Below are 121,896 nucleotides of genomic sequence, written 5' to 3' on the forward strand. Positions count from 1 at the left end.
TCGTTCCAGTTCTCTGCTGCCTGTGACTGGAACGAATTGCAAAAATCGCTGAAGTTGGAGACCTTTTATCTCCCTCACCAACTTCAAACATCTGCTATCTGAGCAGTTAACCGATCGCTGCAGCTGTACATAGTCTATTGGTAAATAGCCCACCCATTTTTACCTACCTCATCCCCATACTGTTTTTATTTATTTACTTTTCTGCTCTTTTGCACACCTGTACATGACCATCTGATCATTTATCACTCCAGTGTTATTAATCTGCAAAATTGTAATTATTCGCCTACCTCCTCATGCCTTTTGCACACAATGTATATAGACTCCCCTTTTTTTTCTTTTTCTACTGTGTTATTGACTTGTTAATTGTTCACTTACTCCATGTGTAACTTTGTTGTCTGTTCACACTGCTATGCTTTATCTTGGCCAGGTCGCAGTTGCAAATGAGAACTTGTTCTCAACTAGCCTACCTGGTTAAATAAAGGTGAAATAAAAAAAATTAAATAAAAAGACAAAAACCCAGAAGGCGAGCCCTCTCTATGGTTGTCATGCATCCGCCCTTAGAGTTCCGTCCTGTGTTTCGGTAGGTGTATGGAGGGTTTAGGATCAGGCAAATCTTCTCTGGTTTTCGTATCGTACGTCTGCCAGTAGTAGAAGTTGATTGCCATGTGTCCATACCAACCATCTCAGTTGTAGGTAATTCAGTGGTTTGGGCGATAGTGACCCGTGGAGCTACTCCCTTCCAGGATCGTAGTGTTCCAGTGGTATGTCAACCCAAGACAGATAATTTTTTTCATAGTCTAGGTAAAAAAGTGGTTCGGTTGTCTAGGCTTAGTGCGGCGGGGTAAGGGATCCCCCAGTAATAAATTATTCTGTGGGATCCAATTCTCCGCCAGACATTATCTGGGCACCCCAGGGATTACACGGCCAATGCGAGTCCTCCAGCCGCAGCGCCTGACCCAAAAGCCCCACTTTTCGAGGACTTAACTGCCCCAACCCGCTAGGATGAAACACGCGCTACTGAACATACTGCCAATCCAATTCTAAACTGGGGTAGATAGTCGTCCAGCGCGTCTCCTGTTTTTGTGGGGCTGGGAGGGTTGAGCCGATTGGTCTGCCAACAGAACCCCGAGAGGTCCCGAAGGAGTCCGGTCTATCCATATCCTCCTATCTTCTTGCTTGGTGTATGGAAGGGCCTAATTGCTTAGGGTGTAATCGCTGCGGAGGAGTCGCCAAGGTCGAGGTCCCCAGAGTAGTTGGAGAAAAAAGGTTCTCGTCCGTTGGGGGTGCTGGTGGGTATCTTCAAAAAGGTGTTTTAGAAGGATGGTGGGTCGTTGAAGGTTTTTTTGTTAAATTTGGTCTATTTGTGTTCTATTTTGTTTCTTTTCATCAAGGGTCCATGGTCATGGTAACCCTGAGTTCAAGAGACTTTAAAAAATAAAATTAATATATATATTTATGTACATATGTATTAATTTTTATTTTTATTGTATTCTTTTATTTTTAAATTTAGTTTCCTATTGGTCAAGGCTCCATGGTCATGGTAACCCCAAGGGAAGAAAATTAGATATTTTGTTAAATATAAATTGGTTCCCTAGTGATTATTGTTACAGGATCCAAGGGATCAATAAGGATAAATATAAAGTACATTTTTAAGAGTCCGTAGTCATTGTAGCTCTGGAATACTATAAAATATCTATTTTACGGTCCTAATGGCCACCTTTTATATTTTTAGGGGAGCCTACTGGTAAAAAGGCCCTATGGCTAAGTATTGGTGTCTGTCTGTCAGTAGGGTTGGGACCAAGGATGGGGTGGGGGTACACATGCATACACACATGAACATAAAAGGGGATGTGCCTATACACATATTTTTTACATATACAAAAGCATACACATACAACCCCACAAGTGGTGTGAGGGATAGCATACAACGTCACACTCCACTACATCCTAGTGTGTGCATATATATGAGAGCTGTGTAAAAATCCAATTAAGGAAAGAAGAGTGTACAAATAAAATAGTAGCCAAAAGGAGACTCCTCTGACGTCTGTGTGGAACCTGCCTTCCTTACAGCAACACTACAGATCTAGAGGAGTCCCAGCCACAACGCGTTTCTGCCTTACTCAGCTTCATCAGGTAGCAGGGAGGAGAATATATAAATAAAAGGTGCAAAAAGTAGTAAAAATGTATGCATATATATCTGCATGTACAGTGTAATTTACTTGCCTTGAATGTAGTCCTGGTTGGGTGTGTGGAGCGAAATGCTGCCTGTCCAGTGGTAAAGTTGTCCAACTGTAAAGTTGTGAGGAGTGCTACCTCTCTGGTGTGTGCATGTGTGGGCCAGGTGGCTTAGGTTATTTTGATTGGTCTGTGCTGTTACTAGGTAGGATAGCCGGTAACAGGTTGTGGTGTGGAGGGTTCAGATAAGGGTGAGAGTGGAATGGGGATGCAGTAAAGTGGATGGGCAGTTAGAGTAGAGGTCAAGCACACCTAACAACAATACAATGGAGACCCAATGTGATAAAAGTTAAACCTTGTAGTGACACAAGGTTTTCAAAATGTTATTTGGTATGAATGATGAATGAAGAATGGGACAGACAAGGTTAACAACATGAGGTCAGGTACAGATACATGTACACACATACACAGAGGGGTTAGAACTAGGGTTGCAGTTCAGGTTAGGGGCTAGGGTTAAGGTTAGAGTTAGGAATGGTAGGGGTTAGAATGGTTAAGGTTAGGTTTAGGGTAGAATGGTTAAGGTTTGGGTTGGGGTTGGAATAGTTACGGTTAGGGTTGGAGTTATTCAGGCTAGGGTTAGAGTTAGAATGGTTAAGGTTAGGGTTAAGGACAAAGTAAGGGTGATTGAGGTTAGGTTTAGAGTAAGAATGGTTGCGGTTAGGGTTGGAATGGTTAACGTTAGGTTACCAGTAGGTGAGGAGTTGGTTAAGTCTTGTAAGGTCCAATTAACAAATAGGGATCACAGTACATTATAAGAGACAGACAAGGTTAACAACATAAGGTCAGACACAGATACATATACTAACACACACACTCACAGAGGGGTTTGGGCTAGGATTGCAGTTAAGGTGGGGGGCTAGGGTTAAGGTTAGGAATGGTTAGGGTTAGGGTAAGAATGGTTAAGGCCAGGGTTTGGGTTAGAGTTAAAATGGTTAAGGTTAGGTTTAGGGTAGGAATGTTTCAGGTTAGGGTTGGAATGGTTCCGGTTAGGTTATGGGTTAGGTAAGGGGGTTGGGTAGGTCTTGTGGGGTCCAATTTTAAACGGATGTAAAAAGCATTATATTTTGTAAAATATTTTATTTCATTTATTTATATATATATATATATTTCCCCCCCTTTTTTTAATTTTATTTTATTTTTTTATAAAGCTTACAAAGGGCAAGTTCAGGTGTGTGGTGGTTGAATCCAGGGTCTTTGGTGAAAAAAATCTAGAATTCTTGGTCTTTTGATGAAAAATCTTGGTTGAGAAGGCTTGGAGTAGGTGGGTCTTGAATTATCCGTTGTTCTAGTTGTTTCCCAGGTGGAAGGTGTGTGTTGGTGGAGGTCTCAGAAGTGATGTCCTTCAGAGATTTGGTAGAGCTATTTTAGGTTGTATTTAATCTAATGATTATTTTTGACCTGTTCACCATCGAACCATTTCCCAGAGAAGTATACTGGGCGTAGAATCAACACCCCTAGAAAAAGCCTGATTTTAGATGATCCCAGGTAATTTACAGGGATAAAAATGTCCTTGGCTTGCTGCGTCCAGATCCCTCGGCAGGCAACGTAGCGGTGACTGGCTAGTGTTTGTTTCTAGTTTTGAGTCGGTTGATCCACTTCCATCTCTGACACGTGGAAGCCGAAGGGGGGGTTAAGGGTTAGAGGTTTGGGGTTAGAGGTTTGGGGTTAGAGGTTTGGGGTTAGAGGTTTGGGGTTAGAGGTTTGGGGTTAGTTTCTAGTTTTGAGTCGGTTGATCCACTTCCATCTCTGACACGTGGAAGCCGAAGGGGGGGAGGGAGGGGTGTGCACTCCACATCATATACGCGCGGGCCGGAGGGGTCCGGGCGCGGCCGGCCAAAGTAGTAGGCCCCATGGTTGCCCACTTGTAGATTAACCCGTTGGTTGGGTTTAAAGACTGTCTGTCTGTAGGGTTAGGTATGGTTTTTAGAATGGTTAAGTTTAGCGTTGTTAGGGTAAGGTATAGTTTTTTAGAATAGTTAAGCTTAGGGTTAGGTTTAGGGTAAGGTATAGTTTTTTAGAATGGTTAAGTTAGGTTTAGGGTTAGGTAAGGTTAGGCAGTTACGTATGTAATGACTTGGTACAAGGTGAATTTTCAAATCCTATTGACATAATAGATCTCGTTTGTAAACTGGGAGAAGGGCACTTGCTGCCTAGACAGAGGAAAATACCTCATAACCCTGACTACTTTTCTGTGACACATATAGTGGAAGAGATGTGTTACATGATAAAGGTGCTGAAAGGTGCATGGTGGGGCGCTTCATACGGCAGTTCTGAAAGGTTACCCGAGCACCGTCAAAGTGATACAGCATCTATGAATGAAGGAAAAACTGTACGCCGACCCAGGTGCAGCAATGCATTATATGGATAACGAGAGTTTGGGATACCTGTTCAAGATTGTGACTGCCAAGGGAAAGAGATTCAAGGTGATACATTGGGGTTTACGTTTGGGACAAGTGCACACTTCTCTGAGATCACAAGTGTACTGTCCTACATCAGCATGGTTGAAAAAGTCACCTTTGCAACTCGACCCTGTCCCGCGATGCAAGCGAACCCGAGCGTCGGGGATGAAGACATGGAAGGTCCACCACGTGTCACAGAGTCGCCAAGAAGTCTGTAGATTATTACAGATTGAAGTTGGTAGCATATGTAATCCCTGTTTCACTATGTCATTCCAAAAGTCCTTGTGTTGTAGTCATCAATGCTCGTATCAATATGTGAATAAAGAATAAGTATTTCCGAAACTGAATGATCATTCACATATATTGACAGAGTGCATTCACTTTGTCAATAAATCCATACCCAAACCATAACAGTCCACAACCAGAGAAGCAGGGGCAGCATTCATTTCCAAAGAACATAAACTTTATTGAGCCCAGAAAGGAATAAAACAGGTTCTTCTCCTTAGTCCTCACTACATTGGAACATCGTCATCCCCCTGCTCTTCCTCATCATCGGCTATGTACTTGAGAGAAACACAAATAATCACATTAACAAGAGGCCATACACACAGGCAAAGTGTCATCACCTTATACATTTCTAGATCTACCAGGTCATCTTTTTGTTCAGCTGGGGAATAGGAGGCAATGCTGGATGAGGTGGACGTGGACGCTCTTGTTGTACCACAGGGTTTTCAGGTCCCTCTCCGTCAGAGGATCGTATGTAATCGCTCTCCTGAGATGTGTATTATATGCATGGGATAGAAATATCACATAGACAAGGTATAACAATGCATGAAACGTGATCGAAAGAGTCATTCACAATCTGTGTACCTACAGAATGGCTCAGGGTCATGGTAGATGCCTGTGGAGTGGAGATTAGCATGTTGTATAAACAAGGTGTGTGATATAATCATGTGTATCCTACCGGGCTGAGCTCGCTGTTGTAGGTTTCTATACCACTCTCCTCTGACATCATTACAAGTGCGAAATGAACAATGAGTTGAGTCAAAGAGATACAGGTCTACAAGTGGCTGGTAGAATGTGACACTTTCACTAGGTGTCATGATCAAACTCCTTCCAACGGTTAGTTTGGGTTAGGGTTAGGCACAGAGGGTGCGGGGCATTTTCAAAATGAATAACCAAACACTCATGGGGCACATTGAATTTGCTATTCTCTTCTCTCTCTGTAACTACACTTTATGCCACTGAAACACTCTCGCAATTGTTAGATGTATTGCATTCATCACATATCCCCGGTTCGCAGAGTGAATTGGGAAAGTTGCTTGGCAAGACTGACTATTTAAAGTGTATCTGTCAAGGGAGACATATTCTATATTTCCCTCCCAGTGTAAACACTGACCGGAGGTTAGATACTGTCCCGGCTAGACTGTTCATGTACAGACTATAGACCAACTCCATTTGGCTCTTAGTTGATCATCTAACAATTGCGAGAGTGATTCAGTGGCATAATGTGTAGTTACAGAGAGAGAAGAGAATAGCTTTGACCGAAATGGGGTTGAAACACAAGGCTATCCACGCAATGCTTGCAAACCCTCACCTGGCGCCGTTTGAATTGATCGACAGACCGTGCCAGTGACACGATTGGACTCTGATAGACCATCTCATGGTAATCCACAAAGTCAAGGACAGTGACTACATCGAGGGTGATTCGCAGGCGTCCATAGTAAGCATGGCAAGAACACTGGTGTGTGGTTACATCTCGGAAAATGCAGGCAGCGGGTGCTTGTAAAGGACGGCGCGGGAGCACAGAAGCCGGCCATGAGGGAGATCAGACTAAACCGCCTGTACCATATAGAATACACCATGATGAAGCTGTTGGCCGACATGAAAAACAAGTTGTTTCTAGTGACCGGCGTGAAGGGAGACTCCTCCGAGGATGAGCTCCTAGAGGGAACCTTGGTCGATAACCTGGTGTCGTTCCACCAGAAGTACCTGGAGTGCCAGGATGAAAGCGTATTTGTGAACACGCTCGAAGATCTGAAAACTCCCGAGCGTGAGCTGTCCGACATAGATCCCAGTTACGCCGACGGCTCGATAGACAGGCCTGAGGGACGTCTTTGTGGTGACTTTCGTGGACCCCGAGACTATACAATTTGTCTACATTGAGGGACGTGTGTCTAGGGTGTACGAGCATAGAGGCCGACACGCTGCTCGTAGAGTTGGCAAACGTTCTGAAAGGTAGTGTGACTGTGTGCACCGGAGACTCGGACCTGGTGGCCGTGCTGATGGCTTGTGGCCGCGACAACAAGAGCAACCACGAGGATCACCTTTGGGGAGCTGATGTTTGCCATTCCCGACAACCTCCCACCCAGGCTTCAGTTTAGGGAACTGGCTTCAAGTGAGGATAGGTTCCGAGTGCTCTGTGACATCATTGATGAGGACAAATACCTGCTGCCGATAACTCGAAAGCAACACAGATTGGATGGGTTGGGGCTCATTGTAGTCAAAGACTGTGTCAGTACAAGGACGGCCTGTTACATCTTTGAAACGCTATGCCCCACATCTGACGAGAGTCCGCTATCGGGCTCCAAGTTGGATACCCCCGTCTACCGGTGAGAAGAGGAAGATCTTGTGTCTGCAAGGGCACGAGGTCCCCGAGCTCTACCTAAACGACGGTGCAGAATATAAGGTGGTCCTGAGCAAATCAAATAAAATTGTATTTGTCACATACACATGGTTAGCATGTGTGTGTGAGTGTAGCGAAATGCTTGTGCTTCTAGTTCCGACAATGCAGTAATAACCAAAGTAATCTAGCTAACAATTCCAAAACCTTAGACACAAGTGTAAGGGGATAAATATGTACATAAAGATATATGAATGAGTGATGGTACAGAGCGGCATAGGCAAGATACAGTAGATGGTATTGAGTACAGTATATACATATGAGATGAGTATGTAAACAAAGTGGCATAGTTAGTGGCTAGTGATACATGTATTACATAAAGATGCAGTAGATGATATAGAGTACAGTATATACGTATACATATGAGATGAATAATGTAGGGTATGTAAACATTATATTAGGTAGCATTGTTTAAAGTGGCTAGTGATATATTTTACATAATTTCCCATCAATTCCCATTATTAAAGTGGCTGGAGTTGAGTCAGTGTGTTGGCAGCAGCCACTCAACGTTAGCAAAGTACAGAAAAATGTTGGCTATGTCATGTTTGTAACTCTTCAATAACTGTGAATTCCTTATACAGACTGAGGTTGTGAATAGTGGAATTGTGTTGCTGTGCATTTATATATGGTAGAGTTTGAACATGTTTGGACGCATGACCCATGGTTGGATGGATAAATGGTCCTCGGTTGGTCCTCGGTTGCTATAGACCTAGTTTTTTTCCGCGATTGGACGAATGAGTTGTGGTCGGATTAATGAATAGTCCCTGCAAATAGGCCCTGGTTGGATAATAAATGCTTTGAGGTGTTAAGGACGAGATATGGAATCTTGTTGGGGTGAAACACAAATGGTCACAAACCTCCCAGGGACGGTATGAAAGAGCCCCAGTAAAGCCAGTGACTCAGCCCCTGTAATAGGGTTAGAGGCAGAGAATCCCATTGGAAAGAGGGGAACCAGCCAGGCAGAGACAGCAAGGGCGGTTCGTTGCTCCAGAGCCTTTCCGTTCACCTTCACACTCCTGGGCCAGACTACACTCAATCATATGACCCACTGAAGAGATGAGTCTTCAGTAAAGACTTAAAGGTTGAGACTGAGTTTGCGTCTCTTGCATGGGTAGGCAGACCATTCCATAAAAATGGAGCTCTATAGGAGAAAGCCCTGCCTCCAGCTGTTTGCTTAGATATTCTAGGGACAATTAGGAGGCCTGCGTCTTGTGACCGTAGCGTACGTGTACGTATGTACGGCAGGACCAAATCAGAGGATAGGTAGGAGCAAGCCCATGTAATGCTTTGTAGGTTAGCAGTAAAACCTTGAAATCAGCCCTTGCCTTGACAGGAAGCCAGTGTAGGGAGGCTAGCACTGGAGTAATATGATCAATTTTTTTGGTTCTAGTCAGCAGTCAGCAGCCGTATTTAGCACTAACTGAATTGTCATTTTAATCCATAGAGACGTGAAGGAGAAGCTCGTCGGATGTTGATCTCTTCTCGGCTGCCGGAAAGTAGAGCATTGCAATAGTCTAACCTAGAAGAAGCTGACAAAAGCATGGATTAATTTTTCTGCATCATTTTTGGACAAAGTTTCTGATTTTTGCAATGTTATGTAGATGGAAAAAGCTGTCCTTGAAATGGTCTTGATATGTTCTTCAAAAGAGAGATCAGGGTCCAGAGTAACGCCGAGGTCCTTCACAGTTTTATTTGAGACGACTGTACAACCATTAAGATTAATTGTCAGATTCAACAGAAGATCTCTTTGTTTCTTGGGACCTAGAACAAGCATCTCTGTTTTGTCCGAGTTTAAAAGTAGAAAGTTTGCAGCCATCCACTTCCTTATGTCTGAAACACATGCTTCTAGCGAGGGCAATTTTGGGGCTTCACCATGTTTCATTGAAATGTACAGCTGTGTGTCATCCGCATAGCAGTGAAAGTTAACATTATGTTTTCAAATGACATCCCCAAGAGGTAAAATATATAGTGAAAAGTGAAGGTATGTGGACTATGCATTCAGCCAGGGCACATACTTAAGGAATGCCCGGAATTCACATGCCATAAATGTAGTGAACAAGGGCATTATGCTAGAGAATGTTTGAACATAGTTAATGTGTGCAGAATGTGTGACAGACCCAAAGATAGATGTAGATGTAATAAGAGAAAAGACAACTTATTTTTGCAAACAATGGACCTCACTTCTGAGGAAGATGAGGGAGTGTGCCTACGGAGAGGGGAGAGAGTGACATGGAGAGTGTGTCACAGATACAGGTGATTCCAAAGACAGTAACAGATATGCTTGAAGAGTAATGTCGTCTGGCAATACACAAGATGCAGTTTTAGTCTCTGCTGCTGGCAAGGTGGAACAGCAGCACATGATGGGTGAACTAGATACACAGGTAGAGATGGTGCAAGGTGCTTCTCAGGTGCCTGAGCCAGACTTAAGCCTGTGTAAAAATCACATCAAAGAGAGGACTGGGTCCACTGAAGTCAATGGAAGTCCACTAAATCACACTTTTCAAAAGGCTTGACTGCTGCTCCCCTCACAATTCCAAGTCATGAGTCAGATGATGAAATAGATAGTGAGGATCCTCAGATGTTTGCAAGAAATAAGAGGTCATTGTCGAAAGCTAGGGAGATGGAAAAAAGTCTCTTTTGAAAATACTTGTTTGATTCTTGTTATATTTCTCCACACACATTAATAATAATTAAAGTTGCATCCCTAATTGGTAACAGTTTGAGTAACATGAGCAAATTTGAGCAGGTTTTGGTGTTTTCAGGAGAATAAATTGGACGGACTCCAAAATACAGGAGATTAAGAGTAAATGGTCTGATCTAATTTTTTGTAGTCACATAAGTAATAAAACACATGGAGTGGCTATTTTGATTTTAAAAAATGTGGTTCAAAATGTCAAACAAGTATATCCGGACAATCATGGCAGACTTATTGTGATTGATTTTGAAGTTCAAAATGTCACTTTTCGTTTAATTAATGTTTATGCTTCAAACATTGAATCTGAAAGGAGAGATGTTTCACCTAAAAACACAGTGCTCAGAAAACTGTATCCTGGTAGGAGACTTTAATGTGGAGTGTAGTAGAATGGATTTCTCTCATTGTGATAGTTTCAGATATGATTCTTCTAGAAATGTTTTATGGAAACTTATGAATGAGGAGAATCTAGTAGATATACGGAGGGCTGAAAATCCAAACAGAAGAGTGTTTGAGAAGGCTGGTGCTTCTAAATGAATTAAAACAAATTGATGTATAATCTAACCTGGCCAGATGCCTGAGTATTGTGCATCATGTGGCCTGGAAACAGTCAGCCCCAGCATCATTCAACAACTCTTAACAAGACCTTCACTCCAAGAGTACACAAGAAGAAACCTTCACACCATGTGGCGAGAATACTAAATGGGCTGGTGAGGAACAACAGGTGCTACTACAAGGGATGGAATCATCACCTCAACACAACTCTACCCTACAGAGGTGAAGTACTGGAGTGGTTAGATGGAGCAAACACTTCAAAGAGAACCCAAACATGAAGACACCACCCAGGTATGTATGACGGAGGACAAGACACCCAGCTTCGAGGACATAGTGGGGCCGTGAAACACCTCAGAGGCTGCCCTTAGGTCTGTTGGAACCCGAAACAGGGGTACAACTGCCGCCAACACTCCTGGGCTCTGTCGCAACCTCACAACGTGAGTCGGAACCAAAAGAACACAGCAGGTGAACATTGCCCTCAACCTTTATATACTAGTCAATGGGAAAACGGAGGTCAAGGTGCCTAAAAGACATGGTGAGACCGAAAAACCTCAGGCTTCCACTAGGGCTGATTAGAACCAAACGGAGGGTGATAACTACCTCCCAACACTCCTGGGGTCTGTCACTAATCAACAACGTGAGTCAGACCCAAAAGAACACTAACAGGGCCTGCTCTCCATTTACTAATGGCACACCATAATCACCTGATCTCCAGTTGACATTGGACTCCAGAACAAAGGGGAGCTCACCGGCCATACTCCTTTCTGCCCCACGGTATAGCAACCAAATGGACCAATCGGAACGGTCCCTACCATCTGGGCCATGCCCACTTGCTCTATATAAGCAGAGCATCTCCCCACTCTCCTCAACACTTCGTTGAGGCACAGAGACATTGGACCTCCACAAGCAACGACCCACCAAAGACAACAGATGATGTCGGGAGACCTTCACCATATCAGCACCAGAAGAACACAGAGACAACGGACCTCTGCAAGGTACAAACGACCAACGAAAGAGAAAGACAGACAATGAACCTCCGAAACAACGATCAACCTACAGACAACAGAAGACGTCGGAAGACCTTCACTACACACACCATTTTAGTCTAGAACAGTTAACTCCTATTATCAACTTTTTGCACCTTTTTCTCAATATTTTTCTCCTCCCTGCCACCTGAGGATGCCGAGTAGGCAGAAACACGTCATGGTTGGGGCCTTTCTAGACCCATGGTGTTGCCGTAAGGAAGGGTGGTTCCACCCCGGCGTTGGAAAGGTCTCCTTTTGGCTACTTTTTTCTTAATTTCTCCTTTTCTCTCCCTTTTCATTTGAGTTTTACACAGCACTTCTCACATGGCGAGGGACTCGAAACCACCACCACCATCTTCCATGACGCAGCTCGAGACAAAAGGCTACCACCACTATGGACCCTGCCACATCAAGAGGAAACCTAACTCAGAGCTGCCACTACCATGGGCTCTGCTATCTCGGACCGAGGGACGTCGGGCTGCCGCAACGGCAGGCCCCACTTGGTCTCCGGCCTGGGCAGGGCGGCGTGGGGGCGGTCCCGTGGGGCCGGTTTTGCACAGACCCCCAGGATCCGGTTCACTGGAATAGGGCTACTGCTTTTGACATTTTAAAATACTGTCTAGAACAATTAAATGTGTAATGTTCTTATCAACTCAACATTCTAACATTTACAAACCTCTCTTCCTCCTTCAGGCTCAACCAAGCTTAGAGTGTGGTTCTAGAAAGAGGATTGACTTTTATACCAACTCCTAAATGGGGGGACCGCAGGGAGCTCTGGAGGGACCTACACATCTATCATAGAAGATTGAAATGATTAGACCATTTTGATTCATGAAATAGATTTTCCCCATACACTATTTACAAACCCCTCACATTGGGAACCTAAGTTGGAGTCACTATCAGAACCTATACAGACCCTTATACGTAGGAATGTGGATTCATTTTCACAATTTTAGACTCATACCTGTAAATTAGTTTATTAACCTTACAAAGCAACAAAGTCAAGCTCTAAAAACATTGAGCAACAATCAGAATATTGTAATTACACCAGCAGATAAGCGGTCTCAGATTGTTATAATGGATAAAGTACAATATCTTCTTAATGCTAATAGACTATTAGATAATGTCAAACATTATCTCATTGCTCCACTCAACATTTGCGGAAACACAAAGATTAATCCGGAAGATGGTAAACTGTACAAGGATAAGTATATTACGAATAAACAGATGGAGAATACGTCTCAAAAAGATCTGGGCAGTTTTACTTACTGCCTAAAATCCATAAATCTCTAAGACATGGACGGTTCCCTCCCGCGTACCCTGTGGGGAGATCCCACAGTAAGTGACTGTGGCTCAATCTTATTCTGTTGCTGAATATATAGATTTAATATCAATCCTCTGTCTCAGAAACACCCCAGCTATGTTAAGGATACTTTGTAAGATACTTTTTTTCCTTACACTGTAGGTTTATGTACTTTGACATGCAGCAGTAAAATTTGCCTTTAATCCCAGACAATTCAAATTCAACCTTTAATCCCAGAAAATGTGCATTAACACAAAGAGCGTGTGGCCTCAATGCCATCATGTTGCTAGGCAAAACAAATATTTGGACGCCCCTCAGCTCATCCAGTTTTGTCTTATGAGAAACGGCCATGTCCATTTGGTGATGAAGTGTCCATTTGTCATATCTCTGAAACCGAGTGTCCTGAAAACGTTATTTTGTGTCTTCCTGGAAGACGGCTGTCTGCCTATTTTTAGGGCATAGGCCAAGAAGCCTGGATGTCTGGTGCTTCATGGAGGAATCTAACCTCTTAGGCCCAGTGAGAGGTCAAGGCAGGTGGGTAGGGAGTGTAGGCCAAGAGGCCTGGATGTCTGGTGCTCCATGGAGAAAGCTGGCACTCAAACACGGCAGAGTGCCAAATGTCACATTGTTAAGATATTTTATCAAGGTTTAAGAAAAATTATTAAATAATTCTACCCAGAAACTTAACCATTAGGATTAGAGGTTATGTAGCATGAACAAGGAGTAATTAAAATAATAAACACAGCTCCAACTAGGAGCGGGGGAAGAGAGGAATGCATGTGTGTGCCTAAAGTAAGCAAAGAGAATCCTTAACCTATGTTTGAACAAGCTATAAAATAAGACAGCGAGAGCCCCTCCAGGTTTTCCGTATCTGGGGGGGGACTGGAACTGTCAGCTAAGTGGTAATAAACTGTGGTGAGACTTCAGGATATAATCCAGATATAGTGTGCGTTAGTGGGTAGGAATGGACTTTTGAATCTGCTTTGTCCTCTTCGGAGAGGAGGAGGGACATTTAAAACGCTATGACGTCATATGTGATATATAAAACTGATGTACATGGTATTTTAAGCAGCGCTCTCGAGAATAAACGCTATTGGCTAATTTCAGTCCTCTTTGGATAAGACAAGTCTTGATTTGCCGACAGCAAAATTAGTTTTGTGCTGATATACACACAGCTTTTACCTGTTTCCTTTTGAGGCTATTTCAAGAAATTCTCACTCACTGAAGGGCAGGAGGCCCCCTACGTGATCCATTGAAACGGCCACATAACAGTGCTACAAAATGGATGAAATCTGACCTCAATGCTCCCTGCTCCAGGCAACCTGAAAAGATAGCTCAATAGATATGCTGCTTTTTTAAATCTAAATTCCTACAGCTGGGATGCGTTCAGGATGGAATCCCAGCATTTAATGTGTGTGCCCGCTGTGCGGCCAGCTCCAACCGGAAATCCCGATCCATCTTGGATAGTGCTAGTGTTTTTCTGTCTCTCATCCCACTGGCTCGAAAAGGAGTTATATATATTCTATATTCTAAGAAAAACTTGATAAATTGTCTCACATCGGCACGGTAGCTTTTCAGTGTGTCTTCACGCAACCCCCTGTCCTGCACAGTGCCGAACCACTCGTGGATTAATTTGTAGTTCTCCAAAGATTTTAAACCCACATCCGGGCCTGTCCCTGTCATTTTAGTTATAACTCCCTGAGCCTCGAGACTGTTCGATCAAGTATTGTCTACTTGTAGGATGGCTCCCCAAAAGGTAATCCGTATATTACAAAAGAATGTGCGATCCGGAGTAATCTCTGTCAGCCTCAGTGTCGCCCTCGTCCTTCCCTGGAAGGTCGCTCTCGTCCATCCATGGATGTTCACGGTCGGCCGTACATGAAAGTTCCCCGGGGGAAGGTCGGTTGCGTCCGTCCCTGGAGTTTGCTGTCAGCCATATCTGAAAGTTGGTCTCGTCATCGAAGACAGGGTGGCTGCTGGGGCTGTATTATCTCACACCTCGGTAGACAAAGGCACCCGCATAGCATCTTTGTATTTCTGGTTCATATTAAGTTTGTGAATCGAGCGCAGATGACAATCCAGCCTCGTAAGTTTGCGTTTACCACAGATCATGCAGTCTTGAATCAATGGCAACATGTCGACAGGAACTTAATCAGCCATTTAGACTAACCCTAACTCCAACACCAACCCTATTTCCTCTGAAATGCGCAAAACCTCACGATCTTTCCCTAAATTTTAATGACCCCCTTTTTTTTACCCTCAAACTAAAGTGAGTTCACAGGGACATTTTTCCTACAAAACAAAGAAAGCCAAGCACATGGACCTTTGGGCCTTTGTTTGAATTGGTATGGAAGAGCCTTTGTCCGTATGAAATATCTATTCTCTGGGTGTGGTGAGTATTCCTGTTTTTTCCACCCCAAAATCACTGTGCTTACACATGAAGAATTTGGAGTGCCTTGAAGATGAATCATCATCATGATTGAATTATAAAGAAGTGATCACCTTAGAGTGCAGTGTTTTTTTCACGCTAGCGTAGAGTGCTTTTTCTAAGGCCATTTTTTATGGAGTGTCAACTGAATCTACAGTGAGAATTTCGTATCGATTGCTTGTTTGTGTTCAGTATTTTTGAAGGCTGAATTGCCAGTCCTGGAACAACCACCAGATGGCAACAGACAATTTTGTAGGAGAAAATGAGTTGTGAGTGTTGACCTGGGGGGGGGGGGGGGGGGGGTTTAATTGATATGATTTGATCCTTTAAATAGGAATACCCGGCCAGTTCCAATTGTGCCACTACATAACCGTTTCAAGGATTTATTCAATCCAAATGAGTCTACTGGAGAATCTAGGAATATTCCTTTCCTGCCATGCATCACCCTCACAAAGGGATATTTTAAGGCCCTTCAAGCAATTCATCACTCTGAATATGTAGATTGTTCTGCAGTTAATTATTCTTCCCCAGCAAGCATGGTCAGACAGGTGAACAAATTGATGGCCTTTACCAAACCCTCTTCTCCTATCCCACATACTCTGGCAAAGGTAAAACTTAACACCAGTAAGTGGATGGAGATCAATATTCCCATTTTGAGGGAGCATTATGATGGGGTCATTGCTTTATCCATTCAGAATGCTTTAACCTGCAACCAAAAAGCTTTTCATAAGGCTGTGATGTGAGGGGCAGCTCGGGACTGAGGGGCAGCTCGGGACTGAGGGGCAGCTCGGGACTGAGGGGCAGCTCTGGACTGAAGGGCAGCTCCGGACTGAAGGGCAGCTCCGGACTGGCTGACGACTCTGGCAGATCCTGGCTGACTGACGACTCTGGCTGACTGGCGGCTCTGGCGAATTCTTGCAGACTGGCGGCTCTGGCGAATTCTTGCAGACTGGCGGCTCTGGCGAATTCTTGCAGACTGGCGGCTCTGGCGGATCCTTGCAGACTGGCGGCTCCTTGCAGACTGGCGGCTCTGGCGGCTCTAGCAGCTCTGGACAGGCGGGAGACTCTAGCAGCTCTGGTCAGGCGGGAGACTCTAGCAGCTCTGGTCAGGCGGGAGACTCTAGCAGCTCTGGTCAGGCGGGAGACTCTAGCAGCTCTGGTCAGGCGGGAGACTCTAGCAGCTCTGGTCAGGCGGGAGACTCTAGCAGCTCTGGTCAGGCGGGAGACTCTAGCAGCTCTGGTCAGGCGGGAGACTCTAGCAGCTCTGGTCAGGCGGGAGACTCTAGCAGCTCTGGTCAGGCGGGAGACTCTAGCAGCTCTGGTCAGGCGGGAGACTCTAGCAGCTCTGGTCAGGCGGGAGACTCTAGCAGCTCTGGTCAGGCGGGAGACTCTAGCAGCTCTGGTCAGGCGGGAGACTCTAGCAGCTCTGGTCAGGCGGGAGACTCTAGCAGCTCTGGTCAGGCGGGAGACTCTAGCAGCTCTGGTCAGGCGGGAGACTCTAGCAGCTCTGGTCAGGCGGGAGACTCTAGCAGCTCTGGTCAGGCGGGAGACTCTAGCAGCTCTGGTCAGGCGGGAGACTCTAGCAGCTCTGGTCAGGCGGGAGACTCTAGCAGCTCTGGTCAGGCGGGAGACTCTAGCAGCTCTGGTCAGGCGGGAGACTCTAGCAGCTCTGGTCAGGCGGGAGACTCTAGCAGCTCTGGTCAGGCGGGAGACTAGCAGCTCTGGTCAGGCGGGAGACTAGCAGCTCTGGTCAGGCGGGAGACTCTAGCAGCTCTGGTCAGGCGGGAGACTCTAGCAGCTCTGGACAGACGGGAGACTCTAGCAGCTCTGGACAGACGGGAGACTCTAGCAGCTCTGGACAGACGGGAGACTCTGGCAGCTCTGGACAGACGGGAGACTCTGGCAGCTCTGGACAGACGGGAGACTCTGGCAGCGCTGGAGAGGAGGAAGGCGGCTCTGGCAGCGCTGGACAGGCGGGAACACCTGTAGGGCTGAGACGAAGAGACAGCCTGGTGCGGGGAGCTGCCACCGGAGGGCTGGTGCGTGGAGGTGGTACTGGGTAGACCGGACCGTACAGGCGCACTGGAGCTCATGAGCACCGAGCCTGCCCAACCGTACCTGGTTGAATGCTCCCGGTCGCCCTGCAGGCGAACCAGGGACACCATGCGTAAGGCTGGTGCCATGTACGCCGGCCCGTGGAGACGCACTGGAGACCAGATGCGTAGAGCCGTTTTCATGGCACCTGGCTCGATGCCCACTCTAGCCCGGCCGATACGAGGAGCTGGTATGTACCGCACCGGGCTATGCACCCGCACTGGGGACACCGTGCGCCCCACAGCATAACACGGTGCCTGCCCGGTCTCTCTCGCCCTCCGGTAAGCACAGGAAGTTGGCGCAGGTCTCCTACCTGTCTTCGCCACACTTCCTATGTGCCCCCCCAATACATTTTTGGGACTCTCGGGCTTCCATCTGCGCCGCCGTTCTGCCTCCTCATACCAGCGCCTCTCCGCCTTCGCTGCCTCCAGCTCTTCTTTGTGGCGGCGATATTCTCCTGGCTGTGCCCAGGGTCCTTTCCCGTCTAGGATCTCCTCCCAAGTCCAATAGTCCTGATTGCGCTGCTCCTCCTGCCGCTGCCTGTCACCACGCTGCTTGGTCCTGTTTTGGAGGGTGATTCTGTCACAGCTGATTTCCTCCTCTTCGTCTGAAGATGTTCACTGTCCGAGGAACAGGCCGTGGAAGCTTTATTGCTGGCAAGTGTCCATGACCAGAGGTAATTAAACTGTTCTGTGTTCTTTTTCTCTCTTCCTCTCTGCCTGTCTTGTACATGGAACCTGTCTCACATGTACAGTTTAGAGAAAGAAGGCTACCTTGACCTGTCACTCTATCCACCTCTTCTGTGTGGGATATGTGTTCCTACCTCATCTGTGGGGAGATCTGCAGCACTTCAGAGCGTTGGAATAATCACCCTTTAAGTACAGAGGGTAACCTGACACCTCAGCAGCTGTGCCATATCGGAATGCTCCAAAAACCTGTGCACATTTTTGATTTTCCTTAGCACTACACAGCTGATTCAAATGATCAAGTCATCATCAAACTTCAGGTGATATTAATGTCTAATAATGACATTATCTTATATTGTTTGTCCTCATGTGTCTGTTTTTCAGCATAAAGTACTCTGTAGCCACTTAGTGTACACACCAGGTGAGACCACACATAAGTCTCTCCTTCACTTCATCCCTCTCCCCCTTCTCCCTAAATCCTATAGGTTACTGGCTGACAGAACTGGCTGACAGAGGGCACAGCATGATCATAGGTGAGAGGTCAGGTCAACAGGAAGTATTATTAACGAGATGCTGTCACGTTCGTTGGAATGAATATCGGACCAAGGCCGATGTTGAGTTCCACATTATTTAATAGAAAGTGAAACTAAGCAAAGACAAAAACAAATAAACAATAAACTAACAACGAACCGTGACAACAGAGATGCTACGTGGACTAACTCAAAACAATATCCCATAAACACAGGTGGGAAAAATAGCTAGTTAAATATGATCCCCAATTAGAGACACGCCCTGACCTACTCTACCATAGAAAATAAGGACTCTCTATGGTCAGGACGTGACAGATGCTTTACATTGGAATACAGAGATGTAGTATTTTACCTCCGTGTTGGAATAAAAAAAACAAGGCTTAATCATGCTCTGTCTCTCGTCTGCAGGTATGTTTTGATGTGAGAGAGGAAGACAGTCCCGTCATCGCCACCTCACCCGCTCTTAAGATAACCTTTGGGCCAACTGGGGGCCCAAGGCTGGTTAGGAGACACTGCAATTGTGATGAACTGAGATAATATTAGGGTAGCACTGTAATTCATTAATCATATGCTGTCTGTCTCTGTTCTTACCACTTTCCATTTCTGTCTTCAACACCTCTCTCCCTACCTCGTCTTTCTTCCTCGTTTTATAATGCACACCATATGTGCATTAAAGTACAGATTGAACTTGTATTTACAATTTATCATAATTATAATGCACGTATTATGTATTTATAATACCTAGATAATGAAATTCTTTCAATAAAGCGTTTCACATTCTCCACTGGTTGAAATTAAGTATCTCATTGAAATACTATCCGGTTTCCTCGGATTAATGCAGATGAAGGGAGTTAGATAGGTATAGTTTTTTGAAGTGTATAATTGTAATACATACATGCGGACACATGAATGGAGTTTGATACACCTGGTATTGGATATGACTGAAAAATAATGTTTCCACCCCCATGCTTCACAGTAGGTATGGTGTTCTTTGGATGCAACTCAGCATTCTTTCTCCTCCAAACACGACGAGTTGAGTTTTTACCAAAAAGTTATATTTTGGTTTCATCTGACCATATGACATTCTCCCAATCTTCTTCTGGATCATTCAAATGCTCTCTAGCAAACTTCAGACGTGCCTGGACATGCCTGGACATGTACTGGCTTAAGCAGGGGGGCACTGCAGGATTTGAGTCCCTGGCGGCGTAGTGTGTTACTGATGGTAGGCTTTGTTACTTTGGTCCCAGCTCTCTGCAGGTCATTCACTAGGTCCCCCCAAGTGGTTCTGGAATTTTTGCTCACTGTTCTTGTGATCATTTTGACCCCACGGGGTGAGATCTTGCATGGAGCCCCAGATCAAGGGAGATTATCAGTGGTCTTGTATGTCTTCCATTTCCTAATAATTGCTCCCACAGTTGATTTCTTCAAACCAAGCTGCTTACCTATTGTAGATTCAGTCTTCCCAGCCTGGTGCAGGTCTACAATTTTGTTTCTGGTGTCCTTTTGACAGCTCTTTGGTTTTGGCCATAGTGGAGTTTGGTGTGTGACTGTTTGAGGTTGTGGACAGGTGTCTTTTATACTGATAACAAGTTCAAACAGGTGCCATTAATACAGGTAACGAGTGGAGTACAGAGGAGCCTCTTAAAGAAGAATTTACAGGTCTGTGAGAGCCAGAAATCTTGCTTGTTTGTAGATGACCAAATACTGTCTGTCATAGTTGAAGTGTACCTATGATGAAAATTACATATTTTTAAGTGGGAGAACATGCACAATTGGTGGCTGACTAAATACTTTTTTGCACCACTGTATATCTGACGTGTGTGTGTGTATGTATATATATATATATATAGACACACACCCACACAAATAAACCACACATTTCATTGCAAATTGCAAAATATATATACACTGCTCAAAAAAATAAAGGGAACACTTAAACAACACCATGAAACTCCAAGTCAATCACACTTCTGTGAAATCAAACTGTCCACTTAGGAAGCAACACTGAATGACAATAACTTTTACATGCTGTTGTGCAAATGGAATAGACAACAGGTGGAAATTATAGGCAATTAGCAAGACACCCCCAATAAAGGAGTGGTTCTGCAGGTGGTGACCACAGACCACTTCTCAGTTCCCATGCTTCCTGGCTGATGTTTTGGTCACTTTTGAATGCTGCCGGTGCTTTCACTCTAGTGGTAGCATGAGACGGAGTCTACAACCCACATAAGTGGCTGAGGTAGTGCAGCTCATCCAGGATGGCACATCAGTGCGAGCTGTGGCAAGAAGGTTTGCTGTGTCTGTCAGCGTAGTGTCCAGAGCATGGAGGCGCTACCAGGAGACAGGCCAGTACATCAGGAGACGTGGAGGAGGCCGTAGGTGGGCAACAACCCAGCAGCAGGACCGCTACCTCCGCCTTTGTGCAAGGAGGAGCAGGGAGAGCACTGCCAGAGCCCTGCAAAATGACCTCTAGCACGCCACAAATGTGCAAGTGTCTGCTCAAACGGTCAGAAACAGACTCCATGAGGGTGGTATGAGGGCCCGACGTCCACAGGTGGGGGTTGTGCTTACAGCCCAACACCGTGCAAGATTTGCAAATTCGCCACTGGCATCCTGTGCTCTTCACAGATGAAAGCAGGTTCACAATGAGCACATGTGACAGACGTGACAGAGTCTGTAGAGGCCGTGGAGAACGTTCTGCTGCTTGCAACATCCTCCAGCATGACCGGTTTGGCGATGGGTCAGTCATGGTGTGGGGTGGCATTTCTTTGGGGGGCCGCACAGCCCTCCATGTGCTTGCCAGAGGTAGCCTGACTGCCATTAGGTACCGAGATGAGATCCTCAGACCCCTTGTGAGACCATATGCTGGTGCGGTTGGCCCTGGGTTCCTCCTAATGCAAGACAATGCTAGACCTCATGTGGCTGGAGTGTGTCAGCAGTTCCTGCAAGAGGAAGGCATTGATGCTATGGACTGGCCCGCCCATTCCCCAGACCTGAATCCAATTAAGCACATCTGGGACATCATGTCTCACTCCATCCACCAACGCCACTATGCACCACAGACTGTCCAGGAGTCGGCGGATGCTTTAGTCCAGGTCTGGGAGGAGATCCCTCAGGAGACCTCATCAGGAGCATGCCCAGGCGTTGTAGGGAGGTCATACAGGCACGTGGAGGCCACACAACACTACTGAGCCTCATTTTGACCTGTTTTAAGGACATATCATCAAAGTTGGATCAGCCTGTAATGTGGTTTTCCAATTTGGAGTGTGACTCCAAATCCAGACCTCCATGGGTTAATAAATTTGATTTCCATTGATCATTTTTGTGTAATTTTGTCATCAGCACATTCAACTATGTTAAGAAAAAAGTATTTAATAAGAATATTTCATTCATTCAGATCTAGGATGTGTTATTTTAGTGTTCCCTTTATTTTTTTGAGCAGTGTATATAGATTTATATTTCATAAAACGGCATTAGCACTTACCCGTCCAGAAGTACGTCTTGTCCTTGTAGAAACAGCTCCTCAGTTCCTGTTTGAATCATAACACTCAAACAAAAAATCTGTCTCACTTTCACTTTTTCACTTTAGACTTTGACTTCGCTTTTCCTGATTTATTCGCCATGATATCTTCAATGAAATTATTGAAAATACAACTTTCCGAAATACTGCTGCGCGTAACAAGAGTCCCAGCAAGAGTCCCAGCAAAACAAAAATCTAGAAATTCACATTGTATGATTTTTAGATGAATGCATTTACTTTGATTACCAAATCAAAGTAAATGCATTAATTACTTAAAAATCATACAATGTGAATTTCTGGATTTTTGTTTTAGATTCCGTCTCTCACAGTTGAAGTGTACTTATGATAAAAATTACAGACCTATTCATGCTTTGTAAGTAGGAAAACCTGCAAAATCGGCAGTGTATCAAATACTTGTTCTCCCCACTGTATATTCCAGAAGTAGAGACTCATTTTAAATTGATACTGCTAACCATAACCTTTCTTCCCCAGATCTTATTGCGGATGCTGACGCTGTATAGTTTCGCAATTATTAATCAAGGCTTGCTACAGTTTTGGCCATGTTGGATGGGTTGTTTATAATAGCATTGCCTAGCATGCCGTGGGCTTGCTAAACATCCTCATGGCGATCAGTGTTGGCGATCAATCATTCATTGTTTCTTATGGGAATTATTTCAGACACTCTTATATGCAGGCTTATTCTAGTAATCTCTGGGGTCTATCAGGTAATTTATTCTTCTCTCATGGCTTACTTGCATATGTGACTCACCACCTGATTCGGTCTTATGTAGCAACATTATAATTTCTGTTTTTTACATTGGAGAAAAGTAGAGACTCAGCTACAAAATGGTATATGATAAACTGCATTTGAGGAAACAATGGGAAAATAATTCTGCTTTGAAAGTTGTAAACTCACGTTTGAGAAAACCGTCTTTCAATGTTTTGGTACTACTATTGGAGAGCCCTTTTGTGCTGAACCCATTCAGCATTGTTCACACCCTCTTAAGCTAGGGTGACCAAATGTCCCCATTTTCCGGGGACAGTCCCCGTTTTTGGTGGCCTGTCCCCGGCTGGAGCTGACCCCGGAAATGTCTCCGTAACTACTTGCTCGCGATAGTTTTAGAGAAAACTGCTGTGGAAAACTCGTCCAGAAGCTAGCAAGTGTCAAGTGAATCCACAACATCACCACAAAGTCTATTCAAGCCAGGTAAATTACAATCGTTTGAGATACGAGCTAGATGTTATAATGTCACCATTTATTATATAGATAGATGATCTGCTCTATAAGGTTTTAAATAGGTTATGCGTTAGCTATGTAGACTAAGTTAGCTAAAATATATTTAGAAATGTTAATAGAAATGTTAATGGATAGCATTAGCAGTGGAGAGGAAGGAGAGGAGGAAGACTGGATAGGAAGAAGAGTGAAGGAGACAGAGGAGGAAAGGTAAAGATATGGTTACAGAGCCTGCCAATTTATTATTCCAAACAATGTTTTTGAGATAAAATACAAACATGAGGCAAGCAATGGGAATCTGTTAAAATACTTAGGATATCTAATAGTATGCTTTTTATTAATACAGATTGGAGAGGAAGGAGAAGGAAAAATGAAGGGAGTAAAAAGAGTGAAGCAAGGAGTGTAGAAGAGAGGTGGAAAGGTGAAGAGAAGGAAAGGAAGACGAGTGAAGAAAAGAGGAGGAGAAAGATTGGAGGAGAATAAAAAGTTAAGAGTAATTAAGAGTGGCACAAGGAGAATGAAGAAGAGCAGACAGAGGAGATACAATGACTCTTTGCAAGAAATGGAAATGCCCTTTTTATGATAAACATGATGAGAGAATTTCCATTTCATACGCTCAGGTCAAGACGATAGAATGGTTCACTGCATCCTCTCTTTCAATTGGCAGCCGCTGAAGTACCAATTGTAGATTGTCATTGAAACAGAAAGCCCATAAGGTTACCTTTCAGAATAGCTAAAAAGCATGTTTCAGCTTAGAATAACAGGGGCCAATTCTAAGACTAACACTGTGCAATAGGAGACCCAACATCAGCAGACGAAAAAGCATAAAGCCTCTGATTGGCCGTGTTGGTATGTCCTCTGTCACCACATTCTTCAAGAAGGTAGAGCCTTCCCAAGAAGAATATGGTTTAGCTGTGCAGGAGAGTGTCTTTGCATACCACACGACACAATCATAGTTACAGATCTATGGACTGCACAGCACAACGGACACGGAAGCTTTATGAACCAAAGTTGACAAGTGCTAGGACAAAATGTGATGCCATAGTGAGTAACGTGTTAGTAACATGGGAAACTACTTTGGTAACACAGGACCTAGACCAGGTTGAATTTGTGTCCCTGGCCATTGATGCGTCCAATCATGGACATGTAAAGCTGCTGCCAATAGTAGTCAGTTATTGTAAGATATATGATGGCAGCACATCTGTGGAAACAAAACTGCTAGATTTTGTTGAATTGAATGGAGAAACAGCAGAGGAAATTGCAGCTGAGGTCCTGGTGGTCATTCAAAAATGTAACTCTGCTGACAACAAATACCAACTTCGGAGGACTGAATAGGCTGGGGGAGGTCAATGTCCATACCAAAGTTAAAAATGCTCTGCAGCTGGAGGTGATTGGCTTAGGTTTTCATTCATAACAGGGCCAGAACAGCTTTGGATATTATGTTGAGTATCTGCTCACAAAGATATTTGAATATGTTCATATTTTCACCGTTAGAGTAGAAAGACTGAAGGGCTTTTGTGAGTTTGTTGGCCAGAAGTACCATAATATTTTAGGACACAGCCATGTTCGCTGGATGTCCATGCTCCCTGCTCTAGAAAGAGTGCTGAAAATGTATGTGCCATTGAAATCCTTTTTTATTTCTGAAGACAAATGTCCTGTTGTCCTGTGAACAATGTTCGAAGATCCACTAACGTTCAGTCTGTTTCAATGACAATCTACAATTGGTACTTCACCGGCTGCCAATTGAAAGAGAGGATGCAGTGAACCATTCTATCGTCTTGACCTGAGCGTATGAAATGGAAATTCTCTCATCATGTTTATCATAAAAAGGGCATTTCCATTTCTTGCAAAGAGTCATTGTATCTCCATTGGCTGGCCTTTGTCCATGGAAACTTGACTATATTCAGTAACACGATCAAGATGCTTGGAGGCCAGGACCACTGTGCTGTGGACTCCGCTGCAATTCTGAAAAACGTTGAGGCAAAATTGACTGCAAGACGTGATGAAAACTTCATTCCAGTTTTGGTCAGAGGATTTCTAAGAGAGCTAGAGGAAAATGGAGCCATGTCTAAAGAGAGCTTTCTCAAAACATCCCAATCATTCTTCACTATGGCTGTGAACTACTTGCAAGCATGGGGAAAGCATACAGATAATCTAAAAGATTTACATTGTCTCCTTTTAAAAAGGTAATCTCTGCGTGAAGAGATCCAGAGGGAAGCAGGCACATTGCAGGAAAAATGCCCCAATGTGACCATCAATGAGGATGCATTGTGTGACGAAGTTACTGGCCTGCAAGAGTTCCTAAAGGGGGATCGCTTGAAGAATGGAAAACATCTGAGACACGGCTTAGTCAGAGATGGAGCACGGTGGTTACCCACTTAAAATAGAATGACATCCCACACACTAACCTGGCTAGATTAGCGTCTGTTGTCATGTGTTTACCTGGAAGTAATGCACCAGTCGAGAGAGTGTTCTCCCAAATGAATGATCTATGGAAAGCAGCAAGAAATAGGTTCACTGTTCCTACCATCAAGGCCATGCTTATTGTGAAGACAAACTTTAACCTCCCCTGCCAGGAGTTCATGGAGAAGTTGGCCAAAGACAGAGCAATTCTGAAGAAAATACATTCTTCTGAGAAATATACAGATGGGTGTCACGTTCTGACCTTTATTTCCTTTGTTTTGTCATTATTTAGTATGGTCAGGGCGTGAGTTGGGGTGGGCAGTCTGTTTGTTTTTCTATGATTTTGGGATTTCTATGTTTCGGCCTAGTATGGTTCTCAATCAGAGGCAGGTGTCATTAGTTGTCTCTGATTGCGAATCATACTTCGGTAGCCTGGGTTTCACTGTTTGTTTGTGGGTGTTTGTTTCCGTGTCTGTGCTGTGGCAAACCTCTTCAAGGTTAGGAGTGTTTGTCACAAATTAAGTGGTAAACTGTCACCCAAGAATGAGAGTTCTTTCGAACAGGACAGTACCTGTGTGTTTGTTTCTCCGTCCTGGTCCACGCAGGACGTAGGCGAGGTCAAGGATAGCAGAGTTCGGTACACGAATCAGGTTCTCGGTAGGTCCAGGTCCAAACGCCAACAGGTAAGTCCAAAACAATCCAGCTCATACACGGTAAATCCAGCCAATCTATATTGTCTCGTTCTCTATTGTTCATAGATCCTTCCAGCACTCTCTCTCCCTCTTCCAGGTTTTTCTTGACCCTTTATCTGTGTGTTGGCTCCACCTTCTGAGGGTTCCCCTTGCTTCTCGGACTTGTAGTTTTGGCAGTCGGCCATTTTGTGATCTGTAGTTCTGACAGGGGTGGCCATTTTAGTGATCGGGCAGAGCCCGTTTATTAGTTCTGCTCTCACATATCTGCCATTTATCACTCGACCCCCTTCTTTGCCACAGTGCTTTTCACCACACGGTACTGTTTTCGGTTTTCGTTCGTTCGTTCGTTCCACGTTTATTGTTTTTGTATTCAGTTGTGTTCATGTTAAGTATTTCTTATTAAAAAGAACCATGGACACTTACCACGCCGCATATTGGTCCTCCGATCCTTCTCGCCTCTCCTCTTCAGATGAAGAGTAGGAAAACCATTACATTAGGTTGGTATAAGTATATTATGTAGTTACCAATCTCATCAGCATCTTACTACTTTATTATGTTAAGTATTTCACATATCCTATTGTATGTTTTTTCAATTTTGCTCATGTTCTCTTCTGCTCTTTTTCTACCCAGACTACCAGGACCACTGAATGGCTGTTCATATCGGACAGTTCTCTCTTGTCTGTAGTGTTTCTGTAATATAGTTATTTTCTCTAAATACATGAAACCGGAATTGTCCCCCTTTTTTATTTCATAGATAATAACATTGGATATTTTAATTATATATTGACCGCCGAACTGACCGCTGGTTTTCATTTCAGAAATCTGGTCACCTTATCTTAAGCCTTAGTCCCACCCATCTCCTTAAGGGTTGATCTGTGCATTCTGTACTAACTTGTCAGCTACTTCCAGACATCTAAAAGAGAGAACAGCTCACTGAACATTACTCGCCCTAGCAGAGTTGGTTAGGCTGTTACAGTATGTTATCCAGAGCATTGGTGACTGCAACTGTGCTGTCAGATCGTCATTCAGAGCGTTTCGTGTTCAGAACACAAGCTGGACGCTCTGGTCAATAAGTTGGGTTGTCTGGCTACTTCCAGACACGTAATGAGAGAACACCCCTCTCTGACCATTTTACTTCCCTAGCAGAGCTGATAAGGCAGTTTATGTTATCCAGAGTGTTGGTGACTGTAACAGTGCTGCTGGCAACAATTGAATTACACTTTGTTGCCAACGTTTACTGACACCAGACATATTCAACAGGTGGTGAGCATTCAAAAATTAATCAGTTATTCTGCGCTCTGGCACACTAAGATGAGGGTCTTTTAAGAAATCTAGCTAACTAGCTAAACAATGGACCATAATCACAACTCATGACGTTACTACCTTGCATGAATCTGCAGGGAGCTAACCAACCAGGTCTCATTGTTATAACTAGTCAAGCAAATGTGTCTGAGATACTATAGAATAAGATCATACACACAGCGTTAGCTAGTGACCCAGCCAGCTAACGTTAGCTCACTAACAGTACACTTGAAATTAAACCACTGTCAAAATTAGAAACATGTAATATCTGGAGATGTAGCTAGCTAGATCATCTTACCAGTATACATCATTGCTGGACACGTCTCCTGACTGTCTGATGCCATGCACAATGTAATCCAGACTGGGGTTTTCCCCATCTCCTTAGGCTAGCTATCATACTCTCATTCCACTGATTTCAAAACTCGGTCCTCCAGAAAGTGGAGAGCATACGCATAACATTAGCTAGTGAGCCAGCCAGCTAATGTTAGCTAGCTAACAGTACACTTTACCTTGACATTAGGTTTATGCAGTTTTACTACACAATACATTTTTTTTAAAGTCGCGTTTGACACAATTACCTAGATATACTGACCAGCTCTATATGGCAGACCAATCCAAACTCATCTCTCGGCATGTCCAGCCCACTCATTATCTCAGTCAATCATGGCTAGCGGGAAGGTTGCTCTCTTTCTGTGGCTAAACCAAATAGGCTCGTAATTTAACTATTTTATTCCTATTTACAGATGGCATACAAGTTTGATTTTAAGGCACATGAAAGTTCATATGTTCGAGAAGACATTTCTGCCAAAAAACGCACTTTGATTAAAAAAAACATTTTATGTTCCAACAGCTCTCCTGTGAAGACGTGACTTGCGACACATAGTTTCCTGAATCGGGTACAGCGTTAGACATGAGCTTCAGCTCAGATAGACTATATTGTAGATCTAAATTTGATTATAATGTCACTCTCGCTGTGCATGCTGCATATGCATAAGATACTGCTGAGCATTTTAGTAGGACATTAGGCTATTTAAATAGTAATGATGGTTGCGTAGTTGCTGTATGTTTTATGCTATGTGATGGCATGTCATGGCTAAGCTGTGCTGCTCTGTAGCAGTCTACTGTATGATCTTGTCTCTATACATGTCTTCTGTTTATATAACCATGTATGTCTTTTCTATTCCAAATTCAGTCAGGCAAATGCAGCCTCAGGACACTTCAGCATGCAGTCTGCTCAGGAATCCATCTTCCTACTGTTCATGACCTACGGAGAAGCAACGAACATGCATATCAAAGAGTATCTCAAAGAGTATCTCTCCTCTCTCAGTTGGGTTGGGATTACATTAGGCTTTTCCAGAAGCACAATATGCTATTTTTCTTTAATTTTGCATGATCTCTTAAGTTCTGTTTGCATTATAGACTGTTCTCTCTGCTACCGCATGTCAAGCCGTACCGGAGCGCGGTGTCTAGGTCCAAGAGGCTTCTAAATAGCTTCTACCCCCAAGCCATAAGACTCCTGAACATCTAATCAAATGGCTACCCAGACTATTTGCATTCCCCCCGCTTTTTTTTACACTGCTGCTACTTTGTTATTATCTATGCATAGTCAATTAATAACTCTACCTATGTGTACATATTACCTCAATTACTCGACTAACCGGTGCCGCCGCACATTGACTCTGTACCGGTACCCTCTTCATGTACAGTGCCTTGCGAAAGTATTCGGCCCCCTTGAACTTTGCGACCTTTTGCCACATTTCAGGCTTCAAACATAAAGATATAAAACTGTATTTTTTTGTGAAGAATCAACAACAAGTGGGACACAATCATGAAGTGGAACGACATTTATTGGATATTTCAAACTTTTTTAACAAATCAAAAACGGAAAAATTGGGCGTGCAAAATTATTCAGCCCCCTTAAGTTAATACTTTGTAGCGCCACCTTTTGCTGCGATTACAGCTGTAAGTCGCTTGGGGTATGTCTCTATCAGTTTTGCACATCGAGAGACTGACATTTTTTCCCATTCCTCCTTGCAAAACAGCTCGAGCTCAGTGAGGTTGGATGGAGAGCATTTGTGAACAGCAGTTTTCAGTTCTTTCCACAGATTCTCGATTGGATTCAGGTCTGGACTTTGACTTGGCCATTCTAACACCTGGATATGTTTATTTTTGAACCATTCCATTGTAGATTTTGCTTTATGTTTTGGATCATTGTCTTTTGGATCATTGTCTTGTTGGAAGACAAATCTCCGTCCCAGTCTCAGGTCTTTTGCAGACTCCATCAGGTTTTCTTCCAGAATGGTCCTGTATTTGGCTCCATCCATCTTCCCATCAATTTTAACCATCTTCACTGTCCCTGCTGAAGAAAAGCAGGCCCAAACCATGATGCTGCCACCACCATGTTTGACAGTGGGGATGGTGTGTTCAAGGTGATGAGCTGTGTTGCTTTTATGCCAAACATAACGTTTTGCATTGTTGCCAAAAAGTTCAATTTTGGTTTCATCTGACCAGAGCACCTTCTTCCACATGTTTGGTGTGTCTCCCAGGTGGCTTGTGGCAAACTTTAAACGACACTTTTTATGGATATCTTTGGGGAAATGGCTTTCTTCTTGCCACTCTTCCATAAAGGGCAGATTTGTGCAATATACGACTGATTGTTGTCCTATGGACAGAGTCTCCCACCTCAGCTGTAGATCTCTGCAGTTCATCCAGAGTGATCATGGGCCTCTTGGCTGCATCTCTGATCAGTCTTCTCCTTGTATGAGCTGAAAGTTTAGAGGGACGGCCAGGTCTTGGTAGATTTGCAGTGGTCTGATACACCTTCCATTTCAATATTATCGCTTGCAGTGCTCCTTGGGATGTTTAAAGCTTGGGAAATCTTTTTGTATCCAAATCCGGCTTTAAACTTCTTCACAACAGTATCTCGGACCTGCCTGGTGTGTTCCTTGTTCTTCATGATGCTCTCTGCGCTTTTAACGGACCTCTGAGACTATCACAGTGCAGGTGCATTTATACGGAGACTTGATTACACACAGGTGGATTGTATTTATCATCATTAGTCATTTAGGTCAACATTGGATGATTCAAAGATCCTCACTGAACTTCTGGAGAGAGTTTGCTGCACTGAAAGTAAAGGGGCTGAATAATTTTGCACGCCCAATTTTTCAGTTTTTGATTTGTTAAAAAAGTTTGAAATATCCAATAAATGTTGTTCCACTTCATGATTGTGTCCCACTTGTTGTTGATTCTTCACAAAAAAATACAGTTTTACATCTTTATGTTTGAAGCCTGAAATGTGTCAAAAGGTCGCAAAGTCCAAGGGGGCCGAATACTTTCGCAAGGCACTGTAGCCTCCATATTGACTCTGTACCAGTACCCCCTGTACATAGCCTCCACATTGACTATGTACCAGTACCCCCTTTATATAGCCTCCACATTGACTCTGTAGCGGTACCCCCTGTACATAGCCTCCACATTGACTATGTACCAGTACCCCCTGTATATAGCCTCCACATTGACTCTGTAGCGGTACCCCCTGTATATAGCCTCCACATTGACTCTGTACCGGTAACCCCGGTACCTGAGGTGGGAGACTCTGTCCATAGGACAACAATCAGTCGTATATTGCACAAATCTGGCCTTTATGGAAGAGTGGCAAGAAGAAAGCCATTTCTTAAAGATATCCAAAGAAAGTGTTGTTTAAAGTTTGCCACAAGCCACCTGGGAGACACACCAAACATGTGGAAGAAGGTGCTCTGGTCAGATGAAACCAAAATTTAACTTTTTGTTAACAATGCAAAACGTTATGTTTGGCATAAAAGCAACACAGCTCATCACCTTGAACACACCATCCCCACTGTCAAACATGGTGGTGGCAGCATCATGGTTTGGGCCTGCTTTTCTTCAGCAGGGACAGTGAAGATGGTTAAAATTGATGGGAAGATGGATGGAGCCAAATACAGGACCATTCTGGAAGAAAACCTGATGGAGTCTGCAAAAGACCTGAGACTGGGACGGAGATTTGTCTTCCAACAAGACAATGATCCAAAAGACAATGATCCAAAACATAAAGCAAAATCTACAATGGAATGGTTCAAAAATAAACATATCCAGGTGTTAGAATGGCCAAGTCAAAGTCCAAACCTGAATCCAATCGAGAATCTGTGGAAAGAACTGAAAACTGCTGTTCACAAATGCTCTCCATCCAACCTCACTGAGCTCGAGCTGTTTTGCAAGAAGGAATGGGAAAAAAAATTCAGTCTCTCGATGTGCAAAACTGATAGAGACATACCCCAAGCGACTTACAGCTGTAATCGCAGCAAAAGGTGGCGCTACAAAGTATTAACTTAAGGGGGCTGAATAATTTTGCACGCCCAATTTTTCAGTTTTTGATTTGTTAAAAAAGTTTGAAATATCCAATAAATGTCGTTCCACTTCATGATTGTGTCCCACTTGTTGTTGATTCTTCACAAAAAAATACAGTTTTTTATCTTTATGTTTGAAGCCTGAAATGTGGCAAAAGGTCGTTCAAGGGGGCCGAATACTTTCGCAAGGCACTGTAGCCTCCACATTGACTCTGTACAAGTACCCCCTGTATATAGCCTCCACATTGACTCTGTACCGGTACCCTCTTCATGTAGCCTCCACATTGACTCTGTACCAGTACCCCCTGTATATAGCCTCCACATTGACTCTGTACCGGTACCCCCTGTATATAGCCTCCACATTGACTCTGTACAAGTACCCCCTGTCTATAGCTTCCACATTGACTATGTACCGGTACCCCCTGTTTATAGCCTCCACATTGACTCTGTAGCAGTACCCCCTGTATATAGCCTCCACATTGACTCTGTACCGGTAACCCCTGTATATAGCCTCCACATTGACTCTGTACTGGTACCCCCTGTCTCGCTATTGTTATTTTACTGCTGCTTTTTAATTATTTGTTATTTTTATTTATTATTTCTTTCTTCTAATTATTATTTTTTGAACTGCATTGTTGGTTAAGGGCTTGTAAGTAAGAATTTCACTAAGGTCTACCTGTTGTATTCAGCGCACGTGACAAATAGAATTTGATTGTGAAGGCTTTCAACACTGTTGACCATTCACTACTAATTCGTAGACTGTCTGAAATTGGCCTGGTCAGGCCTGCAATTGGCTTGAAAACTATCTGACAGAGTACATAATGTGTTTCTTCTGATGGCGTTGTCAAGTTTCCTTAATATTACTAAAGATGCCACCCAAGGGTCGATTTTTTTTCTATATAAACAATATTGGTTTGTCTGTACGAAATAATAACCTCCACTTGTATGCAGACGATACTGTTGTGTACTCTTTCAGAACTAATCTGCCTTTTTTTGCTTTCCTTTGTTGAGCTGAAATTGGCAGGTAAAAGTAAGCATATGTTATTTTCCAAAAAGGTTAAAAATTTAACTGAATATTTATGCATTGGATGGTGCCCACATTGATCGTGTCTGGTATCTGGATTGATACAAAGCTATCTTTCAAAAAGCATATTGATGAGGTAGTTAAGAATTTCAAAATGGGCTGCTTCCTTTATAGGAATAGGGCATGCCTTTCATTAAAATCTTGAGGCTAGGGGGCAGTATTTTGATGTTTGGATGAAAAACGTGCCCAAAGTAAACTGCCTATTTCTCAGGCCCAGGCCCATATAATTGGCAGATTGGGATAGAAAACACTCTAAAGTTTCCAAAACTGTCAAAGTATCGTCTGTGAGTATAACATAACTGATATTGCAGGTGAAAACCTGAGGAAAATCCATCCAGGAAGTGCTGTTTTTCTGAAACCTCTCTTTTCCATTGCAAGCCTGTTCTCCATTTAAAGGGATATCAACCAGGATAATTTCCCTATGGCTTCCACAAGGTGTGAACAGTCTATAGACATGGTTTCAGGCTTTTATTCTGAAAAAATGAGCGGGAATGATCACATCGCGTCAGTGGATAGCCAGATGTCCTCAGATTTGTGCATGCGTGCGCCACTGGAACGAGACCTTTTCTTTCTCTCTTCTATTGAAAAGGGTCCTGTCCGGTTGAAATATTATCAATTTATTGTAAAAACATTATTTATTATAAAAAACGTTTGACAAGTTTCTACGAACTTTACGGATACTAATTGGAATTTTCATCTACCCCTGACCACACGAGACTGTGGATTACTAAACAAAACGCGCCAACCAAATGGAAGTTTTTGGATATAAAGAGAATCTTTATCGAAGAAAATGAACATTTATTGTGTAACTGGGAGTCTCGTGAGTGCAAACATACGGAGATCATCAAAGGTAAGTGATTAATTTTGATTGGTCACGAAAGTCAGAAAAGCAATCTACTTTGCTGCTAGCTGTTTGTAATGTTTGTAATGTTTTGTCTGCTGAGAGCTGTCCTCACATAATCGCATGGTTTGCTTTCACCATAAAGCCTTTTTGAAATCTGACATGCCAGGTGGATTAACAACAAGCTAAACTGTGTTTTGGTATGTCGCACTTGTGATTTCATGAACATTAAATATTATTTGTAATTTAATTTGAATTTGGCGCTCTGCAATTCACAGGATGTTGACGAAAATGATCCCGCTAAAGGGATCTGTGCGCCAAGAGGTTTTAATAGCAGAAAACAAAACATTCAGTTGACATTCATACCGATTATGGTGATATCGTCTATATGAATGCGGCTCCCACTGTATTGAAACCATTGGACGCAGTTACTCATAGCGCACTGCGCTTTATTTACAGATGACAGGTTTCCTACATATCACTGCTTTCTGTATCAGAAAGTAAGCTGGCCCTCTTTGAATACTCAGATCAACGCATTGCAATATTTTTGTTTATAAAGCTCTCTTACACAAACATCCGCCATACCTTACTTCAACGTAACCTAAAGATGTACGAGCTACCAGACCCGGTCTCAGATATGGCTAACTCTGGAGAGCCCTTCAGTGTCCACTAAGTTAGGTAGATCTGCATTTAGTTTATTTGCACCTTACTTGTGGAATGATCTCCAGAACTCTCTAAGGTTGGATGTTTTGGTGCCACTAGAGCAGTTCAGACGACTGGTTGATTTACCTTTTTACTGAGGAATGTGTTTGTTTTTCCATGATCGTGTTTTGTAAGTTACTTGTAAATTTGGTATGTTTTTATTGCGTTGCAATTGTAAATATTGGGAATTTATATGATTGTGTGCAGTGCTCCCTTATAAAGAGGCCATGGTCTCAATGGGATGTCCCTGTTTATATAAAAAAAATGTCTGCAACTCAACTTGCACCAATTGTAATGGTTTTGAATGCCCTACTAACGGATGGAATCCTACATTCTCCCAAAATGCTAGTCAGATTATTCTTGACGTTGCTAAATGAACTGCTAACAAATTCATAAACAGTTTGGAGGAAAGAACACCCTAGGGAAGTCATTAAAAAAATCACTATCCCTTCAAGCTTACATATTTGTGATAGTAGTACTAATCGTAAAGTTAAGAATCAAGAAACAACAACAAAAGAATGCACTAATAAATACAATTTGTAGCCTGGGACCAGACAGTACCAAGTGAAGAGCAGTAAGAATACTGCAAACATAATAATGCAAAAAAAAAAATATATATATATATAAAATGTGTGTGTAATATATTACCAGAACATCAGCAGAAATAAGCTAAACATCAACAGTTCACAGTAATTAATCCCAAATGAAAGTTATTTAAATCGTGACAATGCAGCAGATAAAGTCTGACAAACAAGTCTATAAAGCAATACTACATCTCACTGTACAATCCATTTTCAATTACATTACACAATACCTCATTCTTAAAATAGTTTGCCACTGTTGTTCCAAGGGAATGGCAAGCTCCCACACAACGTTACCAGTGGCAGATGCAAAAAAAATAATCAGAATGTTACTGGAATGCTCCCTAAATGTGCTGCACACAGTCTGCTTTTGACATATTCAATATTTTGGGTAATAAAGCATAACATTTGCAGCTACATCGTCGCTATGCACTCTTCAAAGCACACTTCATATTTTAGCCACTTAAGTTCTCCCATACTATTTTATAATAAAAGATGAAATTGCACTTTGAGCAGAGGTGCGTTCAACAAGGGTTCTGTTTGTGATGAACATGTTACTTAGTAACAATTTCAGTTGAATGATTTTGAATGAAAGTTATGGTGAAACATTAAAAAGCTAAATGTTTGCAAGGATTACCATGACAGTTTAGCAATGAGAATCAAACTGAAAATGACTTTCCTATTCCTACTACATGTAATAGAAAGCCTAGGTGGTGGCAGTTTACACCCGAAACAGATATTTTACGTTCGCAGCACACTGTTAGCGAATTTTCGCAGCTAACAGAAGACAAATGGAATACGTTAGCAAACTATTTCCTCTGTTGAACGCACATGAGGTGTTGTTCATTTTGTTTAAACAATTTGAAGGGTTATCAAGTTGCTATACAACTTGGTGTTGTGGCATCGTAATGCAATCAACCGAAAGACAGTTCTTCAGTTCCCTTTTGCTAAGATCCTTGTTGGGAAAACAGTTCCCACAATCAAAGGGCAAGGAGTTATGGTGGTCAGTTACTTTATAATAATATTCATAAGCAAATGATCCCAATCAAAATAATACCTATTTTCCCAAAACACAAAGAAATTCACCAACATTGTGAAACCTGAAACCATGACAAGGCTTCCAGATCAGATAGTGCAACTCAATCCTCAGTACAATGGTGCAGACATTGATAGTGATAGTAACATTCGGGACAGATTCTGGTATGAAGTATCACTTCAAGGTTGTAAATTCTGATGCACATATCATACGATACAAGTCCACACTTGTCCTGCTATTCATTCATCGCTCTCTTAATCTACGTGTTCACTGCAAGTTAATTTATTGTCGCTCCTGCCAAATAGGAGCTTAGAGCCTAATGGTCAGTTACCTCCGGCCATCCCAAAACCCCAGCCTCTGTATCCCTACAAACTACGCAACTGAATCCCAACATATATTTATTTACTCATGTACTAATGCCCTATGAACATTCTCATTATAAACCTTTCAATGGTACAATGGCTAAACCAGACTTAATGGTTTGAACTGTGGTACCTGGTATACAGAAACATACATTTATACCTTTTTCTTGTTAATTGATTTAAAAAATAATTGACAAAAATCTAAAAGTCTTTGGGCTTTTGGGGATGGTAGGGGTTAAGCAGGCTGAAGGGGTATACAACCAACACCCACCCCACCCTCGTGGCACACCATGGGTGCCATGAATGTCCAGCGGTTGGTCTCAGCGTCGTACATCTCTACAGAGCTCAGGTTGGATTGTCCGTCATAGCCACCCACGGAGTAAAGCCTGCCACAGTTTGCCACCAGTGAGACTCTGCTGCGCCGTGTGTTCATGGCCACCAGGTGGCTCCATTGGTCTGCCACTGAGCTGTACACCTCGGCCCCGCTGAGGAACCCGGAACCATCATAACCCCCCGCCACATAGAGCTGGCTGCCAAGGGCTGCAGCGCCGTGACGACAGCGCTTGTTCATCATGCCAGCAACGGGGTGCCAAAGAGCTGTGTGCTGGTTGTAGTACTCCACCTACAGGATGGGAGGGGTCATTAGTCATTCTCTTTCAGAGTCTAATGCATTTTAAAGGGTATGTTCACGATTTAAGAGATTATGGACTTTTTAACATTCACCCGTGATATTGATTGAGCCAAACTGTTTATGAAATGTAAGCTATTAATTGGTTAAACAACCAATTAATTGGTCATTGATTATTGTTACAAGAGCAGCCTCCAGTAGATTAGCCTGATTAGAATGGAAGTGGAAGGGCATAGCTTGTTTAAACAGCACTAAAATGTCAATTTTGTAAATGCTAAATTGCCTATGCAGCCAAATAATTTCATCAGAGATTATACATGGGTATAGTACCAGATACGCTTAAAAAAACTATTTGGATCAATCAACACCATCACAGACGAGTGGTAAAAAGGACATTTGAAGAAAACACTTTTTTGTCAGAGTCTTAGAATCCTGCTCGCTAAGAGTTTGGAGCGGGGAGTGGGGATTGAAGGGTTTGGAGCGGGGAAGAGAAGGGTTTGGAGCGGGGAGCGGCGAGAGAAGGGTTTGGAGCGGGGAGCGGAGAGTTTGGAGCGGGGAGAGTAAGGGCTTGAAGCGGGGAGGAAAAGGGTTTGGAGCGGGAGTGAAGGGTTTGGAGCTGGAAGGAGAAGGGTTTGGAGCGGGAAGGAGAAGGGTTTGGAGCGGGGAGGAGAAGGGTTTGGAGCGGGGAGGAGAAGGGTTTGGAGAGGGGAGCGGAGAGAGAAGCGTTTGGAGCGAAGAGAGTAAGGGCTTGGAGCGGAGAGAGAAAGGGCTTGGAGCGGAGAGAGAAAGGGCTTGGGGCGGGGAGAGAAAGGGCTTGGGGCGGGAAGAGAAAGGGCTTGGGGCGGGGAGAGAAAGGGCTTGGGGCGGGGAGAGAAAGGGCTTGGGGCGGGGAGAGAAAGGGTTTGGAGCGGGGAAGAGAAGGGTTTGGAGCGGGGAAGAGAAGGGTTTGGAGCGGGGAAGAGAAGGGTTTGGAGCGGGGAAGAGAAGGGTTTGGAGCGGGGAAGAGAAGGGTTTGGAGCGGGGAGCGGCGAGAGAAGGGTTTGGAGCGGGGAGCGGAGAGTTTGGAGCGGGGAGAGTAAGGGCTTGAAGCGGGGAGGAAAAGGGTTTGGAGCGGGAGTGAAGGGTTTGGAGCTGGAAGGAGAAGGGTTTGGAGCGGGAAGGAGAAGGGTTTGGAGCGGGAAGGAGAAGGGTTTGGAGCGGGAAGGAGAAGGGTTTGGAGAGGGGAGCGGGGAGCGGAGAGTTTGGAGCGGGGAGAGTAAGGGCTTGAAGCGGGGAGGAAAAGGGTTTGGAGCGGGAGTGAAGGGTTTGGAGCTGGAAGGAGAAGGGTTTGGAGCGGGAAGGAGAAGGGTTTGGAGCGGGGAGGAGAAGGGTTTGGAGCAGGGAGGAGAAGGGTTTGGAGAGGGGAGCGGAGAGAGAAGCGTTTGGAGCGAAGAGAGTAAGGGCTTGGAGCGGAGAGAGAAAGGGCTTGGAGCGGAGAGAGAAAGGGCTTGGGGCGGGGAGAGAAAGGGCTTGGGGCGGGAAGAGAAAGGGCTTGGGGCGGGGAGAGAAAGGGCTTGGGGCGGGGAGAGAAAGGGCTTGGGGCGGGGAGAGAAAGGGCTTGGGGCGGGGAGAGAAAGGGTTTGGAGCGGGGAAGAGAAGGGTTTGGAGCGGGGAAGAGAAGGGTTTGGAGCGGGGAAGAGAAGGGTTTGGAGCGGGGAAGAGAAGGGTTTGGAGCGGGGAGCGGCGAGAGAAGCGTTTGGAGCGAAGAGAGTAAGGGCTTGGAGCGGAGAGAGAAAGGGCTTGGAGCGGAGAGAGAAAGGGCTTGGAGCGGAGAGAGAAAGGGCTTGGGGCGGGGAGAGAAAGGGCTCGGGGCGGGGAGAGAAAGGGCTTGGGGCGGGGAGAGAAGGGGCTCGGGGCGGGGAGAGAAGGGGCTCGGGGCGGGAGAGAAGGGGCTCGGGGCAAGGAGAGAAGGGGCTCGGGGCAAGGAGAGAAAGGGCTCGGGGCGGGGAGAGAAAGGGCTTGGGGCGGGCAGTAGGCAGTCAAGGTTTTGGAGCGGGGAGTGAAGGGTTAGAAGTGGGGAGTAAAGGGTAAGAAGTGGGGATGAGAAGGGTTCGGAGCGGGGGGCGAAGGGTTTGGAACGGGGAGCGAAGGGTTCGGAGCGGGGAGCGAAGGGTTCGGAGCGGGGAGCGAAGGGTTCGGAGCGGGGAGCGAAGGGTTCGGAGCGGGGAGCGAAGGGTTCGGAGCGGGGAGCGAAGGGTTCGGGGCGGGGAGCGAAGGTTTCGGAGCGAGGGGGGGGGGGATTGAATCCCCGTCTGATGGGGAGAGGCATATATACAGTGGGGCAAAAAAGTATTTAGTCAGCCACCAATTGTGCAAGTTCTCCCACTTAAAAAGATGAGAGGCCTGTAATTTTCATCATAGGTACACAACTATGACAGGCAATTTTTTTTCTAATTTTCAGAAAATCACATTGTGGGATTGTTTATGAATGTATTTGCAAATTATGGTGAACAAATAGGTATTTGGTCACCTACAAACAAGCAAGATTTCTGGCTCTCACAGACCTGTAACCTCTTCTTTAAGAGGCTCCTCTGTCCTCCACTCGTTACCTGTATTAATGGCACCTGTTTGAACTTGTTATCAGTATAAAAGACACTTTTCCACAACCTCAAACAGTGACACTACAAACTCCACTATGGCCAAGACCAAAGAGCTGTCAAAGGACACCGGAAACAAAATTGTAGACCTTCACCAGGCTGGGAAGACTGAATCTGCAATAGGTAAGCAGCTTGGTTTGAAGCACTCAACTGTGGGAGCAATTATTAGGAAATGGAAGACATACAAGACCACTGATAATCTCCCTCGATCTGGGGCTCCACGCAAGATCTCACCCCGTGGGGTCAAAATGATCACAAGAACTTTGAGCAAAAATCCCAGAACCACACGGGGGAACCTAGTGAATGACTTGCAGAAGGCTGGGACCAAAGTAACAAAGCCTACCATCAGTAACACACTACGCCGCCAGGGACTCAAATCCTGCAGTGCCAGACGTGTCCCCCTGCTTAAGCCAGTACATGTCCAGGCCCGTCTGAAGTTTGCTAGAGAGCATTTGGTTAGATCAAACCAAAATATAACTTTTTGGTAAAAACTCAACTCGTCGTGCATCCAAAGAACACCATACCTACTGTGAAGCATGGAGATGGAAACATCATGCTTTGGGGCTGTTTTTCTGCAAAGGGACCAGGACGACTGATCCGTGTAAAGGAAAGAATGAATGGATCGTGAGATTTTGAGTGAAAACCTCCTTCCATCAGCAAGGGCATTGAAGATGAAACGTGGCTGGGTCTTTCAGCATGACAATGATCCCAAACACACTGCACTGCACGGGCAACGAAGGAGTGGCTTTGCAAGAAGCATTTCAAGGTTTTGTAGTGGCCTAGCCAGTCTCCAGATCTCAACCCCATAGAAAATCTTTGGAGGGAGTTGAAAGTCCGTGTTGCCCAACAACAGCCCCAAAACATCACTGCTCTAGAGGAGATCTGCATGGAGGAATGGGCAAAAATACCAGCAACAGTGTGTGAAAACCTTGTGAAGACTTACAGAAAACGTTTGACTTCTGTCATTGCCAACAAAGGGTATTGAGATAAACTTTTGTTATTGACCAAATACTTATTTTCCACCATAATTTGCAAATAAATTAATTAAAAATCCTACAATGTGATTTTCTGGATTTTTTTTTCTAATTTTATCTGTCATAGTTGAAGTGTACCTATGATGAAAATTACAGGCCTCATCTTTTTAAGTGGGAGAACTTGCACAATTGGTGGCTGACTAAATACACTGCTCAAAAAAATAAAGGCAACACTAAAATAACACATCCTAGATGTGAATGAATGAAATATTCTTAATAAATACTTTTTTCTTTACATAGTTGAATGTGCTGACAACAAAATCACACAAAAATGATCAATGGAAATCAAATTTATCAACCCATGGAGGTCTGGATTTGGAGTCACACTCAAAATTAAAGTGGAAAACCACACTACAGGCTGATCCAACTTTGATGTAATACCCTTAAAACAAGTCAAAATGAGGCTCAGTAGTGTGTATAGCCTCCACGTGCCTGTATGACCTCCCTACAACGCCTGGGCATGCTCCTGATGAGGTGGCGGATGGTCTCCTGAGGGATCTCCTCCCAGACCTGGACTAAAGCATCCGCCGACTCCTGGACAGTCTGTGGTGCAACGCCACGTTGGTGGATGGAGTGAGACATGATGTCCCAGATGTGCTCAATTGGATTCAGGTCTGGGGAACGGGCGGTCCATAGCATCAATGCCTTCCTCTTGCAGGAACTGCTGACAGGGCCAACCGCACCAGCATATGGTCTCACAAGGGGTCTGAGGATCTCATCTCGGTACCTAATGGCAGTCAGGCTACCTCTGGCGAGCACACGGAGGGCTGTGCGGCCCCCCAAAGAAATGCCACCCCACACCATGACTGACCCACCGCCAAACCGGTCATGCTGGAGGATGTTGCAGGCAGCAGAACGTTCTCCACGGCGTCTCCAGACTCTGTCACGTCTGTCACATGTGCCCAGTGTGAACCTGCTTTCATCTGTGAAGAGCACAGGGCGCCAGTGGCAAATTTGCCACTCTTGGTGTTCTCTGGCAAATGCCAAACGTCCTGCACGGTGTTGGGCTGTAAGCACAACCCCCACCTGTGGACGTCGGGCCCTCATACCACCCTCATAGTCTGTTTCTGTTTCTGACCGTTTGAGCAGACACATGCACATTTGTGGCCTGCTGGAGGTCATTTTGCAGTGCTCTGGCAGTGCTCCTCCTGCTCCTAATTGCACAAAGGTAGCAGTCCTGCTGCTGGGTTGTTGCCCTCCTACGGCCTCCTCCACGTCTCCTGATGTACTGGCCTGTCTCCTGGTAGCGCCTCCATGCTCTGGACACTACGCCGTCAGACACAGCAAACCTTCTTGCCACAGCTCGCATTGATGTCCCATCCTGGATGAGCTGCACTACCTGAGCCACTTGTGTGGGTTGTAGACTCCGTCTCATGCTACCACTAGAGTGAAAGCACCGCCAGCATTCAAAAGTGACCAAAACAACAGCCAGGAAGCATAGGAACTGAGAAGTGGTCTGTGGTCACCACCTGCAGAACCACTCCTTTATTGGGGGTGTCTTGCTAATTGCCTATAATTTCCACCTGTTGTCTATTCCATTTGCACAACAGCATGTAAAAGTTATTGTCATTCAGTGTTGCTTCCTAAGTGGACAGTTTGATTTCACAGAAGTGTGATTGACTTGGAGTTACATTGTGTTGTTTAAGTGCTCCCTTTATTTTTTTGAGCAGTGTACTTTTTTGCCCCACTGTATACAGTACCTACTGAAAGTCTTCACATCTTTTGCACAGTTTTCACATGATGCTCCCTTCCTTTAATATCTAGAAATGCATAAATTGTGATTTTTCCCCACTGATCAACGCAACCTACTGCACACTTTAAAAGTTCCACAAAAAAAGGTATAATTGTGTATTATATTGATGGTGTAGCATCTTCACACCCTATAGTTGATACTTAGTGGAAGCACCTTCGGCAGCAAATACAGCTGTGAATAATTGTTATTCATTTCCACCAATATTGCACAACTTTTGGGGCAACATCTATCCATCATTCTCAGCAAAATTGCTCAATCTCAGTCAAATTGGTCGGGAATCATTGATGGACTGCAATATGTTAGTATTATCTTTGATTTTCAACCAGTTTTAAAGTTATTTATTTATTTTTACCTTTATTTAACTAGTCAAGTCAGTTAAGAACAAATTGTTATTTTCAATGACAGGATTTGAGGAGTTGAACTTTGAGGAGTTGAACCACTAGGCTACCCTGCCGCTCTCAGGGCTGAGACTAGACATATTTTGTGAACATTTTTGTTCCTGATCTTAAGATGTACCACAGCAAGGAGTATGAAAATGTTTGTTCCTGATCTTAAGATGTACCACAGTAAGGAGTGCGAAGGCCTACATTATGTAATCAAAAATTCTAATTTCATTTTCAAGTAGGTTGTGTTGATCTGAAGAAAAATATCTAATCCTTTTTTAGATTTAAAGGGGCCATACATGTCACATTTCCCACCTGCAAATAGTGCCTAATAGACCTAATCCTCTCCTGTTCATCTACAGTGCCTTGCGCAAGTATTCGGCCCCCTTGAACTTTGCGACCTTTTGCCACATTTCAGGCTTCAAACATAAAGATATAAAACTGTATTTTTTTGTGAAGAATCAACAGCAAGTGGGACACAATCATGAAGTGGAACGACATTCATTGGATATTTCAAACTTTTTTAACAAATCAAAAACTGAAAAATTGGGCGTGCAAAATTATTCAGCCCCTTTACTTTCAGTGCAACAAACTCTCTCCAGAAGTTCAGTGAGGATCTCTGAATGATCCAATGTTGACCTAAATGACTAATGATGATAAATACAATCCACCTGTGTGTAATCAAGTCTCCGTAGAAATGCACCTGCACTGTGATAGTCTCAGAGGTCCGTTAAAAGCGCAGAGAGCATCATGAAGAACAAGGAACACACCAGGCAGGTCCGAGATACTGTTGTGAAGAAGTTTAAAGCCGGATTTGGATACAAAAAGCTTTAAATATCCCAAGGAGCACTGTGCAAGCGATAATATTGAAATGGAAGGAGTATCAGATCACTGCAAATCTACCAAGACCTGGCCGTCCCTCTAAACGTTCAGCTCATACAAGGAGAAGACTGATCAGAGATGCAGCCAAGAGGCCCATGATCACTCTGGATGAACTGCAGAGATCTACAGCTGAGGTGGGAGACTCTGTCCATAGGACAACAATCAGTCGTATATTGCACAAATCTGGCCTTTATGGAAGAGTGGCAAGAAGAAAGCCATTTCTTAAAGATATCCATAAAAAGTGTTGTTTAAAATTTGCCACAAGCCACCTGGGAGACACACCAAACATGTGGAAGAAGGTGCTCTGGTCAGATGAAACCAAAATGTAACTTTTTGCCAACAATGCAAAACGTTATGTTTGGCGTAAAAGCAACACAGCTGAACACACCATCCCCACTGTCAAACATGGTGGTGGCAGCATCATGGTTTGGGCCTGCTTTTCTTCAGCAGGGACAGGGAATATGGTTCAAATTGATGGGAAGATGGATGGAGCCAAATACAGGACCATTCTGGAAGAAAACCTGATGGAGTCTGCAAAAGACCTGAGACTGGGACGGAGATTTGTCTTCCAACAAGACAATGATCCAAAACATAAAGCAAAATCTACAATGGAATGGTTCAAAAATAAACATATCCAGGTGTTAGAATGGCCAAGTCAAAGTCCAGACCTGAATCCAATCGAGAATCTGTGGAAAGAACTGAAAACTGCTGTTCACAAATGCTCTCCATCCAACCTCACTGAGCTCAAGCTGTTTTGCAAGGAGGAATGGGAAAAAATGTCAGTCTCTCGATGTGCAAAACTGATAGAGACATACCCCAAGCGACTTACAGCTGTAATCGCAGCAAAAGGTGGCGCTACAAAGCATTAACTTAAGGGGGCTGAATAATTTTGCACGCCCAATTTTTCCGTTTTTGATTTGTTAAAAAAGTTTGAAATATCCAATAAATGTCGTTCCACTTCATGATTGTGTCCCACTTGTTGTTGATTCTTCACAAAAAAATACAGTTTTATATCTTTATGTTTGAAGCCTGAAATGTGGCAAAAGGTCGCAAAGTTCAAGGGGGCCGAATACTTTTGCAAGGCACTGTACCTTAGTCCTGTCAGCAATTTGCAGGTTGTATGTCAAATGGCATCCTTACCGTATTGAAGATCTGTAAACCGTCATGACCACCAGATACAAAAATCCTTCCATCAAAAACAGTCACCCCAGCTGCACTGCGACTTGCACTCATCTCTGTCATTACTGTCCACCTGCACGAGTGTATAAGGAAAAGCAGGTGCACTTTAATGTTGATACAGATGGGCTACACCTTTTCACTTAATATAAAAGTCACACTAACAACATGATACATTTGAAAATAGTTTTACATACTTGATATGTGTGATGTGATATGATCTAAAGTAATGGTTTTGGATAGAACTGGATAAGTGTAAGGAAGTAAAACACAGCAGAAATACTCAAAATGAATGTTACAAAATATGACATTAGCAATAAAAATATATATATAAAAAAACTTTTACATTCCTCCACAACCAAGCTCAGAATTAAAAGGTAGAGTCGGCAGGGCTCCCGAGTGGCGCAAGGCACTGCATCTCAGTGCAAGAGGTGTCACTACAGAGCCTGGTTCGAATCCGGCCGTGATTGTGCGCCTCCCTATGGGACTCCCAATTGGCGTCCGGGGTAGGCCGTCATTGTAAATAAGACTTGCCTAGTTAAATAAAGGTTTAAATAATAATAAAATGTGTTTTAAATGCATTAAGTCAACAGCAGTATCAGGCCAACTTCCACAACAGTTCATGTGGAGGTAGGAGCATGTATATACACTGAGTGTACAAAACATTAAGACCACCTGCTCTTTCCATGACAGACTGACCAGGTGAATCCAGGTCAAAGCTATGATCCCTTATTAATGGCAGTTGTTAAATCCACTTCAATCTGTGTAGATGAAGGGGAGGAGACAGGTTCAAGAAGGATTCTTAAACCTTCAGATAATTGAGACATGGATTGTGTATGTGTGCCATTCAAAGGGTGAATGGGCAAAACAAATGGGATATGTTAGTAGATGCCAGGCGCGCCGGTTTGTGTCAAGAACTGCAACGCTGCTGGGTTTTTCACGCTCAACAGTTTCCCATGTGCATGAAGAATGGTCCACCACCCAAAGGACATCCAGCCAACATGACACCAACTGTGGGAAGCATTGGAGTCAACATGATCCAGCATCCCTGTGGAGCGCTTTCAACACCTTGTAGAGTCCATGCCCTGACGAATTGAGGCTGTACTGAGGACAAAAGGGTATTCCTAATGTTTTGTAAATACATCAATGTCAATTAAGGGTCAAATGTGGAAGTAGCTCCATCTTCTCCTTCAAGGGGGAATTGTTGCTGTACGGCAGACACCTATCCCGAGTGGCGCAGTAGTCCAAGACACCGCATCTCAGTGCGAATCCAGGCTGCATCACATCCAGTCGTGATTAGGAGTCCCCATAGGGCGGCGCACAATTGGCCCAGCGTCGTCCGGATTTAGCCGGTGTAGGCCGTAATTGTAAATAAGAATCTGACTTGCCAAGTTAAGTAAAGGTTACATTTAAAAATCCAATCCTCACAGATCTCCACAAGTACAATGGGTGTAGGGGCTAGGTCAGTGATACGTAAATGGCAGCCTATTAAAATAATTTTAGAATGTCATACAAAAGTATTACTGTGTGTGAACTTTCAAATCCATTCTGTCATTACTAAATATGCAAGGTATTTTAATTACACATTTTTTTAACACAAAAAACATTGAATTAATAAAATAAAATATTTGAATTGATCGTCTTCCTCAAATGAAGGGGATGATGACGCAATGTTTGTGAGAGAGAGGGAATCTGATTTAATTGGTCCTCAACTCACGGCTCAAAAATCATCCAGGATAAACTGAGTTAGCCTGCCCCGGAGCAGGTTAGTTCTGAAGCATTTGTTGCCATAGAAATATACCTGGCTAAAAGGTGAGCCACTTTCATGGTACCGGTTATCCCGAGTGGAACTCAGAGTTGACCAAAGTTACCTCACTAACTCCTCAAACCAGGTACGTAGTATACCCTCTGGTCTAGCTTGACTGGGAATTCAGGGAGTCAAAGTAAAGTAAATCACATAGGAAATGTACAGAACCTGTTGGCTTCTGGAGAGTAGCACTCTACTGAGTTGAGTGAGGATTTGCCATCATAGCCCCCGCACACATAGATATGTCCGTCAACCACCACTGTTCCCATTGCACTGCATTCGGAGAGATGGAGAAAGGGGAACGAGGATAAACACACAATAACGTGTTTTTGCAGACCCATCAGCTGGATCAAGAAGCTCCTGTCCATTTAACTAGGGTTTTCGCCAATGGTGTATAAAAACCATAGAATCTACAGTAACAGTCAAAAGTTTGGACACACCTACTCATTCAAGGCTTTTTCTTTATTTTTACTATTTTCTCCATTATAGAATAAAAGTGAAGACATCAAAACTATGAAATAACACATGGAATCATGTAGTAACCAAAATAGTGTTAAGCAAATCAAAATATATTCTTCAAACAGCCACCCTTTGCCTTGATGACAGCTTTAGACACTCTTGGCATTCTCTCAACCAGCTTCACCAGGAATGCTTTTCCAACAGTCTTGGAGGAGTTCCCACACATGATGAGCACTTGTTTGTTGGCTGCTTTTCCATCACTCTGAGGTGAAATTCATCCCAAAACATCTCAATTGGGTTGAGGTCAGGTGATTGTGGAGGCCAGGTCATCTGACGCAGCACTCCATCACTCTCCTCCTTGGTCAAAATAGCACTTACACAGCCTTGGCCATTGTCCTGTTGAAAAACAAATCATAGCCCTCTAAGCGCAGATGGGATGGCGTATCGCTGCAGAATGCTGTGGTAGCCATGCTGGGTAAGTATGCCTTGAAATCTAAATAAATCACTTACAGTATCGCCAGCAAAGCACCATCACACCTCCTCCTCCATGCTTCACGCTGGGAACCACAGATACAGAGATCATCCGTTCACCTACTCTGCGTCTCACAAAGACATGGCAGTTGGAACCAAAAATCTCAAATTTGGACTGCAGACCAAAGGACAGATTTTCACCGGTCTAATTTACATTGCTCATTTTTCTTGGCCCTTCTTATTGGTGTCCTTTAATACTGGTTTCTTTGCAGCAATTCGACAACGAAAGCCTGATTCACGCAGTCTCCCCTGAACAGTTGATATTGAGATCTCTGTTACTTCAACTCTGTGAAGCATTTATTTTGGCTGCAATTTCTGAGGCTGGTAACGCCAATGAACTTATCCTCTGCAGCATAGGTAACTCTGTCTTCCTTTCCTGTGGCGGTCCTCATGAGAGCCAGTTTCTTCATAGCGAATGAACTTTCAAAGTTCTTGACAATTTCCGGATTGACTGACCATCATGTCTCAAACTAATGATGTGCTGTCATTTCTCTTTGCTTATTTGAGCTGTTCTTGTATTGACCTTGTCAAAACACAACTGATTGGCTCAAAAGCATTAAAAAGGAAAGAAATTCCACAAATAAACTTTTAACAAGGCACACCTGTTAATTGAAAAGCATTCCAGGCGACTACATCATGAAGCTGGTTGAGCGAATACCAAGAGTGTGCAAAGGGTGGCTACTTTGGCAAAGGGTAGCTACTTTGAAGAATCTCAAATATAACATATATTTTGATTTGTTTAACTCTTTTTTTGATTCCTACATGACTCCAGGTGTTATTTCATAGTTTTCATGTCTTCACTATTATTCTACAATGTAGAAAATAGTAAAAATAAATAAAAACCCTGGAATGAGTATATGTGTAGCAAACTTTTGACTGGTACTGTATGTCTATGCTTTCCCCAGGGCTTATTTGATTCATGTATGAGATGACGTTCAAGTACACCAAGTTGAGTTGTAGGTTACATGACTTAAATAGGGTGGGTACTCGTAGAACTTGTCACAATAGTAGCTGTTCCACAACTATCATTGTTTGGTTTGGGGGATAATTAATTTACTTGTTTGAATGCAGTCTATGGACAAAGAGTGACAGCAATTTGGTTTTGATAAACTAGCCAATGCCAACATATACTAATAAATTGCATTCAGGGACCAAAATCCCAGTCAATTACTATTTATCATGTTTTAAATTGCATGCCTGATTCCTCTCCAAATAATTTTAAACCTATTAATTTACAAGGACCACAGCACTTTAGTGCAAAGTAAAACATGTGAACAATCCTCCGTTAAGCATTTTAGAATGTCTCGATCAGCTACTAGGTAGATAAAATAGGGTAAATTTGTAGCCTACTAAACAACTTATCAAAATCTACAGGTAATCAGTACATCTACAAGTAATCAGTATACTGTATCTACTTAAAAATGGGTCGTTCTATAGGAATTTAATCACTTTTCGACCACACCCATTTTGCTTTGAATGAAACCTTCCATACATGGTTGCCGATGGTAGAAATTTTGGACCTGAATGCAAAAACATTCATGAGATAGAGGTGCTTAAATGCGACCAATTTTGCATACCCCACCCTACCATGAGACATCCATGGCAGCATCAATGAAAAATATGAATAGTTCAGATGTTATATGAAAGCTTATAAACAGGGTTTCAAATCTGTTTTATAATATCTAGAAAAAATATAAACGCAACATGCAACAATTTCAATGATTTTACTGAGTTACAGTTCTTATGAGGAAATTAGTCAATTGAAATAAATGTATTAAGCCCTAATCTATCGATTTCACTTGAATAGGCCGGAGCATAGCCATGGATGGGCCTTGGAGGGCATAGGCCCACCCACTGGGGAGCAAGGCCCAGCCAATCAGAATTAGTTTTTCCCAACAAAATGGCTTTATTACAGACAGAAATTCTCCTCAGTTGTCTGGGTGGCTGGTCTCAGACAATCCTGCAGGTGAAGAAGCCCGGCTGTGGAGGTCCTGAGCTGGCGTGGTTACATGTGGTCTGCGGTTGTGAGGCTCTAAAACGACATTGGAGGTAGCTTATGGCAGAGAAATGAACAATCAATTCTCTTGCAACAGCTCTGGTGTACATCCCTGCAGTCAGAATGCCAGCCGTCCAAGAGAAATACGCCTTTTGTGTGTATGGAACATTTCTGGGATCTTTTATTTCTGCCCTTGAAAAATCAATTATCTAAAAGATTTTTGTTATTTTCACATACAGTTGCGGACAAATATATCTGAAACCTTGCACTTTTCTTAAATAAATTGAAATTTATAAAAACTTGCCCCCCACACAGTATTAGATCTTCAACATTACAGAATTATTTAAAAATAAATTGTACTTAAGTTACCAAATGTTTTATTTGGAAAATAAACAAAATGGCATGCTCATAATTATTAACATGAACGTTAAAGGTACATTTTTTTGTAATGTTTTTCAAAATGAACGAGAAACTATCAAATAGTTTGACAACCCTATGCAATCGCGCGACATTACATGAAGGCCAATCATGGCTCAGCCTCTACCTTGAAATTCTGGGAAATTGAGAAAGTTTCTTTCCTCCAGAGGTGGCAATATGGTGAGGAAATTGTTAAGAGAGGCACTTTGGATCGAATGCTTAGATTACATGGAGCCAAAACGTCTGATTGAACAGCTCTCTCCTTTTTTGTAAACACATTTTTCTTTGTTTGTTTATTTCTCTGTCTTTTGTTATTCAAGTTGAATGTATGTGTAGGAATTTTGAATCTTGAATAACCTTTGAGCACCTATCTCCTGAATGTTTTGGTATTCAGGTTCAAAATGTCCATTACTGACTACTTCTACCATGGAGAAACATTTATGGAAAGTTTAATTTATATCAAAAGGGGTGCAGTCAAAGTGATTGAATTAATATAAAACAACCCTAAAGTACATAATTAGAAAGATATTCTCACCTTCGTTGACTGTTCATGCTAGCAACACATGTCCAAGTATCCGTTTCTGGGTTATAGACCTCCACTGTGCTTAGCCGTGATTGTCCATCATATCCACCGATTGCGTAAAGTAACCCATTGACAACTGCCACACCCACTCGACTTCGAGCTGTACTCATTGGCTGACAGCGTTCCCAGCAATTTCCAATTGGGTCAAATACTTCAACTACAGTCAATGAGTCACCTGGATAAAAAAAAACATGCACAACATTTAAACAAAAATAAACAAGTTAGGGTGTAACGAATAACTTAGTCCATGATTTGATTTGAGTCCATGATTTGTTTTTGGGTCACGGTTTCAAATAACTTCCAATGGCTTGTGTACTGATATTTGGGTCATTCCACAAAGAGTGCATTTTGAGTCCCTTTGATATTTTAAGTAGAAATTGTGCACCAACATTACATTTTAAAAGACTTTCAAAGTTTACCAGTAAACTATCTGAGTTTTTGTAACTTAAGGATTTTATGTTATTTATAACAAGACATCTAGTAGCCCTTTTGAATACCTAAGATTATCACAGATTGTCTGTAATTATCTCTGGCCCTCTGTGTGGCCTTAACACATGTAAAATATATATTTATAAATAAAAAATAGAATGACAGTTGTAAAACATGATCCTAAATATAAACCAACTTAGCGAATACCACAGATGTTTAATATGAGGGTTTCAGCTAGAAATATATTTTATATAATTTTTTATACACACATGTTTTTACTATATCTATGTATTTCTTGTACATTTTTTGGAACCAAACTGGTGGTAGTTGTGAAAAAAGTCAATAGTCGGAAGAGTTTATTGAAAAAGAATGCCAATGTTGATTTTCTCTCTCCATTAAATTAGTCTATTTTCTCTTTAACCATACACTAGAAAGTCATGGACAATATAACACACATAGAGTTGAAGTCGGAAGTTTACATACACTTAGGTTGGAGTCATTAAACCTCATTTTTCAACCACTCCACAAATGTATTGTTAAACTATAGTTTTGGCAAGTCGGTTATGACATCTACTTTGTGCATGACAAGTCATTTTTCAAACAATTGTATCACAATTCCAGTGGGTCAGAAGTTTACATACACTAAGTTGACTGTGACTTTAAACAGCTTGGAAAATCCAGAAAAGTATGTCACGGCTTTAGAAGCTAATGATAGGCTAATTGACAACATTTGAGTCAATTGGAGGTGTACCTGTGGATGCATTTCAAGGCATACCTTCAAACTCAGTGCCTCTGCTTGGCATCATGGGAAAATCAAAAGAAAATCAGCCAAGACATCAAAAAAAAATTGGAGACCTCCACAAGTCTGGTTCATCCTTGGGGGCAATTTCCAAACGCCTGAAGGTACCACGTTCATCTGTACAAACAACGCAGCCGTCATACCGCTCAGGAAGGAGACGCGTTCTGTCTCCTAGAGATGAACGCACTTTGGTGCGAAAACTGCTAATTATTCCCAGAACAACAGCAAAGGACCTTGGAGGAAACAGGTACAAAAGTATCTATATCTACAGTAAAACAAGTCCTATATCGACATAACCTGAAAGGCCGCTCAGCAAGGAAGAAGCCACTGCTCCAAAACCGCCATAAAAAGCCAGACTACATTTTGCAATTGCACATGGGGACAAAGATTGTACTGTTTGGAGAAATGTCCTCTGATGAAACAAAAATAGAACTGTTTGGCCATAATGAACATCGTTATGTTTGGAAGAAAAATGGGGAGGCTTGCAAGCTGAAGAACACCATCCGAACCGTGAATCACAGGGGTGGCAGCATCATGTTGTGGGGGTGCTTTTCTGCAGGAGGGACTGGTGCACTTCACAAAATAGATGGCATCATGAGGCAGGAAAATGATGTGGATATATTGAAGCAACATCTCAAGACATCAGTCAGAAAGTTAAAGTTTGGTTGCAAATGGGTCTTCCAAATGGACAATGACCCCAAGCATACTTCCAAAGTTGTGGCAAATCGGCTTAAGGACAACAAAGTCAAGGTATTAGAGTGGCCATCACAAAGCCCTGACCACAATCCTTTAGAAAATGTGTGGGCAGAACTGAAAAAGCGTGTGCGAGCAAGAAGGCCTAGAATATATATTTATTATAGAAGGTCTTATATATATTTATTATATACATACATACAATTGAAGTCGGAAGTTTACATACACCTTAGCCAACTACATTTAAACTCAGTTTTTCACAATTCCTGACATTTAATCCTAAACGTCTGTACCTCATTTTAAGGTCAACCCCGTTACGTGAACTGAACTTTTAATTATGGTGAAACTATTCCTTTTTTCTCTCTCCCCCCCCCCCCCCCAAACATTGAATATATAATAGTCAAATCATTGTGTAAAAGCAGTTGAGCTGGTGGAAAACTGAGCCCGTTGAGCATAACAAGTGAACCAACATAAAATGTTATCCTTTTTAGATAAAACTATACTAAATATATTCACATCACCAAATATGTGGTTAAAACACACTGTTTTGCAATGGTCTAAGGTAATCTCAACAGCACCTTCTAGGGTAGCACCAACCTGTAGCTGGAGGTAAGCTATTATCCATCCTCCTCTGGGTACTTTGAGTTCAATACAAAACATCTGTCTCATCCTACAGCCCCTTGTCTTGGCTAAGTTGGGAATATGTGTGAAAAAAACAGGTAAAAAGGCACTAAATACATTCCGGGAGGTGAAATATAAAAATTTGGACAAATGAGCAGTGTAAAATACAAACATTTAGGAAAAGTCAGCAAAGAGCAGGACGTCTCCACTACCAGTGTCAACACTTTCCTGACATGAACTGAAGCTGAAGCCATGTCTCATGTGCCCTCTCATCCACTGGCAGACAATGTTTGCTTTCCAAGCACTGAGTAACCCTGTCAATTTTCTCTCATTACTGTATGTAGACTCAATCAATCACACAGTGCTAACTAAATAAAATACATTTTTATATTAATATCACATTTCTGGGTAACAATTAAAGGAGAAGTTTACACAAAATTCACAAGTGATTTCATACATTGAGACTAGTTCAGTGGAGTTTGCCCGCACTCCCTGTAGTGTTGTACTGAAACAGCTGCAAAAATGGTCAGGTGACTCATGACGTTGCTGGATGCAGGCATTAATCTGCTCAGTTCCCAGTGAATTCAAGATTCAGAAATCCGCGAAGTCTGGACATGTGTTGTTTTGTTGAAAGCGTCTGACCGAATGAGTCACCTGACCCATTTTTGCAACTGTTTCAGTATAGCACTAACAGGGAGAGTGAGGGCAAATTCCACTTAACTGGTTTCAATATATGCAATCATTTGGGAGTTTCCGGGTTTTGGATAAACTTCTCCTTTAAGTACCTTACTGTAATAGTTTTCCATTAAAATGGTCAAAAAGAAAGCAATAATTTTTCTAAGACTGTCTGGGAGTGGTCTGAGTGAGGAGGGGAAAACTGGAAACTAGCTGTTATTGGTCTATTAAACTTCACCCATGCAAAATCTGCTGATTAGAAGTATAGATTCAGATTGTATTTTCAACCAGCAACTATCATATTTTTTCACACTTCTACAGTGTTAGTTTCATCAGCTGTTGTACAATATGATACAAAACACAGTAAAAACATACATTGAGTGTGCACTGTGCACTGGGCCTTTAAGTAAAACTGTTAAAGTGAGAATCCTTAATTGGTGAAACTGCAATGTCCATTTGGGATATTACAACAACAAAGAATTACTGCAAACAACTAACATCGTTTGCTTTCCTCAGACATTGCACAGGCGATAGAACAGCAGAATATGTACTGCAAAAAATATTTTTTTTCATCAACACCACAAGAATTGCAAAGGTGTTGGGGGGGGCAAACAGTGGCAGTGTTTCCGCAAATGCGGATTAGATCTTTACATCTCACAGACCCTCTGGCAATTTCATTGTAAAATAGTAAATTCACCACTTTTTAACCTCATTCATTATCTCCAGCACCACACCATAAAAGGCATGTTTATACTTTCGGGAGTTAAATAGATTAAAAGAAAAAGGTCCTTTGAAAGTGCCAGCTGATGTCATCAAAAAACACAGTCACCTCCAAAACCTGTAATGAGTTTCCGGCAAAACTGCAAATTTCGTTGTCGGAGAAAATCACTGTTGAAAAAAAAAATGTGGCACTTCCTTAGGACCTTTTTAAGTACCGAATGGAGAAACGATTGTTTTCGCATATGTTGACACTGATATTGTGCTGGAGATACTGGATATGAGGTGGAAAAAGTTGTGGATGTGTACCAACATTTTTTAACTATTGGGACAAATAGAGGCGATGTTAAAAGGGTACCTGCACTATTTAGTCCACCGACTGCATATATTAGCCCTGCGATTGAAGTACAGCATCTTTGTCGAGTCTTAAAAGCGGGCAGGTGAGGACGGCGCTCTGGCATGAGGTGGAAATCCTTCGCTTCATCAACAAGATCCCTGTTGGAAGGAACACACAACTCAAAAGGTTGGCAATGTATGACAGTAATATTACATGATAGCTACTTGGCCTCCAAAAGTAGCAGATATATACACATTTATCCAAACTTAGATGAACTATTTCACAATAACCATTTTAGATACAGATGCCAGATATACAGTTGTGGCCAAATATATTGGAACCCTTGCACTTACCTTAAACATTTCACAATTTCTTCTAAAAACGGTCTCCACTGGATGTTCACCAATGGATGTTCAAAAGTTTATAATTTAGTATATGGTTGCACAGCTTTTAGCCAAGATAACTGCTTCTTGTAGCCAATTACGATGTGGGCGATACTGGCGATAAGGGGGCCCATGTCGTTTGACCTTCTCAAGTTGGTTGTGTTGGTGGGCTGTGAGACCTGGGTGCCAGACCAGAGCGCTGTACTCGAGCACTGGTTGGAGAAAGAGCCTTCGGTAATGTCAGAAATGTGCAAGTCCCATTTTAGGTTGGCTTGGAATGTCACGCCAAGCACTTTGGAGCTGGACACCACCTGAAGTGTGTGGCCGGAGATGGAAACAATCAAAAGGAAGAGGGGTCATGCTGCGGCAGTACATACAGTAGGCCTATGCTATGCTTATTGGAAAAATGACTTAAAAGACATACCATGACCTCTCTGCTTTTGAGTATCCTTTTTGCTTTTGGTAATGTTCTGTCGCATGCAGTGGGCTTCTCAGGTTTAGAATCGGGGGTTCAGTCTAATGAGCTGTCTGTCGAGCATGAATTGTTGCAGAAAGTAACATTTAAAAACAGGCTAGAGTCTACTTTCATTTAATTACCTTTTTTGTATCGGGTGCATTTATAGACGGCCTGCATGAGTCCGGAAAAATACATCCGTTAATTTTGTATTTTTACTCCGCCTATAAATTGCACATGGCACAGTCGTCTACAGTTTGCAGTTGGTACTAACATTCTCTATTTACTTCAAACTTTGGAAGTCACTTTTACTGGAGCTTTACTGGACTTTCTAACTTTAAGAAAGGCTAGCCTGCCTTGTTTTTAGCCAAATGGTTAATGGCAATTACAAAATGGCTACCAACAGCCAACCATTGAATCTCCACTGCAGCCACTGTGAAATTTTACCTGAACTATAGGACGAGGTGAAAAACCGAAATCACCTGGGGCAGGGATTTGTCTGTAAAAAGTGCTTTGTGTGACCGAATGATGGATGACATCGGGGAGCTAAAGCAAAAGGAGAGCCTCGTCACCAAGTTCACTGATGTTGCCACAGCCCACCAAGTTCACAGACGTTGCCACAGCACATCTTGGTGCTAAATCTCTCTATCGGCCATAGGAGAGGCGAGCTGGGAGATACCGACCGGTTCCACTCCTTGGTGCTTTCCTGGAGCAAAAATCCATGACATTCTAGTGATGCTTCCACAATCAAGCAGCAGCTACCTAAGGCTGACTCTCTGGTAATACATGTGGGTTCGATTGACATTAACCTCTTGGCACACAGATCTCTTTAGCGGGATCATTTTCGTCAACATCCGGTGCTGCACTTTATATTGATCAGTTGAAAGCATTTGATATGGTTGATCATGCACTCCTGCTGTGGAGGTTATCTGAAATTGGTCTAAACCAGGCAGCCTGCGGCTGGTTGAAAAACTACCTGCACAACAGAAGTCAAAGTATGGCTGCTGATGGAGTTCAGTCTAATTTTATTAACATAACAAAAAGGAGCCTGCCTTGCACTGCTTGTATAAACTGCTAAAACAAAGCCAACCTATTCTGTTGGCTTTCACTACACAGCAGCAGAAATTGGTTTGGCCTGACGAGGCAGCTTGTACACAACCCAAAGCCTGTTTGGTCTCACGTGGTATGAGACTAATCTATCACCAGAAAGACAAAAGGCTAGGGGAGAGGACTAACAAATCAACTCCAAAATCTCCAGAAACATAAAATGGTGGATGGTTGGCCATGGGAGTAGCAACCCCATCCCGTAAAACCTTTGTGCTACAAAAACAGCAACAAATGTCAATTCTACAGGTGGATACGAGGATCTCCCAGAGTCCCAGACTTGTATGACCACCATCAGTGAAAGCCTACGGGAATCTGGTGACATGACGACAGGAGCACTTTACACCAAAAACAAACTGCATGTTGGCTTATTGAATGTTCAAACAATGTTTGAGTCTAAAATCTGGCACAGGTTACCAACAAAATGAGGAGATCCCAAGCTACAGATCCTGGGGGTGAGGGAAGCCAGTTGGGACTAGCTCTGGATCCATGAGAACCAGCACTGGAGAAACAGTACTACACTCTGGACGGTAGGACAGACAACATCGTGAAGGTTTCACCATCATCCAACAGAATGGTGTAGAGAAAACCCTGATGGAATGGAAACCAATCAGCAGCAGAATGATAAAAGCCAGCCGCGACGGACAACATACGAAACAAACAATAATCCAATGTTATGCTCTCACAAATGATGCCAAAGATGAAGAAAAATACCTGTTCTATAACACCCTCCAATCTGACAGAGACCTGAATTGTCATCGGAGACCTGAATGGAAAAGCATGGATGTGGAGACCTGAATGACAACAGTGAGAGACTGGCAACATTCTCCATTGCAAATAACCTGGTGATAGGTGGCACCCTGTTTCCCTACAGGAATATCCCCAAATTTACATGGTACTCTCCTAATGGAAGAGGCAAGAACCAGATTGACCACCTGATGATCAACAGCAAGTGGAGAAGCTCGCTGAGGGAAGTCAAAGTGCGAAGGTAAGCGGATGTCGCCAGTGACCACCATCATCAAACTAAAGCGGAAACGCTCAGGACGACCAACAAAAGAAACACCAAGGTTTGATGTTGGCACTCTTCACTGACATCTGGATGAAGGGAAATATACCTTCAGATTGGGCCAAGGGGGGTCATCATACAGGTACCTAAGAATGGCACACTTTCTGACTGCAACACCTGGAGGGGCATCACATTTATATCTGTTCCCAGCAAGATATTTTGCAAGATTATCATACAACATATCTTCAGCTGTAAACAAAGTACTTAGGAACAAATAAATTGATTTAAGGGGAGGAAGGAGCTGTACAGACCAGATAGTCACCCTCTGGAACATCATTGAGCAATGTAAACTGGCAACAAAAACTCTACATCAACTGTATTGACTGCCAGAAGACTTTTGACAGCATCCACCACGAAAGCCTATGGAAGATCTTAAGAATTTATCATAAAACAGTTCTATAGCAACTTTTCATGCACTGTGGGAACGAGCAACTTGAGCTTTGCTGTGAAGTCTGGAGTTTGTCAAGGTTGTGTGATGTCAGCCATACTCTTCAACCTGGCAATAGACTGGGTCATGCAGCGAACAACAGAAGACCAGGTAAGAGTGACTACTGTGATTTCAATTTTTTTATTTTTTATCTAGGCAAGTCAGTTAAGAACAAATTCTTATTTACATTTTGGATTCCAATTATGTTGGCCAGAAAGTCGGCCTGGTTACCAACTGTAGCAAGACAGAGGTCATGCTCATCAACATACAGTGGATAACAATACAAGGTTATAACATTTACAGAAATGTTCATTTCAGAAATGTGTAATTTTATAATTTGATTTGTAATGTGTACATGTATAGTCTTGTGTTGAGACTGATCATGTTAATTTATTGTTCCCATGCCACCCTTGTAAATGAGACCCTGTTCTCAATGGGTTTCCCCTGGTTAAATAGTTTTTATTCTGGTTGGAACGAAGAGTAGTCTCCTGTGCATTTACAAGGTTCAACAGTGGCATAGCTGGCAAGAATGCAGGTAGGTCTGATAGGTTTAGTGGTGGTCATTTTCATCTGTGGTGACAGATGAAAAAACGTGTAATTATATGATTGGCAATGGAAGAATGGTTGTCTGGATCGAGCCTGTCAACTTTGATGGAGATTGTCTTTTTACTGCTGGTCAGAGACCTCATTTAATGGTACCATGTGGCTGGGTTCTCACTCTTGTTTTTCTGGATTTTGTTGTGGTAGAATGTTCATCTTGCTGCCTTGATCTCTCTCTGGGCTTTGTTCCTCAAAGCGTGCCATGAAGGCCAGTCTTTTTCACTGAAGGCTTTTAGTCTGCTTTATATCAGCTCTTTGATTCTAGGTGAAATCGACTCCTTATCCTGTGCATGCATCCTAACCACCTGTATTGGGAAACTTGTTGATAGTGTTGTTAAGAAGGCAGAGCAGCGCTTTATTATAGACACACTTCTCCCCATTTCAGCTACTGGATCAACATGTTTTGACCATGACAGTTTACAATCTAGGGTTACTCCAAGCAGTTTAGTCACCTCAACTTGCTCAATTTCCACATGATTCATTACGAGATATAGTCTAGGTTTAGGGTTTAGTGAGTGTTTTGTTCCAAATACAATGCTTTTAGTTTGAGAAATATTTAGGGCTAACTTATTCCTTGCCACCCACTCTGAAACTAACTGCAGCTCTTTGTTGAGTGTTGCAGTCATTTCAGTCGCTGTACTAGCTGATGTGTATAGTGTTGAATCATCCACATACATAGAAACTCTGGCTTTACTCAGTCAGTGGCATGTCGTTAGTAAAAACTGAAAAAAGCAAGGGGCCTAAACAGCTACCCCGGGGAATTCTTGATTCTAACTGGATTAAATTTGAGAGGCTTCCATTAAATAACTCCCTCTGTGTTCTGTTAGACAAGTAACTCGTTATCCACATTATAGCATTATACGAGTTCCCATCCTGACAGACACCTCGTTAAGTTCGCTGATGACACTGCCTTGATCAGCATGTGCATGATGATGAGGAACATCATGGCTCGGTCCTAGATTACTTTGTAGAGTGGTGTGAGGAATCATACTTGGTCCTCAACACCAACAAGACCAAAGAGATGTGCATAGACTTTAGGAAGTGTACAACACCTGCCTCTGCAACATCTATCAGAGGTAAGAATATAGAGATTGTAGAGGAATACAAATACCTGGGTGTCCTCTTGGACAATACGCTTCAGTGGTGTAAATGTACAGACCTGATCTACAAAAAGAGCAAACAGAGACTGTACTTTCTCAAAAAGCTGGGATATTTTAATGTAGACTGTACTATACTGACTCTGTTTTTGAGAGTATTTTAACTTTTTGTATTGCTTGTTGGTTTGGCAATGCCACTGTCAGCCAGAGAAATATGTTGAGAAGGATTATCACCACAGCAAGCAAGGTACTGGGAGTTAACCAGACAGGCCCGGATGAGATCTTTAAGGCCAGGGCCCTCGGCAAGGCTCACAATTTTTTTTTAGACGCAAGCCACCCCCTGTACCCAGACTTTGAACTTACTCCCCTCTTGGTGCAGGTATAGGGCACCCCTCAGCAGGAAAAACAGAACTAGACAATCATTTGTGCCTGGTGTGATATCTCTCCTAAATAGTTCGGGCTAATGTTCCTATCGACTCAGTAAGGCCAGCAGGCTTGTCTTTAAACAATAAAAAGTTTTATTGGTATGTAACTTATGAAAGTTGTAATGTCAATTTTGTATTTAAACGCCACTTTAAACATGTACATGACACTGCAACAAAATGTCCCCATTGGGACAATAGTCAGTAAGTAAGCAGGGGATGTAAAGCCATAACACAAGTTTTTTTGTGCAGCAGACTATGGTCAATAATGTCAAAAGCTGCACTGAAGTCTAACAAGACAGCTCCCACAATCATTTTATCATCAATTTCTCTCAGCCAAGCATCAGTATTTTGTGTAAGTGCTGTGCTTGTTGAGTGTCCTTCCCTATAAGCATCCTGAAATTCTGTTGTCAATTTGTTTACTGTGAAATAGCATTGTATCTGGTCAAAAAAATAAAAATAATAATAATTTTTTCACCTCTTCCACACTTCAAAAGTACAAATCTTTCATCATTTGGTCAGATATACTTTGATGTGTAGTGTCAGTGTTTGTTGCTGGCATGTCATCCCTAAGTTTGCTTATCTTGCCAATGAAAAAGTAATTAAAAGTAGTTTGCAATATCAGTGGGCTTTGTGATGAATGAGCCATCTTATTCAATGAATGAAGGAGCCAAGTTGGCTTTTTTTCCCCAAAATTTCATTTAAGGTGCCCCAAAGATTTTTACTATCATTCTTTAAATAATTTATCATCTTTGTTTCATAGTGTAGTTTCTTTTCCTTTAGTTCAGTCACGTGATTTCTTAATTTGCAGTACTATTGCCAATCAGTTGGGCTGCCAGACTTATTTGCCATACCTTTTGCCTCATCCCTCTCAACCATCCAATTTTTCAATTCCACATCAATCCAACGGGATTTAACAGTTTTTACAGTCATTTTCATATTGGGTGCATGCTTATTAGTAACTGGAATAAGTCGTTTCATAAATGCATCAAGTGCAGCGTCTGGTTGCTCCTCATTACACACCACAGACCAGCAAATATTCTTTACATCAACAACATATGAATCACTACAAAACTTATTGTAGACCTCATACACTATATTAGGCCCAGCCTTTGGAACTTTGGTTTTCCTAGATATGGCCATTATATTCTGATCACTACATCCTATAGATTTGGATACTGTTTTAAAGCAAATTTCTGCAGTGTTAGTAAATATGTGATCGATACATGTAGAGGATTTAATTCCTGTGCTGTTTGTAACTACCCTGATAGGTTGACTGACAACCTGATCCAGGTTGCAGGCACTGGTTACAGCTTGAAGTGTTTTCCTGTTTCCTGTTTTCCTGTCCTGGCAGCTTGATGATAGCCAGTCAATATTTAAAATCAGCCAGAAAATATACTTCTCTGTTGATATCACATACATTATCAAGCATTTCACACACATATTATCCAGATACTGACTGTTAGCACTTGGTGGTCTATAGCAGCTTCCCACAAGAATGGGCTTTAGGTGACGCAGATGAACCTGTAGCCACATTACTTCAACAGTATTTAACATGAGATCTTCTCCAAGCTTTACGTGCTTTACGTTTATGTGGTTCTTTATATAGACCGCAACACCACCCCCGTTGGCATTTCTGTCTTTTCGGTAGATGTTATAACCATGTATTGCTACCACTATCATCAAAGGTATTATCTAAGTGGGTTTCTGCGATAGTCAGAATATGAATGCCATCTGTTACAAGCAAGTTATTGACTTCATGGACAATGTTTCTTAGGCTACATATGTTAATATGGGCTGTTTCTAGCACTTTTCTGGTTTGCTTGATTGTTTTTCATGCTTTACTGGGAAGCTTAGAGGTAGACTTGATAGTGCAGGGTGAGCTGCATAAAGTGGTCTTTCTACTATTGCACACCGCCTCAGTGCTAACAGTGTAACTCTGGTTTATAGGCTCATGATTACTGCTTACAATAGCTGTAGGATAAACAGATGTATTCGGTGCAATTAGGGGTACATAAATTAAATTACTTCCATTGTGTTTGCCAATGCCCCTAAGATCATGTACATTTGATGCAGCATTATGACGACTCATTGTCACAATAGTAGGGACTAACTGAGCTGGTCTTGGATCATATACCAGTCATTGTTTCAACGCAGCCTTAAAATGCGTGGAGAGAGTCCAGGAGCCAAGATGATTTGGATAGACTCCATCATTCCTGTAGAGTATCTTCTGTTTCCAGAAGGTGTCAAAGTTATCAATAAAAGTGACTCCAGCAGAGCAAGTCTTTTAGCCAGGCAGCCTCACAGTCTGGTGAGGTTGGGAGCTCCGAGGATCTGAACCAGAGGTAGAAGCCACCGGAGAGGGAGACAGAACCAAGGACGAAGACGCAGGTACCTCTGGATCCGATCTTGATTGGGAAGCAATCAAGGACGAAGGCGCCAGAACCTCTGAAGCCATTTTGGTCTGTGTGCATACATTTTCATATTTATTCTTACTGGTCCCCCATGGGTATCGAACCCACAAACCTGGTGTTGCAAGTGCCATGCTCTACCAACTGTGCCACATACTCATATCGTTGCGGCCACTCCAAAATATATGATAAAAATTAAAAAGCTAATGTAGAAAAGATAATGGATCTACATTTTTTAAATATGATTATTTGAGAACTAACAAATCACAAAAATAAAAACTTGACAGTCGGGGAGAATCTAAAATTCAAGAAATGTCATGGAATGGGGCACTCATTGATTTTTTAAATAATGTTTGAGCCACTCAGATAACATAAGAATACAGCATAAGTCATGGCAAAATGTGTAGAACTGCAGAAAATGTATTTTAAAGCTGCACATTTTCTCTCAGCCCCATGGCAAAAGGTGTGGAAAAGCTTTAAAACTTTTTTTTTTTCAGCCCCATGCCAGAATGTCTAGAAATGCAAGGAACTAGCTTTAAAACTGAAATATTCTCTCTCCCATGGCAAAATGTGTAGAATATAAGGAAAAATGTTGTCTCTGCGGCCAAGAGGAGAAATTAACATATTCGGTCGGTGAATGCGTTTTCTACCAATCCGTCGCATCTATGGTTTTTCTATGTCTTCAAGCTGCTTACTCAGGGTAGTCTTGACCTGCTGATGACCATTAAAACCTCTTGAATCTAGGGGGCAGTATTTTCATTTTTGGGAAAAAAAGCAAGGCAATTCATTACTTTCCCAAACAACTATCGTTTTGACCACTAAACAAACAGTTACACAAACATAGTTTGGCATAAAATCTTCCTCTACTTCCCTGCTTCTCAAGGGCGGAAACACTTTTAAAATTGGGTTCTCGAGGGAGAGTGATTTAAGGAATCCTCTTGAATAGTGGATGCAGGTTGTCATTGTTTAGCGAACTCGAATCAAAACATTAAATTAATAGGACTGTATTAGGACTGTATTATCCTCAAATCTACCATGTCCAACATTTATAAATTAATGTATAATTTTCTTAATCAGCTTCCTAAATCTAATACTTGTTTTTTTATCATAAAAAAACAAGAGTGAATAATGAATAAATATATAAAAGTAAATCATCCAAACAAAATAACACCCTCCCTACAATCAAACATGGGGGAGGTTCGATAATGCTGTGGGATTACTTTGCTGCATCAGGTACTGGGGGCCTTGAACGTGAGCAAGACATCATGAAATCAACAGATTATCAAAGGTGTTTTGAAGTGCAATGTTCAACCCAGTGTCCAACTGTGCATCTGTTGTAGGTTGGAAGTCTTCCAGCAGGACAACGACCCCAAACATCAAAAGCAACCTGGAATGGTTCGAGAAGAAAACTCTGGAATGGCCAGTGAAGAGTCGAGATCTGAATCACATCCATAACTAGGGCAAGAGCTGGAAACAGCCGTTGGTGGAGGGCACCCCGCAAACATTGAAGTATTAGAGCATTGTGCTACTAAAGAGTGGGTAAAAATTGCCAGTAAGAAAGTGTAGCAAATTATTTTGTCTGCAGTTATCTTAGCCAAAGGCTGTGCAAACAAGTACTAGCTCCGGGGTGCCAATCATTTTGTCCATGCCATTTGTTTTTATTAAAGTAGACAAAAATAAAATTGGTTCTGCTAGTACAGTGCCTTCAGAAGGTATTCATACCCCTCGACTTATTTCACATTTTGTGCTACAGCCTGAATAAAAAGTTTGAAATATATTTGTCTCACCCATCTACACACAATACCCCATAACGACAAAGTGAAAACATGTTTTTAGAAATTGTTGCAAATTTATTGAAAATGAAACACAGAAATATCTAATTTCAATAAGTATTTGAACCCCTGAGTCAATACACCCGGTGTTACGGATACAGGTATCCTGTGTCTGTGTGTATGTATCCTGTGTTGTTTTCTCTCCTTCTCCCCTCACAGGTGAAAATCATCACTCCCCAATCAGTCACCAATCCAATCATCAATCAGAAGACACACCTCCTCCTGTTTCCTACCCAATCACAGTTCCTTTCCTTTCCAACCCCATCAGTTGTTTGCTCTAGAGCTCAATCTCTCTGTAAATGCCATGTCTGTAGGTCTCTGTGTTTCACTCTCTCTTTGTGTATTAACCTCTCTTTTGTTTGAGCACCTCCATAGCACTTTGTCATCTCCTGTGAGTATTGTTTTTGGTTATGGTGTTTGTTTGTTGCTGGTGGGAAAAGGGGAAACCAAGACAAGTCGCCCATGGGCATACACTACCCGTAGGTAGACTTTGTTAAATACACTAGTTAGAACTGGGCGGACCACCCACTGTATTTTTGGTTGGTTAGTTAGCTGTTGTTAAAATAGGCTAGTCTAGCTTAGGGGTGTTTTTGGATGCTTATTGTTTCTTTCCTTCCTCAGCCCCTTTTCCTGCTCCCCCCCATTACCGTGTGTTTACAAATAAACCTTGAGTTTGACGGTAGATTTCAGTTGTCGTGGTTATTTCGTTCTCACTTTTACTTTGTCACAATTATAATTTGCATGAGTTATGTTACGGGTCTCATTACCATCCCCCCCTAGACTGTCGGGCCAAAAGGGATTCGTAACACCCGGCACAGCCAGAAGAGGACTGGCCACCCCACAGCCTGGTTCCTCACTTGGTTTCTTCCTAGGTTTTGGCCTTTCTAGGGAGTTTTTCCTAGCCACCGTGCTTCTACACCTGCATTGCTTGCTGTTTGGGGTTTTAAGCTGGGTTTCTGTACAGCACTTTGAGATATAAGCTGATGTACAAAGGGCTATATAAATACATTTGATTTGATTTGAATTACCTGTGAGTTTAAGAGCTTGGCACACCTGGATTGTACTATCTGTCTATTATACATGTTGTTTTAATTCTTCAAGCACTGTCAAGGTGGTTGTTGATCATTGCGAGACAACCCTTTTCAAGTCTTGCCATACATTTTCAAGTAAATTAAGTCAAAACTGTAACTTGGCCACTCAGGAACATTCACTGTCTTCTTGGTAAGCAACTCCAGTGAAGATTTGGCCTTGTGTCTTAGGTTATTGTCCTGCTAAAAGGTGCATTTATCTCCTAGTGTCTGGTGGAAAGCAGACAACCAGGTTTCCTCTAGGATTTTGCCTTTGCTTAGCTCCATTCCATTTCTTTTTTAGTCTTACTCCCCAGTCCTTAACGATTACAAGCATACCCATAACATGAGATATGCCACTATGCTTGAAAATATGGAGTGGTACTCAGTTGTGTTGTATCAGATTTGCTCCAGACACAAGAATTTGGACAAAAAGTGAATTGCTTTGCCACATTTTTTTGGATTATTACTTTAGTGCCTTGTTGCAAACAAGCATGTTTTCGAATATTTGTATTCTGTACAGGCTTCCTTCTTTTCACACTGTCATTTAGGTTAGTATTGTGGAGTAACTACAATGTTGATCCATCTTCAGTTTTCTCCTATCACAGCCATTAAACTAACTGTTTGAAAGTCACCTTTGGCCTCGTGGTGAAATCCCTGAGCGGTTTCCTTCCTCTCCGGCAACTGAGTTAGGAAGGACGCCTGTATCTTTGTAGTGACTGGGTGTATTGATACTCCATCCAAAGTATAATTAATAACTTTACCATCCCCAAAGGAATGTTCAATGTCTGCTTTTTTTTTAAAAAATTTTTTTACATTTACCCATCTACTTATAGATGGCCCTTTTTCGAGGCACTGGAAAACCTCCCTTGTCTTTGTGGTTGAATCTGTGTCTGAAATTCACTACTCGACTGATGGACATTACAGATAATTGTGTGTGGGGTACAGAGATGAGGTAGTCATTCAGAAAGTATATTAAACACTTATTGCACACAGAGTAAGTCCATGCAACATATTACGTGACTTGTTAAGCAAATGTCTACTCCTGAACTTATTTAGGCTTACCATAAGAAAGGGTTTGAATACTTAATGACTCAAGACATTTCAGCTTTTCATTTCATAATAATTTCTAAACATTTCGAAAAACAATTCCACTTTTACATTATGGGGTATTGTTTATAGGCCAGGACATTTTTTCTCTCCGATTTAATCCATTTCAAAATGTGGAAATGTCAAGAGGTGTGAATACTTTCTGAAGCAACCATACATGAAAGATAATGAAAATAGATGCAACAAGAGTCTGTCACCTGCATTTGTGGCAAAAGCGCACCAGTTCATCCTGTTGAACGCGGTCTGCCAAGAACTGGGGTCGACAAAGGGGCAGACGGGTCTTGGAGAGTAACTCAGGGAGCGAAGGTTCCCGCTCCTCACGTTCATGCCGCACCCACGCAAGGACTGCTTCAAACACCTAGAATGAGGGGACACAATGTCAGAGGGATTAGGAAAAAGCTTAGGAATTCAAATCCAGTCATGTTAGACGTTGTTTACCACAGCACAGTTTTATCACAGGCGAACGATTTTGAATTCATCACTGCATTCTCTATCAGAAAGTGGGCTGGCCCTCATTGATATTGCGTAGGTCAAAACATTGGTCTGATTTATAAAGCTCTTGCGCAAAAACTCCTGCATTACCTTAAATCATTACTAACCTATAGAAGTATGAGATACCATACCCGCTCACAGGGGTGGCTTTTTGTTTCTTTGCATATCACTTTTGGAACAATCTTCAGAATACCCTACAGTTCGATGCATTGGTGACTTTCGGGCAGTTCAGAGACTTAGTCAAAATCCTCTTTAGAGAGGAATGTGCATGTTTTTACAATGTTTTTGAATTTGAGTTTCCTGTGCTCCCGCCTTGTAGTATCTAACTTTAAATTAGTCATTGTTGCTGGTCTTGTGATGCAGGGCTCCATTCTAAAAGAGACCTTTGTCTCAATGGGACTCCCTTAAATAAAAGGTTACAGTGGGGCAAAAAAGTATTTTGCCACTGCCGAGAAGCAGTGGCAAAACACCGAGAAGCAGTGGCAAAACACCGAGAAGCAGTGGCAAAACACCGAGAAGCAGTGGCAAAACACAGAGAAGCAGTGGCAAAACACAGAGAAGCAGTGGCAAAACACAGAGAAGCAGTGGCAAAACACAGAGAAGCAGTGGAAAAAAGCTGTTGCGCTCTCCACGGTGAGTAGAGTGACATCAGGAGGGCAGTGCTCTGCTTCCTGAGCCCGGGTGTAGGTTAGGACTAGAGCTACAGTGTCTTCAGCACACTTCCTGAATGTCTGTGGGGCCAGGGACAGACGGAATGGGAAAGTGAGAAATTCCTAAGCTATGCTCTCAAAGGTGAACATCATATCACCTGTGTGCAGAACAAACTGATGTGGAATTAAGCATTCTTGAGGTCAACAGTAGTGAAATACTCGTTCGGCCGAATAGAATCTAACAGCATGCGATGCGTTACCATTCAAAATCCGTAGTCCCCCAGACCATAAATCTAGAACGGGGCGTACCCCTCCCCCTGAAGAAGCCTTGGTGAGCTTCCTCCTTAGGTACCATTCCTATTGGCCAACCTCTCATCTTTGAGGGCACGGCCCCTTCACCCTGTGCAGTGGATTGCACTACTCCCATGAAACGCAGGACCCAGGGGGAGACTTCTGTGAAGAGCAGGGGAACCCAGAGCAGGGGAGTAGGTGGGTGGATAGAGCCCGCTGGTGGTCACCCCAATGGGGCAACTGCGCATTTGGGCAACCTGCATCATGGAAGGGACAGGGGACCTGTCAGGCCTGTGGCCAGACAAGGTTGGCCTTGAGAGGTTGATGGTTAAAAAGGCTAAATGTGGAACCATCACCCTCTGCCCCTGGGCATGGATATGATGGGAACTCTTTAAAGTACTAAACTGGGGTAACAGTGGTTTTGACCCACCCCAAAGAGGGCTATAGGTCTTGAGGTGGGGGACTCTGAACTATCCCAACAACTCCATGCCATTCATATCCAAGTGGGCGTAGCCTGGCATTGGTGATGGGAGTGGCTCATCCCAAACAATTTCAATTGGGTTGAGGTTGGTTGATTGTGAAGGCCAGGTCATCTGACGCAGCACTCCATCACTCTCCTTCTTGGTCAAATAGCCCTTACACAGCCTGGAGGTGTGTTGGGTCATTGCCCTGTTGAAAAACAAATGATCATCCCACTAAACCCAAACCAGATGGGATGGCGTATCACTGCAGAATGCTGTGGTAGCCATGCTGGTTAAGTGTGTCTTGAATTCTAAATAAATCACTGACCGTGTCACCAGCAAAGCACCCCCACACCACTTCCTCCATGCTTTACGTTGGGAACCACACATTCGGAGATCATCCGTCCACCTACTCTGCGGCTCACAAAGACACGGCAGTTGGAACAAAACATTTCAAATTTTAACTGGTTCTGAAGACCAAAGGACAGATTTCCATGAAGGCCTGAGTCACACAGTCTCCTCTGAACAGTTGATGTTGAGATGTGTCTGTCACGAACTCTGAAGCATTTATTTGGGCTACAATTTCTGAGGCTGGTAACTCGAATGAACTTACCCTCTGCAGCAAAGGTAACTCTGGGTCTTCCTTTCCTGTGGCGGTCCTCATGAGACATCATAGCGCTTGATCAAAACGCTTGATCGTTTTTGCAACTGCACTTGAAACTTTCAAAGACCTTGACATTTTACGGATTGACTGACCTTCATGTCTTAAAATAATGGACTTATTTCGCTTTGCTTATTTGAGCTGGCCTTCTACCAAAAGGGGCTATCTTCTGTACCTTGTCACAACACAACTTATTGGCTCAAACACATTAAACAGTAAAGAAATTCCACAAATTAACTTTTAACAAGGCACACATGTTAATTGAAATGCATTCCAGGTGACTACCTTATGAAGCTGCTTGAGAGAATGCCAAGAGTGTGCAAAGCTGTCAAAGGCAAAGGGTGGCTACTTTGAAGAACCTCAAATATAAAATATATTGATATTTAACACTTTTTGGTTACTACATGATTATTTCCTAGTTTTGATGTCTTCACTATTATTCTACAATGTAGAAAATAGTCCAAACAAAGAAAAATCCTTGAATGAGTAGGTGTGTCAACTTTTGACTGGTACTGTAGGTGTGGGAGACGTAGAATACTCGGGATCGAGTTTGGAGGCAGCGCGTCTGATCGGTTTGAAGGGGAGATCAGCCATTGACTCCTGCCCTCCCTTCTCAGTTTGGCTGGGCAGCATAAGCTGAGCAGAGGAGATTAACTCTTCCTCAGAGGCATAATACCTCCCATGGTCAGAGAGGGCGCTGCCTGATGCAGCAAGAGACATGCCGTCATCCTCACTTCGTGATTCATCTTTAAGGTCCGCCCCCCGGGACAGATAGGCGTCCTCCGAATATGCTGGGAGCTTGAGGTGAAGAAGGCTGTCCCTCTTCTGAGATTTTGTTTGCAACGTCTTCCTCGAGCAAGAACGAGGCCTACCATGCTCTACGTTTAAGGACACCGGGTCCCAGCTGAAGGCAATGTGAATCAGACTGGGACACGAAATGGCCACAACTGCAGGGGAAAGCCTTGCTAGGCTTCCGCTGCTTTCCCTCCCCCTGCCATGATGGCTAGCTACTCCACACTGCTACTCAACGGGGAAGCAGGGCAAGATACGGGGTTAGCTGGAAGCCAGGTAATCAGACACAGGTCAGGTAAGCAGAAATAGCTTAAGCTACATTATTTCTCGCATTACCGCGTCCCCTATTTGAAGAATGGTCGAATAACCACAGCAGCAGGGTTTGTGACGTTATGGGAATATTTTGGGAAAAGTGAGAGAGAACCCCTCTGACTTTGTTTGAATGGATTTGTGCATCGAAATAGAAACTGCATTAAAAAAAATGCAGAAAAGCCAACAGACAAGGTAGACACTGACTCCATTAATGTGCCAATCCAAAAATGTGACAGATCCTCTCCGATCTGGCATTTCATAATTTGTTGATTCATATTTAAGTAATAACCTGAATAATAATAATGAAATGCCATGATAAAGAAGTGTAACGGCTAGTTTCAAATAGGTTTTTATTAAGAAGCATATCCATGTAAACACGTGTACAAACAGAATTGTGATCTCCCCTGGTTATATATATCAAGTTATCGCATTGGAACAAGTAGACCACAGGATATCCTAGGTTTCCTTTCCTCTCCCCTGGTTATATATGAAGTTATCGCATTGGGACAAGTAGACCACAGGATATCCTAGGTTTCCTTTCCTCTCCCCTGGTTATATATCAAGTTATCGCATTGGGACAAGTAGACCACAGGATATCCTAGGTTTCCTTTCCTAGGATGTCGGGGCTTGCCAGACAGTGATGATAAATTGAGTGACTTGTCTTGTCAGTCAGTGCAGCCTGCCGAATCGCATCGCTGAGAAAGCCATTCATTTGGCTCCCTAATTTACAGAGGCTGCTGGTAGGCCTAGGCTTATTGATGCTTATCTGCAGATAAACTATTTTAAAAAATCTATGAAGATGGCGAATCATCACTGCAAGAACAATAGGTAATGAGAGCCTCATTCTGGTCCAAAAATTATAATTAGGGCCATCACAGAATCCAGGCATTAACATCGCATTCAACAATATTCAAAAATGTATTGATCTTAGCAGGGAATCAACTAAATGTGTGTATGCCTCCTCCACTTTTGGGGTAATGCTGTAATGAATTGGTTGTACTCTTGGATTGAGCAGACCTTCCCGTACAATTCTGATAACTCCATGAAGGACATAACTCCACCATTCTAATTTACAATATAATTTAGGAATAAAATACAATTTTCAAACACCTTTCCCATTAATACAGGTATTTTATCAACCAGCACATTTGAGTTCAGTCATAATAATTTGTTCCATCTTTTCAGGGGGATGAAATTGAAATTGTAGCCAGCTCTGCAATGCTTGTTTGAAAAAGTATCATTTTCAATTAATCCAAAAATGAGACATGGCAATCTGCACAAAGGCAAAAGGGCAGTTTTTAAACAATGGATGAGCTTGTTTTAGTAATCTACTTGAGAACCATTTAGGGTTCAAGTAAGATGTTTGAATAAGTAAAGGTTTTAGAGGTTTAGTGCTTATACAGTGCCTTGCGAAAGTATTCGGCCCCCTTGAACTTTGCGACCTTTTGCCACATTTCAGGCTTCAAACAAAGATATAAAACTGTCTTTTTTTGTGAAGAATCAACAACAAGTGGGACACAATCATGAAGTGGAACGACATTTATTGGATATTTCAAACTTTTTTAACAAATCAAAAACTGGGCGTGCAAAATTATTCAGCCCCCTTAAGTTAATACTTTGTAGCGCCACCTTTTGCTGCGATTACAGCTGTAAGTCGCTTGGGGTATGTCTATCAGTTTTGCACATCGAGAGACTGAAATTTTTTCCCATTCCTCCTTGCAAAACAGCTCGAGCTCAGTGAGGTTGGATGGAGAGCATTTGTGAACAGCAGTTTTCAGTTCTTTCCACAGATTCTCGATTGGATTCAGGTCTGGACTTTGACTTGGCCATTCTAACACCTGGATATGTTTATTTTTGAACCATTCCATTGTAGATTTTGCTTTATGTTTTGGATCATTGTCTTGTTGGAAGACAAATCTCCGTCCCAGTCTCAGGTCTTTTGCAGACTCCATCAGGTTTTCTTCCAGAATGGTCCTGTATTTGGCTCCATCCACCTTCCCATCAATTTTAACCATCTTCCCTGTCCCTGCTGAAGAAAAGCAGGCCCAAACCACGATGCTGCCACCACCATGTTTGACAGTGGGGATGGTGTGTTCAGTGTGATGAGCTGTGTTGCTTTTACGCCAAACATAACATTTTACATTGTTGCCAAAAAGTTCAATTTTGGTTTCATCTGACCAGAGCACCTTCTTCCACATGTTTGGTGTGTCTCCCAGGTGGCTTGTGGCAAACTTTAAACGACACTTTTTATGGATATCTTTAAGAAATGGCTTTCTTCTTGCCACTCTTCCATAAAAGGCCAGATTTGTGCAATATACGACTGATTGTTGTCCTATGGACAGAGTCTCCCACCTCAGCTGTAGATCTCTGCAGTTCATCCAGAGTGATCATGGGCCTCTTGGCTGCATCTTTGATCAGTCTTCTCCTTGTATGAGCTGAAAGTTTAGAGGGACGGCCAGGTCTTGGTAGATTTGCAGTGGTCTGATACTCCTTCCATTTCAATATTATCGCTTGCACAGTGCTCCTTGGGATGTTTAAAGCTTGGGAAATCTTTTTGTATCCAAATCCGGCTTTAAACTTCTTCACAACAGTATCTCGGACCTGCCTGGTGTGTTCCTTGTTCTTCATGATGCTCTCTGCGCTTTTAACGAACCATCACAGTGCAGGTGCATTTATACGGAGACTTGATTACACACAGGTGGATTGTATTTATCATCATTAGTCATTTAGGTCAACATTGGATCATTCAGAGATCCTCACTGAACTTCTGGAGAGAGTTTGCTGCACTGAAAGTAAAGGGGCTGAATAATTTTGCACGCCCAATTTTTCAGTTTTTGATTTGTTAAAAAAGTTTGAAATATCCAATAAATGTCGTTCCACATCACGATTGTGTCCCACTTGTTGTTGATTCTTCACAAAAAAATACAGTTTTATATCTTTATGTTTGAAGCCTGAAATGTGGCAAAAGGTCACAAAGTTCAAGGGGGCCGAATACTTTCGCAAGGCACTGTATATTTTATAATCTCAACCCACCGAATTAATATTCATTATATATCTCTGAAGCCCACTTACATTTTTTACATCAATCTTCAACTGTATCACTAGCCACTTAATATGGTTTACATACCCTACATTACTCATCTCATATGTATGTGTATATACTGTACTCTATCATCTGCTGCATCTTTATGTAATACATGTATCACTAGCTACTTTAAACTATGCCACTTTGTTAACATACCCTACATTACTCATCTCATATGTATATACTATACTCTACTGCATCTTGCCTATGCTGTTCTGTACCATCACTCATTCATATCTTTATGTACATCTTCTTTATCCCTTTACACTTGTGTGTATAAGGTAGTAGTTGTGGAATTGTTAGGTTAGATTACTCGTTGGTTATTACTGCATTGTCGGAACTAGAAGCACAAACATTTCATTACACTCGCATTAACATTTGCTAACCATGTGTATGTGACAAATAAAATTTGATTTGAGATGGCTGTTTACATAAACCTTCGCCAAATACATTTAAACTCAGTTATTCACAAATCCTGACATTTAATCCTAGTAAAAATTCCCTGTCTTAGGTCAGTTAGGATCACCACTTTATTTTAAGAATGTGAAATGTCAGAATGATATATTTCAGCTTTTATTTATTTTCCTGATGACATCTATTTTGTGAAGGGCACTAGTCCCTTCTGCAGCAAAGCACCCCCACAACATGATGCTGCCACCCCCGTGCATCACGGTTGGGATGGTGTTCTTCGGCTTGCAAGCTTCCCCCTTTCTCCTCCAAACATAACGATGGTCATTATAACCAAACAGTTCTGTTTTTGTTTCATCAGACCAGAGGAGATTTCTCTAAAAAGTATGATCTTTGTCCCCATGTGCAGTTGCCGGTTTTGGAGCAGTGGCTTCTTCCTTGCTGAGCGGCCTTTCAGGTTATGTCAATATAGGACTCGTTTTACTGTGGATATAGATACTTTTGTACCTGTTTCCTTCAGCATCTTCACATGGTCCTTTTGCTGTTGTTCTGGGATTGATTTGCACTTTTCGCACCAAAGTACGTTCATCTCTAGGAGACAGAACGCGTCTCCTTCCTGAGCGGTACGGCGGCTGGGTGGTCTCATGGTGTTTATACTTGCTTCTGAAGCTAAGCAGGGTTGGTCCTGGTTGGTCCCTGGATGAGAGACCAGATGCTACTGGTGTTGGAGGGCCAGTAGGAGGCACTCTTTCCTCTGGTCTAAAAAATATTCCAATGCCCCAGGGCAGGGCAGTGTTTGGGGACACTGCTCTGTGTAGGGTGCCGTCTTTCGGAAATTTGCTTCTAAGCAGTATACAAATCAATAGGATGCAGTGACCACAATATAATGGCCATATCTAGGTAACCAAAGCTCCAAAAGCTGGGCCTAATATAGTGTATAAGAGGTCATACAATAAGTTTTGCAGTGATTCATAGGTTGATGTGTATAATATTTTCTGGTCTGTGGTGTGTCATGATGAGCAACTAGACGCTGCACTTGACACAATTATGAAATTGCTTATTCCAGTTACTACTAAGAATGCACCCATTAAGAAAATTACTGTAAAAACTGTTGAATCACCTTGGATTGATGAGGAATTGATCAATTGAAGGGTTGAGAGGTTTGAGGCAAAGGGTTTGGCAAATAAGTCTGGCAGCCCAACTGATTGGCAAACATACTGCAAATTAAGAAATCATGTGACTAAACTAAATAAAAAATTAACTATACTATGAAACAAATACATTTTATTAAAAAAATGACAGTAAAAAGCTTTGAGGTCAAAAAATGATTTGTCTATCAACAATGACAAGCCACCGGGGTCTGACAATCTGGATGGAAAATTACTGAGGATAATAGCAGACAATATTGCCACACCTATTTGCCACATCTTCAATTTAAGACTACTAGAAAGTGTGTGCCCTCAGGCCTGGAGGGAAGCTAAAGTAATTCCAATACCAAGGACAGTAAAGCCCACTTTACTGGCTCAAATAGCTGGCCAAGTAAAAAAGTAAACTTTTGGCAAAAAATGTGTTTGACCAGATAGAATGCTATTTTACAGTAAACAAATTGACAAGACGTTCAGCAACATTTACAGGGAAGCACAGCACTTACACAAATGACATATTGGCTGAGAGAAATTGATGATAAAATTATTGTGGGGCTGTCTTGTTAGACTTCAGTGCAGCTTTTGACATTATTGATCATAGTCTGCTGCGGGAAAAAATTGTTTTATGGCTTTTACACCCCCTGTTATACTGTGGATAAAGAGTTCCTTGTCTAACAGAACACAGAGGGTGTTCTTTAATGGAAGCCTCTCAAACAATCCAGGTAGAAGCAGGAATTCCCCAGGGTAGCTGTTTAGGCCTCTTGCTTTTTTCAGTTTTTACTAACGACATGCCACTGACTGAGTAAAGCCAGAGTGTCTATGTATGCGGATAACTCAACACTATACACGTCACGACTGAAATGACTGCAACACTCTACAAAGAGCTGCAGTTAGTTTCAGAGTGGGTGGCAAAGAATATGTTAGTCATAAATATTTCTAAAACTAAAAGCATTGTATTTGGGACAAATCATTCACTAAACCCTAAACCTCAACTAAATGTTGGAATACATAATGTGGAGATGACTAAACTGCTTGGAGTAACCCTAGATTGTAAACTGTCATGGCCAAAACATATTGATACTTCTCCCCATCAAAGCTACTATTGTATGTCCATACTAAAGCGGAGGAATTGATCAATTGAAGGGTTGAGAGGGATGAGGCAAAGGGTTTGGCAAATAAGTCTGGCAGTCCAAATCATGTGACTAAACTAAATAAAAAATTAACTACACTATGAAACAAATACATTTTATTTAAAAAATGACAGTAAAAAGCTTTGAGGTCAAAAAATGATTGTTGTCTATCAACAATGACAAGCCACCGGGGTCTGACAATCTGGATGGAAAATTACTGAGGATAATAGCAGACAATATTGCCACACCTATTCTTAACAACACTATCAACAAGGCAGGTCCTACAGGCCTTAGTTTTGTCCAACCTTGACTTCTGTTCAGTCGTGTGGTCAGGTGCCATAAAAATGGGCTTAGGAAAATTGCAATTGGCTCAGAACAGGGCAGCACGGCGGACCCTTGGATGTACACAGAAAGATAATATTAAAAATATACATGCCAATCTATCCTGGCTCAAAGTTGAGGAGAGATTTACTTCACTACTTTTATTCAGTTTTTGATTTGTTAAAAACGTTTGAAATATCCAATAAATGTCGTTCCACTTCATGATTGTGTCCCACTTGTTGTTAATTCTTCACAAAAAAATAGTTTTATATCTTTATGTTTGAAGCCTGAAATGTGGCAAAAGGTCGCAAAGTTCAAGGGGGCCGAATACTTTCGCAAGGCACTGTATATTTTGGTTTGTTTAACACTTTTTCAGTTACTACATGATTCCATATGTTATTTCATCGTTTTGCTGTCTTTACTATTATTCTACAATGTTGAAAATAGTAAAAATAAAGAAACTGTTGAATGAGTAGGTGTTTACAAAGATTTTGCTGATACTGTATGTGTATAAATAAAAAAATATATAATGAGCACAAAACAAATTTAGGCAGCAGGGATCTTGATTCAGGAGGGGATTGGTTGTCTCTGCTGTAACCAAGAAGCTTGAGACGTATGTGTGTGTGTATGCATGTGTCTGTGCCTATGTTTGTTGCTTCACAGTTTGCTCTGTTCTGTAATGCGTTTTTTTCCCTGTGTTTTAAATCAAATGTTATGCTTGCATCAGTTACGTGTAATGTGTAATAGAGTTCCATGTATTCAGAAAACATTAATGTCCTCACTATCTTTGCCCAACCAATTTTTCTGTGCAGCCTTGATATTCCCAAACCAGCAGGTCAAGCAGTAGGACAGAATGCTTTCAATTAATGATTTATAAGAGTGCAGTATCCGTAGGCCAACAGACTGTATTTCCTTTCTTAAAAATAACGTCAGTACACTGATCCCAGGACAGCTTGTTGTCAATGACTAGCCCAAGGTATTTGTACTCCTCCACTATTTCAACGGGCTCACCTTTTATCAGTGATGGTGTGTGCATGGTAGTGTTCCTTCGAAAGTCAATCTCCATGTCCTTTGTTTTTATGTATTTAATATTAGATGGGATGACAACACCAGACAGCAAAATCATTCAGAGCCTGTCTGTGCTCCGTCTTGTCCGCTTTGAGAAGACTGACCAAAGCAGTATTTTCAGCATATTTGATCAGGTGGCGCCTTGGGAACCACTCCGGCAGCTGTCTGTATACAGTATGTATAGTATTGGTGAAAGAACACTGCCTTGTGGGGTTCCAACTGAAGTAGTGTGCACCTCAGTGTGTTGCCAACTCGTACCTGCTGAGACCTATCAGTTAGGAAGTTGGTGATCCGTGTGATAAGCATAGCATCAAGTCTGAAATCTCCTGTCTGTCTGCGAGGACCAACGTAATAATTGTGTTAAATGCCGAGGAGAAATCTGCAAACATGATACGCATAAGAGTGAAAGGATGGCATCATCTGTCCCTCTCTCTGACCGGTATGCAGATTGGAGGGGGTCAAGAAGGTGTCTGGTGGTGTTGATGATGTATGCCTTGATGATTTTTTTTCAAGAGATTTATTCAAGAGAGAGGTAAGAGCGACAGGTCTGTAATCATTTGATGCAGATGGATGAGAGGTTTTTGGGACTGGTAAAACAATAGATTGTTTCCAATGTATTCAGGGACCGCTGAAAGAGAGAGCAGAAGACACCGCTCAGCCGAGTGGAACAGTGTTTCAAGACACGACCACTTATGTTATCAGGACCCGGGTTCTTTCATGCTTCAGTGCTTTTGAACAATCGTTGTACGACCTCCTAATTGATGACATCCTTCTCCAGAGAGGCCAGGGGAGCGGGGGTGACCCCTGTTTCAAAATGGGTGAAGAATTTGTTTAGTTCATTAACTGAAGAGAGGCACACCCTCTTATCCAGGCAGGGATCAATACGTTTCCTCCCTTAGAATGGTGAGTTTGCCATATTCTTAATTCCCAACCAGGCAGACCGAGAGTCTCCCTGTGACATTATCTGTCGCACCTTATCCTTGTACTGACATGCCTTTTTTTTTAATCTCTTTGTTCACCTCTCTCTGTACCTCTTTTCTTTCCAGTGGACTCCCGGAGGCGAACACACTTGTTTCTTCTTATTTAGCACCACTTTCAATTCTTTGGTCACCCATGGTTTGTTGTTAGGAAATACCAAATCAAATGTTACTGCTCACATACACATGGTTAGCAGATGTTAATGCAAGTGTAGCGAAATGCTTGTGCTTCTAGTTTCGACTATGAAGTAATATCTAACAAATTCACAACAACTACCTTATACACACAAATGTAAAGGGATGACTAGAATATGTACATATATATATATATGGATGAGCGATGGCGTGTGCATGGGCAAGATGCAGTAGATAGTATAAAATACACTGCTCAAAAAAATAAAGGGAACACTAAAATAACACATCCTAGATCTGAATGAATGAAATATTCTTATTAAATACTTTTTTCTTTACATAGTTGAATGTGCTGACAACAAAATCACACAAAAATGATCAATGGAAATCAAATTTATCAACCCATGGAGGTCTGGATTTGGAGTCGCACTCAAAATTAAAGTGGAAAACCACACTACAGGCTGATCCAAATTTGATGTAATGTCCTTAAAACAAGCCAAAATGAGGCTCCGTAGTCTGTGTGGCCTCCACGTGCCTGTATGACCTCCCTACAACGCCTGGGCATGCTCCTGATGAGGTGGCAGATGGTCTCCTGAGGGATCTCCTCCCAGACCTGGACTAAAGCATCCGCCGACTCCTGGACAGTCTGTGGTGCAACGTCTGTCACGTGCTCAGTGTGAACCTGCTTTCATCTGTGAAGAGCACAGGGCGCCAGTGGCGAATTTGCCAATCTTGGTGTTCTCTGGCAAATGCCAAACGTCTTGCACGGTGTTGGGCTGTAAGCACAACCCCCACCTGTGGACGTCGGGCCCTCATACCACCCTCATGGAGTCTGTTTCTGACCGTTTGAGCAGACACTTGCACATTTGTGGCCTGCTGGAGGTCATTTTGCAGGGCTCTGGCAGTCCCCCTCCTGCTCCTCCTTGCACAAAGGCGGAGGTAGCGGTCCTGCTGCTGGGTTGTTGCCCTCCTACGGCCTCCTCCACGTCTCCTGATGTACTGGCCTGTCTCCTGGTAGCGCCTCCATGCTCTGGACACTACGCTGACAGACACAGCAAACCTTCTTGCCACAGCTCGCATTGATGTTCCATCCTGGATGAGCTGCACTACCTGAGCCACTTGTGTGGGTTGTAGACTCATGCTACCACTAGAGTGAAAGCACCGCCAGCATTCAAAAGTGACCAAAACATCAGCCAGGAAGCGTAGGAACTGAGAAGTGGTCTGTGGTCACAACCTGCAGAACCACTCCTTTATTGGAGGTGTCTTGCTAATTTCCACCTGTTGTCTATTCCATTTGCACAACAGCATGTGAAATGTATTGTCAATCAGTGTTGCTTCCTAAGTGAACAGTTTGATTTCACAGAAGTGTGATTGACTTGGAGTTACATTGTGTTGTTTAAGTGTTCCCTTTATTTTTTTGAGCAGTATATATATATATATATATATATATATATATATATATATATATATCAAAATTTGCAAAAAAAATCTAGACGTGTTTTTGCTTAGTCATTATGGGGTATAGTGTTTAGATTGCTGAGAAAAAAGTATAATTAATCAGTTTTAGAATAAGGCTGTAAAGTAACAAAATGTGGAAAAAGTCAAGGGGTCTGAAGACTTTCCGAAGGCACTGTATACAGATTTCGAGTGATAAAAATGTTCAAGTGTTGCTCACAAAAGTCAAAATGAAGGAAAATTCATCATGGAAAATGTTCTTGAGAAGTTGGAGAAATTATTATGGTCACAAATGTGTGACCATCTCAAACAGGGTGCGGTGTTTGACCTTTCCAAATGTGCATACTAAGACCCTTGGTATAGCTTAACCATGTTTCACTGCTTGAACCCCTAACGACAATAAAAGCCACAGACCTGCTCCTCCGCTTTGATGTTGAGTTCGTCACAACCCACCAGCTCCAGTACTTCCTCTGGCCTGAGACTGAGGAACTCCTCAGACACGGACACCTCCACAAAGTGCTGGTGGACAAAACTGTTGGCCGCGTCGTACAGTGCTGTGCACATCATGGTCTCTGCAAACTGTCGCACACCCAGACAGTTCTTAGGGTGAAGTCTGGGGTGAAATAGAGGTGGGGTGGGGGGGAGAGAAAAAATAAAAGAGAGAGAGTGAGCAAAAGTTCAAATTAGTTATTCACAACTTCCAGTTACTTTTAAATTACATGGTTATTTTGCTCATGCAAGATGTCACCCTACGTGTGCAATGTTGAAAAATAATTTGGCTTTAGTTCCAAGGACTTTAGGGAGTTTTATAAATGCTCCAGTGTTGAGAATATTATTGGCATATAAAGAGACAAAAGATTAACAGAAAAACACATTTTTGATTTGCAGAAATGAGGAATCAAATTATTAAATTGTCAATGATTGACCACCCACAAGGGTTTGTGCTGCTAGTAACAGGGTTCTCCCCAGGAATTTTAAACAAGGTGGTGCTGCAGAGTACAGCACTGCCCCTCTTTGGGCATAATTATTTTTACATTTGAAAATGTTTATTACAAAAATGATCTCAAAGTACATCAAAATTAGAAATAAAGTAATAATGAAAATATAACAGCAAATAATATATATTTTATACAGTCAAAAAAGACTGTATAAGAAATTATACAAACACTTTGCTATATTATATGCTCAAACAAATGGGAAAATATTATTTTATAGCAATACAATTGCTCTGAGAAATATATTTTTTTATTTTTTTATTTTATTCATCCTAATTCGGTCATTTTTTCCCTTCTCTTATATGAACTCAGCTAAAAAAAGAAGCACTGTCAACTGCGTTTCATTTCAGCAAAATTAACATGTGTAAATATTTGTATGAACATAACAAGATTCAACAACTGAGACAAACTGAACACGTTCCACAGACATTTGACTAACAGAAATGGAATGTGTCCCTGAACAAAGGGGGGGGGGGGTCAAAATCAAAAGTAACAGTTAGTGTCTGGTGTGGCCACCAGCTGCATTAAGTACTGCAGTGCATCTCCTCCTCATGGACTTGCACCAGATTTGCCAGTTCTTGCAGTGAGATGTTACCCCCCCTCTTCCACCAAAGCACCTGCAAGGTCCCGGACATTTCTGGGGGGGGGGGGCACAGCCCCGATCAAACAGGCCCAGATGTGCTCAATGAGATTGAGATCCGGGCTCTTCGCTGGCCATGGAAGAACACTGACATTCCTGTCTTGCAGGAAATCGTGCACGGAACGAGCAGTGTGGCTGGTGGCATTGTCATGCTGGAGGGTCATGTCAGGATGAGCCTGCAGGAAGGGTACCACATGAGGAAGCAGGATGTCTTCCCTGTAACGCACAGAGTTGAGATTGCCTGCAGTGACAACAAGCTCAGTCCGATGATGCTGTGACACCGCTGTGACACCGCCCCAGACAACGACGGACCCTCCACCTCCAAATCGATCCCGCTCCAGAGTACAGGCCTCGGTGTAACGCTCATTCCTTCAACGATAAACACAAATCCGACAATCACCCCTGGTGAGACAAAACCGCGACTCGTCCGTGAACATCACTTTCTGCCAGTCCTGTCTGGTCCAGCGAAGGTGAGATTGTGCCCATAGGCGACGTTGTTGCCGGTGATGTCTGGTGAGGACCTGCCTTACAACAGGCCTACAAGCCCTCAGTCCAGCCTCTCTCAGCCTATTGCGGACAGTCTGAGCACTGATGGAAGGAGTGTGCGTTCCTGGTGTAACTAGGCAGTTGTTGTTGCCATCCTGTACCTGTCCCGTAGGTGTGATGTTCGGTTGGACCGGTCCTGTGCAGGTGTTGTTATACGTGGTCTGCCATGGTGAGGACGATCAGCTGTCCGTCCCGTCTCCCTGTAGCGCTGTCTTAGGCGACTCACAGTACGGACATTGAAATGTATTGCCCTGGCCACATCTGCAGTCCTCATGCCTCCTTGCAGCATGTTGCAGTTCACGCAGATGAGCAGGGACCCTTGCATCTTTCTTTTGGTGTTTTTCAGTCAGTAGAAAGGCCTTTTTAATGTCCTAAGTTTTCATAACTGTGACCTTAATTGTATACCGTTTGTAAGCTGTTTTATATCTTAACGACTGTTCCACAGGTGCATGTTCATTAATTGTTTATGGTTCATTGAACAAGCATGGGAAACAGTGTTTAACCTGTTAGATCTCTAGGGGCGCTATTTCATTTTTGGATAAAAAACGTTCCCGTTTTAAGCGCGATATTTTGTCACGAAAAGATGCTCGACTATGCATATTCTTGACAGTTTTGGAAAGAAAACACTCTGAAGTTTCAGAATCTGCAAAGATTTTGTCTGTAAGTGCCCCAGAACTCATTCTACAGGCGAAACCAAGATGATGCATCAACCAGGAATTAGCAGAATTTCCGAAGCTCTGTTTTCCATTGTCTCCTTATATGGCTGTGATTGCGCAAGGAATGAGCCTACACTTTCTGTCGTTCGCCCAAGGTCTTAGCAGCATTGTGACGTATTTGTAGGCATATCATTGGAAGATTGACCATAAGAGACTACATTTTCCAAGTGTCCGCCTGGTGTCCTGCGTGGAATTCGGTGCGCAATTGCCAGCTGCTCATACCTATCCATTTGATATAGGGGAGAAACCATGTGTCCAAGAACGATGTATCAATGAAGAGATATGTGAAAAACACCTTGATGATTGATTCTAAACAACGTTTGCCATGTTTTCAGTCGATATTATGGAGTTAATTTGGAAAAAAGTTCGCGTTTTGAGGACTGAATTTTCTGATTTTTTTTGGTAGCCAAATGTGATGTATAAAACGGAGCTATTTCTAATACACAAGGAATCTTTTTGGAAAAACTGAGCATCTGCTATCTAACTGAGAGTATCCTCATTGAAAACATCAGAAGTTCTTCAAAGGTAAATTATTTTATTTGAAGGCTTTTATGTTTTTGTTAATGTTGCGTGCTGGATGCTAACGCTAAATGCTAACGCTAAATGCTAACGCTAGCTAGCTACTTTTACACAAATGATTGTTTTCCTATGGTTGAGAAGCATATTTTGAAAATCTGAGATGACAGTGTTGTTTACAAAAGGCTAAGCTTGAGAGATGGCATATTTATTTCATTTCATTTGCGATTTTCATAAATAGTTAACGTTGTGTTATGCTAATGAGCTTGCTGATAGATTTACACAATCCTGGATACAGGGGTTTTTTCATAGCTAAACGTGACGCAGAAAACGGAGCGATTTGTCCTAAACAAATAATCTTTCAGGAAAAACTGAACATTTGCTATCTGAGAGTCTCCTCATTGAAAACATCTGAAGTTCTTCAAAGGTAAATGATTTTATTTGAATGCTTTTCTGTTTTTTTGTGTAAATGTTGCCAGCTGAATGCTAATGCTAAATGCTACGTTAGCCATCAATACTGTTACACAAATGCTTGTTTTGCAATGGTTGAGAAGCATATTTTGAAAATCTGAGATGACAGTGTTGTTAACAAAAGGCTAAGCTTGAGAGCTAGCATATTTATTTCATTTCATTTGCGATTTTCATGAATAGTTAACGTTGCGTTATGGTAATGAGCTTGAGTCTGTATTCACGATCCCGGATCCGGGATGGGGAGATCAGAGAGGTTAAACCCTTTTCAATGAAGATCTGTGAAGATCATTCGTAAAAATTACGAAGTATCTTTTAAAGACGGGGTCCTTTTTTTGCTGAGAATATATATATATATATATATATATATATATATATATATATATATATATATATATATATATATATATATATACACACACACACACATGTATACACTGCTAAAAAAAATAAAGGGAACACTTAAACAACACCATGAAACTCCAAGTCAATCACACTTCTGTGAAATCAAACTGTCCACTTAGGAAGCAACACTGAATGACAATAACTTTTACATGCTGTTGTGCAAATGGAATAGACAACAGGTGGAAATTATAGGCAATTAGCAAGACACCCCCAATAAAGGAGTGGTTCTGCAGGTGGTGACCACAGACCACTTCTCAGTTCCCATGCTTCCTGGCTGATGTTTTGGTCACTTTTGAATGCTGGCGGTGCTTTCACTCTAGTGGTAGCATGAGACGGAGTCTACAACCCACATAAGTGGCTGAGGTAGTGCAGCTCATCCAGGATGGCACATCAGTGCGAGCTGTGGCAAGAAGGTTTGCTGTGTCTGTCAGCGTAGTGTCCAGAGCATGGAGGCGCTACCAGGAGACAGGCCAGTACATCAGGAGACGTGGAGGAGGCCGTAGGTGGGCAACAACCCAGCAGCAGGACCGCTACCTCCGCCTTTGTGAAAGGAGGAGCAGGGAGAGCACTGCCAGAGCCCTGCAAAATGACCTCCAGCAGGCCACAAATGTGCATGTGTCTGCTCAAACGGTCAGAAACAGAATCCATGAGGGTGGTATGAGGGCCCGACGTCCACAGGTGGGGGTTGTGCTTACAGCCCAACACCGTGCAGGTCGTTTGGTATTTACCAGAGAACACCAAGATTGGCAAATTCGCCACTGGCGCCCTGTGCTCTTCACAGATGAAAGCAGGTTCACACTGAGCACATGTGACAGACGTGACAGTCTGGAGACGCCGTGGAGAACGTTCTGCTGCCTGCAACATCCTCCAGCATGACCGGTTTGGCAGTGGGTTAGTCATGGTGTGGGGTGGCATTTCTTTATACAGCCCTCCGTGTGCTCGCCAGAGGTAGCCTGACTGCCATTAGGTACCAAGATGAGATCCTCAGACCATATGCTGGTGCGGTTGGCCCTGGGTTCCTCCTAATGCAAGACAATGCTAGACCTCATGTGGCTGGAGTGTGTCAGCAGTTCCTGCAAGAGGAAGGCATTGATGCTATGGACTGGTCCGCCCGTTCCCCAGACCTGAATCCAATTGAGCACATCTGGGACATCATGTCTCGCTCCATCCACCAACGTGGCGTTGCACCACAGACTGTCCAGGAGTCGGCGGATGCTTTAGTCCAGGTCTGGGAGGAGATCCCTCAGGAGACCATCCGCCACCTCATCAGGAGCATGCCCAGGCGTTGTAGGGAGGTCATACAGGCACTTGGAGGCCACACACACTACTGAGCCTCATTTGGACTTGGACATTACATCAAAGTTGGATCAGCCTGTAGTGTGGTTTTCCACTTTAATTTTGAGTGTGACTCCAAATCCAGACCTCCATGGGTTGATAAATTTGATTTCCATTGATCAAATTTTGTGTGATTTTGTTCTCAGCACATTCAACTATGTAAAGAAAAAATAGTTGAAGAATATTTCATTCATTCAGATCTAGGATGTTATTTTAGTGTTCCCTTCATTTTTTTGAGCAGTGTACATACATACACACACATTTATGAGTTGAATTTAGACACAAATACAATATTTTTTGTATTACAATTTGTAATAAGTATTGTAAGAAAATATGCAAATGACATGTGCCTTTACTGCCAATCCACTTTTCTGAACACTGGATGAAGTCAGTGGTGGCCTTTCAATTGGAAAAGACACTTCAGGACTATTCAGAGATTGATGATAAGCACGCTTTCCATCTTTCCATCTAAAAATAAAATACTGTCATGTGTGAGAACTGCATTTCAGCATATTTTTTCCCAAGGGTATCTAAGCTAGAATATAGATGATATCTTGAAAAAGAAATTCTGAAGAATAGCCTACATCCCAGAATAAGCACACAAAATGTGGTGAATGCACAAGCTTCTGAAGCTAAGATACTATGGATGTTATAATGCTGAAAAAGGATACTGACAATGAAAAGAGAGAAACCAATTATATAGTCCATATAAAACCTTGACAAAGGTTAGCTTTCCAGATTCAGTTTCAATGTATGGTGTATGTTTAAATAATACAATATACAGTGCCTTGCGAAAGTATTCGGCCCCCTTGAACTTTGCGACCTTTTGCCACATTTCAGGCTTCAAACATAAAGATATAAAACTGTATTTTTTTGTGAAGAATCAACAACAAGTGGGACACAATCATGAAGTGGAACGACATTTATTGGATATTTCAAACTTTTTTAACAAATCAAAAACTGAAAAATTGGGGTGCAAAATTATTCAGCCCCCTAAGTTAATACTTTGTAGCGCCACCTTTTGCTGCGATTACAGCTGTAAGTCGCTTGGGGTATGTCTCTATCAGTTTTGCACATCGAGAGACTGACATTTTTTCCCATTCCTCCTTGCAAAACAGCTCGAGCTCAGTGAGGTTGGATGGAGAGCATTTGTGAACAGCAGTTTTCAGTTCTTTCCACAGATTCTCGATTGGATTCAGGTCTGGACTTTGACTTGGCCATTCTAACACCTGGATATGTTTATTTTTGAACCATTCCATTGTAGATTTTGCTTTATGTTTTGGATCATTGTCTTGTTGGAAGACAAATCTCCGTCCCAGTCTCAGGTCTTTTGCAGACTCCATCAGGTTTTCTTCCAGAATGGTCCTGTATTTGGCTCCATCCATCTTCCCATCAATTTTAACCATCTTCCCTGTCCCTGCTGAAGAAAAGCAGGCCCAAACCATGATGCTGCCACCACCATGTTTGACAGTGGGGATGGTGTGTTCAGCTGTGTTGCTTTTACGCCAAACATAACGTTTTGCATTGTTGCCAAAAAGTTCAACTTTGGTTTCATCTGACCAGAGCACCTTCTTCCACATGTTTGGTGTGTCTCCCAGGTGGCTTGTGGCAAACTTTAAACAACACTTTTTATGGATATCTTTAAGAAATGGCTTTCTTCTTGCCACTCTTCCATAAAGGCCAGATTTGTGCAATATACGACTGATTGTTGTCCTATGGACAGAGTCTCCCACCTCAGCTGTAGATCTCTGCAGTTCATCCAGCGTGATCATGGGCCTCTTGGCTGCATCTCTGATCAGTCTTCTCCTTGTATGAGCTGAAAGTTTAGAGGGACGGCCAGGTCTTGGTAGATTTGCAGTGGTCTGATACTCCTTCCATTTCAATATTATCGCTTGCACAGTGCTCCTTGGGATGTTTAAAGCTTGGGAAATATTTTTGTATCCAAATCCGGCTTTAAACTTCTGCACAACAGCATCTCGGACCTGCCTGGTGTGTTCCTTGTTCTTCATGATGCTCTCTGCGCTTTTAACGGACCTCTGAGACTATCACAGTGCAGGTACATTTATACGGAGACTTGATTACACACAGGTGGATTGTATTTATCATCATTAGTCATTTAGTTCAACATTGGATCATTCAGAGATCCTCACTGAACTTCTGGAGAGAGTTTGCTGCACTGAAAGTAAAGGTGCTGAATAATTTTGCACGCCCAATTTTTCAGTTTTTGCTTTGTTAAAAAAGTTTGAAATATCCAATAAATGTCGTTCCACTTCATGATTGTGTCCCACTTGTTGTTGATTCTTCACAAAAAAATACAGTTTTATATCTTTATGTTTGAAGCCTGAAATGTGGCAAAAGGTCGCAAAGTTCAAGGGGGCCAAATACTTTCGCAAGGCACTGTATATATATATATATATTGTATTATTATTTTAAAAATGTAAACGTGTGGGAAACTAATCTGGACTGTTATAAGAAATCCCGGTATGCCCTCCGACGAACCATCAAACAAGCAAAGAGTCAATACAGGACTAAGATCAAATCCTACTACACTGGCTCCGACGCTCGTGGCAGAGTTTGCAAACTATCACGGATTACAAAGGTAATCACAGCCGCAACCTGCCCAGTGAAGTGAGCCTACCAGATGAGCTGGCAAGCGTCTTCACTGACATTTTCAAACTCTCTTTGACCCAGTCTGTAATACCTACATGTTTCAAGCAGAACACCAAGGGAACATATACTGCACTTCACAATGCCCTTTCCCACCTGGACAAGAGGAACACCTATGTGAGAATGCTGTTCATTGACTACAGCTCAGCATTCAACACCATAGTGCCCCCAAGCTCATAACTAAGCTAAGGACTTTGGGACTGAACACCTCTCTCTGCAACTGGATCATGGACTTCCTGATGGGCCGCCCCCTGGTGGTGAGTGTAGGTAACACATCCACCACGCTGACCATCAACACATGGGCCCCTCAGGGTTGCATGCGGAGTCCCCTCCTGTACTCCCTGTTCACCCATAAATCATACACTACATATACATAAATCCTACACACATTACATTTGCAGATGACAAAACAGTGGTAGGCCTGATCACCGACGACAATGAGACAGCCTATAGGGAGGATGTCAGAGACCTGGTAGTGTGGTGCCAGGACAACAACCTCTCCCTCAGTGATAAAGACAAAGGAGCTGATCGTGGACTACAGGAATCGGAGGGCCGAGCATGCCTCCATTCCCATCGGCGTGGCTGTAGTGGAACAGGTTGAGAGTTTAAAGTTCCTCGATGTCCACATCACTAAAGATCTATCATGGTTCACACAAACCAACACAGTCGTGAAGAGGGCATGACAACACCTCTTCCCCCTCAAGAGGCTGAAAAGATTAAGGGATTCTTTACATGTTACACAAAAAATTGTTATACATCTGATCAAGTGTATTTGTGGTCTATGCTATGTAGGAAAAACTAAACAAGCTCTGAAAAGAAGGATAGCAGAACACAGGAGTAATATCAGGATTCTTGACCAGAGAAACCCTGTGGCTGCGCATTTCATGGAGGCTCGTCAAAACATCAGCTCTCTAAGATACTACGGTATCGAACATGTTAAGACTCCTAGGAGGGGGTATGATCCAGATAATATTTTATTAAGAGAACTTTATTGGATTCACCGTTTATGCACCATGTCTCCTAAATATCTGAACCAAGAGTTTGATATCAGACCATTTCGTACATGAATGTTATTTTTCCTGCCTTCCAGGTCTCCTACTTGGTCAATTTGTTCATATACACTACCGTTCAAAAGTTTGGGGTCACTTAGAAATGTCATTGTTTTTGAAAGAAAAGCACATTTTTTGTCCATTAAAATAATACCAAATTGATCAGACGGCTCACAAGTCCTCAATTGGCAGCTTCATTAAATAGTACCCGCAAAACACCAGTCTCAACGTCAACAGTAAAAAGGCGACTCCGGGATGCTGGCCTTCTAGGCAGAGTTCCTCTGTCCAGTGTCTGTTCTATCGACCATCCTAATCTTTTATTGACCAGTCTGAGATATGGCTTTTTCTTTGCAACTCTGCCTAGAAGGCCAGCATCCCAGAGGCGCCTTTTCACTGTTGACGTTGAGATTAGGGTTTTGCGGGTACTATTTAATGAAGTTGCCAGTTGAGGACTCTTGTGAGACATCTGTTTCTCAAACTAGACACTCTAATGTACTTGTCCTCTTGCTCAGTTGTGCACCGGGGCCTCCCACTCCTCTTTCTATTCTGGCTAGAGCCAGTCTGCGCTGTTCTGTGAAGGGAGTAGTAGACAGCATTGTACGAGATCTTCAGTTTCTTGGCAATTTCTCGCATGGAATATCCTTCATTTCTCAGAACAAGAATAGACTGACGAGTTTCAGAAGAAAGTACTTTGTTTCTGGCCATTTTGAGCCTGTAATCGAACCCAAATGCTGATGCTCCAGGTACTCAACAAAGTCTAAAGGCAGACAGTTTTATTGCTTCTTTAAATCAGCATAACAGTTTTCAGCTATGCTAACATAGTTGCAAAAGGGTTTTCTAATGATCAATTAGCCTTTTAAAATGATAAACTTGGATTAGCTAACACAAAGTACCACTGGAACACAGGAGTGATGGTTGCTGATAATGGGCCTCTGTACGCCCAGGTAGATATTCCAATAAAAATTATAATTATAATTATTTTTTAAATCAGCCGTTTCCAGCTACAATAGTCATTTACAATATTAATGTCTAGACTGAATTTCTGGCCCTAGAAATTGTCAAAGACTCCAGCCACCGTAGTCATAGACTGTTCTCTCTGCTACCACACGAGAAGCGGTACCGGAGTGCCAAGTCTAGGTCCTAGAGGTTTCTAAACAGGTTTCTATTTAACTGCTGCTCTTTAGTTACTGCGTTGTTGGTTAAGGGGATCGTAAGTAAGCATTTCACTGTAAGGTGAACCTGCACCTGTTGTATTCGACGCATGTAATTAATAAAATTTGAAAAATGTAATGTTATTTTAATGGACAATTTTTTTTGTTGCTTTCTTTAAAAAACAAGGACATTTCTAAGTGACCCCAAACTTTTGAACGGTAGCGTATACAGTTGAAGTCGGAAGTTTACATACACCTTATCCAAATACATTTAAACTCAGATTTTCACAACTCCTGATATTTAATCCTAGTAAAAATTCCCTGTCTTAGGTCAGTTAGGATCACCATTTTATTTTAAGAATGCCAAATGTCAGAATAATAGTTGAGTCAATGATTTATTTCAGCTTTTATTTCTTTCATCACATTCCCAGTGGGTCAGAAGTTAACATACACTTAATTAGTATTTGGTAGCATTGCCTTTAAATAGTTTAACTTGGGTGAAACATTTTGGTTAGCCTTCCACAAGCTTCCCACAATAAGTTGGGTGAATTTTGGCCCATTCCTCCTGACAGAGCTGGTGTAACTGAGTCAGGTTTGTAGGCCTCCTTGCTCGCACACACTTTTTCAGTTCCGCCCACACATTTTCCATGGGATTGAGGTCAGGACTTTGTGATGGCCACTCCAATACCTGGACTTTGTTGTCCTTAAGCCAATTTGCCACAACTTTGGAAGTATGCTTGGGGTCATTGTCCATTTGGAAGACCCAATTGCAACCAAGCTTTAACTTCCTGACTGATGTCTTGAGATGTTGCTTCAATATATCCACATACTTATCCTACCTCATGATGCCATCTATTTTGTGAAGTGCACCAGTCCCTCCTGCAGCAAAGCACCCCCACAACATGACGCTGCCACCCCTGTGCTTCACGGTTGGGATGGTGTTCTTCGTCTTGCAAGCATCCCCCTTTTTCCTCCAAACATAACGATGGTCATTATGGCCAAACAGTTCTATTTTTGTTTCATCAGACCAGAGGACATTTCTCCAAAAAGTATGATCTTTGTCCCAATGTGCAGTTGCAAACCGTAACACAACTTCAAAATTTGCTACATAAGACGGTCGGTCGGTCACATATGTGGGAACTCCTTCAAGACAGTTGGAAAACGCATAAAGCCAAATTATTTTGTCCAGGAACATTGGGTGCAGTAAAAAAGACAAAACACAGCAGATTATGAAGTGGCCAGCCGACGTAAGAGGACGACGCACTTCTTTTGAGCCCAGAAACTGGCGCAAAAATTGTAGGAGGGAGGAAATCCCTCCACAGCTTAGAATGTTTAGTGTTACATAACACAGCAATCAAATATAAGAGGAAGGGCAGGCCAGCTGATAGAGGTGAGTCTTAAGGCCTGCTTTTACCTCTTGGTGACTGGGGGGGCAGTATGAGTAGCTTGGATGAATAAGGTGCCCAGAGTAAACTGCCTGCTATTATGGATAGAAAACACTCTGAAGTTTCAGAAACTGTTTGAATGATGTCTGTGAGTGTAACAGAACTCATATGGCAGGCGAAAACGTGAGAAAAATCCAACCAGGAAGTAGGAAATCTGAAGTTTGTAGTTTTTCAACTCATTGCCATTCCAATTTTCAGTGTCTGTGGAGTCATTTTGCACTTCCTAAGGCTTCCACTAGAATGAGAGGGGATTGAGCCAGGTGTCTGGCAGAGTGCCATGGGCTTGTGTTCATGTGAGAGTTACCTCGTGCTCCATTGCTTTTCTACAGACAAAGGAATTCTCCGGTTGAAACATTACTGAAGATTTATGAAAAAAACATCCTAAAAGATTGATTCTATACTTCGTTTGTTCCTACGGACTGTAACGGAACTTTTTGGACTTTTCGTCCGACCTTTCCGCTGGACGCACGCGTGTCGTGAGTTTGGATATGTTAACCAAACACGCTAACAAAAGGAGGTGTTTGGACATAAATTATGAACTTTATCGAACAAATCAAACATTTATTGTTGAACTGGGATTCCTGGGACTGCATTCTGATGAAGATTATCAACGGCAAGTGAATATTTATAATGCTATTTTTGACTAATGTTGACTACACAACATGGCGGATATCTTTATGGCTTGTTTGGGCTCTGAGCGCTGTACTCAGATTATTGCATGGTATGCTTTTTGCGTAAAGTTGTTTTTAAATCTGACACAGCGGTTGCATTAAGGAGAAGTTTCTCTCTTATCAATGTTTATTTTGAGTATTTCTGAAAATTGATGTGGCTCTCTGAAAAATCAACGCATGTTTTAGAACTACGGAACATAACACGCCAATGTAAAATGAGATTTTTGGATATAAATATGCACTTTATCGAACAAAACATACATGTATTGTGTAAGATGAAGTCCTATGAGTGTCATCTGATGAAGATCAAAGGTTAGTGATTAATTTTATCTATATTTCTGCTTTTTGTGACTCCTCTCTTTGGCTGGGAAAATGGCTGTGTTTTTCTGTGACTTGGTGGTGACCTAACATAATCGTTTGTGTTGCTTTTGCTGTAAAGCATTTTTGAAATCAGATACTGTGGCTGGATTAACGGGAATTTTATCTTTAAAATGGTGTAAAATACTTGTATGCTTGAGAAATGTAAATTATGAGTATGCTTGAGAAATTTTAATTGTGAGATTTTTGTTGTTTTGAATTTGGCGCCCAGCACTTTTGGCGGGGTGGGACGCTACCATCCCACATTTCCCAGAGAGATTAAATGCCTCAGTGGTTTGAACAGCCCAAAAGTGAAGTGAGGGAGACAAAAGTTAAACAAGGTTCTCTCTTGATCAATCAATATAAATCAGCCAACACATGGCACATGCATTTACATTTTTCAAGGACCAATTATATGTGTGTGCGTGTATAATGCGTATGTGAGAACACACCTTTCCTGGAGGAAGGAGCAGCAGGCATCCTTGACATTCTGCAGCTGCAAAAAGCTGGCTCCAATCAGCAGGGACTGGACGTTCTGCTGGTCGATGGCCACATGGCCATTATACGCAAAATTGATCAAAGTTTCAAGTGCACTGCCAAGGGGGAAAAAGAAGGACACCTGATGTAAGGGAGCAGCACTGTGGCCCAGTACAGAACCCCCCCCCCCCCCCCGATTAGTTACTTTGGTAACACTTTACTTGACACCATGTCATAACTGGCATAACCATGTCATAACAGCTGTTACATGGTCATGTAACAGCTGTCATTAGCTGTTACATGGTCATAACATTGTCTTGACATATTTACAATTGTGACATATATTGGGTTAATTTATGGCTGGTTATGATACCTATATTAGAATGCCAAAACCTGCCACACAAGGCAACACATTCCATTACACCATAGCTTGCGTGTCAACAGTATGTTTATATTATACACTGCTCAAAAAAATAAAGGGAACACTAAAACAACACATCCTAGATCTGAATGAAATATTCTTATGAAATACTTTTTTCTTTACATAGTTGAATGTGCTGACAACAAAATCACACAAAAATGATCAATGGAAATCAAATTTATCAACCCATGGAGGTCTGGATTTGGAGTCACACAAAATTAAAGTGGAAAACCACACTACAGGCTGATCCAACTTTGATGTAATGTCCTTAAAACAAGTCAAAATGAGGCTCAGTAGTGTTGTGTGGCCTCCACGTGCCTGTATGACCTCCCTACAACGCCTGGGCATGCTCCTGATGAGGTGGCGGATGGTCTCCTGAGAGATCTCCTCCCAGACCTGGACTAAAGCATCCGCCGACTCCTGGACAGTCTGTGGTGCAGACATGATGTCCCAGATGTGCTCAATTGGATTCAGGTCTGGGGAACGGGCGGGCCAGTCCATAGCATCAATGCCTTCCTCTTGCAGGAACTCTGACACACACCAGCCACATGAGGTCTAGCATTGTCTTGCATTAGGAGGAACCCAGGGCCAACCGCACCAGCATATGGTCTCACAAGGAGTCTGAGGATCTCATCTCGGTACCTAATGGCAGTCAGGCTACCTCTGGCGCCCTGTGCTCTTCACAGATGAAAGCAGAGAACATGTGACAGATGTGACAGTCTGGAGACGCCGTGGAGAACGTTCTGCTGCCTGCAACATCCTCCAGCATGACCGGTTTTGCGGTGGGTCAGTCATGGTGTGGGGTGGCATTTCTCTGTGCTGCCCCCCAAAGAAATGCCACCCCACACCATGACTGACCCACCACCAAACCAGTCATGCTGGAGGATGTTGCAGGCAGCAGAACGTTCTCCACGGCGTTTCCAGACTCTTACGTCTGTCACGTGATCAGTGTGAACCTGCTTTCATCTGTGAAGAGCACAGGGCGCCAGTGGCGAATTTGCCAATCTTGGTGTTCTCTGGCAAATGCCAAACATCCTGCACGGTGTTGGGCTGTAAGCACAACCCCCACCTGTGGACGTCGGGCCCTCATTACCACCCTCATGAAGTCTGTTTCTGACCGTTTGAGCAGACAAATGCACATTTGTGGCGTGCTGGAGGTCATTTCGCAGGGCTCTGGCAGTGCTCCTCCTGCTCCTCCTTGCACAAAGGCGGTGGTAGCGATCTTGCTGCTGGGTTGTTGCCCTCCTACGGCCTCCTCCACGTCTCCTGATGTACTGGCCTGTCTCCTGGTAGCGCCTCCATGCTCTGGACGCTGACAGACACAGCAAACCTTCTTGCTACAGCTCACATTGATGTGCCATCCTGGATGAGCTGCACTACCTGAGCCACTTGTGTGGGTTGTAGACTCTCGTCTCATGCTACCACTAGAGTGAAAGCACCGCCAGCATTCAAAAAAGTGACCAAAACATCAGCCAGGAAGCATGGGAACTGAGAAGTGGTCTGTGGTCACCACCTGTAGAACCACTCCTTTATTGGGGGTGTCTTGCTAATTGCCTATAATTTCCACCTGTTGTCTATTCCATTTGAACAACAGCATGTGAAATTTATTGTCAATCAGTGTTGCTTCCTAAGTGGACAGTTTGATTTCACAGAAGTGTGATTGACTTGGAGTTACATTGTGTTGTTTAAGTGTTCCCTTTATTTTTTTGAGCAGTGTATATAATCTTCATACATCATTATAATTGCACACACGTTGATGTCAAACATGCCCCGACCCCAATGTTCTGTTGCTGATGACTGGGCTGAACGCAGCAGCAGATTTCAGGAGCAGGACAAGACACCCTCTTTTTGATTGATATAAGGGTTGTATCCGATAGGCCTATCTGGCTTACATGGTCATAATACTTCTTGACAGTGTAATAAAGTGTATTTTCTTAGTCCAAGTAAAGTGACAGGATGGTCACAGTGCTTTATGAAAGTGTCAAAGTGTATTTAACAAGTTATTTCAAATATTGATGAAAAAAACATGAAATCATTACAACAATAAAAAAGGATTTAAGAAACAAACTTTCAAAACGAAAGGACATTTCTTGGCAAGGAAAAAACGAATTTGAATAAATGTGGGTTGACACTTATGTAGGTATCACAAGCAGCCATAGAATAATGAAGTGATAATGCCAAAAGCCGGTGTTTGGAGGATATATTGGCAAGGGTGTTAGGCTCGAGACAATGTCGAGGGCCGACAAACCATGCCAAAATATCCTCCAAACACCAGCTTTGAGGGCATTATCACTTTTATACAACAGGTTATTAATACAATTTCTTCCTTCCAGAAGAAACAGTCCCGACGCAAATCAAGGGTTGCTTCCAAAGTCGGCTGGTCGTTCGTTCTATTGGTTTGGTTGCCAAAGATGCAACCAGGTTGTTCAGTCTTTTTGATCTGTATCTATGGACGCAACCAAGTCGTTTGTTCTAAATACTCCATTGCCATACTGGCTGGTAACATTCTTATCCCTCGATTGCTAGCGAGCCAACTACAGCTAACTGACAATTACAAACAGTGCAGTCAGAATAACAACAAAGTAGCTGCATTGGCATTTGTTCTCTAATGATATTTGGATACATCCATAACAATGAGCTAATGAGGCGTGATTTCACCTGGTGTATAAAATGTGCTCTCGTCAGGACACTGTTGTTCGAGAGCTAGCCAACAAAACAACAACTTCAAACTGAAGTTGGAAAGACTGCACACCTAGCTGCACTGTTTTGTTTTACCTGTTTTCTATTGATAATTTTGTATATACAGTTGAAGTCGGAAGTTTACATACACCTTAGCAAAATACATTTAAACACAATTCCGGATATTTAATCATAGTACAAATTCCCTGTTTTAGGTCAGTTTGGATCACCACGTTATTTCAAGAACGTGAAATGTCAGAATAATAGTAGAGAGAATTATTTATTTCAGGTTCACTGGGTCACTTAGTATTTGGTAGCACTGCCTTTAAATTGTTTAACTTGGGTTAAACGTTTTGGGTAGCCTTCCACAAGCTTCCCACAATAAGTTCAGTGAATTTTGGCCCATTCCTCCTGACAGAGCTGGTGTAACTGGTGTAAGTCAGGTTTGTAGGCCTCCTTGTTCACACCAGCTTTTTCAGTTCTGCCAACAAATTTTCCATGGGATTGAGGTCAGGGCTTTGTGATGGCCACTCCAATACCTGGACTTTGTTGTCCTTAAGCCATTTTGCCACAACTTTGGAAGTATCCTTGGGGTCATTGTCCATTTGGAAGACCCATTTGCGACCAAGCTTTAACTTCCTGGAATTGTGATAGATTATTTAACTTAGAATTCACTGTATCTGTAAACAATTGTTGGAAAAATGACTTGTGTCATGCACAAAGTAGATGTCCTAACCGACTTGCCAAAACTATAGTTTGTTAACAAGACATTTGTGGAGTGGTTGAAAAACAAGTTTTAATGACTCCAACCTAAGTGTATGTCAACTTCTGACTTCAACCATGTATAACCATAAAAACTTGACTGATTCATGATTTTGATTGGCTGAGAAAAGCTGCCTTCCTGTCAGTCTCATCCCGACTCCCAGGACACGTTCATTACTATGGAATGGAATTTGAATATTGAAACGATGTTTTAATTGTCGGAGAGACAGACAGCAGGGTTTATACATATCTCCGCTGTTGAAAACTAAATGTTAGTTTAAAAGAAATGTGAGATTATGTCTAGATGCTTTTTATAGTGGAGATCAAGTTTATAAATTGCCTAGCTGGGCTTATTAGACAGTGGATTGAGCAGTCAGATGAAAGAGTAAATAGGCATGTTGTTGTTGTCTTTTACCCCCCTTTTCTCTCTTCGCTGCAACTTCCCAACGGGCTCCGGAGAGGTGAAGTCATGCGTCCTCTGAAACATGACCCGTCAAACCACGCTCCTTAACACCCACCAGCTTAACCAGGAAGCCAGCAGCACCAATGTGTCAGAGGAAACACTTTTCAACTCGTGACAGGGGCTAGCCTCACTCTTTAGAGAGCGATGAGCCAAGTAAAGCCCCACCGGCCAAACCCCTAATTTACAGCTGCACTGCTGTAAATAAAGTAAATACCTTTTCTATAAAATGGTCATTTTTGAAGTTCATTCCCTCTTCGACGCACCTGCAAGCTATCTGGAAGTTACAATTGTGTACTTGTGTGAAACAATGAAATGAGCTGGGCAATATGGCCAAAATATATCACGGCATTTTCCAAATTTGTTTTTTTATTTTTTTTTTTTATTTATTTATTTTTTTACCCCTTTTTCTCCCCAATTTTCATGGTATCCAATTGTTGTAGTAGCTACTATCTTGTCTCATTGCTACAATTCCCATACGGGCTCGGGAGAGACGAAGGCTGAATGTCATGCGTCCTCCGATACACAACCCAACCAGCCATACTGCTTCTTAACACAGCGCGCATCCAACCCGGAAGCCAGCCGCACCAATGTGTCGGAGGCTACACCGTGCCCCTGGCAACCTTGCCTAGCACGCACTGCGCCCGGCCCGCCACAGGAGTCGCTGGTGCGCGATGAGACAAGGAGATCCCTACCGACCAATCCCTCCCTAACCCGGACGACGCTAGGCCAATTGTGCGTCGCCCCACGGACCTCCCGGTCAAAGCCGACAGAGCCTGGGCGCGAACCCAGGGACTCTGATGGCACAGCTGGCGCTGCAGTACAGCGCCCTTAACCACTGCGCCACCCGGGAGGCCCAAATTTGTTATTTGACAATATTTTATGTTTTTGATTTAAAAGTACACAATTACATTTATGAGTAGTGCGTGACCCTAGCGAGGCAACACATATATTGTAAGTGATTTCAATTAGTCTTTCTCCATTCTGATTGTTTTATACTGTTCAATTGAACTTCAAACAAAAATAATTTCCTGCATTTCTGCACTCATTTGAGAATTTCTACACTGCTACATAGGGCTGCACAATATGGGCAAAAAAGGCCTTATTTTTAACCAAATGTTGAACTTGCAATTTGACTTATATCAAAACACTTGGGTGAACTGTTGGAATCATGGAAATGGAATGTTATTCTAATTCTATAGTTAGAATATAAATAATAGTGGGCAAGTGTAGACCTTACCATAAAATGCTTACTTACAAGCACTTAACCAACGCGCAGTTCAAAAAGAGTAGGGTCGGAAACCTCCCGGTAAATTTCCTGAAATGTACGTAAAATTTTCCATGGGAAGTTAAGCCCGGGAATTTTGCTTAAATTCATCAAAAAGTTAGCTTATAACAGTGAACCTTTTTTGTGGGATACGCAAGGCAATTCTAGGTCTTGTGGCATATTTTAGTTAAACAATCCCCAATTCAATGGAATTGCAACCCTCTGCATGCACAGTGCCTTCTTCCATCACACGTACAGCTGATTCTCAAGATCTTGCACACTAATGAGATGCTATTGAGCCCACACTACTACACTGTCTGAGCCAAGGACTACATGCTTTCTGGTAAGTTTTGGTTACAATACAGGGTGGGGTGAATATATTTGATATAACATACATTATTTTTTGTTAACCTCTTGGTGTTAGGGGGCAGTATTTTCATTTTTGGAAGAAAAAAAAACATTCCCGTTTTAAACGGGATATTTTGTCAGGAAAAGATGCTATGCATATAATTGACAGTTTTGGATAGAAAACACTAATGTTTCCAAAACTGTAAAGATATTGTCTGTGAGTATAACAGAACTGATGTTGCAGGCGAAAGCCTGAGAAAAATCCAATCCGGAAGTGCCCCAGGTTCGCTGTTGACTCCCTATGGGTTCCAATGACTCCCTATTCAGCTGTGAATGTACCATCAACGAGCTTACGCTTTCTACGTATTCCCCAAGGTGTCTACAGCATTGTGACGTAGTTTTACGCATTTCTGTTGAAGAATAGCCGTAGGCAGCCACATTGCGCAAGTGGTCACATGGTGGCTCCGAGAGAGATTCTCGCGTAAAATACAGAGGTAGCCATTACTCCAATCAGTCAGAGTGAAAAAAGAATTGTCCCGACAAATATATTATCGAATAGATATTAGAAAAACACCTTGAGGATGGATTCTAAACAACATTTGCCATGTTTCTGTCGATATTATGGAGCGAATTTGGAATATTTTTCGCCGTTGTGGTGACCGCAATTTCCAGGCGATTTCTCAGCCAAACGTGAAGAACAAACGGAGCTATTTTGCCTACAAAAATAATATTTTGGGGGAAAAATGAACTTTGGCTGGGAGTCTCGTGAGTGAAAACATCCGAAGTTCATCAAAGGTAAACTATTTAATTTGATTGCTTTTCTGATTTCCGTGACAAGGTTGCCTGCTGCTAGCAAGGCATAATGCTATGCTAGGCTATCGATAAACTTACAAATGCTTGTCTAGCGTTGGCTGTAAAGCATATTTTCTAGGAAGATTTATGTCTGTTGCGTTATGCTAATTAGTGTCAGATGATGATAACGGTCCCGTTCACGGGCCGGGCATCACTACAGGTTAACTAGTAAATAGTAGCCTACAGTAAAGTGTGTTTAAATCATTTTTAACTTGTTACCAATTTCTGCTAGTTGTTTTTTGCTACCATGTGAGTTTTAGCTTGCTTGAGCCTGCAAACTGAGGAGTGTAAATTCACCTTTTTCCATACGTTTCATTTTTAAAAATGTATTTACATATATTTTTTTCTTCTAATCTTTACAGGAAAATGCCACAGGCACTATCTGATGTGTGCAGACATTTCACTGCAGCTAATGTAGAAGGAAAAGCTGTGTACATTTGCAAATATTGTGCGAAATCATATGTGAAGAATGCAACAAAGATGCAGAATCATCTGGCCAAGTGCATAAAGTTTCCTCAGCGCTCACGTAGTCAGAGAAATGCTGATGAACGTCTTGCTCAAGCTGTGTATGCAACTGGTTCAACTCTGATGCTCACAGACAATGTGTATTGGAAGAGATTTCTGAATGTTCTTCGCCTAGCATACACCCCTCCAACCAGACATGCTTTATTTACTAATTTGCTGGATGAAGAGTTCAACAATCAATCAAATGTATTTATAAAGCCCTTCTTACATCAGCTGATGTCACAAAATGCTGTACAGAAACCCAGCCTAAAACCCCAAACAGCAAGCAATGCAGGTGTAGAAGCACAGTGGCTAGGAAAAACTCCCTAGAAAGGCCAAAACCTAGGAAGAAACCTAGAGAGGAACCAGGCTATGAGGGGTGGCCAGTCCTCTTCTGGCTGTGCAGGGTGGAGATAATAACAGAACATGGCCAAGATGTTCAAATATTCATAGATGACCAGCAGGGTCAAATAATAATGATCACAGTGGTTGTAGAGGGTGCAACAGGTCACCCGTTGGAGTGGTGTTGTCATCATGCTTGACAGTCTCCTGGAGGGGGAGGAGTCTCTCCAAGAAATGGCCATATCACAGTCTGCCGATATGGACAGCCCCATCAAGAGGGATGATGTATTTTGGGAGAGAGTGGTAAGCAGCTTAAAACTCCTGAAATCTATAGCAGTAGCCATTGCACGGATTGAGGGAGACAATGCTATCCTGTATGAAGTTCAGACTCTGCTTGCAGATGTAAGAGAAGAAATCCATACTGCCCTGCCCACTTCACTGTTACTCCAAGCAGAGGAAACAGCAGTTCTGAAATACATCAAAAAGTGTGAAAACTTTTGCCTGAAGCCCATACATGCCACAGCGTACATGTTGGACCCCAAGTACGCTGGCAAGAGCATCATGTCTGGTGCAGAGGCCTATGGTGTCAACAATACCGTGTCTCACCACCTTGGTCTGGATGAGGGCAAGGTTCTTGGCAGTCTGGCGATGTACACTTCCAAGCAAGGGATTTGGAGATGCAATATAGCAGTAATACCAACATATCTCATCAGCGACCTGGTGGAAGGGGACTTTGTGGATCTGAGGTTCTTTCCCCTGTTGCCTCCATCATCCTCCAAATCATACCAACATGAGCCGCCTCAGAGTGCAACCGGTCGTTGTTTGGGAACACACACACCAAAGCACGCAACAGGCTGACCAATACAAAGGTTGAAAGATTGGTGGCCATCCGGGCAAATTTGAGCCTGACAACAAGCCATCCAGGTTGGAAAGTGACAGTGAAGATGAGGCCTCAGAGTCTGATGTTCAAGAAGTGAACATTGAGGAGGTCCAGGGAGAAGACAAGGAAGCCTGAAGACAAACAAAGCTATAGTTTCTCGACTATTATTTTACAGATGTATGTTGAAAATGTTTTTGGGAGATGAGATGGATCAATGGGGATCATTCAATATTCCCTTTCTTTTGTTGTTCAGTGAAATCATCTCATGTGAAAGTCAATTCATGTAATTCAAGTTAAATTCATAACTAAATCTTTTTTTTATTTCTATTGGAAGGATTTAATCATTTGTAATTATGTCTACTCATGATAAGGTAAAAGGTTTATGTTTCTGTCTCCATATGATATTGTAAATCTATCGAATGCAAAAAACATCAACATTTAAATGGTATTAATAGTTTCCACCTCTGAATATTCCCCAAAATGTGCAACCCTAAAGAAGAGTTAAGAAAATATTAACAAAATAAACAAAAGTAAAAAATAATAACAAGGCTATATACAGGGAGTACTGGTACCGAGTCAGTTTGCGGGGGTACAGGTGAGTTGAGGTAATTTGTACATGTAGGTAGGGGTGAAGTGACTATGCATAGATAATAACAGCAAGTAGCAGCAGTGTACAAAACAAATGGGGGGTATGTAAAGTAATTGTCCAGAGGCCATTTGATTAATAAATCAAATAGTTGACATGAAAACGAATTAAAATGCCACGGATGAGGGTAGGTACCAAAGTGACAGGGTAGGTACCAAAGTGTTGCTCATTGTTTCCTAGGGGACCCTACAATGTTTGGCTACATTCATTGTTTTTTCATGTAGCCAATTCAAGCTTCACCTATTCCTCTTTGATTTAGAAGATACTGTTGCACAAACAACATGAGGATTTAGGCCTACACCATCACTGGTATCAGGCTGTACATCTAGCTACATTTGCACTTATCAGCTAGCGGCTATCACTATTTAGCTCAAACTTGCGTGCCCAATTTCATTTTCCTGCTACTCATACCAAGAATATAAGATATGCATATTATTAGTAGATTTGGATAGAAAACACTGAAGTTTCTAAAACTGTTTGAATCATGTCTGTGAGTATAACAGAACTTATGTCGCAGGCAAAACCCCGAGGACTAACCGTTCAGATTTTATTTGGAGGTCTCTGTTCAGTGAGTTCTCATTGGGAAACGATATTTCTTAGGAGTTGTCATTGGGAAACGATGTTTTCAGTTCCTACTGCTTCCACTGGATGTCACCAGTCTTTGGAATTTGGTTGAGGTTATTCCTTTGTGCAATGAAGTAGTACGGCCATCTAGGAACTGCGTAACACTGTTGAGAGTTGCGCAAGACTTGAAAAGTAGCTTGGTTTGTTGTCTTCCTGTATTGAACACAATACATAGACCCGTCTTCAATTTGATCGATTATTAACGTTTAAAAATACCTAAAGTTGCATTACAAAAGTAGTTTGAAATGTTTTGGCAAAGTTTACAGGCAACTTCTGAAATATTTTATAATTACGTTGCGCAATTTGGAAGCTGTTTTTTTCTGGATCAAACGCGCCAAATAAATGAACATTTTGGATATATATGGACGGAATTAATCCAACAAAAGGACCAATTGTGATGTCAATGGGACATATTGGAGTGCCAACAAAAGAAGCTTGTCAAAGGGAAGGCATGTTTTATATTTTATTTCTGCGTTTTGTGTAGCACCTGCAGGGTTGAAATATGCTACCCTCTTTGTTTACTGTTGTGCCATCATCAGATAATAGCTTCTTATGCTTTCGCCGAAAATCCTTTTTAAAATCTGACATGTTGGCTGGATTCACAACGAGTGTAGCTTTAATTTAGTATCTTACATGTGTGATTTAATGAAAGTTTGATTTTTATATCATATTTTTTATTTTATTTGCCACACTGCATTTTCCCTGGCTTTTGGCCAAGTGGGGCGCAAGCGTCCCCTATACCATAAGAAGTTAAGAAGCAACAACGCTGTCATCAACATTGTTGCATGTGCTGCATTGACCATGCAGACTGAACGCAAATGTCTCGTGGTCAAGCAACAACACATTTTATTGGGGTTTATTGGTGGTTCCCACCCAAATAAGAAGAGATGAATCCAGAGACTTAATGAATGGATTGTAATAATTATAATGGCGCCCGAGGGGATGGCTGCTGTTTTACGGGCCCTTGACCAACTCTGCCATTTTGTTTGTTTTTTCGCAATTTTTTAAACTAATTTTGTACCTAATGTTGCTGCTACCGTCTCTTATGACCGAAAAGAGCTTCTGGACATCAAAGCAGCGACTACTCACATCGAACTGGTAAAGATATTTTATTTAAATTAGTCCGAAAAATATACTGCTTCCTGGAGACAAGGCCCAAATCACCGTCATTCGCGTGAAGAAAAGATGGAAATACAGGGGGCGGGGGTGCCTTGTGAGAATTAGTCAGCGAGTGAGTAAACCATGTACGATTAAGTCTATCCTACCAACGTGACATTAAAAAACGGTAATATCTTATGTTCCACTGAGACTTGGCTGAATAACGACACGGATAATATAGAGCTGGCTGGCTTCTCGTTTTTTGGCACGATAGAGCAGCTACGTCTGGTAAGACGAGGGGTGGGGGTGTGTGTCTATTTGTCAATAACTGCTGGTGCGCGAGGTCTAATATTAAAGAAGTCTCGAGGTATTGTCCGCCTGAGATAGAATACCTCATGATAAGCTGTAGACCAATCTACCATGAGAGTTCACATAGACAGCTACGAATAATATCTATTTACCACCACAGTTCACAATAATTTTCAAGCCCAGTCACATACGACGAGCGTCAGAGCTGGTGTCGTAGGATTCAAGACCGCACTCAACGAGCTGTATACGGGCATAAGCAAACAAGAACATATTGATCCAGATGCGGCTCTCCTAGTAGCCGGGGACTTTAATGCAGGCAACCAAAGAGAGAGAAAAAAATAACTCTAGACCACCTTTACTCCACACAGAGAAACATACAAAGCTATCCCTCGCCCTCCATTTTGAAAATCTGACCATAATTATATCCTTCTGATTCCTGCTTACAAGCAAAAACTAAAGCAGGAAGTACCAGTGACTCACTCAATACAGAAGTGGTCAGATGACGTGAACGCGAAGCTACAGGACTGTTTTGCTAGCACAGACTGGAATATGTTCCAGGATTCATCCCCCTCAGTCACCGGCTTCATCAATAAATGCATCGACGACAACTTCGTCCCCACAGTGACTGTACGTACATACCCCAACCAGAAGCCATGGATTACAGACAAGATCCGCACCGAGCTAAAGGCTAGAGTTTTGGCTTTCAAGGAGCGGGACACTAATGCACGCCTATAAGAAATCCCGCTATGCCCTCAGACGAACCCTCACAGGCAAAGCGTCAATACAGGACTAAGGTTGAATCCTACTACATGCTCGTCGGATGTGGCTGGGCTTGAAAACTTTTACAGACTACAAAGGGAAACCCAGTCATGAGCTGCCCAGTGACGCGAGCCTACCCGACAAGCCAATTCCCTTGTATTCTCGCTTTGAGGCAAGCAACACTGAAGCATGCATGAGAGCACAAGCTTTTCCGGACGACTGGCTGATCTCGGTCTCCATAGCCAATGTGAGCAAGACCTTTAAACAGGTCAACATTCACAAAGCTGCAGGGCCAGACAGATTACCAGGACGTGTACCCAAAGCATGCACAGACCAACTGGCATGTGTCGTCACTGACATTTTCAACCTCTCCCTGGCCGAGTCTGTAATACCTACATGTTTCAAGCAGACCACGATAGTCCCTGTTCCCAAGATAGTGAAGGTAACCTGCATTAATGATTAATTCCCCGTAGCACTCACGTCGGTAGCCATGAAGTGCTTTGATGGCTCACAACACCATCATGACAGAAACCCTAGACCCACTCCAATTCGCATACCGCCTCAACAGATCCACAGATGACGCAGTCACACTCCACACTGCCCTTTCCAACCTGGACAAAAGGAACACCTATGTGAGAATGGTATTCATTGACTAGAACAACATAGTGGACCACAAAGCTAAGGACCCTGGAACTAAACACCTCCATCTGCAACTGGATCCTGGTGGTAAGGGTAGGCAAAAACACATCTGCCACGCTGATTCTCAACACTGGGGCCCCTCAGGGGTGCGTGCTTAGTCCCCTCCTGTACTCCATGTTCACTTACGACTGCTTGGCCAAGCACAACTCCAACACAATCATTCAATTTGCTGACGACACAACAATGGTAGGCCTGATCACCGACAAAAACTTGGCATGGGCCCCCCGAAGTTCTACAGCTGCACCATCGAGAGCATCCTGACCAGTTGCATTACCGCATGGTATGGCAACTGCTCGGCATCTGACCGGAAGGCAATACAGCCCAGTACATCACAGGGGCCAAGCTTCCTGACATCCAAGACCTAAAAATTGTCAAAGACTACAGTCACCCAAGTTCTCTCTGCTACCGCACAGCAAGCGATACCAGAGCACCAAGTCTAGGACCAAAAGGCTCCTTAACAGCTTCTTCCCCCAATCCATAAGAGTGCTGAACAACTAAACTAATCAAATGGCCACATGGACTATTTACATTGAACCCCCCGCCCCCCTTTGTTTTTACACTGCTGCTACTCGCTGTATATTATCTATGCATAGTCACTTTACAAATTACCTTGTACCCTGGCACATTGACTCGGTACCCACTGTATATAGCCTCGTTATTGTTATGTAAATGTCATGTTACTTTTTGATAGATCTGATTTTTTTTACTTTAGCATATTTAGTTAATATTTTCTTAACTCTATTTCTTGAACTGCATTGTTGGTTAAGGGCTTGTAAGTAAGCATTTCACTGGTGACAAATACAATTTTATTTCTTGTTTCATACAGGTACGCATGCATTTTCATTGGGTTGCAGGTGCTTCGCGGAGCGAATCAACTTAATGCTGCAATATGTAACTTTTGGGTGACCGGACCAAATTTAAAGTTACAGATCTGTCATTCTCATTGAAAGCAAGTTTTAAAAGTGTTAGGTATGTTCTATTTCTATGCTTCCAGTTCTTCCTTTTAGTTTTTGCGTCTTTTACTTTCAGTTTTGTACACCAGCTTCAAACAGCTGAAAACACAATATTTCACAGCGGTTTAGATTGTGCAATGATTCTCTACATTATACTAGCTTGTTTTGTCACTGACTGAAATTAGGTGAACTATTAGAATTTTTGCAACCAGGAAATGGCGGAGCAATTTCTGCATAGTGCATCTTTAAAACAGGTCCATTTTACAAAAAAAGCACTTAGCCTACTTTGTTGAACATTTTGTAACTGATTTTAAATGTGTTATTACAATGATTAATATTGGCTAAGGTGATGGGCTGTTTCTGGTCCAGCCAATACACCTGCCCCTCGAACATCTCATTCCAAATGGGCATTAATAGATGTTTCCCCTTTGCTGCTATAACAGCCTCCACTCTCAGTGCTGCTGAGTGAGTAGGCTATAGAGGCCTTACCTAGGGTCCATCCCTTGCATTACAATCTCATCTTGCTTGCACTCTACCATGTCATTCGTAAACATGGCATGGAAGTAAGGGATGGAGGCAGCCAGAACAATCCTGTGGGCACTGAACTTGTGGTCTCCAACCTGTAAGGGCGATACAAGCAAGTGATTTAGTCCAGACATGGGTCAAATACATGTTCCATACGGTAGAATGGAACAAACAGAATAGCATCAAAAGGGTGCATACTCCAAGCGAAATCAAGCCCACCTCAAGTGCATTCATTTGAGAGAATTGTAATACAGTTGAAGTCGGAAGTTTACATACACTTATGATGGAGTCATTTAAACTCGTTTTTCAACCACTCCACAAATTTCTTGTTGACAAACTATAGTTTCGGCAAGTCGATTAGGACATCTACTTTGTGCATGACAAGTAATTTTTCTAACAATTGTTTACAGACAGATTATTTAACTTACAATTAACTGTATAACAATTCCAGTTGGTCAGAAGTTTACATACACTAATTTGACTGTGCCTTGAAACAGCTAGGAAAATTCCAGAAAATGATGTCATGGCTTTAGAAGTTCTGATAGACTAATTGACATCATTGGAGTCAATTGGAGGTGTACCTGTGTATGCATTTCAAGGCCTAACTTCAAACTCAGTGCTTGACATCATGGGAAAATCAAAAGAAATCATCCAAGACCTCTGAAAAAAAATTGTAGACCACCACAAGTCTGGTTCATCCTTGGGAGCAATTTCTAAACACCTGAAGGTACCACGTTAATCTGTACAAACAATAGTACGCAATTATAAACACCATGGGACCACGCAGCGGTCATACCGCTAGGGAAGGAGACGCGTTCTGTCTCCTAGAGATGAACGTACCTTGGTGCGAAAAGTGCAAATCAATCCCAGAACAACAGCAAAGGACCACGTGAAGATGTTGGAGGAAACAGGTACAAAAGTATCTATATCTAGATTAAAACGAGTCCTATATCGACATAACCTGAAAATCCGCTCAGCAAGGAAGAAGCCACTGCTCCAAAACCACCATAAAAAAAGCCAGACTACGGTTTGCAACTGCACATGGGGACAAAGATCGTACTTTTTGGAGAAATGTCCTCAGGTTTGATGCAACTAAAATAGAACTGTTTGGCCATAATGACCATCGTTATGTTTGGAGGAAAAAGGGGGAGGCTTGCAAGCCAAAGAACACCATCCCAAATGTGAAGCACTGGGGTGGCAGCATCATGGTGTGGGGGTGCTTTGCTGCAGGAGGGACTGGTGCACTTCACAAAATAGATGGCGTCATGAGGTAGGAAAATTACGTGGATATAGTGAAGCAACATCTCAAGATGTCAGTCAGGAAGTTAAAGCTTGGTCGCAAATGGGTCTTCAAAATTGACAATGACCCCAAGCATACTTCCAAAGTTGTGACAAGTTGGCTTAAGGACAACAAAGTCAAGGTACTGGAGTGGCCATCACTAAGCCCTGACCGCAATCCCATTGAAAATGTGTGAGCAGAAATGAAACAGCGTGTGCGAGCAAGGAGGCCTAAAAAAAGACTCAGTTACACTAACTTATTGTGGAAGCTTGTGGAAGGCTACCTGAAATGTTTGACCCAAGTTAAACCATTTAAAAGCAATGCTACCAAATACTAATTGAGTGTATGTAAACTTCTGAACCACCGAGAATGAGGAAAGAAATAAAAGCTGAAATAAATCACTCTACTATTATTCTGACACTTCACATTCTTAAAATAAAGTGTTGACCCTAACTGACCTAAGACAGGGATTTTTTACTCGGATTAAATGTTTACATTTATTTGGCTAAGGTGTATGTAAACTTCCGACTTCAACTGTAATCAGAACAATAGTCTTATGTTGGTGTCGCCAAGGGGAAAGCAATGGTTAACCATTGCTTTCCCCTTGGCGACACCAACATAAGACTATTGTATTCATTTGTATTGTATCCTATTGTATTCATTATCAGTGGTGTGAAGTACTTAAGTAAAAATACTTTAAAGTACTACTTAAGTAATTTTGTGTGGCATCTGTACTATACTATTTATATTTTTCAACTTTTACTTCACTACATCCCTAAGGAAATATTGTACTTTTTACTCCATACATTTTGCGTGACACCTAAAAGTACTCGTTACATTGTGAATGCTTAGTAGGACAGGAAAATGGTCCAATTCGCGCACTTATCAAGACAAAATATGGTTATCCCTTCTGCCTCTGATCTGGCAGACTCACTAAACACAAATGCACCTTTTGTAAATTATGTCTGAGTGTTGGAGAGTGCCCCTGGCTATCCATACATTTTAAAAACAAGAAAATGGTGCCGCCTGCTTTGGTTATTAGAAGGAATTTGAAATGATTTACACTTTTACGAAATGTTTGCAATTACATTTACTTTTGATACTTAAGTAAATTTAGAACCAAATACTTTTAGACTTTTACTTAAGTAGTATTTTACTGAGTGAATTTTACTTTAGTAACTTTGTATTAAGGTGTATATACAGTGCCTTGCGAAAGTATTCGGCCCCCTTGAACTTTGCGACCTTTTGCCACATTTCAGGCTTCAAACATAAAGATATAAAACTGTATTTTTTTGTGAAGAATCAACAACAAGTGGGACACAATCATGAAGTGGAACGACATTTATTGGATATTTCAAACTTTTTTAACAAATCAAAAACTGAAAAATTGGGAGTGCAAAATTATTCAGCCCCCTTAAGTTAATACTTTGTAGCGCCACCTTTTTCTGCGATTACAGCTGTAAGTCGCTTGGGGTATGTCTCCATCAGTTTTGCACATCGAGAGACTGAAATTTTTTCCCATTCCTCCTTGCAAAACAGCTCGAGCTCAGTGAGGTTGGATGGAGAGAATTTGTGACCAGTTTTCAGTTCTTTCCACAGATTCTCAATTGGATTCAGGTCTGGACTTTGACTTGGCCATTCTAACACCTGGATATGTTTATTTTTGAACCATTCCATTGTAGATTTTGCTTTATGTTTTGGATCATTGTCTTGTTGGAAGACAAATCTCCGTCCCAGTCTCAGGTCTTTTGCAGACTCCATCAGGTTCTTCCAGAATGGTCCTGTATTTTGCTCCATCCATCTTCCCATCAATTTTAACCATCTTCCCTGTCCCTGCTGAAGAAAAGCAGGCCCAAACCATGATGCTGCCACCACCATGTTTGACAGTGGGGATGGTGTGTTCAGGGTGAGAGCTGTGTTGCTTTTACGCCAAACATAACGTTTTGCATTGTTGCCAAAAAGATCAATTTTGGTTTCATCTGACCAGAGCACCTTCTTCCACATGTTTGGTGTGTCTCCCAGGTGGCTTGTGGCAAACTTTAAACGACAGTTTTTATGGATATCTTTAAGAAATGGCTTTCTTCTTGCCACTCTTCCATAAAGGCCAGATTTGTGCAATATACGACTGATTGTTGTCCTATGGACAGAGTCTCCCACCTCAGCTGTAGATCTCTGCAGTTCATCCAGAGTGATCATGGGCCTCTTGGCTGCATCTCTGATCAGTCTTCTCCTTGTATGAGCTGAAAGTTTAGAGGGACGGGCAGGTCTTGGTAGATTTGCAGTGGTCTGATACTCCTTCCATTTCAATATTATCGCTTGCAGTGCTCCTTGGGATGTTTAAAGCTTGGGAAATCTTTTTGTATCCAAATCCGGCTTTAAACTTCTTCACAACAGTATCTCGGACCTGCCTGGTGTGTTCCTTGTTCTTCATGATGCTCTCTGCGCTTTTAACGGACCTCTGAGACTATCACAGTGCAGGTGCATTTATACGGAGACTTGATTACACACAGGTGGATTGTATTTATCATCATTAGTCATTTAGGTCAACATTGGATCATTCAGAGATCCTCACTGAACTTCTGGAGAGAGTTTGCTGCACTGAAAGTAAAGGGGCTGAATAATTTTGCACGCCCAATTTTTCAGTTTTTGATTTGTTAAAAAAGTTTGAAATATCCAATAAATGTCGTTCCACTTCATGATTGTGTCCCACTTGTTGTTGATTCTTCACAATAAAATACAGTTTTATATCTTTATGCTTGAAGCCTGAAATGTGGCAAAAGGTCGCAAAGTTCAAGGGGGCCGAATACTTTCGCAAGGCACTGTATACTTTTACTCAAGTATGACAATTGAGTACTTTTCCCACCACTGTTCATTGGGCTACTTATTTGAGAAATGTGTGTTTATTTTATATGAAAAACTATCAAATCAAAAGAGACATCTTGCATGAGGTGGGTGCACTGACTGTTATGCCTAACCAATATCAAGGTCAAGGCATGAAGTCCCCTTCATGTAGGGCATGCAGTGCAGGTCTTGTTAAAGAGAAAGTGCACTAATGGAAGCCAGAGTGAAGGCTCGCTGGAGGTGATGCGTTACAGATAAAGATGAAATTCCCAAGGGCTTCAGAATATGGTCCAGTAGATATCTAGGCTACAGGACAGTACACTGCAGCTTATCATAATGATGGTGCTTATTAATAGGGCAGGTGCATCACGTGGGAGGGCCTGAAGAGCGAATATATAACTGCTGTTTCCATGTTCACTGACAAAAGTCCAACTGACCACATGCAATGTGAACGTTTAGGTGATGCTGCAGGTGTTAAAGCCACAGATTTTAGGACAATTAACAGTCAGCTCGAGGTTTGTGAAGATAGGGGCAATGGCTGGTTAGTCATGTTAATTTGATTCAAGAATACCGCAATCTGAGATAACAATGGTCAGTAGTCGATAGTTGTCTGAAAGCAAGGCCTACTTGACTAGCTACGTTATATTATTCTAATTCGGCAAGGGCTGTGTATTGTATACGTTAGTAAGCAGTTGGCCAAGTCTTGCTTGAGAGGCCATTACTATAGCTAGCTAGGCACCAGGGGTGAGTTTCCCACAAAACAAACAGTCAAGTGAAGATGATCTTTACGTTTTAGGTAAACGTACACCCAATTAGTGTGCTGCTTCGCCATCACAGCAACATAAAAAAATGTTTAACTTGCAGCATAGGCAATAACGTTAACGTAGACTTCAGTAGGTGCTAAGAGTAGTTCTCTCTACAACCCAATAACTAACGAAGTTAAACTCCCTCTGGCTAAAGCTTTTATTGGTTCTTCCGGACGTAGGGTGAGTCTGCTAGCAAGTTGGGCGGCCAAATCGTGGATAAAACTACTATGACATTTGAAAGGGAAGGGCTAAATGTGTTAGATAACTAACGTTACTTATTTGGCACGATAATCGCGATTTATACATTAATACATTTACAGTCAGTAGCTACAGTAGCTAGCTATGCTGCTTAGCCAATAACTTACCTAAGCTAGAGCTTTATATGTACAAATAGAAGGCTCTGCAGCTAGCTAGCTAAAGTTATTTAGCTAGCTTGCCGATATTTCTATTGATAGCTAGTTAGCCGGGTGGCTATTTTCTCAAAGTAAGTTACTGTAGTGAGCTTGGCTAGCTACTAAGCTAACTCCACACATACCTTCAGGGTGACATCGCAGAGTTTCCCTTGCCTTCTGATCTCCTCCATAACAGCATATCCACGACCTGGTAAATCGTGGACTGAAAAATGCATCAAATCCTCCAGTTCTTCATATATCATATCACCCATCGTCATTGAGGCAAAGGGAAATAATGAAAACGCCTAACAATGGGGAACTGACCGACTCGAGACACCGTAGTAGGAATATTCTCCAATCCACTAGTATTCTGCCAGCAACGCAAATTATGACGTGTACTTGTATGGTAATAAGGAAACCTTCAAAATACAAGCCTGCATTCCAAAACTGCCAATGTGTCTTCTGCATTTAATCCAAACCCCTCTGAATCTGAGAGGTGCAGGGGGCCGCCTTAATTGTATGGGGGTTAACTGCCTTACTTAAGGGCAGATCGACAGATTTTTACCTTGTCTGCTCAGGGATTCAATCCAGCAAATTTTCAGCCCAAATGCAATACACTGTAATAGACTGTACATGGGATACAGATTGGGTTGTAGAGAGAACTATTCTACCTGGAAAAACTCAGTAGATTGTGGTCAATAAACCCATATAATATGGTGTTAGGTAATTGCGTAACTGCTGTTATAATAACGTTTATACAAATCTATTAGCAAGTACAAATTGCAAATGCTTAACTAGATTAACTAAATTGTTGGCAAAGTATTTTTAATCGTTATTTTGTTGCAATGTTTTCATAAACCATGTACACTATTTGATTGACAATAAAGAGCCTTATGTTGATATTCGTCACATTACTGCTAACTAATGTGATCTTGTCATGCCGTGAACACTGTGCAGTTTCAAAATAATCCAAAGGATGGTAGCCTAGACCACAAATTAATGTTTTGCATGAAATAATGTTCTGGGTAGTGCAATATAGTAGGATTGGGATTTTAGGCTACCATCCTTTGGAATATGTTAGAACTGCGTAAACTCTAATTAGCAGTAAACATGTATTATGACTGTAGAGTAGGGGGACACAGAGATAACTTTTGCTGATATGTAAAATCTCCAGTGACAACACTTTACAATTTTACCAGCAAACAATCCTTTCTCCAACCTAATATTCACTATGCTTGTGAGTTATATTAATCAATCAAATGTATTTATAAAGCCCTTCTTACATCAGCTGATGTCACAAAGTGCTTATACAGAAACTCAGCCTAAAACCCCAAACAGCAAGCAATGCAGGTGTAGAAGCACGGTGGCTAGGAAAAACTCCTTAAAAACACCAGAACCTAGGAAGAAACCTAGAGAGGAACCAGGCTATGAGGGATGGCCAGTCCTCTTCTTGCTGTGCCAGGTGGAGACCAACAGAGTCAAATAATAATAATCACAGTGGTTGTAGAGGGTGCAACAGGTCAGCACCTCAGGAGTAAATGTCAGTTGGCTTTTCATAGCCGATCATTCAGAGTATCTCTACCGCTCCTGCTGTCTCTAGAGAGTTGAAAACAGCAGTGTAATTTGAATTATTGCCAGCAGCACAGTTACTCACCAACATTTTTAACAAACAAGTAAAGAACCTAACCAGGTTTACGAGGTGAGTAGAATGGAGTGAAGATATATTATCTTGTTTAAATCTGGAAATAGTGTTAGCTAAATTACCTATCCAACTTTAGCCAATTAGCTTGGGTGCTTGACTGCCTTGTGGGAAATGGATCAACCCTGTTTCTTAGCGGATTTTGGGGTTGAATAAGCCTTGTGAGAATCAAGGACAGTGGATATTAGGTAACATATTATAATTAGCAGTATATATGGGCGAGAGCATAGATGAGGTTTAAAAATAGTTTAACTTTGTATCTCGCCGATTTCAAACAATCACTAAAGGGTTTAGATATGTGGGTTCTGTGGTGATACAATATGTAAACTATGTGGTAGAGCAGGGTCACAAGGAAGTATAGCTAAACTCATGAGTCTTTTGTTTTATTCTAAAATATATTTGTTGAATTGATGTAAGGGAGGAAGAGATAAGAGTAATTAAAGTGGCTTCCCTGTGAAAAGTAGAATTAGGGCTGTTTTGACTAGAAGTCAAATAAAAAGTCACCTGGTAACATAAACATTAGCGAAAAGAGAGGTGGAGTATAGTTGAGATTGTAGAGAGCTTTCTGAGTTTAAAAACTTCTTAAGGCTAGGGGGCAGTATTTGAAAGTTCGGATGACTGACGTTCCCAAAGTAAACTGCCTGTTACTCAGGCCTAGAAGCTAGGAGATGCATATAATTGGTAGCATTGGATAGAAAACACTTAAGAATATTGTCTGTGAGTATAACAGAACTGATATGGCAGGCGAAAACCCGAGGAGAATCCATCCAGATTTTTTTTTATTTTTAGGTCACAGGCCATTGCAATGCAAGCCAATGGAATATTCAAAGTAATTCCTCCCAGATTGCAGTTCCTATGGCTTCCACTAGATGTCAGTCTTTAGAAATGGTTTCAGGCTTGTTTTATGAAAAGCGAACGAGTAGTTGTAGTTTTTCCAAGGTGTCTCTCAGTAGAAAAGTAGTCTTGTTGCTCGCGTGAATGAGGTGCGAGCTCTTCGTTATTTATCTTCCCTATTGAACATACTATTCTCCGTCTTACATTTGATCGTTTATTTAGATATTAGAGTACCTGAGGATTAATTAGAAACAATGTTTGACTTGTTTGGACGAACTTTATTGGTAACTTTTTGGATTCGTTTGTATGCATGTTGAACGAGTGGATTACTGAATCAAGCACGCCAACTAAACTGACATTTTTGGGATATAAAGCAGGACTTTATCGAATAAAACAACCATTTGTTATGTAGCTGGGACCCTTGGGATTGCAAAGAGAGGAAGATCTTCAAAGGTAAGTGATTTATTTTATCACTATTTGTGATTTTGTGACGCCTGTGCTGGTTTGAAAAAGTATTTTGGTGTGGGGCGCTGTCCTCAGATAATCGCATGGTATGCTTTCGCCGTAAAACCGTTTTGAAATCTGACAATGCGATTGGATTAACAAGAAGTTAAGCTTTTAAATGATGTAAGACACTTCTATTTTCATGCTAGCCATCAAGCTAATAAAGTTGGTACCAGATGTGTTTTGCAATGGAGCCCTCTTTGTCTGGAGAAATAAATTAATGGTTCCAGTGCTGTAAGAGCTGTATCTATCTTGTACACTTTGTTTCGAGACGAACAGGATCCAATGTGGCAATTGTTTACTTGCCAAGGATTATAGGCTTGAGGTGGCTTCCTTGATCACACCGGTCGCCAGCCTACGTAAGAAATTGGGGAAAATGCAGAGTGGAATGTTTACATTTTCTATGCCGGTGGCTGGACACCATTCGTGCTTGTTGGATGCATCTCCGCCTTGCCGTATGTCATTTTCCGACTGGCCAGTATTGCCTCGAGCTCCCGTATCTGATAGCGAAGATGAAGGTGGTCGCAATCAACAATGGTCACATGACACGAGCCGTGGAACCCGAAGACAGCTGCCTCCCGCAAAGCATTCTTCACTCCCAACGAGAGGCCCGGAGCGGATACAAACAACGAATAGTTTTACCATCCTGGAGTCTGATTTTCCTCCACCTTCGTCGCTGGGGATGCATGTGTCTGCAGCTGCAGTGCCTACTACTACGATTTCAATGTCGACATCTGCAACCTTCCGTCCCTGCTAGGGATCGAGCGGAGCTTCTCCATCTGTCGGATGCACCAGGTGCCGGTAGCAACAGGCTCAAGTAATCCTGCCTCTCACCCTTCCATAAAGGGTTCTCCGAATCCTGTGAAGCGTGGGAGTGGGCAGATTTCCTCATCCTTTTTGCCAGCCATGATTTTGAGCAGATCCATGGGAGGAAATGTGACTGTTCCTGGTGCAAAAACAATGGCCTACCCCGGAGCTTGAGTAAATGACATTACTAAGCTGCCCCTGAATGTACTACGTCAGAACATAGACTACAATAGAATCGATGTCCATGTGGGTTTTAATGACATTATGAAGTGCAGCCCTGAACAGTTGAAAATGGATTTTAAAGCGCTGATTGACTCTCTGCTAGACACTAACAAAAATCACCCATCATATCTGGCCCTGTGCCCTCTCTGAATCGTGGCATTGAACGCTTTAGCAGGATTATTTCTCTTCACAACTGGCTTTGTGATTATTGCAGCTCAATGGGTATAACTTTTGTTGACAATTTTGATACATTTTGGAAACAAAACACGTTTTATTAGGCGGATGGGATCCACCCAAATCATTTGGGTTCCTGGATCCTTTCACAGCATTATAAGATTGTGTTGAGACAATTGCTTATCAATGACCCAAGCCCAGCTCAGTTAATCCCTAGTATTGTTACGCAGAGTTGTTAAGCATTCCAGAAGAAAAGTGCTCAAAATAGCCTACTAACATATGTAGTTTAAGAAACGAGGTTCTCTGAAACTAACTTAGATAATACCTTTGATGATACAGTAGCAATACAAGGTTATAACATTTACAGAAAAGAAAGAAATGCCAATTGTGGTGGTGTTTCTGTTCATATTCAGAAACACATTCCTGCAAAACTGCCTTTCTTAAAGGACCTGTTAATGGTGGGTCGTGACGTGTCAGAGTAAATGTATATTTATTTCATTAACTACTGGAATTGATTTGGCCAAGTGAATCTGCGCTCTATATGTTGAATGCGCTCTCTGCTTAGCAGCGGTCTCTGCTCAGTTTGGCAGCTGCGTGAAGAGAGAGAGTGGGAGATGCCTGTGTGCTTTGCGGTTCACCTGATATTTTTTCAGCAGTTTTCTTGACGATCACTCCGCGACATATGATGCAGATGATGCCCTGTCAGCCACTGACTTGTTATTCCCACTCGCCATTGTCACGATCGTTATAGGGAGTGGACCAAGATGCAGCGTGGTATGTTTCCATCCTTTTATTTGGAAGAGAAACTTAAAAGAACAAAAACAATAAAGTGAACAAACGAAATGTGAAGCTCAAAGTAGTGATCGCGGGCAACTATACCTAGACAAGATCCCACAAAGCACAATGGGGAAATGGCTACCTAAATATGATCCCCAATCAGAGACAACGATAAACAGCTGCCTCTGATTGGAAACCATACCAGGCCAACATAGATATATAATTCACCTAGATAAACCACCCTAGTCAATGTCACGCCCCAAACAACATAGAGAATAAACAGCTCTCTATGGTCAGGGCGTGACAGCCATCACTCAACGCTGTCATCAAATGGACTCATGCTAGCCACAACATCCCCAGCATGATGGTTAACCCAGGGAGTTCTTTCAGAACAGGGCAGAATGCTTCCAGAAACAGTGCTTTGACAGTGGAAAAGTCAGTCAGCTAGCAAGGCATTGTCATTTTATAACAGGTGATGATCAGCAGAAATAAGGGAGTACTAACTAACTCTCATAATAGTAGATGTGAGTTTCTCTTTCAAACAATTCCCTGGTCTTGTACACAGCTAATAGCTAACGTTAGCCAAAGCAAGCTAGCTACTAATGCAGCCCTTAGTAACAGTACAGATGAAGATGAAAAATGATCAGGCCTACTGTACATCTTATTGTAGAAATGAGTGTTGAAAACTAGTCTAGGTTGGAACTGTTGCTGTTAATCCATGGGGATTTTATCGTTTTTACAGTCATTTTCTTAATAGGTGCATGTTTATTAGTAACTGGAATAAGCAATTTCATAAATGTGTGAAGTGCAGTGTCTGTTAGCTCCTTATTACACATGACGGACCAAGAAATATGCTTTACATCAACAACATGTGAATCACTACAAAACGTATTGTATGACCTCTTATACACTATATTAGGCCCAGACTTTGGAACTTTGGTTTTCCTAGATATGGCCATTATATTGTGATCACTACATCCTATGGATTTGGATACTGCTTTCTAGCACATTTCTACAGCATTAGTAAAGATGTGATCAATGCATGTTGATGATTAAATTCCTGTGCTGTTTTTAAATACCCTGGTAGGTTGACTGATAAACTGAACCAGGTTGCAGCCACTGGTTACAGTTTGAAGCTTTTTCTTGAGTGGGCCGCTTGATGAAAGCCAGTCAAAATTTAAATCGCCCAGAATATATACCTCCCTGTTTAATTTTATTTTTATTTAACTAGTTAGTCAGTTAAGAACAAATTATTATTTACAATGACGGCCTACCAAAAGGCAAAAGGCCTCCTGCGGGGACGGGGGCTGGGATTAAAAATAAATTAAATAAAAACATAGAACAAAACCTACATCACGACAAGAGACAACACAACATCACATAAAGAGAGACCTAGACAACAACATAGCATGGCAGCAACACAACATGACAACAAAATAGTAGCAACACAACATGGCAGCAGCACAAAACAGGGTACAAACATTATTGGGCACAGACAACAGCACAAAGGGCAAGATAGGTAGAGACAACAATATATCACGCAAAGCAGCCACAACTGTCAGTAAGAATATCCATGATTCTTAGAATGAAGAGATTGAGATACAACTGTCCAGTTTGAGTGTTAGCTGCAGCGAACTGAAAAGATGAGCGACCCAGGGATGTGTGTGCTTTGGTGACCTTTCACAGAATGTGACTGGAAGAACGGGTGTTGTATGTGGAGGGTGAGGACTGCAGTAGATATCTCAGATAGGGGGGAGTGAAGCCTAAGAGGTTTTTACAATAAGCATCAACCAGTGGGTCTTGCGACGGGTATACAGAGATGAACAGTTTACAGAGGAGTATAGAGTGCAGTGATATGTCCTATGAGGAGCATTGGTGGCAAATCTGATGGCCAAATGGTAAAGAACATATGGCCGAATGTAGGCTGTACATTATCAAGCATTATCCAGTGTCATGACTGGCCTGTTCGGGCCAGGTTACTGTGGATCACAGTTCTGCAGAGACATCTCTCCCTTCCGCGGAGGGGGCGAGGTATAGACGGATTGATGGGGAGGGGGGGGGGGAGGATTTATGAACCCACGCCCATTGTAAATTATAAGGCACAAGCAGACCAGCTCCTTTTTGGTCTCTAATGTGAAAGACTGGAATGTCTTTGTGTGACTTGTGGAGAGTCTACCTCAGAACTGTAACATGGAATAAATGGACTTTGGGACATTATATTTCATAGTCAAAATGGTGGTAACAATTATAAATGGAATATGAAAATGAATGTCGATTTTGTGATGTCATTAAAAGTTAAATGACGACGTTATAAGGAAAACATGTTTACATACTGTTTGTTGTGTAGAAAATATCCAGATCAAAGAGAATGTTTTTGTAAAGATGAACTGTGAATTTAGTTGCCTAAACCAAATCCTGGTAAGTTCTGATACCTTGCATTGTAATGAGCTACGCCCCAGGGAACCCAGAGAGCATGTCATAAAGACAGAAACGCCTCTTTGTGACCCGAGGGTATAAAACTTGTGAGTTAAGAATTTACATATCAAACTAAGTTGACCACGCGCTGCAGCCAAGGTCCACGACTAAAACAAAACGCAACATGAGGAAGAGGACAAAGGAACCTCTTAACCTCTCTTGGATAGGGGGCAGTATTTTCATGTCCGGATCAAAAGCGTGCCCAAAGTAAACTGCCTGTTACTGAGGCCCAGAAGCTATGATATGCATATAATTGGTAGATTTGGATCGAAAACACTCTAAAGTTTCTAAAACTGTTAAAATAATGTCTGTATAATAGAACTGATATGGCAGGCAAAACCCAGAGGACAAAACCACCCCCCCCCCCCAAAAAAAAAGCCTACCACTATTTCAATGGCTGTCACTTTTATTATGAGGTGAAGTCCTCCCAGATTGCAGTTCCTAGGGCTTCCACTAGATGTCAACAGTCTTTAGAAAGCGTTTCAGGCTGGTTTTTGGAAAAATGAGCCAGAAATTGTAGTTTTTCTAGTTGGCTCCCATTTTAGCTGTAATGTTTCCAAGCGTGTGAATGAGAGCGCGTTCTTTGGTATTTTTCTCCGGTAAAGACCAGAACGATTCTCCGTCTTACATTTTATAATTTATTTACATATTAGGGTACCTAAGGTTTGATTATAAACATTGTTTGACTTGTTTGGGAAAGTTTAGTAGTAACGTTTGGGATTACTTTTGTATGCATTTTGATGGAGGGAATTTGGGTGGATTATTGACTGAAGCGCGCCAGCTAAACTGAGTTTTTATGGATATAAAGAACATTATCGAACAAAAGGACCATTTGTGATGTAACTGGGACCTTTTGGAGT

The 121,896-nt window shown here is 42.3% G+C and overlaps 1 protein-coding gene across 3 annotated transcripts; it reads right to left on the bottom strand.

Moving 5' to 3' along the window:
* Positions 1-34,502: 34,502 nt before the first annotated feature.
* On the bottom strand, positions 34,503-113,908 carry klhl18 (kelch-like family member 18). 3 transcript variants are annotated; one of them, XM_036985477.1, is made up of 10 exons: positions 113,688-113,907; positions 108,191-108,321; positions 94,074-94,214; positions 81,075-81,273; positions 67,478-67,638; positions 55,329-55,465; positions 50,989-51,211; positions 47,219-47,323; positions 45,208-45,319; positions 34,503-37,373 (listed from the first exon to the last, which is right to left on the bottom strand). In XM_036985477.1, exons 1-10 carry the CDS (start codon positions 113,820-113,822, stop codon positions 36,987-36,989), a joined length of 1,731 nt encoding a protein of 576 aa, XP_036841372.1. In that variant the 5' UTR covers positions 113,823-113,907; the 3' UTR covers positions 34,503-36,986. The 3 variants fall into 3 exon arrangements, with proteins under 3 accessions (XP_036841372.1, XP_036841374.1, XP_036841373.1); XM_036985479.1 differs by lacking the exon at positions 94,074-94,214 and having other exon boundaries at positions 113,688-113,908; XM_036985478.1 differs by lacking the exon at positions 47,219-47,323 and having other exon boundaries at positions 113,688-113,908.
* Positions 113,909-121,896: the final 7,988 nt, after the last annotated feature.

This window comes from Oncorhynchus mykiss, chromosome 8, assembly GCF_013265735.2.
Source record: "Oncorhynchus mykiss isolate Arlee chromosome 8, USDA_OmykA_1.1, whole genome shotgun sequence".
NCBI lineage: Eukaryota > Metazoa > Chordata > Actinopteri > Salmoniformes > Salmonidae > Oncorhynchus > Oncorhynchus mykiss.

Excerpts from the sequence above, each read along its gene's own strand:
- klhl18 (XM_036985477.1), bottom strand. The coding sequence starts at position 113,822 with ATGACGATGGGTGATATGATATATGAAGAACTGGAGGATTTGATGCAT. Across the intron at positions 94,215-108,190 it reads ATGCAAGGGATGGACCCTAG|TGCACTTGAAACTTTGATCA; the intron begins GTAAGGCCTCTA and ends CCCCCTTGGCAG. Across the intron at positions 51,212-55,328 it reads CGGTGGACTAAATAGTGCAG|GTGACTCATTGACTGTAGTT; the intron begins GTACCCTTTTAA and ends TTTTTTATCCAG.